This window comes from Convolutriloba macropyga, chromosome 14 (genome assembly GCF_964194025.1).
Source record: "Convolutriloba macropyga chromosome 14, txConMacr16.3, whole genome shotgun sequence".
In the NCBI taxonomy this organism is placed as follows: domain Eukaryota; kingdom Metazoa; phylum Xenacoelomorpha; order Acoela; family Convolutidae; genus Convolutriloba; species Convolutriloba macropyga.
Genome location: NC_134481.1, coordinates 3493383 through 3637561, shown reverse-complemented (window position 1 = coordinate 3637561; position 144179 = coordinate 3493383). Strand labels below are relative to the sequence as shown.

The 144179-nt window shown below is 37.0% G+C and overlaps 3 protein-coding genes across 4 annotated transcripts; 1 reads left to right on the top strand and 2 right to left on the bottom strand.

Annotated features, from left to right (window-relative positions):
* The first annotated feature begins 12549 nt into the window (after positions 1 to 12549).
* Positions 12550 to 23959, top strand: LOC142353044 (putative transporter SVOPL). Its single transcript, XM_075405232.1, has 2 exons — positions 12550 to 12890; positions 22825 to 23959. The coding sequence occupies exons 1-2, from the start codon at positions 12602 to 12604 to the stop codon at positions 23859 to 23861; spliced, it is 1326 nt and encodes a 441-aa protein (XP_075261347.1). The 5' UTR covers positions 12550 to 12601; the 3' UTR covers positions 23862 to 23959.
* A 9009-nt stretch (positions 23960 to 32968) lies between these two features.
* Positions 32969 to 84042, bottom strand: LOC142353541 (uncharacterized). 2 transcript variants are annotated; one of them, XM_075405803.1, is made up of 9 exons: positions 83509 to 84042; positions 79796 to 80061; positions 79587 to 79695; positions 79339 to 79517; positions 78978 to 79085; positions 72158 to 72358; positions 71021 to 71804; positions 61581 to 61784; positions 32969 to 33952 (listed from the first exon to the last, which is right to left on the bottom strand). In XM_075405803.1, exons 2-9 carry the CDS (start codon positions 80012 to 80014, stop codon positions 33168 to 33170), a joined length of 2589 nt encoding a protein of 862 aa, XP_075261918.1. In that variant the 5' UTR covers positions 80015 to 80061; positions 83509 to 84042; the 3' UTR covers positions 32969 to 33167. The 2 variants fall into 2 exon arrangements, with proteins under 2 accessions (XP_075261918.1, XP_075261917.1); XM_075405802.1 differs by having other exon boundaries at positions 32970 to 33952; positions 79339 to 79695; positions 83509 to 84041.
* Positions 84043 to 125399: 41357 nt separating this feature from the next.
* Positions 125400 to 142204, bottom strand: LOC142353195 (uncharacterized). Its single transcript, XM_075405415.1, has 5 exons — positions 141756 to 142204; positions 141190 to 141383; positions 134543 to 134670; positions 129863 to 130232; positions 125400 to 125639 (listed from the first exon to the last, which is right to left on the bottom strand). The coding sequence occupies exons 1-5, from the start codon at positions 142021 to 142023 to the stop codon at positions 125424 to 125426; spliced, it is 1176 nt and encodes a 391-aa protein (XP_075261530.1). The 5' UTR covers positions 142024 to 142204; the 3' UTR covers positions 125400 to 125423.
* Between the last annotated feature and the right edge of the window lie 1975 nt (positions 142205 to 144179).

Here is a 144179-nt window from a genome sequence, read left to right as displayed (position 1 = left end):
CGCCGAACGAGCATTTTGATTTTTTTGGGTATTACGAAAAAACTCGAGGAAAACAGACAGCAACATGGAAAAATCTTGAAGCAAACTGTTTGGAGAGTCTCGACGCCGGCACTTGGCGATGGTTGAGTGAGAAGAAGAAGACGCTTACATGGCTGTCCAATAAATACGAAAACACGGTGGAAACAAGCAATGTCGCGGGGCAATTGTTAACCAACGAAAAAAACTTTGCGACTCTACCCCTTAACGGAAACAATTATATCACTTTAAAGCAAAGCGACAATGTTCGAAGAGATGTTGGGAACTGAAAAAATGAGCAACTCATGCAAGCAAGCATTTGGTTAAAAGTTTGAACAGCTGTTAATGCAATTAGATTCAACTCACTCAGAAGTCATACAAATCTTGACGTCAGATACTGCTGAGGATTTTGGCAAGATTGAGAACTGCTTTAGATGCTTGCTAAAACATTACCTTCAGACGATAGTTGGTGGAAACCAAACATCGTTAGTCCAATCCACATCGGCAGGAAAAAAGGACCCAAACAAGCCGTTAGTTGAGAAAAAAAGGAATAAAAGAAAAATTCGCAGAGAATTGCTACTGTTACTGTTAGTGTTACTGTTACTATTACTGTAATTGTTACTGTTACCGTTACTGTTGCAGTTAGTGTTAAGGTTATTTTCATTGTAACTATACAGTCATTGCTAACGTTACTCTTACTCTTACTATTGATGTTATTGTAACTGTTATTGTTGTTTTTACTGTTACTACACAGTCATTTCTTATGTTACTGTTACCCTTACTGTTACTAATACTGTTACTGTTACTGTTCCTGTTACTGTTACTGTCACTGTTACTGTAAAGGTTACTTTTACTGTTACTGTAACTGTCACTGTTACTGTTACTGTTATTGCTTATGTTAGTGCTGCTGTTACTGTTACTTTTACTGTTACGGTTAGTGTTACTGATACTGTTACTGTTACTATTACTGTTACCGTTACTGTTATTGTTTCTGTCACTGTCACTGTTAATATTAATGTTACTGTTTCTATTAGTGTTACTGATACTGTTTTTGTTAGTGTTACTGTTAATGTTACTGTTACTGTTTATGCATATGTTAGTGCTTATGTTACAGTTACTTTTACTGTTACGGTTAGTGTTACCACAAGTGTTACTGTTACTGTTACTGATGCTGTTACTGTTATTTTCACTGTTACTGTTACTGTTAATATTATTGTTACTGTTTCTATTAGTGTAACTGATACTGTTTTTGTTAGTGTTACTGTTAGTGTTACTGTTACTGTTGCTGTTACTGTTACTGTTATGGCATATGTTAGTGCATATGTTACTGTTACTTTTACTGCTACGGTTAGTGTTACCAATATTGTTAATGTTACTGTTACTGTTACTGTTACTGTTACTGTTACTGTTACTGTTACTGTTACTGTTTCTGTTACTTTTATTTCATATGTTAGAGCTTATGTTACTGTTACTTTTTCTTTTACGGTTAGTGTTACCGTTAGTGTTGCTGTTACTGTTACTGATGCTGTTACTGTTACTGTCACTGTTACTGTTACTGTTAATGTTACTGTTGCTGTTATCGTTACTGTAACTGTCACTGTTACTGTTACTCTTAATGTTACATTTTTTATTAGTGTATTAGTGTTACTGATACTGTTATTGTTAGTGTTACTGTTACAGTTACTGTTAATGTAAATGTTAGTGTTAATATTACTTTTCTTGTAACTTTAGAGTTATTTGTACTGCTACTGTTGTTATCACTGTTACTGTTACTGTTTATGTCACTATTACTGTTGCTAATATTGTTATTGTTACTTTTACTGTTAGTGTTACTGTTACTGTTACTTTTACTATTAGTGTTACTGTCACTGTTACTGCTACTGTTACTGTTGCAGGTATTGTTTCTTTTACTAAAACTGTTAGGGTTGCTGTTACTGTTACTATTTATTTAACTGCTACTGCTACATTTACTGTTACCGTTTTTGGTATTGTTACTATTTCTATTGAGGTGGTGCTGTTACTGTTACTATTGAGGTTGCTGTTACTGTTAATGTTCCGGTTACTGTTACTGTTACTTTTACTATTAGTGTTACTATCACTGTTACTGCTACTGTTGCTGTTGCTCTTATTATTACTATTACTGTTACTGTTAGAGTTTCTGTTACTTTTATGAAGATTTTGTGCACGTGGAAGTGATAAGGAACAAATATTGAATTCCAACTCGTTTTCAAATAGACTGAACCAGAACTGCAAAGAAATTCTTTCGCACTAGACGAACACAGCTGGGAACCAGTTGGCACTTAGCAAGTAACATGCAACACAATGTGTCAATGAAGTATGTGCAACTACTAACATCAGCGTTTGGGGAAAGATCATAGGCAATGAGTTTATATCCAACTTGAATTTAAAATGTAGTATAGTTTAACAGTATTTATATTACTACGTGTTTTATCTTGGTTTCTCCAGGTGGATTGGTCAACCACACTTTTTGCCGCTAATGAATTTGTGAGCTAATCAAAGTTTTTGTCAGGGGCTTCTTTATCCGCTGTGTTTAGCGATGATATAGTGCTGAGTGCTGATTTGTCTGCTGCCGTGCCTTCTTCCACGCGGATTTTCTCTGTGAAGTCTTATGTGTTTTGACGTTCCTTTGGTGTGTTGTCTGGTTGAAGGCTGGTTGTTAGAGCTGGCTGTTTTTTTGTCGTCTGTGTCAATGATTGTTGGTGCTGGATGTTGATGGTTGGGTTCTATTGGTGTCGATGTTGATGCTGTTATATTTGTTATAAGTTGTTCAGTGTTGTTGTCTGTTTTCTTGGTTGGCGAGTTGGTGATCCTGTTGATGACCTTATCTATTTCCGGTTAGTCTGTGCTGAATTGCTCATGAAGATGGCTGGATCATTTGATGTGAAGATAGTGATAGAACTTCACTGCGATGAGTCCGAAGCTAGCCTCAACTGATATTGTTCGTGTAGGTCTGATTTGTCCAATTGGATGCGTGATTGACATCTGTCGTTGGCGTTGTTTGGCTTTAAGTAATTTATTTTGAGTAAACGCCGCTTCCTTTGATCGCTTTTCAAACTCGTTCCCCTTTTGAAGGGCTCGTTTGGCCGGTGATGGGCCTTTGCGTTTTTGCCGCTGTGGTTTTCTTATGTAGTTGTGAGGGATTGCATGGGCGCAGTCCTTGTTGGCTTGAGCTTGGTCCCGGGTTTTTCAGTTGGTTTGATGGTCCCGGGTTATATGTTGTCATTGATGAGCTTGTTGCCCGGGCCTGCTTGCTTTGTTCCTTCTCTGTTGATGTAATTTGTTTTATTTTTTTGGTTTCTATTGTACTATCTTACGGTCTTACAAGCTACGAAGTGCAATAGTCTTGGTTTTGTTTCGGTGAAAACTTCTAATCATTCTTTCTGATCACGGTGTCTCGGGGGTTATTAACGTTTAAAGTGATTGTTGTAAGTGAGTAGTTTGTGGTTGTACCATCTAGTTTTATGTTTCAGACTGGTTTGAGTTTGACCCGTTCGGGTGCTCTGCGGGCTAGTGCTTTACGTGCTACTTTTTTTGTGTGAGTAATTGTTGTTGTTTTATTTCCAACTGTTACCACGAGCTTGTCTGGTGAGACTTTTATGGGAGAAATATTCTTATGTTTAATGGCTTTCTGTCTCAAATTCTGTAATGTGGAGTGGTCGGAGCTCAATTCTTCTTCCAAAAGTCCATCCTAAAATCTGATGTCCAAATCCTGTTTTGAATCTGATTCAAGTTTCCATATGGAATCGGCCTTGAGCATCGGCTGCGTGAGTCCTCGTTTCTTGTCTAAATAGAGTTTTTATATATATATATATATATATATATATATATATATATATATATCGGTATGATAAGTTTTTTGTTGATGCCTTTGCGGTTATAATTGATAGTGATGTGTTGATGTTTCTACCGAAGTGTGCCGTGTATTGTGTTATTTTTGTTGTTGTGATTGGTCTGAGTTCATTTCCTGAGTTATTTCTGCTATTTGTCTGCAAGTTTGATTTTTGACATCATATGTTGTCATTATTTAAAACTGATAGTCGTCTTTTTTATGATTTGTATCAGGCGTTCTATCATACCGGTTGCTCGGTGGTCACCAGCTGGTGCTAGTATGAGCTTTATGTTATTATCGTTGCAAAATACTTCCGATTGTCTCAATTTGAATGCTTGTGCCTTATCTCACTTTAGATTTCTGGGTATTCCGCGGAATTTTGAATGTTTTTTAAAAATTCTCTTGTTATTTCTGAGTTGCAATTATGATACACCTTAGCGTGTGAGTATCTTGAGTATCTATCCACTGAAGCTTGTTTGTAAGAGTCTCTTAAGTTTTCGTCTTGTGTTGGTCCTGCAAAGTCCATTTCAACTTCTTAGTTCGGTTCATATAGTGGTGGTAATTGTGATGCTATATTGTTTGGAATTACAGGCTTTAAATTCTTATTAACCTTGATGTATGGGAAGGAGTTCTGTGTTAACGTAATAGTCTCCCGATGGATGCGTCGAATTCATATCAGATTCGCTAAGTGTATCATTCCCGATTGGCCGGGATGGTTGCGGTGCATTGAATTCATTATCGGTTTCCGTAGTGAGGTGGGGATATATAACTTTTCGTCATCTAGGATGCATCCTGATGGGGCCGTACGTAGTTCGCTTTTTAGAGAGCCAATATCTACTGAAGTATTTTAATTTTCCCTGTCTTTTTGTTCGATAATCTGGTAAAAGTTTTCGCTCTGGGGGTTGGTTTTTGTTGCATTAGCGATAAAATTTTTGCCGAAAACTCTATATAAGTTTTTGAGGTAATCGGAGAATATATTGTTATCGTTATCTTAGAAGGGATTATATTGAGTTTTGTGCTCTATCGGTAATCGCCCTTGTCCTATGTTTGTAATTACATCAACTTGTGTGGCTACTGTGTTAGTAAAGAATTGTTGACCGCCACTTGGTAACTCCATTTTTGCTGTGTTTAGGACTCCAAATTGTGTTTGAATAGTACTGAACAAGCATCTAGTTGTTGTTGGAATTTGTTTGCTTTTAATTTTGGTAGAGAAATTTGAGTGCGACTGTTTAACAATGAGTGAGTGACAAAAAGCGCTTTGTTTTTGCTCGTCCCGTTTGGATTCAATTTTGACTTCATAGTGCGTGATGCATTTTTGCCCTTTCTAATTGATTATTTTTCTGTGAGTGGTATATAGTATATAATGGACTGCTATTATTGTGTTCATTATAAGAATTTTGTCGATGTTTTCACCAGTTGGTGGTGAATTTGGATGTCTACTTAGATGATACACGAAGCTCATATTTTTTCTGGTTATGCGCTCAACTTTGAAATGAAAAGTTAGAAGTCCGTCGACACAACGTGTAAATCTGCTTTGATATTTTTTAATTGCTCTGTTGTTTTTAGTGCGGAAAAAAGTCTTTTTTGGCCGTTTGGAGTGTGAAGTGAGACCCGAATGGATAATATTTGAAATGTTCGAGTGACCACACGACAACTAATAGTTCTAATTCGTTGACGCTACCTTTGACCATTTTTGTTGAGGAATCTGCTTGCGTTTGATATTAGGTGCCATTCATTGTTTTGTTTTTGTTCTAAGGATGTCCCTAATCCTTCTTTATTTGCGTTGCATTTTATTTTTGTTTCGCTATTTATTTCGATGGAATTTTTTTTCTCTACAATTGATTTTATTTCTTGTTAAATTTTCTTAAAGGCGTTTGTGTGTTTTTCGTGCCACTCTAATTTTTTGGATTTGTTCGCTGATGTTGATGGTAGGAGTGGGCGTAGTGGTGGGGATAGCTAGATTGTTTTGATTAGTTGGTGGATACCGCCCATGAATAATCTTAATTGCTTTACACTGGATAATTGCGTACATTTTTGTTTTTTTTTTTGATGTTATACCTTCAGAGTTGATTTTGTATCCTAACCAAAATATTTCTGTTAGGCAGAATTCACATTCATGTAGACTTATGGCCAGGTATTCTTCGTCTAAGCTTTGTAGTGTTTTGCCTCTTTCTCTGTCGTGTTTTTCCTTTAACCCTTTTGTTATTATTATTATGTCGTCCAGGAATGCAATTTTGAGCTAAGTCCGTCTAATGTTCTGTTCATCACTTTTTGAAACGTTGCTAGTCAGTCCGTTAGGCCAAAAAACCCATTTAGGAATCTATATGTTCCCGTGGTGTTGCGGCCGGGCATATTGAAATTGCAATGTTTTTGTGCGTCCAGATGGAGTGATAGTTGACTGTATGCGTACTTTAGATCAGTATTGCTGAAATATAATGTTCCTTCAGTTGTTTTTAACTCTGATATTAAAATTGCATTTTTGTCCATTGGGTGGTCTATAATCTGCATCTGGTTTTGTTTTAATGTATTGCATTGTTTAATTTTTTTGAATCAAGTACTATTTTTATAGATTGATCTAATTTTACTGTTACCACTACTGGACTTATCAAGTGTTCATCTAAGCATTTCGTTAATTTTTTGATCTTTTTCTGCTATAAGTTTTCTCAGTTCGTTTTCATTTTTTTCTGTAAGATATAATGGTATTCGTCTTCCCTTATTTTCTGTTGAGTGGAATTCGTTCTTAAATGTCGATTTTGCTACATGGTTTCTTGACCGGCTCAATCTTCTACATAAGTGAGGATATTTGTGGAATATCCATTTGAATAATTTTTGGTGAGTGTAAGAAATATTATATAGTTTGTTCTCACCTTCGATTTCCTTTGGAGACATTGATAGAAGTAGGCCTATCTTTTTGATTACATCTCTTCCCATTATGCTGAACGTGTTGATGTCGACTAATAATATTGTGCAGTTTTCTGTAAGTGACGAGCCTGATTGTATATCCACTTGAATTGTGCCTTTGTTGCCAATATTATTATTATTGAAACAATTGAATTCTCCCAGTGATCTTTCTGGTTGTTTTATTGACTTTTTCTCGTTGACCAGTAAGTTGCGTGCAGCCTCAAGGTTCATGGAGCTCCTAGGACTTCCAGTATCTGCTAGCCAAAATACTTGGTTGAGTTTCGTTTTTTCTTTTTCCTGAATTCTCTCCTGTTTTTTTTGTTGATTTCTGTTACTTGTTCCTTTGTGAAATTATTTGGCTCTATGAAATTGACGTTCTGCCAGTCCTGCATCATTTCTCTTATATAGCAGGTTGCTTCTGGGTCTATTGTTTCTTCTGATTCTTCTTGATTGTTCTCTGTTTCCTGTTCAATTACATTTTTTTTCTGTTGTGTTGGTTTTGTTGCCAGTTGGTTGTATCTTTGTTGTTGTTGTTGGGTGCTCGTCCAGTTTATTTGACTTCTTTGTTGTGTATTATATGACGCTTTTGCAGGCAGTTCCGATTTGCATAATTTTGCGAAGTGTCCAATCTTTTTGCATATTCTGCACACTTCGTTTTCGGCTGGGCAAACATTTAGACGACCTGGCAGAAATTTTTTTCCGCATCTTCTACAGTCCTGAATTTGTACTGACTGTGGGGTTGGTAGTATTGAGGCCCTGCTTTTGTCTTTTGATGTATTGTATTTTGTTCAACCATGGGTTTTCTGTGCTGATGGGTGCTTGAATGTTGTTCATTTTTCCATGGGTCACTTTTTCTCCTCTTTCACGTGCTAGTGCGGAGTTTAATGTTTTGCTGGGTGATCTTTCTTCGGAGAGTAGATTCATTTGCTTCTGTTGGTTATTTATCCCTTGGATAAATATTTTCCATACCAAGCTTTCCTCAAGATGTTCCCAATTGCAAAGTGATGCGTGCTTTTTGATAGGTGAATATAAAACTTCTAGTGATTCCCCTTCTTTCTGTCTGCAGCGGAAAAATTGAAAACTGTCGGACGTCTGGTTTTTTTGTTTGAAAGAAAGGCTCCTTGAGTTTCTCTACTAGTGAATCTGTGGCGCATTTTTGTAAGTCTGTGTGGGCGAATCGTTGATGGAATATGTTGGTTGCCTCCGCACTTAACGATAAATAAATAAGGTTTTTAGCCTTGTTATCTGAGTATAGTTATGTCTTTTCAATTAGCCTTGAGTGTAGTGATGTCTTTTCCATGAGAAAGTTGTCTGCTTCCTTTTCTTCGTAGACTTTAAATACCTATTCCAGGTCAACAAATTTTCCCGGTGTGTGTATATTAAAAAACGCCTCTACACCTAATGAAATTATTATTTATACAAATACTGCTCTGTATTCTATTGGTTAAAAGTACTTTTATACACATATCCGAAGACGTCAATAAAGATAACAGTATTAATACTGAAGATAAGGGTAATGTTGAATTAGAAAAGATAAGTGAACAAATAGCTTTAATTCTTATTGAAACTGGAATGAGAAATCAGATATCTGAGGCTATTAAAAATGTGGATCATTTGCTTAATTGTTAGTCTACATCTTATTGAAGGAGGATATTGGTTTCTGGCTATAAGTGAAGAGAAACTTGACAATAAATTGTTTTATTTTGATAGTTATGTTGTCGATACTACAACTTAATCCTTACAAGACCATGTTAATCTAGGATCAAATGATAAAATACAATCTGATAATGAAACAAATTGTAATGCTTACTGTTTAGATACTATATATAGTTAGTAGATACGGGTTCTAAATGGATTATATCCCTAATAATTTAGTTAATCACAGCAAAACTGCTGTTTATTAACGCTGTAGATGCATTGATGGGCCACAAGGATACTTTTTAGGTATATGCAGTGGCAACATCACAGACTTGTAAAATATTTTCACTGATCCACGCGGTGGCGAGTCTGTTGATCAGTCCACGGAACTAGAAAATCCAATGGTGCGGCATGGTCAACAACTCATTCACGGAGTAGGAAACCCAAGCAGCGTAGCATCTAAGCCAATGCTGCAACTTGGTGAGAGACCCATCTACGTATCAGTGAAGTTGATATGTCTTTGTTTACCAGAAAACATTAGAATATGTTTATCAGGCCGTAGTAAATGTGCTGTAGCAGATCTTTTAAAGAATCCTGTAATCAGTAAGATATGGTTTGATAAATTATGTATTAATGTTCAGCCTTGAGCCTGTTGGATCGATTACGCAGTGTGTATATAAAGCCATAGGATTAATCTATAAGTCGTTCTTTGATTAATAAGAAGGACATTAAACTTGATTCATCTTATTTTTATAACAACGACATACTCAAAATTAAATTTATCAATATCAAACCGAATAAGCAAGTAACAATTAATACAGTTAACACTAATATTATTATTATCCTAAATCAGGAAGAAATCCATTTAAATATGCTCGACTCACATCATGAAATATGTTTGCTGTAAGAGATGAGGTTGGAGGTATCTAAAATGATGATGCAAAAACTAGACTTGTTAATTATGGTTTACTTGCTATGCTTAGTTCAATTGAACTTGAGACAAGTGGTGGAAGATCAAATATGTGTACAGATGACTGACGCCTAAATATATTGAAGTACAAGTTGCTTAAATCACTGAAGACGAATATGAATTTAGTTCTGTTAGAGAGATGAAGATGAAAGAGATGGGCGACCTAAAAAATTAAATAGGTTCTGAACCTGGTCTTATGCATATAATCTTAAAATTGAGGGACTTCTTTGGGTTTGTTAGTGCTTTGGAAAATGTGTAAACTCTCATGGGTTTAAATTTTTTGGAAACTTAATGATAATGACAGAGCATTATTTAGAATAAATTTTTAAGCTGGTGATGCTTTTGCTGCTGTCGCTAATAATAGCAATATAGAAACTAGAGAAGACATATCTTGTTTTGTACCTAGTATTGACACCAGTATTGATAGTAGATTGAGAGTCCAAAGAGGATTAAATAAAAACAACAGTGTTGACTTCAACTATTATGAACGGGAGGGATTTTACAAGATAATAGCTACTGCAACTAACATGCTGTTTGATCTTTGAATCCAAAGGGGAATAGAAAAGACACAATCCCTCATAAAAAAAATTGAGAAAAACAATGATAATGAGCAAAATAATGATGCAATTACATTTCGTATTATGAACGTGACTGAATCCTATCCCAGATCTGGAATTGAGTTTTATCCTGAAGATAGAGTGACACCTAACAATACCACTAAAAATTACAATGAAGCCTTCAAAGAGCTAGGGATTTTTAATGCAATTTATAATTGGTAAATGATCTGTACTAAACAATATATAAATCGCACATCACTCAAAAACGTTTTTCGAGAATATGTATTCAATTCAAGATTCAAAAAGATTAATATTGTACCAGAACCAATGCAGCTAAGCTTAACGTTTGCTAATGATGTTCCCGTTTTCGCTAGTTTTCCATTAGCGGCAAAGCAAAAGAAATTTACTCATTTAGTTGTTTCTTTAAAAATAGTTGTTTTGAGTGCTTCTTATAGTAATGTACGAAAAGTGCCATGCACTCACTTTTCCGCCAGTGGTGGCTAGATAGATTTTTTGATACACTACTTCTAATTACTGAAAAGAATGAAAGCCAAATTGGTGATTTAATTCAGAAAATTCCCTACCGATACTAATAACGCGCTTAAGAAGACCATAAGTGGTTTTGAATTTAACCATTACTGTTCACAAGAACAATTGTGTCTTTGAGTTTGGCCTCAACTAATTTCTGATAAACAAATGAAGTTTTAGGCTAAAAACCTGCAAACAATGGTTGATATTCATCCAAGATTACACTTGACAAAATTTAAGCCTTTTCCGTGTTTTTATTAACTTATTTCAATCAATTCTACAAAACGCAAATTTTATCGAAAGTTGTCTTTTCGGAGATTGGTCACGTAATGTGGTCTATTCTGTCGTATACGCTGTTACGTGGACGTGCTGATTATTTACATGGAAAGGTAGCAGCACAAATTTGGAATTTGGGAAGAGGAAGTCATCAAGAAGTCCACAGAAGACGAAGCATAAAAGATAGTCTTTTTTTACATACAAAAAATTTGATTTTGCCCATTAATGGAGAATTAGATATTTTAAATAGATTTTTCCATGCAGTTTAATAGATCCACCTTAAGCTTGATGAGTGCTAACGCTATGACATTAGAGAAATACTATATGATCCTTGCCTGAGGTCCAAGAAATCATTCAAATCATAAATGTCCTTGTAAGAAAACGAAGAAACATGTATGCTGGATTACCAGGGTTTTCTGGTGCAAATCGACTTAATTTTTTTATTTTGCCCTGACCTAAATTGTTAGTTAACAAACACGCAAATTCCATGAAAAAAAGGAAATTGCAACCAGATTGTTAGATAGTTTCATGTTCTAAATTGTACAAATGAACTAGAAACAAGAAAAGCTTATTCGTTATTTATTGTTATGTGTGATAATTCAATGTACTTAAATTTGATCTGCAGTATACGCAACATAGAATTAATAAACAAAAGACTATATATTCTGTAAACATTTGTTAAAAAAACTGCACTATATAAAACTCTGCGGTCAAAATGTGATTGATTCAAAACGTTTAAGTTAAAAAGTATATTATGTGAGCTTTCACAAAAATTCAACTCAGTAAAATTCAATTAGATAAAAATGGACAATAAATTGAACGAAAAGGAGGCGCTTATCAAAAAATACGAAACAAAAGAATCCGACAGTTGTTCTTTTTCAAAGGATTACAATTCAAACTGCGTATCAGGGAATTGTTTCCTTTAGTTTCAGCCAAAACTCAACCTGTATTAAAAAATATTGGATCTTTTCCGCTTGTGCTCCCAGCTTTGTGGGCGCATATTATTTGCAACCCCCGGACGTACGTGCCATTTTTACATGATGATTTACTATGTAATGGCACGTGCTCTGTAATTGTGGGGGGGGGGCGCATAACGTACTGAGGGGGGGGGCGCATAACGTACCGAGGGGGGGGGGGCATAACGTACTGAGGGGGGGGGGGCATAACGTACTTAGGGGGGGGGGGCATAACGTACTGAGGGGGGGGGGGGCATAACGTACTGGGGTAGGGGGGGGGGGTGTCAAACGGAAAAGATATACCAAAACATTGATAATTTGTGTCAACGAAAATATATATTTTTTGGGTGACCAGCCGTTTGATCCTCGTGAATTTGACCCAATTTTATTTTGCCATTATTATTTCGACCTTCTGTCATTTCGCCCCCATTTTAATCCTGTATGTGTTTGTTGCTTTGAACATTTTAGAAGAGAAAACGATGTCTATCTTTTGAAAAAAGTTGGAATTACTGCATAAAACAAGCGGTACGTAGGGCTTTGAGAGGGGGTTCTGTTGTGAAAACTTACCAGAACCAGCGGGTAAAATGATATTGTGTTAAATTATGTGAATTAAAAGAGGCAGAACCTTTTAATTGACGTAAATGTTTACTTACCGTGATAATTTTTCCCCGTTTTTCCATTGAGGTTGTTAAATATAGATAACCCTACATTCCCCCCCCCGTGGGATCGAACCCGAGGACTCCAAACACATATCCTGAAAATTAAAAGATGTGCGATCAAGAGTTTAACAGCGAGTAATAATTAGTTTTTAATTATATACGAAGAAGAGGAAACAGTTTCATTTTTATCAGACCTCATAAATGACACTGGGTTTGGTAAGTACCAAGCTATTGTCATATTCATTACATTTATGGGCTATTTTGGCAAACACTCTATAATGGAGATGATGCCGGTTCTCTCAACGCGACTGTACGTCCAGTTCAACTGGACACCTCAGCTCGAGTCGACCTTGGGTACTGCAACTTTTGCGGGGCACACTTTGAGCTACCTTTTGAGTGGAGTGCTGGCTAGCAGAGTTGGCAGGAAATGGTGTAGTATCTTGGGAATGACCTGGACTATGTTTTGGACAGTTTTGGGCTGTTTTTCTGGGAGTATCGAGTGTCTGGTTGCACTTCGATTACTGGCTTCATTAGGATTCGGTAAGGTACTCTTTATGGCTCAATTCTGTTCGGGTAACTTAAAAACCATTAATTATTGTCTTTGTAGAATTTTGTATTTTTGTCGTTAGAAGGCTTCTAGCTGGGGACTGGCTAGCGCCCAAAACTCTATCAAAATTCCGAAAGATTTGTTTGGTAGTTCCTCTTGTTGTAAGGAGTGTACTGTGTTGTCCCCAAAAATTGTTGCTCTTTCGGCTGCTTGAAAACTTCCCTCTAGATAATTGAATTAATAATCAAAATATGTAATACCAGCAACAAATAATGTTATAGCCAGAGACAGTTAATTGAGTAAGTTCAACAATCAAAAGGATTTTTTCTATCAAAACTAATTAATGATCCACACTAAATCAAACCAATTCAATCAATCTCTCCGCAAGTATCCACAAATCCGTCACTCTACTTCTTTTCACCGATAACTAAAATAAGTTCTGCCTCCCAGTAGCTATGTTACTGGCCAGAAACTTATAATCTTCGCAATCAACAATTTTGAAAAACGTTGCAGTTTCACTCACTGCAACTGCCAAACTATGTTCTTTCGCAAATAACTCACTAAACAACTACAATTTTCTCCCTCTGAGAATCAACTGCTCCACTTGAGCTTTCTCTCTCACGCTTTTACTGACGAACTGCTGTTTCTCAGCCTCGTCAGTCTTTCTCTCAGGCTCGCTCTCTCGCGTCTGATGGTTTTTCTTGTTCTTAAGGGTACTCAACCTTATCAGTTTTTTATCAGCAAAACGTAACGTGTCGTTTCTTTTCGAACATTTTGACCTAACGTATCAGCGTATTAGTGGGCGTAGAATTTTGTCTATGCGCTGTAGTTTATCTAAAGTAAATGTTTGCTTAAGATGACCGGAAATTTGTGAACAACTCGCTTTGATAAGTTCAAGATGCAACAAAACTTATAATTCATGTTCAACAGTTCTTATACAAGTACATACACTCTGTTTTATCCTTTTTCATGCTGCTAAATCTTGCCTGATTTAACCCAAGAATACGTTTGCTCCCCTGTGGTTCTGAGAATATTGTGTTTTAATGATCTGTCAATCATTTAAAAATCAGGGAAAACATAGTTCTTTCTGCCTTTTTCTTTGTTTACTTTAAAGGCCAAAAGAGCGGTTTCGGGTACCGGAAAAAGCCCGTTGTTTTTCTCAATGTTTAGGGAATTGCCCTGGGAGTGATCAGTTAAAATTTCATGGTGATCAGACTTGAGGAAGTAGGGTTTTCAGGACTTGCGGGGGGGGTCGCAAAAATATGGACGCTTGGTTTTGCAACTTTTGAGTTTCTCTCTATCAGAAATTCCTTCAAACAACCCTTGTGCTTTTTTGGACTTATCAATCTATTCTCTAGAACACTTCAGGACAATAATTAGTCCCATCTCGTTCATAGAACTCACTTCATAACTCGTTTTTTCCACCAAAAATTCTCTTTTGCAAATGTTTAGACCTTTTGAACCTCTAATACTTTAGCTACCGCTCTTTCCTGACAACAATGATTTCCTACAATGTATATTTACCAAAATGATAGTAGTGTTACTTTTTCCAAGCTCTGATTCTAACTAGACACTATGATTTAACCGAAAATCCCCTGATGAATTCAACCTGACTAACAAAATTTGAATATAAGAACTGAAATCAATAAATGCGTTAGTTCCCAAGATCTCTTCCAATTTTCTCCTACAAATACAAAACACTACTGAAATGATACTCTCATTAATTCTTCTAAAATGGGGTTACCGGGCTTGGATTCAAAACAGTATTGCAATAAAAAGCTAACACTTTTTCAAATCGTTTCATTTTCCTTTTCATTTCTTCATGCGTGTCCTTCAACCATCTTTTTATTTTACTTAATTTTAATATGGATTCAAGCCTGTTTGATTGTTGTGCACAAAAGCCGAACACTTGCTGAATTACACCATAAAAATATCAGTTTTTAAAGATTAAAAGTCTCTTTTCTACAATTCGAAAAACAAAATATTGGTAAGTGCTTTTTCTTTCACATATAATTTGCTTTGTTTTTTAACAGAGTATAGTTTGTGACAACAAATTTACCTCCCTGTCTTTAATTGGTCTTCCCCATGCTGTGGGTAACTGTCATAGGCTAATAAACGTGTTCTTCGTTGGAAAAATACAATAAATTTGGTCGACAAATTCTTCAAAACATACCTTTTGTTTGTTTCCCTTTTTAAGTACTAAATTTTCGTTGTTAAGATAACCTTTATATCTTTCCTGAAAACACTAAGCAGTAACCCAAAACTTGTAGTTACTTATGGGGAATAAATACTCGCGTTTATCATACCAAAATGGCTATTAGAGGATGCATTGTTGGGGTTTCGGGGAATTTATTTATTAAATTATCATTGCTTTTGCCAAGCCGTTCCATTTTTTTTCCTGGTGTTTCCATACTTAGTTTCTTCCGTTTAATGACCTTTGAGTTTGATTCAGACTATTTCTGACAACTTGATCACTTTGCAAACTTAATTGTGTTTTGTTTACATAAGATTTCACACCGACTTCATGTGTGCTTCTTTTGTTTACTTATCAAATATGCTCAAGATCGGCCTCGAAACTTTGCAAATTAATTAGTATTTCAAACGCCAAGTTTCTCTCTTAACTAGGGGTTAAGGACCCATGATTTATCAATTCCACACTCCTCCCTTCTAGACTATTATTCTCCCGAATAATAAAAAATCCGTTGTTCACTGAGGACTAGCACACCCTCTCCTTTGCACAGAGCATTTTTCAGTAAAATAGTGAACCTAAGTTAGTGTGAACCATTTAAAGGGAGCTCCCATTAAATGAAAATTAGAAAATGCCCAGAGCACCGTTTACTGATTAAATAATAATTAAAAGATATAAGCATGATCATTAAAAAATGACTCAGTCAACCAATTGTTTTTAGATCAAAACACTGGCTGAAAAGAAGCTCAATATCAAAACAATACTATAGCAACAACCCTAACTCTTAATCCTAGTCTCGGTTCCGTACATTTTAATTAAACTGACCATCTTTCTCCAATGGTTTTTGTCATTAAGAGCACATGCGCATTGAAAATTAACAGAAGATTTGTTGATTCAATTGTGAGCTTCTGATTTAATTTATGGCATAATAACCCCCAATCATAAGAGTTGCAGATTTGACTAACTAGTTCTCACCAAAGACAGTTCAACTTTACCAACTTTGTCAACTCTTCTTTCTTCCTCCGATGCTTGAATGGATGACCGCCTCCATTCTCATTCTTCGACTTTTTCATTCGTTTGCTCAAGACTCCCCTGGACGAATAACACCTCGTTTTCAGTTTGTTCCACTTCTCCTTCCGACTGACTTTTTGTTTTCTAAACAGCAGCTTGTACAACTCAGGGTACTCCAATTCCAGACTTTTGTGATCGTCACTCCCCCTCAACAAGCTCGGAGAAGAACTACACGACACCTCCCTCCTACATTTTATTGTCTCTTCTTGGCCGGATAAGCCTATCGAAAACTGATTCCAATCAGTTTCAATTGCTTTCATGACTTCAAAATCAGAGGACTGCTCCCGTTCATTATCTTGCTTCGAATAAGAACTCTCGAATTGTACTGGCACTACATTCTCTCCAGAATCGAATGCACAAGCGTTTCCTCCATCAATGGCGGCAACGTTTGAGTCACCATTTTCTTTTTTGTCTGTTTCCACCATTGCGCATTCTTCCCAGATCCTGGTGAAAAAACTTTCGCCAAATTTTGCTGGTGTAGTCAATTTTTCTACTTTGCTCAATTCTGGAAATCCATCCGAGTTTGCTTTTGCAGCCTTGCTACCACAACTTTTAGTCGCTTCGCAATCGGCACCGTCTGTTGGGAAAGATGCAAAACTCCCTTGTAATTTCTCAGAGTTATCCTCAGACGTTCGGGTCACACTAATGTGGTCAAAGTGATGCGACCCAGTACTGACTATACCCTGGCGTGAACTATTAGCAATCAAAATTCCACTAAAAATATTTTCTGCTGCTGTGGCCAATTCACCTTTTTGAGCAACACTAAAATGCGGCATAGCTGTTTCTCCAACATCTATCCATTTGCCAAAGTGCCACGGCACGCCAGGACCGGACGAGATTTCTTCAAGAGTTATCAAACTTTTGGAGCACCTCTTTCCAACTGTCAATTCGTTTCCTGGTGTCGACGCCAAAGAATGAGAACTACTGTGCCGCCCACGAATGTTTGGTAGGAACACATCGTCGTCCATGCAGTAAAACTTGTCTTCATCATCACTTTCAAAGAAGCTGTCATCATCACTAAAATCGTCGTGAATAAAAGTTGCATCATCCCCCAACTCACTGAAAACAATTTCTTCGAGTGCTTTGTTCCTCTGCTCTGCAATTTTCATCTTCTCACTATTGTCCCACCGTGCAATGCATCGATCCATCATTTTCTTGAACTGTTCATCTTCAGATATTGTCTTTGTCGTAATCTGCTCCTCCATCTCTCCGTAAAAATTGAAGTTGCGATTCCCACCAATGACATTCGAATCAGCAACAATCTCCACACCGGACAACCTGTCAGCCAATTTTGAAAAGCTTCTTCTCGTACCGTCTCTGAACTTCGGGTTCTCTTCCAGCAACTCTTTTACCCCAAAACCAACAGCTTTTATGGCCGACCAACGTTTAGTCGGAGAACTCTTTGCTGGCTTTTTGGTCATCACTGATTTGACAATAATATCGGTTTTCACTTGAACGTCTTTCTTTTTGTCTGATGTTGGAGTCCGCTCTTGGCGCTGTAACTCCTCTCCGTCAACAACGTCACTTTGAAAAACTGGTCTGTCATTTTCACACTGTAAGACCGCTTCCTCATATTCCTCTTTCTCTACCAAGTATCTCTCAAACGCATCCTCATAAAACTGTGGGTTATTGGACAGTCTCAGATCAAAGAAGTACAAAGTTTCTTGAAGAGTCCAAGCACGATTTCTTTGATCGGTTTTCCAAAATCCACGCGGCAAATAATTTAAAGCATCAAGAGCCCAACAACACAACTTGTCTGGTAGAAACCTCTTCACCTCTTCTTCTGACCACATGAAAACTTCACATACATCTAAGTAATACTCACGCCAGTCCTCCCAAACTTCATATCCAGGCGAAGGAAACTGTTTTATTAATCCAAAACCTGACATTGTTCTCCGAAATGCTTCACTCTGAATGCTCCTCTGAGGCTTCAATTTCTGCTGCTATTCTATTCGGCTCTTCTTCTCGTCTCTGTCTGAGTAAGCTCCTCAATCTATCTGCTCGTGTGCTTCCACCACTACGCTGAGTTAGGATCCTCGTCCCGAGAAAAATCACTGACTGTCTTCCAAAATTACCCTCTCCTGGAAATATCTGTCTCTGTTGCTCAAATTCTCTCGATCTCCTCCGTTCCACAAAACTTGTAACCTCGTTCTGACTATCGTTAACGTTTTCCTCGACTTGCTCTGCGTCGGAAGACGCCAGCTTTGAGCACTTGTTGCAAGTCTATCAGAACTCTCTCTTCACACTCGTATTCAAATCTTCTGAATAACTGACTTTTTAACAAGAGAGCCCACCCAGGAGCGCCACTGTAGAATTTTGTATTTTTGTCGTTAGAAGGCTTCTAGATGGGGACTGGCTAGCGCATAAAACTCTATCAAAATTCCGAAAGATTTGTTTGGTAGTTCCTCTTGTTGTAAGGAGTGTACTGTGTTGTCCCCAAAAATTGTTGCTCTTTCGGCTGCTTGAAAACTTCCCTCTAGATAATTGAATTAATAATCAAAATATGTAATACCAGCAACAAATAATGTTATAGCCAGAGACAGTTAATTGAGTAAGTTCAACAATCAAAAGGATTTTTTCTATCAAAACTAATTAATGATCCACACTAAATCAAACCAATTCAATCAATCTCTCCGCAAGTATCCACAAATCCGTCACTCTACTTCTTTCCACCGATAACTAAAATAAGTTCTGCCTCCCAGTAGCTATGTTACTGGCCAGAAACTTATAATCTTCGCAATCAACAATTTTGAAAAACGTTGCAGTTTCACTCACTGCAACTGCCAAACTATGTTCTTTCGCAAATAACTCACTAAACAACTACAATTTTCTCCCTCTGAGAATCAACTGCTCCACTTGAGCTTTCTCTCTCACGCTTTTACTGACGAACTGCTGTTTCTCAGCCTCGTCAGTCTTTCTCTCAGGCTCGCTCTCTCGCGTCTGATGGTTTTTCTTGTTCTTAAGGGTACTCAACCTTATCAGTTTTTTATCAGCAAAACGTAACGTGTCGTTTCTTTTCGAACATTTTGACCTAACGTATCAGCGTATTAGTGGGCGTAGAATTTTTTCTATGCGCTGTAGTTTATCTAAAGTAAATGTTTGCTTAAGATGACCGGAAATTTGTGAACAACTCGCTTTGATAAGTTCAAGATGCAACAAAACTTATAATTCATGTTCAACAGTTCTTATACAAGTACATACACTCTGTTTTATCCTTTTTCATGCTGCTAAATCTTGCCTGATTTAACCCAAGAATACGTTTGCTCCCCTGTGGTTCTGAGAATATTGTGTTTTAATGATCTGTCAATCATTTAAAAATCAGGGAAAACATAGTTCTTTCTGCCTTTTTCTTTGTTTACTTTAAAGGCCAAAAGAGCGGTTTCGGGTACCGGAAAAAGCCCGTTGTTTTTCTCAATGTTTAGGGAATTGCCCTGGGAGTGATCAGTTAAAATTTCATGGTGATCAGACTTGAGGAAGTAGGGTTTTCAGGACTTGCGGGGGGGGGGGGTCGCAAAAATATGGACGCTTGGTTTTGCAACTTTTGAGTTTCTCTCTATCAGAAATTCCTTCAAACAACCCTTGTGCTTTTTTGGACTTATCAATCTATTCTCTAGAACACTTCAGGACAATAATTAGTCCCATCTCGTTCATAGAACTCACTTCATAACTCGTTTTTGCCACCAAAAATTCTCTTTTGCAAATGTTTAGACCTTTTGAACCTCTAATACTTTAGCTACCGCTCTTTCCTGACAACAATGATTTCCTACAATGTATATTTACCAAAATGATAGTAGTGTTACTTTTTCCAAGCTCTGATTCTAACTAGACACTATGATTTAACCGAAAATCCCCTGATGAATTCAACCTGACTAACAAAATTTGAATATAAGAACTGAAATCAATAAATGCGTTAGTTCCCAAGATCTCTTCCAATTTTCTCCTACAAATACAAAACACTACTGAAATGATACTCTCATTAATTCTTCTAAAATGGGGTTACCGGGCTTGGATTCAAAACAGTATTGCAATAAAAAGCTAACACTTTTTCAAATCGTTTCATTTTCCTTTTCATTTCTTCATGCGTGTCCTTCAACCATCTTTTTATTTTACTTAATTTTAATATGGATTCAAGCCTGTTTGATTGTTGTGCACAAAAGCCGAACACTTGCTGAATTACACCATAAAAATATCAGTTTTTAAAGATTAAAAGTCTCTTTTCTACAATTCGAAAAACAAAATATTGGTAAGTGCTTTTTCTTTCACATATAATTTGCTTTGTTTTTTAACAGAGTATAGTTTGTGACAACAAATTTACCTCCCTGTCTTTAATTGGTCTTCCCCATGCTGTGGGTAACTGTCATAGGCTAATAAACGTGTTCTTCGTTGGAAAAATACAATAAATTTGGTCGACAAATTCTTCAAAACATACCTTTTGTTTGTTTCCCTTTTTAAGTACTAAATTTTCGTTGTTAAGATAACCTTTATATCTTTCCTGAAAACACTAAGCAGTAACCCAAAACTTGTAGTTACTTATGGGGAATAAATACTCGCGTTTATCATACCAAAATGGCTATTAGAGGATGCATTGTTGGGGTTTCGGGGAATTTATTTATTAAATTATCATTGCTTTTGCCAAGCCGTTCCATTTTTTTTCCTGGTGTTTCCATACTTAGTTTCTTCCGTTTAATGACCTTTGAGTTTGATTCAGACTATTTCTGACAACTTGATCACTTTGCAAACTTAATTGTGTTTTGTTTACATAAGATTTCACACCGACTTCATGTGTGCTTCTTTTGTTTACTTATCAAATATGCTCAAGATCGGCCTCGAAACTTTGCAAATTAATTAGTATTTCAAACGCCAAGTTTCTCTCTTAACTAGGGGTTAAGGACCCATGATTTATCAATTCCACAGTCTTCTTCATTCACAATTAGTATCGAGAGGGATTTTCCCAAAATTGATCATCAATTAAGCTTTCTTTTATATCGGAAATTAGATTGTGTTCGCGGTAAAGGGTAATTATAAGCAACTTGGAATCTAAAAAACACTGAATCACCTGAGTAATTACAGTTTTCTGTAAAGTTCAAGGCAATGCATTTTACAGGTATTATGTTAGATGAGTATTTGAATAAAATTGGCCTAGAGAAACTATTTTCCAAATACACCTGAAACTCTGATCTTACAACATGGGACGTGTAAAATCCCAGCAAAATCGAGTAATTATACTAAATTTTTTTGACAAGGGCCGCTTAATGTTAAATAATAAGGGCCGAAGAGTGATGTGGCGCAGTGGATATTTGACAAAATGTGTTAAAAGCGTCGAAAAAAACATGTTGAACGTTTTTATGAGTATTACTGTAAAGCGCTGACCAGAACATTTCAGCACTAAAAAATCCGTTCAAAACTCTTACAAGACACTGCGCTAAAACGTACCACAATTGCGTAAGAGTTGTTTTGCAGCCCATTTCAAAGTTAATTTGACCTCTTTTCAGCTGTTAATTTCACTGCATTATTGTGAAAAAAATTTTCAAAGCTCAAATTATTTTAAAAGCTAATATTTAAAGGATCTTTTATGTAGCACTCCCCCTGTCCTATATAGGCGAAATTTAGGCATCCCCAAAAATTGATGTTTTGCTCCCTTCTGAAAAAGTAATTTGTTTCCAAAATATTGTTCCTGGCATAAAACATCAACAACCAAAAATGTAGCATTTTGCAGGAAATTTATAGATGTAGACCCCTTCCCAAAGCTCTTAATTACTAAAAAATGCAATAAGAACAATTTTTGGTTGAAATTTACATTATATGCAGCGACTTATTGCTTTGCACATACTATTTTCAAGCCTCCGTTCTATTAGTATTTTTTCTGAATGCCTATTCACACGTATGCATAGGCAAAAACAGAAATGCATACATAATGTTTAAACATATGCAAATGGCGGTGCCTAATTTAATGGGTTTGCTAGCGGTAAAGATCCAATTTAAGGTAAGATATCTCACAAATTTTTTCAAACTATTGTTTATTTTGTTTTCTATGAGCTGACTTTTGGAAAAAAATGCATATGATACCCTGTTCAAATCTAAGGATATAAAAAAAGAGCATTGCTAATTTTCAAAAAGAAGCAAATTTAATAAAAAATAATTGCAGTCATAATCATGTAAGCATAAACTTCATTCTAACTATAAATTGTTGGATTCAGTGATGAGAGCTGGTATACAAATTTCATTTGGGAAAAATGTTTTACAAAATTCAAAATCAACAGAAACTTTTCTTATCTTTTAAAGGAACCGTGTACAATCATCTCAACTTAAATAATGGAAATCAAAAAAATTTTAGACTAGCTGTTGAGTCGTGACACATCTAACTAAATAAAGCATTGAAAAGTTTTGATGTTTAAGTTATATCGAACTTCTGATAAGAAAAATTTCAAGACAAAAAATTGGTTGACCACTGATCGGTTTGGCCATTTTTTTTAAAAAGTTTCTTCTAAATTGTACTGTATACGCATGCACAAAGGTTTTGAAAAAATTATGCTTGAAATATCAAAACTGGTCAAATATTTTTTTTCAAATTTACCATTTTTAGTCGGAAAACCAGGAAAACCAGGAAAACCGAATTTACTACCAGGAAAACCAAACATCCATTTCACACTGTGGTTGTTTTGTTTTAGGATGCGTTGCAAGCCTACATCCCCACTTATGTGAAGTCATCCCACGAAAATTTATCTGGATAGGGCTTCTATTATCGTTTATGGGCGAAATTCCGGGAAAAACGACACCCTATCTAATGGGACTGGCTTTGTTCAGTGGTGACTATCATCAAAATTGGTGGCGTTTCTATGTTTTAGCTCTGTGCGTTCCAGCTTTGATTTTCATACTACTTGCTCTGTTACTCTTGCATGAATCACCCAAACTGTTACTGTCTCGGGGTAAAGAGGGCGACGCCAGAGAAGTTTTGAACAAAATGGCTAAAATGAACAATAGAGCCAAAATTCCAGAAACTGCTATACTAGAACTTGACCGTGACTTGGATTTGAAAACAGATTCTGGCGTAGGTTACTTTGAAACGCTGACAAAAGTGGTTTCAAATCGGACAATTCTTCGGAGTTTAGTTTGTGTCGTCATGATTGGGTTTGTGACCAGCTTTACTGTTAGCGATTTAGGCTACATTGCAACTGAACTTGTTTTTCTTAGAGGTCAAACTAACGCTGACTATTGCGTCGGAACTAAACAGAACAACTACCTCTTGAGAGATTCGGACTATCTTTCGCTCTCTTTCTTTACTTCAATTTCAACTTTATTTAAATTTTCTTTAAATATTCCAGCGAACTTGATCAACACCGACTTCAAAAAGGCTTCAATTGTTTCCATGTCATTTTCGTTTGTCATAGCGACCTGTCTTTATACCTGCCCCCCAATTTGGATCGCTTTGTTTATTTACAGTTTGATTGATAGTTTGAGTATGTTTTTGGATGTAAAATACTCAATTTACCTGTCAAGAATTCTGCCCACTAATGTAAGAAGTTCGCTCTATGGCACTGTTTATTTTCTCATGTCTCTGCCTTTAATTGCGACTCCTTATCTTATCCAAGTTCTGTCGAAGGAGTCAGTACATTATGTGACTACAGTGACTCTATCTTTCGTTTTTGTTGGGTTATTGGGAGCCCTGTTTCTCCCCTCAACCTCAGATGATAAAAATGAAACTTAGACTATCTTTAGTTTCCATGTGAATCAGTTTTCGGAACCTATAAATATTCAATTGCCAATTAATAGTTATACATAATCATGCCGTTCAATTATTACTGATTTAATCACTTCTTTGGACCCGTTCAACTTGAGACCATTCTAATTTCAAAACCTAACAAAATTTTTTGGTGGTTTTCCAGCACTAAAATTCAGAGCTCAAGCTATCTAGCACAGTCGAATTATATATTTCTCTATATGCTCAATAGTATTTTTTGGACAAAATATATTTTACTTTATTCTGGCTGTTTTTTGTTAGGTAATTTACACAGTTTGCAATGACTTTGGTCTTTCAAAACAAGATAAGGGTAAGGCCCCGTGGTTATTAAGTTTCATTCGATACTCAATGCTGGCTTTAGCAGTCATTCAAGTGTTTAGGGTGTTGCTGCTGCTGATAAGGCCTTTAAACGAGTTTAAAAGGTCTTTTGGGAGTTCTGGAACCCAAAACGGTGCAATTTAACGTTTGGCAGTCTCTCGTGTTTTTGTTTGAATAGTTGTGAACTGATGTTTGCCAAAGTTTATGAAGGTCCTTCGCATGATATAATTTTTATGACCATCTGATGAGCTACGTTTTGGCACTACAAATATAAACAGGATATTTGGTACTATTATTTTTTCATTTCTTTTTTAAAAAAAATTGGTCATTTTCAAAGTTTTTCCAGCCTCAAGCGTCAACAAATCTCCTTTAGCGATTGGCAACAACAGACTGCTTAGATTCTAGAGACAAATAAACGGTTTTAAACGTTTTAATGTCTAAAATTTCAGCAATTTTCATTTTTTTCGCATTCTTCTCATCTTTTGAAGTTGCAGCCTCCAGGCCCTCCTTTAGGGTTTGTCAGTAAGTTTCTGCACAGTTTCTGGAGCACTGAAACCCTTTTCATATTTTCATATCACGCATTTTAGTGATTTTTTTGACAAATTTTAAACTTCTAAGAAATTTTCTGAAAGTTGTTATAATCCTAGTACATCGATCTTTATAAGCCAATGAAAACTTTAAAGCATGAAATTGGGTTACTGGATAGCTTCTGGGTAAAATGCAATGCTTCTGGAGACAATAATATTTCGAAATCTAATAACATTCCATTAAAAATTGCCATTTTTTTCAAATTCTTTTGAAATTTTTTTGTCCTTTTGATAAATTGATCAACCTTTACGGGTCAATGAAACTTTTTTAAGTACTGCAGATGGTCTCACGGACAGATTCTGGCGACAAAAAAATTCGTGAACAATTTATTATTGCAAAAATAAAAAAGAAACTTTAATTTTCGCAATTTCCATTTTCTGGTTCTAGATACAGTATTTTGAAATTTAACCTCTTTTAAAGGCCGTATCAGCAGCAGCAACACTTTAAACACTTGAATGACTACTAAAACCAGCATTAAGTATCGAATGAAACTTAATTAGTTTTGAAAGACCAACGTCATTGCAAACTGTGTAAATTACCTAAGAAAAAAACAGCCAGAAAATTCCGTAATTGACTCGAAGAAAAATCTAGCTTACACCCTAGGCAACCACAGACTGAAGAAAAAACATTATCTTTATTTTACTAATCAATTTAGAAAACAACAAACGGAGGCAAGAAATTATAATGGAAAAAGCAAATTTTAAAAATTTAATGGAAACGTTGGAAAAGCATTTCCGTGCATTTTTTTCTGAACCATTGTATGTGCCAGATTCTCAGGTATGATTTCATCTACCTCAAAAAAAAAGATGGGAAATCGTAGCCTACAATAAGTTTTCACAACGATGAAAAACCGAGCAATAAGAAAAAAAAATAGAGAACAAGATCTAAAAAAAACTGTTGAAATTTTATTAAAAATTGTTACAAAAAATTTCAATAAATTCAACAACTGTTCGTTACACGTCATGAGCGCAATTACTGTTGGATCACTAATGAACAGCACGACATCCAAATTCATTGGAAAACACTTAATGTATGAGAAATAAATGAAAACTACAAAAAACTGCGCAATTAACGTATTTTAAGAAAATATGTGTTATGTGCAGTGATGGTTTTCAATTAGTATCAATACCTAAAACAAAACCTCAAATCAAATTTGAACATAAATTTTTTTGAAAGTTAGAAAAAAAAAGAAAAATCAGAAAAAATCTCAATAAAAAAGAAAACCTAAGCAAAAAATTGTAAACTTAACCCATTATATTTAACTGAAACAAACTAACAACTCAACTTTAACAAACCAAAACTCAACATAAAAACTTATTCCAACCATAATTAACCTAGACACTGAAAACAATTTAAACTACAAAACCCCTAAAACGTTTGAATGGTCTAAATCAAAATAAATAGCTCAGCATTGCTTATAATACCTTCATATAAGGTTGAGATGGTCGAAATTACTCACAAACGTACAGTTAGTTGTTAATAGGTTTTAGAAAAACCACTTTACCAGAAAAAACCACTTAACATCCAAAAATAAAAGCTTCAAAAGCTGCACGTGAAATTTTTGCTCCTTTAGCGAATTTTTTAACATCTACTTTTCTCGCGCTCTCACAATAACGCAACAGGAAGAGATAATCACTCTTTGTTCTCTATCCTTTTCAGTTCGTTTAGCCGTTTGAGCTAAACTTTTAGTTTTCACGTGCAGAATTGACTTAAACACATAAAATTATCGATCAAAAACAGACGGACGAATTCTGCAAACACCGAAGGAGAAAATGCACCACCTTAACTGACAATGATTATGGTACCTAATAATACCAATCACTCTGAAACATTAACAAGAAAACGATAAATGGAAATTTTTGTGACCAGAAAAAGATGATGAAGTATCTGATAAAACTTTTTTTTATAAGTTGCAACCTCAAAACAAGTATTGAGAAAAGACCATATGCCACATTTAAATTCCAATTAATAAAGGACTAAACTGACAGAAAATCCAACAAAAAAATAATTCGATAAGAGAAATCTGAGGTCAGAGAAAGGAAACATAACCGACTAACGTCGAACGAATTGCTCTCAAACAAAGCGATGGTTTGGCTTCGTCAGTAGCTAGCCACAGTTTAGTGAGTCTAGCTTTAGCTTGATTCGACTCTGCAACTTTTAGTTTTCTAGCTTTGTCAGTAAATAAAAAAAAACTGATATTTTAAAAAATTTGCAAAATTTTGCAAAACTAAATAAAAAAGCTTCCAGATTTCGCAGTGAAAATGTTCCAAACTATTTTTTTGTCCTGGAGTTATGTCAAGTAACCCATCTGCAAGACGAAAAACTTCGTTGGCCACAAGTGATCGCTAAACTCAGAAAAGGACAAAATTATTCAAAAATTTCGAAAACAATAGCAAATGTTGCTAAAATTCAAGTTATTAAAATCTTCAAATACATTTCATTCTCTCAAGATACTATCCAGTATCTCTATTCCCAGCTTTAGATAGTGTCACTGTCTCATGAAGATCCATAAACTTGGAACATGATAACAATTTTCAAAAATTTTGAAAAAAAATTAAATTTTATCGAAAGAGCTAAGAGCTGGAGTCTTTAAAATATTGATAACCATTCCATTAACTCTAGAAACTATGCAACATCTTATCATCAAACCTTGGAGGAGGTCCCTAGTACCCTGGTGCGAGAAAAAACGATTAAAAAAGTTCAAAAGATTCAAAAACCTAAAAAATTGCTAATATTTTTTAAAAATGGCTGATATTAAAATCTTGAAAAAATTCCATTGCATCTAGAAGCTATGCAGTAACCAATAATCCAACCTTAGAGTAAGATATGTGGCTTTTGAGTTTGGAGAAACCTAAAAACCGATGAAATTTTTTAAAAAACTAGAAAAAAATGCAAGTTTTATAAAAAAAAAATTGACAAAATTTGTCATATTAAAAAATTGAAAGCTATTCCGTGGCAAATGAAATTTTCTCAGTTACTTATTATCTAACCCTTAAGGACGTTTTCTGGCCCCTGCGTCTGGAAAGACGCGGATAAGGAAAAATAAATGTCTAAAAAATTGAATAAATTTGCACGTTTTGTCATAAAATGCTAAAATTCTTGAGGTTAAAATCTTGAAAACCATTTCATTACAGTTAGAAACTATACAGTAACCTATTTTCAAACCCTAGATGAGGTTTCTCGGCTCTTGAGGCTTAACCTAATAAAAATGCAAGTTTCATCAAAAATATTGATAAAATTTGTCATATTAAAACATTGAAAGCTAATCCATAGCAAATGCATTTTTTCACTAGCTTATTATCAAACCCTTGAGGACGTTTTCTGGCCTCTGCGTCTGAAAAGACGCGGATAATGAAAAATAAATGTCTAAAAAATTGAATAAATTTGCACGTTTTGTCATAAAATGCTAAAATTCTTGAGGTTAAAATCTTGAAAACCATTTCATTACAGTTAGAAACTATACAGTAACCTATTTTCAAACCCTAGATGAGGTTTCTCGGCTCTTGAGGCTTAACCTAATAAAAATGCAAGTTTCATCAAAAATATTGATAAAATTTGTCATATTAAAACATTGAAAGCTAATCCATAGCAAATGCATTTTTTCACTAGCTTATTATCAAACCCTTGAGGACGTTTTCTGGCCTCTGCGTCTGAAAAGACGCGGATAATGAAAATTAAGTGTCCAAAAAATTGAAAAAATTTGCACGTTTTGTCAAAAATTGCTAAAATTTGTGATGTTAATATGTTAAAACCATTCCACTACTACTAGAAACTATACAGTAATCTATTATAAAACCCTAGAGGGGCTACTTGACATCTACGGCTCAAAATATTCAAAAAATGACAAAAATTGTGAAAAAGCTTGAAAAAATTTGTGAAAATTAGTATAAAATTGCGAGTTTTTAGCGATCGGCTGTTCCTCAGTAGCCACGGGGGCGGGAGATGGGGGGGATGAGTGGTGCACCGGGGGCTGAAGGGTAGAGAAGGGGGCATCAGTGGGGTGGGGGGGGGGGGGGGGGGACAGCGTAGTGTGGGGGGCGGTGGAGGCAAAAGTGGGGGGGGGGTCAACAGTGGGGTTGTCTTCAACCTCTAAGAACCATTAGTATAAGTCATCAAAACAGTGTGAGCTGAAACAGCTAAAAGGCTCTAAGAGCACTTAATTACCCCTAGGAGCTACCTGTTTATCCCGTTTTTGAGGACGAAATGTCAAAAGCCTCAGACGAAAAATCGGTCAAGCGAAAAATCGCATAAAAAAAGACCGACAGGACAAATATAATTGCTGCAAACTTCGTTTGAGAGCAATTAAAAAAGGAAAACATAACAAAAAAATATTCTCTAAAAAATTTCAAAAACTAGCAACAGATTACGGATAAATTGCCAATATGCTAGTTCCAAACCATTATAGTAAAAAATTACTTCTGGTATTTCTCGTTAAGCACAAAAACAGAAATTAACAAAAATAAGCATAAAACAGACAATATTCCGCTGAAAAAGTATAAAAATTACCCAACTATCTTTACTAAAAAAACTCAAAACAATCAAAAGACAGAAACAAACATCATTCCCAAATGCTTAAAATTTGAAGCATACAAGTCATTTTCAACAGCTTGGAAAAAAATCTAGAAAGTTTGACTTAAAAAATGGCAATATAATAGGCAAGTGATAGTATGCTAAGAGGCATATCTAAGATTAGAGCAAAAAAACGAACCTCAAAAAATTTTTAAAAAATTTAAAACTTCTGTTTTTTGTCGTTCTTCAACAAAACAAAACTTTTTAATAACAAAAAAACTGGGATCTTTTCCGTTTATGCCCCCCCCCCCCCCCCAGTTACAGAGCACGTGTCATTACATAGTAAATCATTATGTAAAAATATTGCACGTGCATCTGGGGGTTGCAAATAATATGCACCCACTAAGCTGGGGGGGGGGGGGGGGGGGCACAAACGGAAAAGATCCAAAAACTGTAATCACTTGACATCTAAAAATTCCTTGAGTAATAAGCGTCGATTTCAATCCCACAAAAAGAGGTAAACAAAGCGAAAAACCTCTAAAATTTGCCAAAAATTCAGTAAAATAGCTGAAAAACCTGCAAATTGGTATATTTATTTCAATTGCCGGAAACCTTCAAACCACTCCAATATAGAACAACTATAAAAACTATCATGAAACTATCAAAACAACTCTAGTGTAAAATAATAATCAGAATTGTTTTAAAAAGCCGCCCGTGACTAAAAAATTTTGCTTGCTTGCAATTTTTATTCACATCTATTTTTCGAGCTCCAGAAAACAGCGGTATGAAGAAACACCACTCCGTGTTCGCTCCACTCTTCAATTTCGTTCAGCACCCTGACCACTCCAAAATTTTTCACGCGTTGCATTTCCTGCTTCAAAATCCACTCAAATAAAAGTGATCTAAATTTTTTTAGGAATCTAAAAAAGGAATTCTCCGAAACTCTATTTCAAGTCGTCAAAAGACAGGCCACCAATACACTCCAAATATTTTAGATTGTGAAAAACAAATAGAAACGTAATAATAGCCGTCTGAAAACAAAAGGGAATTATTAAAAATTACACGAGTGAGCTTTAAAGTCCTGTAATGATCACTGAACTCAGACCTCGACTCGTCTCATGCGATCTCGTAAATCGATTAAAACTCTGATTTCTTAAAAGATACCGATAGCAGTGGAAAGGTCAAACGCTCAGAATTCTTTGTGCGTCTGATTCCAAAATCAAAAATTGGATTCTGATGAAGTAAATGAAGTTTATTAACGACGATCAAACCAAATTACGATCTGCTTGGCATAATTACTTAGATGAATAGGATTTAAAAGTCATTAAATAAATCGAAGACCATGCTTAGTTAACTAGTTCTCTTCGGTTATTTTGTTACGGGACTGATTAGTTTGAAAAAATTCTGCTCCAGGAAAGATTACAACTGACTTGAATAAATTGCAGCTCACGACAAGATGCACTTGTGAATAAATTTTCAAAGTTAGAGTTACAAAACCATTCTTGTATGCATCTCAATACAGTATAGGTCACCACTTCGAATTTTTTATCAATCTCTGCCTTCCAGCTCTTTCATATAAAAGAGTAAAACATAGAAAAATTAGAAATTCAAAAATTATTTACAGAATGAATACGAATAATTATCTGACACAAATAAAACATTTCAACCAGTAGAGAACACTTGGGCTTTTATTTCACATATCAGGCTCAAAATAATGAGTGTATGACCAATCAATGCAGGGGAGTGAATCAAAAAGAATTAAGTATGTTATAAATATTATAATTATCAGCAGCATCATTTTGTGATGAAATTATATGCATAATGCTCGGCGGTTGCGGGTTATAACACAGTCAAAGAAAATATTCGATTTTTAGTTTGATATTGAAAGTTAAGGGTAGTAGAGTATTTATGTACCATAGAAACAAATCCAACAGCCTACAAATTCTGTACTTGAACTGCATTACTCTTTTTTTTTAAAAAACGTAAAGGCAAATTTGAAGATTGGAGCTTGGCTCTTGCCTTTTCTTAAGAATGTGAACTAACAAGCATGACCGCTAGTTTAAATACTTACGTTGAAAAATATCAAATGACTATAATCATAATTCATCATGAGTTATTTATCATATATTAAATAATATTACCCTATTTGTTATTTGCCAAAACAGGTTGGCTTTTGCACTTCAGCAAAGTGCATCCGACAACAACCAGGTATGAAAAGGGTCATTGCAATCTTTATGTAGAATGCTAATTCTTTTTTGATCAGATTCTTTTAAAAGTTCTAAAAACTGTAGATTTACTAACAGCATCGCTAATAGTTAAACCGAAGAAAAGTGGTTAATCTCAATATCAATTATGTTGAAATCTTTAAATTATGGTTAAAAAAGTGATGTTTTGCAAAATTACGTTTAAGTTATCAGCACAGAATTTGTATCAGCTTTTACTCAGGTCACAAAACTAGGGTCAAACTTGAAGATAACTTCTACGTTTAAGAGTAACTCTAATAACAACCTAAAAATATACCGACAGATTTGTGATCTTTCCCAGTATTGGTTGTCGTGTCGAATCTCTATTAGTATTATTAAGTTATTGCGCTTAGGATATTTTTAGTGGTGGATCATTAAAATTGAACAACAACAACAGTAAATAACATTATAATACTAGAGTACTGCTGCTACGGAGGTTATGCACGAGAGGTTTCAAAATTTCTACAAACGAAATAAATTATGCGCACTAAAAATTTAACATTGGCAATATATAAAAAGCTATTAATCTAATTTTTAATTATGATTCTCAAATTTAAACACAATATATTTGGTAATGTTATATAATGTAGTTTCTACAGTAGGAAGAACAGAACAAAATCATCTGAGATATAAAATAAACAGATTGTTCATTTTCGACAAAATCACGAACGCAACGAAGTTGAGATAAAAACAAACGGAGAGATTGGTGGAGACAGCAAGGAGGTAGGTTGGACCGGGGGGGGGGGGGTAGGGTGAACAAGGTAGGCTGGTAGCAAGAACAGGGGACGGGGGGTTGTTAAAAAACTAAATGCAGAACAATTCTACGAAAAATTAAAATCTATTTGGACATAAAAAGAATTTACAAAAAAAGAACACAAAGAGAGAAAGAGGGCAGCATAAAAATTTGTGGGACATTTTCAAATACAAATAAGAACATTTTATATGTCGCTATCAATCTTTCTGTCTCCATTCTACCAAAACAAAATTGAGAATGAAAGTTTTTCAGAACCGTAATTGACGAAAAAATTGTGAATGGACTCAGTATAGATTGAGCTAATGACATAAAATAGAAAAACTTTTGCTAACAAACAACATAAGTGGCCTCTGAGAACTCAAGTTTAATCTAATGTTAATTAAATAGAGTCTTAGAGTCTATTTGTGATCGTTTTGGGCAGCAAACATTTTCGCACAACTTGAAAAGTATCGAACCCATATTTTTTTCATTATAGACCTGTCAGTCTCCCGGATTGACTTCGAAATCCAAAAAGAAAATTTCGTAAAATTATAACTTTATCTTAGTCCGTCTACGAACAAATTTTAGTCAGAAAGTTGACCAGAAATTATACAGTTTGCAATTTTTTTGAAAAATTCTTAATTATGAAAAGCTTTTTCAAAATTGTAAAAACTGATTTCCGTGTTTATGAAATTTATGACAAAATTCTGACTTATTTGATTCACGAGGTAGAAAATGTTGTAAAGTAAAAAAAATTCTGTGATCGTAGCTTTTTGTCAACCCGGGCGAAATAAACTCGGTATCGATTGCCGACTTCCACGTTCACAGCACACCTCACGCGATACATCTTTTCCAAATATGACCATGCACGAAACTGGCGTATCACTGGCTAGTTGCGGCAGTGGACGCGTGGTTGGCGGCTGCCGCTGAAGTTCCTCCCAAATTACTCCCCACTATTCCTTGGTGGTGGTGATGGTGCGAAAGCGATGATGACGTTCTTGCGGGAGGCTCCGGTTTCACCCCACTGGCCGATACCCCGGTTGAATGGGCTGCGAATTTGCCCAGATAGTTATGGGCTACAGTGGTGGAGGCGTTGGGGGCTCCTGCGTTGATTCTGTACTTGGGCTGGATCATGTTCTGGTAGCTGGTTGACGTCAGAGTACTGTGCTGCTGGAACTGCTTTGTCTGTTGTTGCAACGCTGCTGAAATTTGGCTAAGACTTTGATGGTTACTAGATGGTCCGAAGCCCAGACCACCCGAGCCAACAGACTGCTGAGATGGCACCATTCCCAGGGTGTTGGTACTAGCATTGGGAATCGTACTTCGATTTGAGAATTGACTGCTTCCACCACCACCACCAGCGGCAGAGTTCATAATCGGGAGTGTGTTTGCAAACAAGTTAAATTCAGAGGAATTCGGAGGAGAAATGCGAGAGTTGGATGCTGCTGTGGTTGCTGAAGAGGCTGCCAAGTGTTGCTGTGACAATAGTAAGGAATTTGAGTTTCGTGCTGAGTGGGTTGGGCCTTTCTTGGCCATAAACAAAGAGCCCCCCACTCCTCCTGTGAAAGAGGTTGCCGAATCCCCAGACCCAAAGTCCACAGAGTCTTGACTCGAACTGAGGGAATCTAGTCCATTGATTGCTCCATGCAGGTTCAGCAGCTCCATACCTTAAAAAAACTAAGTGAACAAAAACTCAGATCTTCATAAGCCCGGGTGAACAAACTGTTGGCTATTTTTAAAGCTTCCTTTATTTTCACTCCGATTCATTTCAGCCCAATATCTTAATATCATATCTTTTCAACATCCTTTAACCCAGCAAATTTTTTACCTCAGAACCCTTTCTCCAGACCCTGCGTATACCTAATTTGAATGTTAATTGCACTAATTATTTAAAGAATTCAAGCTGAAATGATAGGGGGGGGGGGGGGGGGAGTTAAATGAAAGAGGGACAAAACTAATTAGGGTGAAAAGGCGGTACACCGTTTTATAAGTTATGATGTTCAGCTCGACTCAGCCGTTAATCTTATCTAATTAGTATGTTCATACTGAAGCATTAAGGCAAAATTAAGCTCCGACACACGCGTAATCAAAAACTGCGTGACCAAATTGACGATTGGGGATAAAACATGAAGTCATCAAAATATTAAATGGGTCATAAAACGACTGACTGACTGAAACAGAATAGATACTTCTTTGAAACTTTAAAAAAACTAAGAGCAAGCTATGCTCTGAAAACCTCAACGGTAAAATGTATTGAAAGTATAATGTTAATTGTTTAAATTATGAAAAGACATACGTACCTCGGATCTTTTCCGTTTGTGCCCCCCCCCCAGTACGTTATGCTCCCCCCAGTGACAGAGCACGTGTCATTACATAGTAAATCTTTATGTAAAAATATTGCACGTGCGTCTGGGGGTTGCAAATAATATGCACCCACTAAGCTGGGTATTAACTCTGTCGGAAAATAACAGAAGTTCGGAAGATTCAATTCATTCAAACGCTATAATCATATCAAGTAACGTATTAGCTGTAAAACGTACAAAGTCACAAGTGGAACTTGGACGGCAAGATTTTTTGTTTTTTCGTCTGATGTCATTGACTTCAAATCAGTTCGTATTCTATAACAATTGTCTAGAAAACCTAAAAATATTAAGCCAAAAACCAGCTTGATCGATACATATAGTGGTTATATTTACTTAAAATTAGGTTAAATGAACTTTTTCGGAACTTTCTATGTATATTAGAACGTTTTATACGCATTTAAATTCGAATCTAAATACTCAATTCTGATTGGCTAATAATTCGTTCATTTACTACGTAACATCCTCCGGCCCGGAAGAAGATGTTGGGAAAACTGGTACAAGTTTTACGAGCGGGCGGACGAGTGAACCGGTCGACGTACGTAAAACGGCAGAGCGCGCGACGCTATCGGAGCCGTAACGGAGTTCCACAATCCGAGCGGTTGGGTAGTAACCCCTAGGGTTGGTTTCCTCAACTATCCAAACCAAGTCATCGGTCTTAGGGTGTTGCTCGGCAGGCGTCTGCCACTTAGAACGTCGGTTCAGCGTCGGTACGTACTCTTTGATCCAACGGGACCAGATCGCATTAGCGTACGACTGCGCACGGGCGTAACGTTTACGATGGTCGAACTCATTGTTGCCGACAACAGACGGAATACCGGCAGAGTGTTCTCCTAAAAGAAAGTGGTTGGGCGTTAAAGCGTTCAAATCGCACGGATCGGCGCTTACGGGTGTTAAAGGACGCGAATTGAGAGCATTCTCCACGAGACAAAAGGTAGTATGCAGTACCTCATCCGTGAGGCGACGCGTGCCAAGCACAGCATACAACACGCGCTTGAAGCTGCGTACCAACCTCTCCCAGATACCCCCTTGATGTGGTGCGCTGGGTGGATTGAACCTCCACTTTATACCTTTGTGAGCGAGCTCAGCTGCAATGTTGACAACGTTCCACTTTTCAATACTTTCTCGGAGTTCTTTCTCCGCTCCAATAAAGTTAGTGCCATTGTCCGACCAAATCATGGCAGATGTACCCCTAAGTGACACAAACCGCTCAACTCCCATAACACAAGAACTGGTGTCCATGGATGTAACTATCTCGACATGGACAGCGCGAGTAGTGAGACAGGTGAAGAGGAAGCCCCAACTTTTCTCAGTAGTACGGCGGACAGTAACATAGAATGGCCAAAGTAGTCAACGCCAGTGTTAGTGAAGGGAGGTGACTGGTAGGCGAGTGTCTCCTTAGGTAAGTCAGACATGATTGGTTGCATAGTTACAGCTTGGAATTCGCGGCATCTCAGGCAGTGTGCTTTGATGGAACGCAAGGATGATCTTAGTTTCAGTACTGTGTAGTGTTCCTGCACAATTGATCTTAGATATTCAACGCCTTGATGATAATGCTTTACGTGCGTGTGTTCAAGGAACAATTTTACAAACGGATGACGTGCATCTAGGATGATTGGGTACTTTACATTAAACCCAACTTCAATTAACCGCTTGATACGGCCTGAGGAACGGATTAGCCCATTTGGACTAATAAACGGTGAATGTGGAGCAATTCGGCTACTCCGTTTAACGAGTTTATTGTCAAGAAGATCTTTTCTTTCGGTTTCAAAAGACTCTCCTTGAACCAAGTACTGTAGATGACGCTCGGCTTCGTCAAGCTCAGTAGGGTCGGTAATGCTACCATCGGGGTTACGGTAGCCGGCATGTTTCGGCAAAAGCCGGAGAACGTATGCGGCAATGCGCAAGTACTTTTGATAAGAACCAAACTTATCAAATGGGAATATCGACGGAACGGGAGTTGTCTGTTTTTTAACAGATGTAGCGAGAGAATCAGTGTCTTCTATAATGACTGCTTGGTTAACGCCAAGTTTGATGTTGTTAATGACGTCTTTGTTCGGCACGAAAGGGAAATTTGAGTTCGTTAAGAAATGTGAACCATTGACCCAACTGCTTAGTTGCAAAACCTCAGCGGACATTCCACGCGTGCCAGCGTCAGCTGGATTATCCTTAGTTGCGACGTGGTTCCATTGGTCGACGCTGGTATACTCCAAAATTTCACAAACGCGGTTTGCAACAAAGATTGGTTGCTTTTCATTAGAGTTAATCCATTGGAGAACGGTCGTGCTGTCTGTCCACATGAATACTTGGTTGACAGGTACTGTAAGTGCTTGTGTAATTTCCCTTTTCAGTCGAGCGGCAAGTAGAGCTGCTTGTAATTCGAGTTTTGGGACAGTTATTACTTTCATTGGCGCCACGCGCGCTTTCCCTAAAACAAACGCAAGCTCTGTTTTTTCTTCGCCCGTAGGTGTTTTTACACGGGCTCGCAAGAATTCGACAGCACTGAAAATATCCTGCGAACTGTCACCGAACATATGCAACTCTATATTATCAAAGGGTCCACTAAAGTAACTTCGGGAAATTTTGATGTTTTCAAGCTTTGGTAATTTCGCACTCCAAACCAAAAATCTTTGAACCATGTCCTGTGAAAGCTCGTCATCCCATTGTTGTCCTGTGACACGCCAGATGTCTTTTAAGAGCAGTCGCGCACCGACGGTAAACGGTGCGACGAGACCAATGGGGTCAAAGACTTTCGAGACAAGACTTAGGACCAAGCGTTGCGTGAGGGACTTGGTGATAGCGCAGCTTGTACCCCGACTCACAACTAAAGTGTCATTAGTGTGATCCCACTTTAACCCTAGCACATGCGATGAATCCTCCTGACATGAAACAATAACCTTGGGCTCAGTAGATTGAGGGGAACCATCAATTCGGTCAGCCAGATTTGGTACATTGCTTACGAACTTTGTAAGCTTGAACCCACCGAGATGGAGAAGATGTACCAATTCCTTCGATCTATTGATGGCTTTCTCGGGAGACTCCACTGAGTCAAGGTAATCGTCCATGTAGAAGTTTTCAAGGACGGCTTTTGCAGCTTCGGGGTAAAACTTGGCATTGTCTCTCGCAGTGCGTTGTAATGCATAGTTGGCGCATGTGGGCGAGTCTTTAGCCCCGAATATATGGCGCGTATATTGATACACTACAGCGTTAGTTGTGGGGTCCTCCCGCCACAGAAAGCGAAGAGATGGTTGATCTGATGGTAATACACCAACCTGTAGAAACATTCCCTCGATGTCGGCAGAGACGGCATATCGATTTTATCGGAAGCGAAGAAGTACATAAATAAGGTTTTGGAGCAGATCAGGGCCAGTGAGCAACGATTTATTCAGTGAGGCGCCATGAAATTTTGCTGCTCCATTGAGCACCCTACGCACCTTACCCGGTTTGTTCGGATTTAAAACCGGATGGTGGGGTAGGTACCACTATCAGACCGCTTCTCAACCTTGTGAGCGTCCGGAACCTCAATTACATACCCCTTATTTAGGTCTTCCTTAATGGTGCTAGTATACTTCTCTCTAAAGTCTTCATCCTTGGCCAATCGTTTTTCGAGAGATTTTAGTTGCACAAGGGAGAAGTAATTATTTGGGAGCTTGGTGTTATCTGCTGCCCACAGCATTCCGACATCGTATCTCAGGCCATTGTGTATGGTGGTACTCTCAAGGATCTCGTGAGCCCTTGCGTCTGCTGCAGATCTGGAGTCGACCTGCTTGTTTGCCCCGAATGATTCAATGTCGTACCATGACTTTACTTGACTTGCTAACTCATTGTCATGTTCGATATTCACTTTAAAGCACGTTGAGGTTGAACAAGAACTTGATGGTAACGGACCGCTTAAGACCCAACCTATGGGTAAGCGTACGGCAACGGGCGAACGCTTCTCATCGGCAGAGAAGTATTCTAACGGGCGAATGGCATGGTAGACATCTTGTCCGAGTATCATCTCAATGTCTTTATAGGAATATGTCACGGGATCAAGGACTGCTAAGTGTGGGTAAGTTTCTTGCAGGGCCTGTACATTAATTATATCTGAGCCGACGTTCAGACTCTCTTTAACGAAAGGGTTGATGGTAAATGGTTCGAACTCCTGATGTTCTCTTGGTTTCACAGTAACTTCAACAATCCTAGTGTCAACTACCTCTTCGGTATTAATACCCTTGACAGTTAGCTTTAGTGCTTTACCGTGCAAACCGAGTCTATCTGCGAGACTACCGGCCACCCAAGAGTTACTGCAGGCGGTATCACACAAAACTAAAGCCTTGGTATCTAAACCGGACGAATTGACCAACTGCAATTCCGTCACCTGAAGCAGCCCCTTAACATCGGTAACAGATGACATTGTGGTGGTCTTATTAGACGGCTGTTGACTAGCAGTTTCTTTACTTTGACCTGTGTTGCCAGAAGACTGGATAGTAATGGGATTTGTTGACTGTTTTGTTGGGAAAACCCTATCTGCTCCATGCAATAGTGAGTTATGCGAACTATTGCACCCCTCTGCTAGGCACTTTCTTGGTTGAGGGCACTGGCGGAATGTGTGTTTGTCTCGTAAGCACGAAAAGCAAAGTTTGTTATCCGCCACCAACTTAGCTCTCTGGGTTGGAGTCTTTTCCTTGAAAACTCGACACTCCCATAGCCGGTGGTTACCTTTGCATACAATGCACCGAGAGTAAGTGTTTGTGGAAGAAGATGGAATTTGCTTCTTTGTGTCCCTTTGTTGTGAGTTTGATGCAAACACTTTTGAGGCTGTTTTGGTCTTTGTTACTGAAGTGCTGTTATCTTCAGGCCTTGCCTTGGTTGCGCTTTGTTTCATTAAGATCATGGGCCTCAGCCTTTTCTCTAAGCCAATCGTTAAAGTCAAGGAGGGTAGGCTTAACCCAGTGCTTCTTAACCGTAAAGCGTGACCATGACTCTTTCATGTTTGGTGGTAACTTCTGTACCGCTTGGTTAAGTAGGGAAGCGCTCTTCAAGTCGCATCATATGATAGTGACTTGAAAACCCCAACGAGGCTGGATATGGCTGCAGAATAGTTAATGATGTTATCACTTTTGTGCATTTTGAGAGGCGGAAAATTGCTTAGTTTATCCAAGTGTGCACTTACGACTGCCTGTGGCTGGCCAAATTTACGTTCTAAAGTCCTTAGTGCATCCTTGTACATTAAACCACAGTAAGCAAACTCGTTGATTGCAATCTTTGCTTTACCGGTGACGAGGGTTTTGAGGTATGTCAATTTAACGTCATCAGTTAGCGATTGCGATTCAATCGCGCTTTTGAATTGACCATACCACTCGTGCCATTGTAATGGATCGCCATTATACTGAGCAAGTTTCCATTCTGGCAAGGGGTCATTTTTCTTGTTGGTTATTGCATCAGCCAATTCCCTAATCAATGACGCATTGTCTGGTATCAGAGGGGCAGGTGCAGACACCTGCGGACCCCTCCAACTCAACGGAGTCGGCCCAGCATAGGAGTATGTTGGCTGAAAAACCGGACTGGCTAGACCAGGTACAACATTACTTGTAGTCGCGATCGGGTTTTCCTTTTGTGTGCCGGATGGTGATTGCATATCAATCAAAATGGGCGAATTCGAAAATATTTGTTGTGGAAAATTCGTAACTGATGATGCGATGTGTGCCTGTAAATTTGGAGCAACATTATTTACGGTATTAACGTTTTGGTTGACTATTGATGGTCTGTGCTGTGGAAATCGCCAATGACTCATATTTGGGACAAAATTTTGGCCAAGAGGGATATTAGGCATATTTGGGAAAGGAGGAGCAACGGAACGTAAGACTTTGTGTACTCGGTTATTATTATTCTGAAAAATATTGTTGACGAGAGGCTGATTAGTCAAAGGGGCGTGTGAGATGGGAGCAGTGAGGTTAGCTGCGAAGACTGGGTTCGGAATGGGAAGGTCATTAGGATGAGCGGGTTCGGTGTTGTGCTGTTGAGTGTTTGGACTTGGTGGGGCGCTTGGGTGCAAGGGAACGTTTACTACGGGAACTGGATGATTTGTTGTCGGGAAAGGAGGAAGAGTGGCGTTTGGTGCTCGGGGGACACAATTAATTTGTTGTCGGGAGCATATTTGCTGGGCCAAATTATTCTTCGGCAGACTTGATGTTTCAGGTCCCCTGGATTGTGCGTGTGGAAAAAACTCGGATGCATTATTTTGATTTTCTGGTGGTGCGAACGTCTGTGGAATGGGCTGTTGAATGGGTGGTGAAGAAGCCCCTGGGGCGTGTACAGAAGGCGGCTGACTATCCGCGTTTCCTTGGTTAGTTATGCTTGGGAGCGCCGTGCCTTGCTGGCCTGTTTGATTCATTTGCGCCCTTAGGTGCGCCTGGTACAACGCCTGTGTTAGCAGCAGCCAAAAAATTTTCAGGTGGAATGTAATAGGGGTCGAGTTGCTGCAAGGCCTCATTGCTTAAAATGTAATTGCCTCGACAATTTTTTGGAATAGAATGCCTTGAAATTTCAGTGTTCTGATCTTCCACTGTTTTGCCGTTGTTGTGGCTAGGACATTCTGGAGGGTCAATCATAACCTGTGATTCACTAGTTTTCTCCTCCTTGTGAAAACTTACAGCAAGTGAGGTGTTGATCCAGTCTTGGACAGCCTTTTCACTTCTCATTGAGCTCCTAGCACTTGCAGTTGTTTCAGATAGGCTACCTTTAGAAACGGCGTCCAGCAATTCAAATTCTTGCAGAGTTGCCTCTGCCAACCGTTTCCTGTTGCTTTCCTCCAGTTCATCTAATTCCATTTGCTTTTTCTGTTTAGCAAGGCGAATGGCTGCCTCATTCTGTTTTTCAATTTCTTCGCGCTTCATTTTGGCAATTACGTAATCATGTTTACGCAGACTAGATGTTTTTGACGAGGTCATAATTGAGGGAAGTCTAGAAAGAATGGGAGCCCTTGGTTCCTGGAGCTCACTCACTTTATCATTGCTTCCAGGTAAGACTCTAATGAAGGAACAAGTGCACTTGGATCCTCTGTTTTTCCAGCAAATGCAATCAGGTCCTCATTTTTGTCTACAACAGTCATAAATGCTCCGTTGCACTTTGTTACTAGGCGTTCAACTTTCACTCGCCTACTTTGATTATTTATACAATGAAGGATATCTTCATGTATAGCATGCAATTCAGCCTCACGCTTTGACCTGGCAGCGTACAACTTCTTGACTTTTTGATCAAGACTATTAGACATCACGATGTTATTATTTTCAAAGACCAGCAAACCTACCACTGCAAACGGTTATCTATTAAATGCACACTCCAAACAAATCAAACCCACGCAAAACAAACCCAACGCAAAAGACACCAAACACAGCACGCTGTAGACAGTCTGTAAGACAAACCGCCCTAAGAGCAGAAAAGGTCGTCAAGCACACAGTGCCCAAAAAAACGAAGTGGAGCGCTGAACGCTATGCGCTCAACGCGGAGGGACACAAAGGACACACGTGAAGTCGAGCGAGGAACGAGCGACGAAACGAAAACGTGACGGACGGGAAGTCGCGCGAGCAGTGCGCGACGGAACGGAAACGGGACGTGCGGGAAAACGGATGAAAAACGCGCAACGCAACGAAACGGGACGGTGGGAAAGAACGGGCGGGAAATGAGGTTTGAAAGAACTATGTTAGCAGACCACAGCAAAAACTCAAGCAAACAACCTAGCCGTAACTCCAGAACAAACTTAAGTCACACTCTAGGAAGAAGGAGAGAAGCTACTGCAAGACAATCTAACATAGTTCATAATGGGCTTATAACGACAAATTTAACGACAAACTAATTTACGGCAATGCAGTAGTACACTAAAAGGATGTAAAGGTCAAAAAATTTACTAGCAGTAACTCCAGAATAAACTTAAGTCACATTCTAGCAAAACTCAAACCAAAACAAACAATCAGCATACTAACGGTATTAAACAAACTACAGCAAAATTGAAAAAACTACAATAGTGTATTTGTAGACTAGGATAGTTGGAAAAGTCAAGAAACAATTCAGCCGTAACTCGAGAATAAACTTAAGTCACGCCCTAGAAGGTAACAAGACCAAACCAACTAGCAATCATACAGGTACACACAAACATAGAGCAGCAAAATCAAAATACTACAACAGGAAGGCTAGTGAATTAGTTAAGTTGAAAAGTCAAAGGAGAACCCAGCCGTAACTCGAGAATAAACTTAAGTCACACCCTAGAAAGCTATAAGACATAAACAACAAACCAGCACACTAGCATACTCAACATACTACAAGAAAAACAACAACATACTTCATCACATATGACAACATACTACATCAAAATCCGGAAAAGTAGCGGAAGAAAACGAAAAGCGAAAACTTGGGAGAGCGACGTTAATGAGAAAAAAAACGGAACACGAAGAAATGAAAAGTTAAAGGACGAAAAGGACGCGGGCGAAACGATACGTACACGAATGACAAAAAAATTATAGGAATTCGATAATTTTTTCTGTAGGCCGGAGGCTGTGAAAATTTTCACAACTTTTTCTGTGTAATGAGTTTCACTCAATTAACGAAAATCCCGCACTGAACCCTAAATTCGAACATTTATTAAGACTTGTCAAGTCTGGGCCAAGTCTGACAAGTCCTAAATGTGTTATGATCATAGCTCTGAATCAGTACTGATATCTAGACTTGGAATTAAACTTGCCCAGTAATGATATTGACTTGGCGTTCAGAACGGGCTTCTTGTTGGAGAAAATGATTTTTGACAACATTGTCAAAAATTTATGTCTTTGTCCAATTTTTTTTTTAATTTTTTGGTCAATTTTTTGCAAATTCTTGTTTACGAAACGGTAATCTAGTAAACTGGACGGTTTTAATCACAGAAATACGGTTTATTAATATTCGGTAATAATTTTCTAAAGTTTTTAGAATTGACTCAAAATTGACCAAAAATTTTCAAAATTGAACAATTTAGCCTTATTTTCTCTCAATTTTCTCTATATCAGCAGATATTTTTTGATATACGAACCGACTATCTCAATTTTCTCGAATTTTTTTAAATCTACCAAAAATTTTCAAAATCTATGGTTTTTTGTCTTAAAAATAATGATATGTGTGGTTTGATGGTGACAGGTTATCCAAATATCGGAATTCTTCATTTTTGTGATCTGATACCGTTAATTTTTTGATAACCCAATATGTTTGATTGAAAAGTTAGGAAAATAAGGGGTTGGAGTTTCTTGCCGTCTGAAATTTATCAATTTACAGCAATATCAGTAAAGAAAGGTTCTGTTATGTCTTACAGTTTCTGTTGAAATGGGAGCCTATATAGGACCACACTTCGTCTGCAAAGATTCATTCACTGCTTCAATCAAGGCTACTTGGCTCGTTTGACGATAATCTGACCAAATTGTGAAGCACATCTGCCAATTCTGTCCTCGGATGTGATCTGGGAGGGCCCCTAATAGTCTTGTTCGACCTTCTACCGGAATATGTCGGCCAGTTTTCCCATCTCCCCCGTTGGATCTTTCCAGTGTCATTTCTGGAAAAGGCCCATTTCTGCTGTTGACACCGTTCTTCAGTTTAAATTGTAATTGACTCTGCACCAAAGGCCTGTTCTGGTTTTTTGTTCAGTAAAGGCTTCGAAGCCAGAAATTAGGCTGAATCTGTCAAAGGTGGCTCAGAAAGGAGCGGCACCAATATTAACTCTGTCGGAAAATAACAGAAGTTCGGAAGATTCAATTCATTCAAACGCTATAATCATATCAAGTAACGTATTAGCTGTAAAACGTACAAAGTCACAAGTGGAACTTGGACGGCAAGATTTTTTGTTGTTCATTTAACAGGTTTTTTCGTCTGATGTCATTGACGTCAAATCAGTTCGTATTCATATAACAATTGTCTAGAAAACCTAAAAATATTAAGCCAAAAACCAGCTTGATCGATACATATAGTGGTTATATTTACTTAAAATTAGGTTAAATGAACTTTTTCGGAACTTTCAATGTATATTAGAACGTTTTATACGCATTTAAATTTGAATCTAAATACTCAATTCTGATTGGCTAATAATTCGTTCATTTACTACGTAACACTGGGGGGGTGGGGGCACAAACGGAAAAGATCCTGTACCTCAATCCACGTGCTGATTCACATCTTGGTTGTTTATGAAATGAGTGAATTGAACAAGAAGCTAACACGTGCTATTTATACTATATTTGTCCCCAACTTTTTATATTGTTATGTGTGATATGTTGAACCTTGATCTTTTGGAGACGTAAATTATCAAAGTAAATAGCTAATTAAGATCGGATGTCATAAGAAGTCAAGGAAGTTATAAATTAAAGGTGATCACCATGAATGTAAAAGTGCGGTCATTTGGGGTAATAAATAGGGGCTGATTTTTGTGCTAATTGCCACAGTTGTCAACCATTATTTCTAATTTAACTTTTCGATTACAAGATTTGTCTCTGCTTTCCCATTAGCCGACAGGTTATGGGCCAAGGGCTTTTCTAAGTTAAGTAATCAAACCCCCTCGTAAATTAAAACATTGTTGCTGTGCCTCTTTGCTATAAAAGAGGGTCGCTGAAATCACTGGGGGAGGAAGACAGAGAAGACAAGGAGAGACAAGCCTTGTAGTCAAGAAGTGGCCAAGTGAGACCAGAAGGAGCAAGAGTGAGAAGCTTGTGTAGCTGGTTGGGGACTTCAGTTGTGGAGTTGGAGGCTTGTGTAACTGGTTTGGCGACTTCATTTGTGAAGTAAGCAGCTTGTGTAGCTGGTTGGGGGACTTCATCTGTGGAATCGAGAGCTTGTGTACCTGGTTGGGGGACTTCAATCGTGGAGTGCTAAGTGTGTGTAGCTAAGCAGTGGATTCTGCTTGTGAAGTAAGAGTGAGTGGAGCTGTTGTGGGGGATCAGTGAGGAGCGCGGAGGCTCAATTGTATATTAGAGCTGTCGGGGAAACCAGGATTGCTTAGTATAGCTGAGAACAGCTCAGCTTAAACAACTGTTTCATTTTCAATTGTGTGTGCTGTGCTTCTGTAAGATACAAGTTTGGGTCGAAAGACACAAAAGTTGGTGTTAACACATTTAAATAGGACTAGGATTAGGGTTCGAGTACATTATCCTCGGAGGGTGTTGGTATCCTCATCGTGCTTAATCGCGGCAGAAAAACCCTGGCTCAATGTCAATGTCCTGCTTTCGATTTTGTCAAGGAGACTACAGAACTCGAACAGAACACCAACTTCTAGATTAATTTAATCGACCAAACTTTTTTTGCTTAGTGTTTTTTTTGTTTCTCTAACAAGTGCTACCATAATACAACAAGTGCTAACCTGGTGCTATAAAGCATTTTTTTGATACACAAACATGACTCACCGCTTCGTCGTCTTATAACAAAGCCACCAACAGGCAACAGATTCACAAACGCTGGAGTTTTGATCTAAGTCCGAACAAGATTTTTTTCACAGCCCTACCCTTTTTACGAAGGAATATTTACCTAGAGCAGTACAAGCTTAGTAAAACAAAGGACAGAGTTGTTGGGGGGCAGCATAAGTCTTTGGTTCAGTAGGGAAAAATTAAAGTTAACGAGTTAGTTTAAGACGAACGAAAATTAAATGAAAGTAAGGAAGGCCTAAAAATGAGCTCAAAATCAGAAAGATTGGTATTCAGCGGGTGTGAGGATGATTTCTTGTATTTTGCTGAACAGTTTGAGGCCCGTATGCACTCTTTCAAACTTGGTAAAGTTCTTAGTGGAGAAGCCACCTATCTAGATTATATGCAAACTGTTAGAAATAATTCTTCGGAGGAGCAACGCAGGCAAGCTACAGAAAAGGGGCGGAAAGAATTAGAGGAGATCTAATTCAAACTCTACATGAACTGATAGCACAATTAACGAGCCTGAAAAAGATTTCAAGTGAGTATAGAAGATTATCTCACCAGAGCAGATGATATGCAATAAAACTTAACAGTAGTGAATGAAGGGATTAGTGAAAAAATGTATATTTCAATAATTCTAAAAGGGCTTCCGAAGGAATATGAAAATTTCACAACACTCGTGAAGTACAGCAAAGACGAGAAAACTCTAGCGGAAATTAAACGAGACCTGATAAACTTTGACAATGAAAATGTAAAAACGAGAACAGAGAGCGTTTTCTTTAATAAGGAACGGAAACGTTTCAACTGCCAGAAAATGGGACATATCGCAAAAGAATGTAGGCTTAGGAAAACGATTCATGAACAATCCAAAGCTTCCCCAATGAAATGTTTTAAGTGTGGTGAGGACGGACATATAGCTAAATTTTGTAGAAAGCAACAGAAACCTGAGAAAAAGTTTGTAAGTCAAAGCAGGAGAAGCAATCAGAGAGGTTCGCAAAATTTAGTTGAGGAGCAGAATTTAGAAGAAGAGATAGTTTCCTTCTTTCAAACGTCAGAAGACATCCTTACAAATGAGCTAATTTTGGACTCAGGTGCGACCAGTCATATGATTAAAGATGAAAGTTTTTTCATAGATATAGACAAAGAGTATTCTGGTACCATCACTAATGCAAACAGCAGTAAAAGTTTAATTAGTGGGAAAGGAACAGTTGAAATCAGAGTTTTGGATTCCAATGGTTCAGAGCGAAAAATAAGATTAAGTAATGCGTTACAGGTTCCCAACAATAAACGAAACCTGGTATCAGTGTCAAAACAAAAACCTGGTATCAGTATCAGCAACAGGCAATGAGGTCTTCTTTGGTAGGACTTTAGAAATACGGACAATCGTCCCTTTGAGGAAAGAGATAGTCTGTTTATCTGGAAGAACATCGATTACGAAGTAACCTCAGAGCAGTGCAATTTAGCAAACGGAGATCCCCTTAGTTTGTGGCAGAAGCGCTTGGGCCGTAATAATGTTGAGGACATTTATAAACTAAAGGATCACGCAGTAGGACTAAAACTAAGCGAGCACAACTTAACACACTGAGAAATATGCCAGCTAATCAAAGAAACTTCCAGTACCAAAAGACTCAGGAACAAGAGCCAGCGAAGCCTTAGAAATTGTCCATACTCACATTTTAGGACCAATACAACCGGAAGCGGCCGATGGCCACAGATATGCAATAGGGTTCGTGGATAGTTTTAGTAGATATCAGAAACATTATTTTTTGAGGTCAAGGGACGAGGCCATTGATAAAGTTGAACAGTTCTTTGCAGACATAGGACAACCAAGAACCTTAGTTCACGACGGTGCAGGGGAATATGTCTCAAATGACATAAAACATTTATGTAGACAAAAAGGTGTTAGACTTGAGTTCTCGGCACCGTACACATCACAAGAAAACGGAAAGGTTGAGAGGAATTGGGGGACAATCACCCCAATGGGTAGATGTCTTTTTAGAGCAGTCAGGTTTAGAAAAAGAGTATTGGCCATATGCACTTAACATGGCAAGTGAGATCAAAAGCTTTTGTTTCCATTCAGGTATTCAGAAGACACCTTTTGAGGCAATGTACAAGAAGAAACCTAACTTAGAATCTATCAAAGTGTTTGGTTGTTCAGTTTTTGTTCATTTTGAAAAAAGTTTTCGAGGTAAGATTGATAGAACTTCTCAAAAAGGAAAATTTTTGGGGTCTTCAGACAATAGTAAGACTTATCTGGTAGGTATTCCAAATGATAAAAGGGTCTTTAAGGTTAGAAAATCTCGGAATGTAACTTTCAACGAAAACGTAATGTTTATTGAAGTCAAAGAAATAAAGGAAGAGATAGTCAGCAAGCATCAGTCAGATGGTGATAGAGATTTAAATCCGGTAGACTTTCTTGGTGAAATTGTGAACAACGCATTACTACCTAAGTCCATTGATGAAGCAATTAGTGATAAGAACTGGTACGAAGCAATGAAATTGGAATACAACTCATTAGTGGAAAATAAAGTTTGGAAACTGGTAGAGAACAAAGGAAATAAACCCATTGGTAGCTCCTGGCATTTTGCTCTTAAGTTTGGTCCTAGCGGGGAGATAACTGGGTATAAGGCAAGATTCGTAGCAAAAAGATTCAGCCAAGTTCCAGATCGTGATTACAACGAAACATACCAACAACACGCCTTTCAACAATTCGAGTACAGATAAGTTACGAAGTATATAAAAACACCGAGTTGAAACAAATGGATATCAAAACAGCATACTTAAACGCTGACATCGAAGAAATCTTCATGCAACAGCCCGAAGGGTTCGAAAAATTTGACCAGCAAGGAAATCCTTTGATTTGTAAGTTGAAGAAAAGCTTATAGGGATTAAAACAGTCCGGTAGAAATTGGTACTTAAGAATCAAAAATTTTCTCAGCCAATTAGGTTTCACACCGGCTATTCAAGATGAGTGCCTTTTTATAAAGAAAGGTTAAAATGGCATAGAGGGAAGTGTGTCTTTGGGTAGATGATATGGTGATATTAGGATTGCAGGAAGACTTTTGTGAGAACTGTAAAATTAAAGTTAGTGACCAATTTCAAATTAGCAGTTATTGAGATCTTAGTTGGTTCTTAAATATAAAAATTGAGCCAACAGAAAACGAAATAAAGCTAAGTCAAGAAGCTTATGTAGAAAAATTGCTAGAGAAGTTTAACATGGGCGAATCGAAGACACTGGAAACACCATTGGATGTTAGCCTGAAACTGTCGAAATTAGATTCACCAGATCTAGGCAGCATTGAGTATAGAGAAATGCAATCATGTGACTATAGGTGTATAGTGTGACGCTTGAACTATCTGGCATTAACAAGCAGACCAGATATTGCGCACGCAGCTAGTTTAGTAAGTTCTTTTGTTCAAAATCCCGGAAGGCGACATTGGAACGCTGCAAAAGGGTGTTTACGTTACCTTAATGGGACAAAATCAGAGAAAATGGTTTTCAGAAAAAGTGAAAATTTGGAGTTAACAGGCTTTTCAGACTCAGATTGGGCAGGCAACATAGACAATAGAAAAAGTGCTAGTGGTTTTTGTTTTAAACTTAACAATAGTTCAGGTGCAATCAGTTGGGCTAGCAATTTACAAAAGTGTGTGTCTACTTCAACAGCCGAAGCTGAGCTTAACACCGTAGTCGAGGCAAGTAACGAAGCAGTACATTTAGTAAACCTCTTACGAGAATTAGATTTATAAATCCAGCAGCCAGTAAACATCTTTGTAGATAATCAAGCGTGTATTGCTCTTAGTAAAAATTCGATGAATCACGGAAAGACAAAGCACTTTGCACTAAAAGTGCACTTTGTTCGGAATTTAGTCGAAAGTCTAAACTACTTACCTACCGATCGCATGCCGGCAGACACACTCACAAAAGCATTGGGAAGGACCAAAGTATCACTTTTTCGTGATGTCCTTCTTAGAACAAACACTTAACATGATAGTTTTGAAAGTATAATGTTAATTGTTTAAATTATGAAAAGATATACGTACCTCAATCCACGTGCTGATTTACATCTTGGTTGTTTATGAAATGAGTGAATTGAACAAGAAGCTAACACGTGCTATTTATACTATATTTGTCCCCAACTTTTTATATTGTTATGTGTGATATGTTGACCCTTGATCTTTTGGAGAAGTAAATTATCAAAGTAAATAGCTAGTTAAGATCGGATGTCATAAGAAGTCAAGGAAGTTATAAATTAAAGGTGATCACCATGAATGTAAAAGAGCGGTTATTTGGGGTAATAAATAGGGGCTGATTTTTGTGCTAATTGCCAGAGTTGTCAACCATTATTTCTAATTTAACTATTCGATTACAAGATTTGTCTCTGAGTTCCCATTAGCCGACAAAATGTTTGTCAATCTGCAAAAAAATAGAATTCTGCGTATCTTAAAAAAATTGGGCTATCAATCCAAAAAGGCAATCTTGCGGGTCGGTTTTGGACGGGGAAAAAGGGGCAGGGTTAATGGAGGGTATTGGCGGGGGTGAGGGTAAGTTGCAAGGACGTTAAAGGGGAGAAAGTGCTATGCGAGGGGTTGCGGAATGAGTGGGATTTTTGGGCACTTGGAAGATTAGAGTTTGCTGATTGGGCACGTTGATCAGATGAGAGAACCCGGAGAAAGGGGAGTTTCGGGATAGGTTACAGAAGAGTTAACAATGATAAAAAAAGTGATACCAGAACAGGTCAAATTTTCTGACACTGACCTTTTCACCTTTAATAGTACTTGCTTCTAATGAAATTTTATAATGAGCTATTGGAACTAAAACCTTCATCATACCCATGATTGCTTTCAATCCCACTAATAGACATACCCGTCACATTGCCGGTGAATAGCGGCCAATTGATTCCCAAAACCAAGAGCGGAATTGAGAGAAGAGAAAAAAACAAATGGAAAAAATGATTTTTTTACACAAACAACTTTAAAGTGCGAACTATTTTGATGTCATTTTGGAGCTGAACATACTCCTGTTTCCTAGTGGGACGACACAGGGGCTAGAATCAATACCAATAAGCATTAGAGATGGTAACTAAGAACAAAGTTCGAGTTAACGGACATCTAAAATTAGGCTTTATGGGTTTATCCCGTTTCTGTTTCTGATTTCGTTTTTTGATACTGACTCTGTTCATTTTGAATTGCTTCGCTGAGCAACTGCTGTATAAAAACACTATTAGCAGAATGAGAGTGAAACTAGCCTAGAAAGTACTGGCCCAGTGAAAAAAGTCGCTCACTGAACGTAGCGCATGATAAAAAAATTTCTCTCGCTCAAAAAATTTCTTCACACGACAATTTTACTCACTTTCGCTAAAGTCCAAAAGTATTCTAATTTTGTGTGCCGTTTCAGTTAGCGACTAAAGATTACTTAATTCAGCTTCTGAATTGAAATCTTTTAAGCTTCATACTAATGACAGCTAAACACCTCTCAAAAACTTTGATAACCCCACTGCATTATAACTCAATTTCCCGGCTTTATCGGTTTAACCCGTTTCTTTTGATATCGATCTTTTAACCTTGACCGCATCTACCATACTGCGTAATTCAACGAATAGTTTAAATCCATTCAGTTGAAACAGTGAGTGAGGTAAGTCAGCAATTCGTGACTCAATGAATAACTAAAAACTGACCAGGACGAATCAAAAAGAGAACATTTCACAAAATTATAGAAAAACAATAACGGCATTCAAAACGCAAAACGCGTACTTTTAGGATAATCGTTTTGAATACCAAGCTTTTCAATCAAAACCGAAGCGGTGCAAGGAAAAAAACTGGGAATCGAAAGCATAACTTGCTGGTTAGATAGGCATGCCTATATAGGCAGAAGCAGGCAAAAGAAATTATCAAAAATGCTGAAGATTCTCTTCAGCTTCCTGATTTCAATGTCTTCAAAACCACAGATGTAATTCCATTATTTGCACGGTAGGGCAGCGCCAAACAAGATGAGGAAAATAGAAAACGACAAAATTCCAAAAACTTGAAAATTGTTAAAATCATCGCAAATTTGTCTAAGATATTCATACTTGTCATCAAAATCAGTTAATCCTCGGTAAAATATGAAAATCACTAACTAAGAGGCCCGCATAAACCTGTCTGCACATAAAATATACAAACACATTAAAAAATGTAAAAATTAGTCAAAATTTCAAAAATCTAAAATTTTCGAGCCAATGTCAATAAAACCAAATTTATGCAACCAAAATCCATCCAATAACACAAAAGGAAGTTTGGAAAAAGCTTCCTTGGCCCCTAAAGATAGGAAAACCGAAAAAGGACTAATCACAAAACTAGAAAAAAAAGCAAAACGGCACAATTTTGTGGTCGTGGTCAAAAAATTCAAAGTGACCTTTTCACATTGAATTTGGACGTTTCAAGTAACTTCAGTGCAATAAGCGCCTTATAGACAACTAAATTCAACTGAGAGCCTCCATTGCAACTTAATGCCCCGATACCTCTTTCGCAGGCCAAAAGTTATCTTAAAAACGCGTAGAAACGTCTTAAAAGACAGCGCCGCCCAAAACAATCTAAATCTTTGGTTTGCAAAAAACATAGCCGGAAGAATTCCGTATAACAAAAAAGCGAAAAAAACTGTCAAAAAGCCAGTACTGACTTAGACCATTCATGAAAAAAAGGTTCTTCAAAACAACTTGAATTGCACAAGACCTTATAAAAGTTAAGCAAGAAACTTGCCTAACATTATAAAAAACGAACTGCAAGAATTAAAAACGATTCAAAATTTATCAGTTTTTGTCATAATTCTTCCATAGAAAAATGCTTTAGAACAACAAAAAGCAACCACATGTTATCTAAAAACTCTTCAGATCCTAATTTAGACAGTAAAACAAAACAATAATTGAAAAATTGCTAAAATTTGCACAAAAATTAGCAAAATAAATCAATAACCTCCAAATCAGAGTAATGCTCATATCAATTATCAAAAACCTTCAAGCCACTATAAAACAATCCTTAAATAGAAACAATATCTTAATCAAACCTCTGAACCAAAAATTAATAAAAATCAAAAAGCCGAGCATGAACAAAAAACTCTGCCCGCTTACATATGACTTGTACGCCATTTTTTTACACAATTTCTCACCATCGATAAAAGAACGGTCTGAAAAAGCACTCTTTTCTCTCCACTCTTTTGTTCAGCAATAAAACCACCCCCAAAATTTTTTACGCTTTTAATCTGCTTCAAAATTTCTTCATTTGACGATGCCGTTAATAAAAACTGAATGACAAAAAATTCGACCTTTGAAGGTTCTAAGTCAATCAGTAATTGCAGTTAAAGTTGAACTGCATATAACCTCTGCAAGAAATTCTTTGAACTTATAGAGCTTCTGATAAAAAAAATTCTCCATAAGTTGCGACACCGAAACAGTTCTTGAAAAAATCCTTGCGATACGGTTTTTCTTCATTCATAAAACAACCACCAACTGAGGGGTGAAGCAACACAAGTAGTTTACACTAATCGAAGAAAATTGAGTGAAAAAGAAATGACGAGAAAAAGAATTTAATATTCTTTACAAAATTCTCAAACAAGATCATCCAGAAAATGCTTAGACGCTTCTTCCCAACCGTCATTATGAGGCAAACAATTATTAGTTCCTCTTCTCAAGCATTCAAAACCTGGAAAGAACCTGCAAAAAACCTGAAATTAGAATAGTTCAGAATGCGTCCATAAAGTGTTTAAATTTATTTCATTATCTTTAGGTACACAACTGAAAATTGAAATCGAATAAATCAAAAGGCAGCTAAAGCAACCAATTTAAACCACAGAACGCCCAAATGCTATCAATATGTGAAGAATACAAAAGGTTTTCAAAACGCCTCCGACGAGGCAAAATGGTAAAAAATCTCAACATTGAGTCTTAAGTGTATTATTTGCTTCAGATGATCAAAAAATGTTCTGTTCCAAACGCACTGTTACTTGTTTAGAAAACAGCTTTACCTGAAAAAAATAGGAGTTTAAACTGCTTCAAAGATGCCGCACGTGACCAAAAAACTGTTCACCAAGAAAAAACTTTTTTACACATACTTTTCTTGCTCTTAAAAAATATGACATGAACACCTTGATCTAAACACTTAGTTTTCACTTCCTTCATCTGGTGTTTCAAATACACTCCAACAAAATTACCGACCAAAAACAGAAGCTCCACCAAAACTCATCTTGGAGTCGTAAAAAGGAGGGCGCCAAAACAACAGCCTTTGAGAGGCTGACGGCGGCTATAAAACAAAAATTTAACTGTATAACATTGCAAGTTGCAGCCCATTATAACATAGCCGGCAGGTTGTCGGAATAGCTGCGAAAGAATAGACTTGCGTGCCATATAATAGAGATAGAAACAGATACAGATATAAGTTTAAAAAGGTATCGACGCCACTTTAAAAGCTATGTAAAAAACATTCAGCGATAAATTAATAAAGCTTGTTAAAATTCATTGCGCAGAAGCCCTTTCATTGAAGACCTTTATTACACATATGAGTTCCTTTGACCTTAATTTAATTCAAATTAACTTAAGTTTTAAAGCGCAAAAGTCACTTTGTTGAGTGAGGTAAGTCACGTATGATCAAAATCTAATCGAGCAAAAACTTTTGCTATATATATATATATATAGAGAGAGAGAGAGAGAAATGACGTCACGCGCGCAAAAGCCGTTAGTGAGAGCAAGCTATTCAGAAAGATTGATTTTTCAGCTTTGCTGTGTGAACAAATGTAAAACGAAAAAGAGCGTCAGACGAAACAAAAAACATAGCAGGACAAGTCCTGACGTACAATTCGAAAAACTTTCATTGACTAAACGAAAGACTAGTCTTAGAGCGTCCTATGAGTGAATTGGGAAAAACATTTTTAAAATATCAGATCAAAAAATGAAAAAAAAAAATCAAAGTTAGCATACCGCATGTGAACAAAAAAACACTAGCGAGAAAGGGAAATTTGGTTCCACCAGCGGGAAAACTAGGCCTAGAATGAACTATGAATGGATTGGGCAACCATTTAAAAAAATCCGATCCAAAAAATCGAAAAAAAAAAATCAAAGTGAAATTGCCGCAGGTGAACAAAAAATCACTAGCGAGAAACAAATTTTTGTTCGACACCGTTTTCTCACTCTACTTTGAAATTAGGGTGACAAGACTTAACGCCGCAAAACCACTGACATACAATTCAAAAAGTGACCTTTTCACGTTGAATTTGGACGTTTCAAGTAACTTCAGTGCAATAAGCGCCTTATAGACAACTAAATCCAACTGAGAGCCTCCATTGCAACTTAATGCCCAGATACCTGTTTCGCAGGCCAAAAGTTATCTTAAAAACGCGTAAAAACATCTTAAAAGACAGCGCCGCCAAAAACAATCTAAATCTTTGGTTTGCAAAAAACATAGCCGGAAGAATTCCGGATAACAAAAAAAGCGAAAAAAAACTGTCAAAAAGCCAGAACTGACTTAGACCATTCATGAAAAAAAGGTTCTTCAAAACAACTTGAATTGCACAAGACCTTATAATAGTTAGGCAAGAAAATTTCCTAACATTATAAAAAACGAAAAACTGCAAGAATTAAAAACAATTAAAAATTTATCAATTTTTGTCATAATTCTTCCATAAAAAAATGCTTTAAAACAACAAAAAGCAACCATATGTTATCTAAAAACTCCATTAGTGGCAATAGTCTTTTCAGATCCTAATTTAGACAGTAAAACAAAACAATAATTGAAAAATTGCTAAAATTTGCACAAAAATTAGCAAAATAAATCAATAACCTCCAAATCAGAGTAATGCTCATATAAATTATCAAAAATCTTCAAGCCACTATCAAAACAATCCTTAAATAGAAACAATATCATAAACCTCTGAACCAAAAAATAATAAAAATCAAAAAGCCGAGCATGAACAAAAAACTCTGCTCGCTTACATATGACTTGTACGCCATTTTTTTACACAATTTCTCATCATCGATAAAAGAACGGTATGAAAAAGCACTCTTTTTTTCTCCACTTTTCAGCAATAAAACCACTCCCAAAATTTTTTACGCTTTTAATCTGCTTCAAAATTCCTTCATTTGACGATGCTTTAATAAAAACTGAATGACAAAAAATTCGATCTAAGTCAATCAGTAAGGTTCTAAGTCAATCAGTAATTGCAGTTAAAGTTAAACTGCATATAACATTTGAAAGAAATTTTTTGAACTTATAGAGCTTCTGATACAAAAATTCTCCACAATTTGCGACACCGAAACAGTTCTTGGAAAAAACCTTGCGAAACGGTTTTTCTTCATTCATAAAACAACCACCAACTGAGGTGTGAACCAACACAAGTAGTTTACACTAATCGAAGAAAATTGAGGGAAAAAGAAATGACGAGAAAAAGAATTTAATATCGTTTACAAAATTCTCAAACAAGATCATCCAGAAAATGCTTAGACGCTTCTTCCCAACCATCATTTGAGGCAAACAATTATTAGTTCCTCTTCTCAAGCATTCAAAACCTGGAAAGAACCTGCAAAAAAAACCTGAAAATAGAGTAGTTTAGAATGAGTCCATAAATTGTTTAAATTTATTTCATTATCTTTAGGTACACAGCTCAAAATTGAAATGGAATAAATCAAAAGGCAGCTAAAGCAACCAATTTAAATCACAGAACGCCCAAATCCAAATGCGATAAATATGTGAAGAATACAAAAGGTTTTCAAAACGCCTCCAACGTGGCAAAATGGTGAAAAAAATCTCAACATTGAGTCTAAAGTGTATTATTTGCTTCAGATGATCATAAATTTTTCTGTTCCAAACGCACTGTTACTTTAAGTTTTAAAGTGCAAGTCACTTTATTGAGTGAGGTAAGTCACGTATGATCAAAATCTATTCGAGCACAAACTTTTGCTAGAGAGAGAGAGAGAGAGAGAAATGAAGTCACGCGCGCAAAAGCCGTTAGTGAGAGGAAGCTATTCAGAAAGATTGATTTTTCAGCTTTGCTGTGTGAACAAATGTAAAACGAAAAAGCGTCAGACGAAACAAAAAACATAGCAGGACAAGTCCTGACGTACAATTCAAAAAGTGACCTTTTCACATTGAATTTGGACGTTTCCAGTAACTTCAGTGCAATAAGCGCCTTATAGACAACTAAATCCAACTGAGAGCCTCAATTGCAACTTAATGCCCACATGCCTGTTTCGCAGGCCAAAAGTTATCTTAAAGACGCGTAAAAACGTCTTAAAAGACAGCGCCGCCCAAAACAATCGAAATCTTTGGTTTGCAAAAAACATAGCCGGAAGAATTCCGGATAACAAAACAGCGAAAACTGTCAAAAAGCCAGTACTGACTTAGACCATTCATGAAAAAAAGGTTCTTCAAAACAACTTGAATTGCACAAGACCTTATAAAAGTTAGGCAAGAAACTTGCCTAACAATATAAAAAACGAAAAATTGCAAGAATTGAAAACAATTAAAAATTTATCAATTTTTGTCATAATTCTTTCATAGAAAAAAGCTGTGAAACAACAAAATGCAACCACATGTTATCTAAAAACTCCATAAGTAGTAATAGTCTTTTCAGATCCTAATTTAGACAGTAAAACAAAACAATAATTGAAAAATTGCTAAAATTTGCACAAAAATTAGCAAAATAAATCAATAACCTCCAAATCAGAGTAATGCTCATATCAATTATCAAAAACCTTCAAGCCACTATCATAACAATCTTTAAATAAAAACAATATCTTAATCAAACCTCTGAACCAAAAAATAATAAAAATCAAAAAGCCGAGCATGAACAAAAAACTCTGCTCGCTTACATATGACTTGTACGCCATTTTTTAAACAATTTCTCATTATCGATAAAAGAACGGTATGAAAAAGCACTCTTTTTTTCTCCACTTTACATTAATAAAACCACTCCCAAAATTTTTTACGCTTTTAATCTGCTTCAAAATTCCTTCATTTGACGATGCCGTTAATAAAAACTGAATGACAAAAAATTCGATCTTTAAAGGTTCTAAGTCAATCAGTAATTGCAGTTAAAGTTAAACTGCATATAACATTTGAAAGAAATTTTTTGAACTTATAGAGCTTCTGATACAAAAATTCTCCACAATTTGCGACACCGAAACAGTTCTTGGAAAAAACCTTGCGAAACGGTTTTTCTTCATTCATAAAACAACCACCAACTGAGGTGTGAACCAACACAAGTAGTTTACACTAATCGAAGAAAATTGAGGGAAAAAGAAATGACGAGAAAAAGAATTTAATATTGTTTACAAAATTCTCAAACAAGATCATCCAGAAAATGCTTAGACGCTTCTTCCCAACCGTCATTTTGAGGCCAACAATTATTAGTTCCTCTTCTCAAGCATTCTAAACCTGGAAAAAACCTGCAAAAAACCTGAAATTAGAATAGTTTAGAATGCGTCCATAAATTGTTTAAATTTATTTCATTATCTTTAGGTACACAACTCAAAAATGAAATCGAATAAATCAAAAGGCAGCTAAAGCAACCAATTTAAACCACAGAACGCCCAAATGCCATCAATATGTGAAGAATACAAAAGGTTTTCGAAACGCCTCCAACGTGGCAAAATGGAAAAAAATTTTCAACATTGAGTCTAAAGTGTATTATTTGCTTCAGATGATCATAAATTGTTCTGTTCCAAACGCACTGTTACTTGTTTAGAAAACAACTTTACCTGAAAAAATAGGAGTTTAAACTGCTTCAAAGATGCCGCACGTGACCAAAATACTGTTCACCAAGAAAAAACTTTTTTACACATACTTTTCTTGCTCTTAAAAAATATGACATGAACACCTTGATCTAAACACTTAGTTTTCACTTCCTTCATCTGGTGTTTCAAATACACTCCAACAAAATTACCGACCAAAAACAGAAGCTCCACCAATACTCATCTTGGAGTCGTAAAAAGGAGATCGCCAAAACAACAGCCTTTGAGAGGCTGACGGCGGCTATTTAACAAAAATTTAACTGTATAACATTGCAAGTTGCAGCCCATTATAACATAACCGGCAGGTTGTCGGAATAGCTGCGAAAGAATAGACTTGCGTGCCATATAATAGAGATAGAAACAGATACAGATATAAGTTTAAAAAGGTATCGACGCCACTTTAAAAGCTATGTAAAAACATTCAGCGATAAATTAATAAAGCTTGTTAAAATTCATTGCGCAGAAGCCCTTTCATTGGGGACCTTTATTACACATATGAGTTCCTTTGACCTTAATTTATTTCAAATTAATTTAAGTTTTAAAGCGCAAAAGTCTCTTTGTTGAGTGAGGTAAGTCACGTATGATCAAAATCTAATCGAGCAAAAACTTTTGCTATATATATATAGAGAGACAGAGAGAAATGACGTCACGCGCGCAAAAGCCGTTAGTGAGAGCAAGCTATTCAGAAAGATTGATTTTTCAGCTTTGCTGTGTGAACAAATGTAAAACGAAAAAGAGCGTCAGACGAAACAAAAAACATAGCAGGACAAGTCCTGACGTACAATTCGAAAAACTTTCATTGACTAAACGAAAGACTAGTCTTAGAGCGTCCTATGAGTGAATTGGGAAAAACATTTTTAAAATATCAGATCAAAAAATGAAAAAAAAAATCAAAGTTAGCATACCGCATGTGAACAAAAAAACACTAGCGAGAAAGGGAAATTTGGTTCCACCAGCGGGAAAACTAGGCCTAGAATGAACTATGAATGGATTGGGCAACCATTTAAAAAAATCCGATCCAAAAAATCGAAAAAGAAAAAATCAAAGTGAAATTGCCGCAGGTGAACAAAAAATCACTAGCGAGAAACAAATTTTTGTTCGACACCGTTTTCTCACTCTACTTTGAAATTAGGGTGACAAGACTTAACGCCGCAAAATCACTCGCTTTTTCGCTCTACTTCCTGTTTCGGAGTGACCAAAATCACTACTCCAATTTGACTTCGAAAATCATGAAAATGTGTGTACATATCTTTAAAAAAGACAGCGCCCCAATACAATTCATATTCGTTTAATTGTAAAAAATCAAGCACACCGCAATATAGCTCCACTCAGATAACAGCTTTGCAGCTTTAATAACATTACGCGTAAAAGAAGGGGGAAAATTCAATAAAAAAATTAGATCTATCACTCAAAAAAATCTCTCAGTCAATGTAGCGAAATAGACTAACATACCCGGCAGATTGCCGGAAAATAGCCGCCGTTGATTTCAATGAGCATGATTGGGATTGAAAGAAAAGATATTGAAAAAAAAATTTTTGTAAAACATTTTTTAAGTCCGATTTATTTTGATGGCATTTCTTAGTTGAACATATTTTTTATACTGACTCCGTTCATTTTGAATTGCTTTGCTGAGCAACTGATGTTAACAATCACTTTTAGCAGAATGAGAGAAGAGAGAAACTAGCCTAGAGAAGTCAAAATGAGGTAAAGCGAAACATTTTTTTATTCGACGAAGTAAAAAAACATAGCAGGACAAGTCCTGACGTACAATTCAAAGACTTTTCATTGACTAAACAGAAAATTAGACCTAGAACAGACTATGAATGTATTGGAAAAACCAATAAATCGATCCAAAAAATCGAAAAAAAACATAGCCGGCAGATTGCCGGAAAATAGCCGCGATAGACGCTTGTGGCCTTCCATGAGTTTAAACAATAAAAGAAATAAGATAGACATATCTACCAGAAGTCCTTTAATAGACCACTAGACTTTTTAGGTAACATTCGGACTGTCAATTTTATGACACACAGGTCTATAAGGAGAGCTTTTTCAAAATTGATATTCGAAATCAAAAACTCAAGACTAATATTTAAGAATTAGGGCATATAAGTTTGCAACTACTTAGATGCACACTATTGATTTTTAACTAAAATGTTCATAAAATTTAAAGTTTCATAAGTGAGTTCAGAAGTCATTTTTTTCGAGTGAGGTAAGTCACGCAATTGACCTAAAAGCAGAAATGACACCACGTACACAAATTTTAATTGCAAAGGAATAGAAGTCACTGAAGTCAATTCCAAGAAGTCAATTCCAAGAAGTCAGGTCGTAAGAATCATCGATGGAGACGACGAATTAAAAAAAACCACGATGTCCCCAATAATAGCCGCTATCGCTTCGCGGCTATTAAACAGTAAAAATCAGAGTGAAATTGCCGCATGTGAACAAAAAACCACTACCGAGAAACCGAAATTTTGTTCAAACACCGTTTTCTCTCTACTTTAAAATTAGAGCGAAAAAAATTCACGCCGCAAAACCACTCGCTTTTCGCTCCACTTCCTGTTTCGGCGTGACCAAAATCACTACTCCAATTTGACTTCAAAAATCATGAAAATGTGTGAACAGATCTTAAAAAAAAACACAGCGCCCCAATACAATTCAAATTCTTTGAAATGTAAAAAAATAGGAGCGCTATAATAGCCGGCTGAGAAGATGAGGGCGGCTATTAATAAGCACCGAACCAATTGCTTCAAATTTTGTTTAGTAGGGACAAATGATTCAATTAGGTTCACTTACTCAGACTGTGTTCCGTTGGTGAGATAGCAAGAGATGGGTTTGAGTGAGAGGCTGCAAACTGGGCAGCCAAGGATTGGTGCAGCTGGGGTGCTGCGGCCGACATTCCCCCTTGATTACTGCTTCCAGCCAGCTTGCCCGCAACGGATCCAGAGGACATATTGAGTGGTCCGTTCAGCGTTGGTGAATCATCCAATGGAAACCGACCTGAACATTCATTTTGAAGAGAACATGTTTTGCGAAGAAGAGCATACAGAGCCTATAACTCATAGGTCTGCAAAAGACAATGAGTAATGTGTATATATCTACCCCCGACCATGCGGAAAATAGTTATAAACATTAAAATTTTCAAATTTTGCCATTTTTTGAGTTTTTAAAAAAGTAAAATTTTTACTATTTTTATTACTATTTTCCCCATGGTCTGGGGTAGCTGTATGCACAATACTACAATGAACTAACGTCAGACGAATTGTTCTCAAATGAGGCTCGATTTTTTTTGAAAACTGCCTTACCGAGGGGGCAATAAAATTGCTTAACGTCAAATGATGCCGTTGGAGCTGTGGCTGCAAGGAGGGGCTTCAAATAATACGATTGGAGCTTATTTTAGACCAGTACCAGTTAAAGGTGAAATGTAACTAATTTGGGAGCTATTTTGATTTGACTTCTAGTAGTAAAATTATGTCTACTCTGTTCAACAGCTTAAAATTCTGGAGAATTTATACTGAGCGTCAAAAGTAACTTAGCACTCTCTAGTTTTACGAAAAGTTCAAACTTTGACGCTAAAACTTCCCCAACTTCAAAATCAAATTTCGAAAACAATTTTTACATCATTGATCCCGTACATTAGTCCTCCCTCTCCTCTGCCTGGGAGATTTAGTTGAAACGCAATATTCACTTACCACAAGTCCCAAAGTAAAATTGATTAACTTCATTCAAGTTTCACAGTAAAAAGAAAGTTGTCACAAGATGTTATATGCTTTCAGGTTTGTTCAACTGTGGTTAAGTTTGCACTTGAGCCAAAACATTAGAAAAAAAAAGATAAATAAATTGTGATCTTGCGACAACTCTTCTTACTGTGAAATTTGGATGGAGTTCATCAAATTTACCGAAGGATTTCTGAGCGAAAATAGCGTTTTATTTGAATTTCATAGGTAGACGAGAGGACTAATGTAGGGGATCAATGCTGTAAAAATGTTTTCGAAATTTGATTTTAAGTTGGAGTCACATTTTCACAAAAAATCTATTTTTACTTCGTGAGGACAGAGGGTGCAAACGTTTTGAAAATCCACATTTTTACGAAATATTTCTCTATTCTCTAACTTAAATTAATAAATTAAACATAAACCGACTAATGTCGGAAGAAGTGCTCTTGAACGACAGGCGAGGCAATTTAATTCATGGGCTGTAGCCTAGATCAATTTTTCTTTATGGGTGCAAAAACATTTGACCACGCCGGGATTCGTACCAAAGACCTCCCGAAACCTAACCAGAAGCACTGCCTACTCGGCTACCAGTCCCTGCTTGTTGCTATGCTGCAATCGTTTTTATTTTAGCAACACGCTTTACTTCGAAGTGGGAACAATAGATATCACTCAAAAATGAAGAACGAAAGCGTCAAAAAGTCACTTGAGAAGTCAAAGAATGTTCTAGAAGGAAAGCGCAAAAACGGTGAAGCAAAAAATTTGCATTAAAAAAGACCAACACGTTTACAATAATTGCTATGAACTTCGTTCGAGAGCAATTAATCAAAACTAAAAAAAATGTACACCATTGATCTCCACACTTGTACTCTGCCCAAAATGAGTATGCAAAAATACCCTATGGTAACTTACCAGATAGCCCAATGTTACCAGATACCCCAAATTTGATGACTTTTTTGTTCAATTATGATTAAATTTGTATTTCCGTTATACACACACACACCGAGAGCGAGAGAGAGAGAGAAAAAAAAAGATAAGATCAAATTGTGCTTTCATGACAAATTTATTTGCGAACCTTCAATAGAGTTCATCAACTGTACATTAGGTTATCTGGTAAGTTACTAATGCGTATTTCTTCAATTCAAGGTTACGGCAGAGCACTAGTGTAAGGAATCAAAGATAACAAGTTCGAGAAAAATTGCGTCAAATATTGACTTTTTAACTTTTAAAAATAGGGGCGCTAACTTAATTTTGCCGTTCAGTATGCTTCATCGATTAGAATTGCCTTCATGTTGGCACAAAAACCTTTCAGAATGAAAGCAATTAAGATCACGCAAAAATTCAGAAGTCAGGAATGATAAAATCGCTTGAGAGCAAAGAATGTTTTTGAAAAAAAACGCAAAAACGGTCACATGAAAATTTTGCATAAAAAAGGCAGATATGTTTACAAAAATTGCTTCAATCTTCGTTCGCAAGCAATTAATAAAATGTGGGATCATTTTTACTGTCGAAGTTCATCATTGAGTCCCATATACAAACATAGCTGGCAGACTGCCAGAAAACAGCCGCACTAACTTCTTAGATCCGCCGAAAGTATACGAAACAGACCAAAAGGAAACTATTTTTTATTAAATGCTCAGCTGTTATATATTGACTAAAAATTGGTTTAATAACTTATTGCTGCTTCTATTAGTTGCCCTCAAATACCCTTCAATTAGAGTGATACGTATTCACTTGACCTTATCTCTTTGAATTCAGTAAAAAACAATTCTAGAGTGAGCAAGTCCTTTTTGAGAGTTAGATAAGTCACGTATGATCAAAAAATTAAACAAACGAATAGAAAAAAAACCTCGCTCCACTAAGAGTGAAAAATGACGTCGCCCACGCAATCATATGGTTGTAAAAAAATTCTTGACGACGAAAAAAAAGTAGCAGGGCGAGTCCTGAAATACAATCCAAAAGAATTGGATGAAAAAGTGAAAACAACTGTATCTGACCAGCAGATCAATTGAACAAAGCCAGCCAAAAAGATCTTAAAAGCCAGCCAGACAGTCTCAAAAGATCTAAAATAATCAAACGAAGTAAACAAAAAAATAATCATTGCTTGAACTCTTGGACCTTTTACCTTGAAGGCTAATATTATTTCACTCTGAGAAACAAATTTAACCAAGCAGAAGCCTCGAAAGATGTTTATTGGCCACTGAAGACACAAAAACTCGAGAAATACAAATACTTTGAAACTGAAAATTGCAGAAATTGAAAGTTTCTAAATATTGCAATAATACCAGGTACGTAACCAATTGCTTGTCTATTGAATCTGTCCATAACCCAGCTGCAAGACCAAAAAAAGTTTCATTGGCCCTCAAAGATCGACAAACTCAGAAAATGACGCGAAATTTATTGAAATGTAGTTTTCAAATTTCGAATTCAAATTTCGTGATATTTGTATCGGTAGAACAATTTAGTTGTTTCCAGAAACTATCTACTAGCCCAACTTCAAGTCTAGAAAAGTTTCACTGGCCCATAAAGATGAACAAACTTGGAAAATAAAAAAAAACTGAAAATATCAAATTTTATAAAGAATTTGCAAAAATTCTTGCTAATAAGTTCGAAAAACAGTTCCATTACCACCAGAAACTATGCAGTAACATTTTAACAAACCCTAGAGGACGTTACCTGGCCCTGCGTCTAGACCAAAAAGAAACATACCCGGCAGATTGCCGGAAAATAGCCGCCGTTGATTCCAATAAGCATGATTGGGATTGAAATAACAGAAGATATTGAAAAAAAAAAGATTTTTGTACAAAAACATTTTTTTAAGTCCGATTTATTTTGATGCCATTTCGTAGTTGATTATACTTCTGTTTCTTAGAGAGAGGCTACAGGGGCTACTATCAATAACAATAAGCATTAGAGATGGTAACTAATACTTATAAAAACGACGTTCAAATAGCGGGCATCTAAAATTGGGCTTTATGGGTTTATCCCGTTTCTATTTCTAACTTCAATTTTTTCTACTGACTCTGTTCATTTTGAATTGCTTTGCTGAGCAACTTATGTTCAAAATCACTTTTAGCAGAATGAGAGAAGAGAGAAACTAGCCTAGAGAAGTCAAAAAGATTTCACGCAAAATGTTGAAAAGGCGGCAAAATGAGGTAAAGCGAAGCATTTTTTTATTCGACGAAGTAAAAAAAATAGGAGCGCTATAATAGCCGGCTGAGAAGATGAGGGCGGCTATTAAAAATGACAAACTTCAAAAAAAATCAAATGTTATTTAAAAACATTTCAAGCGTTATTTCTACACAGAAAAGCGTTATATCTATTCCCTGCAAACAAAAAACTAAAAATCGCCATCCCAGCAGCTGCGCCACTCTAAGCACCTGACAGACTACGAAACCCAGCTAGGGGCCTCTTATGAAACTTGATGCTTGCTGAGCTCTATCTGTTTAGCCCGTTTTGAGAGCTAAAAGCCATCAGAAAATTGTCTGAAAACAACCTGAAAAAACATAGCACGACAAGTCCTGAAACAGAAACAAAACTGAATTAAAAATATAGGGGTAAGGTATCTGACTCTAGAAGCTTTTTCTTCTGAAGGTCTAATTTGACCAAATTACACATACCCACCAACTCATGCACAAGACTTGAAAGGGTTTACCGTCAACTAAAGGTAATTTATAATTTCGCAATATTATTGTTAAAAAACTTGGCTCTCGAATCTTACCACAAGCCCATCTGCAAGACTTTATACAGTTTAATTGGCCCATAAAGGAGGATTAACTCAGATAATGACAAAAATTTTTAAAATCATCAAAAATTTTTAAAAAAATCCAAATGTTGGTAAAATTTGTGATTTTAATAACTACAGAACAATTTTATTGTCCTCAGAAACCATCCATTGAGCCTATTTCAACCCTAAGAAAAAATTCGCTGGCCCATGAAGATCGCAGAAGTTTGAACAATTCATTTTCGCGAAAAAAAAAATTTTATCAATAACATCGCAAAAATCAATATTAAAATTTTGAAAACCATCTCATTGGCCTTAACAATTAGTATTTCCCCTGCAAAAAACCTATTATCAAACTAACACCTAGAGGAGGTTCCCTGACACCTGGCGCCGAAAAAACTAAAAATTGGCAAAGTTTCAAAAAAAACTTACGCGATTGTTTGCAGTACCAAGACTTATGGGTTCAAAACGGTCAAAAAAGTAATTATGTCTTGTAAAAGAGCCTTATTAACTTTGGAAAGCGTTTTTTCTATACCCTGCAAACAAAGAATTAAAAAATGCTATCCCCGCAGCTGCACCACTCTAAGCACCTGACAGACTACTCACCCCAGCTAAGGGTCTCTTATGAAACTCTTGATGCCTGCTGAGCTCTACCTGTTTATCCCGTTTTGAAACCTAAGTCATTGAGGGTAATAGAAGATCTTTAAAAACATAGCAGGACAAGTCCTAAATTAAAATCGAGAGAAATGAATGAAACCTATCTATTTGACTACTATACCTGACCCGGAGACCAATTAAACAGTGCTAACAAAAATAAGATAAAACTAAAAATATTGACATTGCTAAAATTCTTGAAGCTAAAATCGTGAAAGTCAACATTTTAGCAATTTAAATAAAACCATTAACCTGGGGAGACCTTTCGAAAAAATTTTGGCCTCTAAATTACTCTAAATCATTCAGTATCATGCTTCATTCCTTAAATGTTTCAGTGGCTTCAGAAAATCAAAAATTACAAAAAAAATCAGAAATCATAAAAAACTCAAAATTTATTTAAACATTGCTATAGTTATTTAGGATATTTATAACTTCAAAACGACTTCCTACTCACTAGAAGCTATCGAGTAACGTTTCTGCAAGCCCTAAAACGGTTTCATTCGCCTCCATAGATCAAAATTTCGAAAAAAAAATTTGAACAAATCCAAAAACGAAAATTTTTTCAAAGTTGCTGTAGCTCTTGAACTAATAATCTTTAAAACCATTTCATTGTCTCACGAGTCTGTCCATTAACTCATCTCCAAAGCATAAAAAGTTTCTCTGGGCTTTGAATATCAATAAACCCGAAAAACCAAAAAACCTTGAAAAACACCAAAAAACGTTGACGAACATAATTAAAAAGTGGGCAAAATTCTTGATACTAAATAAATCTGTCAAATCAAATCTTTGTCACCGGAAAATTCCAAATTACCCATTTCCAAGCACTAAAAAGTTTACTTGGCCACTATATTTCTCAAAAACTGCAAAATTCGCAAACTTTATTAAAAAGTTGCTGAAATTCGTGATACTATTATATTTATTATATATATTAGTTGTCTCGACAGGCTATCCAGTTAGCCATTTTAATGCTCTAAACAGATTTCTTTGCACATAGAGGTCGAAACATTCAAAAAACAAGAACTTTTAAAATTAAAAAAATTGCATATTTTATTTAAAAGTTGCTAAAATTTGCAATAATAAATTCTTCATAATCAAGTGGTTGTCTCTACAGACTATCGAGTTGCCCATTTTAATGCCCGAAAAGTTTAATTGACCACTTAATATCAATATTCAATATAACAACAAATTACACGAAAAAAAGGCAAGTTATAATGAAAGGTCGCTAAATTTACTGATATTAATATCTCAAAAAACCATTTCAATGTCTTTAAAAACTACTCAGTAACTCATGGTCACCGCATAAAAGGGTTTCATAGACCCTTAAAGATAGATTAATAAAAAAAGTGGCAAAACTTAACAAAAAAACTTGAAAATAGCAAAAATCACCATTATTTTGGGTGTTTAAGTTTGTATTTCCGAAACAGATAGCAACAAAGAGACATAAAAGAGAAATATTCCTTGTAAAAGAAGAACTTATACTTTTATTAACTTTTAAATGCGTTATTTCTATATCCTGTCAACAAAAAAGTTTTTAAAAAATGTCAAAGTGAAAAATGTAACATTTTGGGCGCAAAAATTACAAAAAAAACCTTTTCATATGGAATTTAGGCCTTCCGATTGGTTTCAACAGTCTAAGGACTGGACAAACTACAATTCCAGCTTGGTTTGTCCAACAGAACGTGATTCACAGAGCTCTGCCTGTTTATCCCGTTGTGAAAGCTCAAAATCATAGAAAAAATTGTTTTAAAAAAACATAGGACATGTCTTGAATTAGAATCCAAATAATTAAATTAACTAATGACCAGGTGGATGACAGTGGACTAAGGGTCCGGGGGTGCTTGAGCGCTGGTTCAAAATCTCAATAACCACCCTTCGCACCATGAACATGAAGTTGTTGCCTCAAAGTTTTGGTGAATCGCATTCCTAGAGATTGGTTAGGCGTAAGGCTCTAAGAGCACTTAACGTCCTCCTAACGATCCCCCTTTATCCGGTTATTGAGGACGAAAAGGCAAATGGATCAGACAAAAAATCGGTCAAGCAAAAATTTGAATTAAAAAACCACGGGACTAATATAATTGCTACAAACATCGTATCAGAGCAAAAACAATTATTGAACTTGAAAGAATTTCGAAAATTTTTGGAATCAATGGATACAAGATAAACGAAAAAATTAGGTTCCAAAATCCTTAACCACAGCGAATTACAACACTTTAGAACTCTAAAATTCATTTTAGCGGTTCTAATGGTTGAAAAAGGAAAGAAACAATTCAAAAATTAACAGTTTTTCAGTCAATAAAAAAATATCTAAAATTAAAATTAACCAAAAGTCACACCGCACTACGAAGCCGAAGTTTTTGTTTCAGAAAAAAAATTTTGAGAATGAGTAACAAGACCACAAGAAAACCGACAAAAAATGCTAGACTGAAAATCCAACTTTCATTTTTTGAAAAGAGTGTGTCAAAATTTAAAAAACGACTGCTATGAACTCAGGCGACAAGGTCGATTGAATGATGATCAGCAACCAATGAAACCTGCCATAAAGGAGCTCAAACTGAAAAAATAAAAATTTCGCAAAAACTATAGAACTGGCATACAGTTTTGAACATTTTTAAAAGCATCAAAGTCGCCGGAAGCATTAGCTACGAACTGGCCCAAATCTTTCAATTAAAAAACATCTTCATTGTTATCCTTCAGTACCTGTCATTATGGAGAATAAGTGAAACGATAACAATAAGTACAACAAATACATGCAAAGCTCATAAATAGTATTTGAAACGAAGGACGTATAGTTCGGAGAAAGTAATAGCTATGACCTGTGACAATTAACGCGATCGATTAAAGCATCCTTAGCAACTGAAGAGACCTGTCATTAGGGAAAATAAGAGATTAGACAACCAAGTAACAAAAAAACTCGAAAAACTCGAAATGTCGACATTTCTTGAAAACAATCAGATTCAAAGTCAAAAAAACCAAGTCTTAAACTCGAAAAATTAAATCTATCATTATAATCTCTATAGGGAACCTATGAGACCTGTCCCTAATGCGGTTAAAAGATCAGACAACAAGAAGTTCAATAAATACACGAGAAACTAAAAACTTCACTTACAAATTTGAGAATAAAGAGTGTCAAAGTTATGAAAACCACAGCTAGGGACTTATACCATTAATTACGCTTTTTAATATCTGATTAGCAGCCAATAACAAATGTTATTGATGATATTAAGTGATAGGACATGTTAACGTTTAAAAAATCAAATATTAACAAAAATTTTATGAATCCAAAGTGTCATAAAAAATTACCTCAAATTAAAATTGACTAAAACCACACCACACTGCAAAGACAATTGTTTTTCGAAACTTTTATTTTTGAGTGACGAGACCACAAGAAAAACAAAAAAGGCAAGACTGAAAAACCATCTTTCAATTTTTGAAAAGAATTTGTCTATATCAAAAAAGGCGAAATTAGAATACATATATATCATTTCAATAGCACTCAAGAGAGGAAACACTGAAAACAAACTCAAATTGACGCACATGCAAAAAAATTCCTCTGAAAAACTGAAAATTTTTTCAAACACCAATTTCTCACTCCGTTTGAAAGATGGTTTGAAATCACGCCTCAGGTCTACTCGATTTTCCGCTCTCTTCACTACTTCAGCGTGACTAAAATCCCCCACTTTATTTTTATTTTGACTTTTTATTAAAGTAAAAAATCCAAAAGAAGTGTGTACAGATCTTAAAAAACAGCTTACCAATACAATCCAAATACTTTGGATGGTAAAAAAACCAAGAGCAGACCAATGATTTCCCCCGCTATCGCCATGCGGCTATTAAACAAAGTCTTGCGCTAAAAAAACTTGGAAACAAAAAATGTTGAAAAACTTAAGATTTTTAGAACGTTAAAAAGCATAATACGCCCATTAAGATATAGATGTTGTTGTCACTTCCCGGCTGTCCAAAACCTATGAAATTAATGAAAGTCACTATCACTTCGTCTCTTTTACAGAACCTTTATTCAGTATCACTGGAGTCGCAAAAATCCAGCGCCCAGATAAAATTCCAATTCTTTTAATTGTTAAAACAAATATCGGCAACTAAAACCGATGAGATCAATAATATTCATTTAAGAAATTCAAAGTTCATACCATTAAGGTTTCTCTTCGCTGTCAGAGACTGAGTTGGACTGAACAAGTGATGCTGGCCAGTTACAGCAGCAGACGCTGAGGAGGAGGAGTATTGCCCAGGAGTAGAAGCACTAGAGGACTGTGGAGGAGACTGTAACCCAGAAACAGCAGCAGTCGCAGCCGGGGACAGTCTGGATCCCAAGGTGGTGTTGGGAGTAGCAGCCGAAGGTGATTGCACTGGGTTATTATTATTATTGTTATTACTGTTACTAGAACTAACATTACTCGTACTGTTATTCAGAGAGGGCGACCTCTGGTGGCCTTGTGACGGGTTGCTGTTCATTGATGCCAAGGACGTCGAGATACTTTGGGACAAGGAACCACTGCCTGAGAGACTTAACCCTATCAGACTTCCGGAGCTGATTCCGGAGGTGGTGGACGAATTAGAACTTGACCCAGCTCCTAACTTGACAACTGCCCCGCCGTGACTGTGCATGTTTGGCGGTGGAGCGTACTCGCGTCTGGGTTGCTGGGCGGGCTGTGATATAGGCTGACGGCTCTCAACGATTTCAGGAATATCTGAGGTGGGAATTTTGCCCTTTTCTAACTCGTATATTCTCTCTTTTAAGCGTATAATCTCTTCTTGTAAATTGAAGCATTGTTTCTCTGATCGAGTCAGTTTTAGTTCTAGCTGTTGCTTCTCGAAGTCTGACTTGGATTCTTCACTAGACTGTGCGTTGACTAGAGACTCAAAGTGACGACATTTATCACTCAGCTCTTCCATAGCACTCGTCAGCTCGGCAACCTGTCAAAGACAGATCAGTCATGAGGCATTCAATCTTCGGATGATCTTAGTTGGTAACGTAAACACTAGTTCTATTCTAAGTCTGATGCAGCAAAAAAATTCTTTCCATCTGCTATTGAGCAAAACAGAATAAATCCATTAAACGTGAGATGTTCAGCATATGTTCAGATCGTAAACCCCCACATCTCTCCTTCCCCTCCCCCAACCCGAGCTTATGTTCGTACCAGCGTGAAAACTAGCCGTGTAGTTAAAGTATACCTTAATAAGGGCATTAAAAATCAATTACAGATAGTGAAATATTAAATACCAATTACAGACGCTCATAATTCACAGACTGAAGAGAACTGTTTTACCTTAGTAGCTTCGGCAGCCAAATCATCTTTGAGACTCTGTGCCTGTTTCTTCTCATTGTACAGCTTGTATACGAGAGCCTGTCTGTCTTTGAGGAGTTTCACAGTGTCACTTTGGCGTCTGCTCCTCTCGTTCATCAACAGCTGTTTGATCTTGAGCAGATTGTTCTCCATGTTCTTCCGGGCACCCTGCTCCTCCTCCAACTGATCACAAACAAAAAAAACTTTTTAGAAAATTGGATGTTTTTCGTTTGTGCCCCCCCCCCCAGTTACAGAGCACATGTCATTACATGGTAAATCATTATGTAAAAATATGGCACGTGTTTCTGGGGGTCACAAACGAAAAGATCCGAAAATTTTCAATTGAAAAACCTTGGTGCCTTTAAATCATGGTTTAAACTGCCAATTCTCAATATTGTTTCAAAGGTTGTAAGTGACGCTAAAGGTCAGTTGTGGACAAGATAATCTTTAAAAAGTCGTTAAAACAAGCTCTAGCAATTCACAGAGCTGTGTGAACACTTGGCTGGGCAAAAGAAATCGTGATTGACAAGAAGAACAAAACCACGAAGCTTGCCGGTAAAGAGACGCAAGATGCGATCCGGCATTGGTTCATTTCAGTATTCAAACTACTTAAATCGGCTCAGGTTCTCCCATTTCAAAAACATAGCTGACAGATGCCAAAATCGCTGCGATAGCTTCGCAGACCTGCCTTCTGAAAAAGAATATTGAAAAAAATAAGACCAAAAGAGAAATTTCAGTTTTTTTACTAATTGCTGAGATCTATATTGACATTTTTTTTCTAGAATTGTATCAGAAGTTTGTCTCTATTAGCTCCCCTACAAAGAATGAAAAATGGCGTCGCACACGCATCTTAGTCGCAACTGCATGAATGAATGAACCAATGAGCGTGACGTCATCTGGTCGTACCAAAATCTTTTAAACCGAAATTAAAAAAAAAACAGCAAGACCAGTCCTGAACTACAATTCAAAATATTTTCATTAACTTAACAAAAACTAGACTTAGAAAAACCATGTAGAAAAAACCGACCAAGAAACCGAAAACCGCTAGAAGAGATCAAGTTTCCGCCTACAATCGAAACCAAATTTTTGTTCAAACAACCTTCGATCACTCTACTTTTAAACTGGAGTGATAAAGTTTCAAGCTCAGAAACGACTTGCTTTTTCCACTTAATTTCCTATTTCGGCATAACCAAAATCACTACTTAAATTCAAAATTCATGCAAATACGTGAAGATACTTGAAAAAAGACAGGTAGCAATAGATAAATTCGCAGCAGGTCAATGGTTCAAAAACACGGAGGATAGAAAATATCGGAGCTCATATTAAAAAATTATTTTAAAAAACGTAAACGAAAGGTAAAACAAATTACAAAATTACAAATAAACATTTGAGTAGATGACGGTGGTTACGAAGAAAAGACAATTTGAAGTTTATAGGACACTAAAGTAAAATCTATAAAAGGCCTAAAAATTTACAAGGGATCAGAATTAGAACAAGAAAATTATCTATTAATAGAACCTTTATTTAGAAGCGCACATAGCCGTTTTATTACATACGCCTGAATGTCAAAGCAAGAGAAAAAAATTTCAATTTCTTTCCGATACATCCTCAATGTAAAATCAATTAGCAACTCCTAACAGAAAATACCCACAATAGTTCGCCAGAAAACATCCACAATAGCTTCGTAGATCTGCAATATCAAAAAGATAATAAGCAAACAAACCGAAAACAGAATTTCCCTTCTTTATTAATTGCTGATAAAAATGACTAACAAACAGAATAACTTATTGCTGCTTCTATTAACTGTTCTCGGATAACCTTCATTAAGAAGGACAAACTCACTTAACGGACCTACTCTCCTTGAAAAAGTCATCTTGAAAGTGAGCAGTTAGGTGACCAAAAACTTAATAGCTCGAAGGAACAAAAAAAGTAGCAGGACATATTCTAAATCACAATCCAAGGAACTTCATTAACGGATGGCCTGACAATTGATATTTAAGCAGCAATATAAAAAAACAGGAAAAAACCATGAAGCTATATCAGCAAAAAAAAAGAACAGAATGTAGAAAAAATTAGAAAATTCTGTTTTCCAAGATCTAGTGTTTAGAGAAAAAACATAACCGGTAGATTGCCGGAAAATAGCCGCCGTTGACGCGCTTGATGCACATCGGTATCGCAACAGAAAAAGAAAAATACAAATTTACAGAATTTCTAGTGTCCAAAGTATTGTAATTTTGTTTCAGATAGCTACTAAAGATTACTTAATTCAGCTTCTAAACTGGAATCTATTAAGCTTAATAACAACAACAGCTAAAAACCTCTCAAAAAATGATTACCCACTGCATTATGACTCAGGGTCCCGGCATTATCGGTTTATCCCGTTTCTTTTGATGTCGCCCTTTTGACCTTGACAGTATTCACTATACTGCGTAATTCAATGAGCAGTTTAAATCCATTCAGTTGAAACAGTGAGTACGGTAAGTCAGAAACTCGCGACTGAATAACTAAAAACTCCAGTATGTGACCAACAGACCGAATGACCAAGACGAATAAAAAAACATTATTACAAAACTACAGAAAAACAAAAACCGCATACTTTCAGGATAATCGTGTTGAATACCAAGTTTTCCAAACAAAAACGGAGAGGGGCATGTAAAAAACTGGGAATAGTTTTTCGCTTAGAAAAAGACAATAGAACATAGCTGGCAGATTGCCACAAACTAGCCGCAATAGCTTCGTAGATCTGCAGTAAAAAAAACCAGTAAAAACACAAAAAAAAATCATCTTTTCATTGAAGGCTGATATGTTACTTTTTTGATTAAAAATCTGTATAGGTTTTTGCTGCCTCTATTAGCGGCTCTCAAATAACCTTCATTTAGAATGACAAACACCCATTTGACCTTATCTCTTTGAATTAATGTAAATAAAAGTCAATTTCAAAGAGAGGAAGTCATTTTTGAGAGAGTTAAGTTTGACCAAAAATTTAATCACGGGAATGAACAGAAAAACCCGCTCCACTGAGAGCGAAAAATGATGTCCCGCACGCAATTCACTGGAAATTGCATGAACAAAAAGTGGCTGTGACGTCATATGGTCGTAACAAAATCTTGACGACAAAATAAAAAAAACCAAGAGAAGGCCAATAATAGCCCCAGCTATCGCTGTGCCGCTATTAAAAATGAGGGCACGATACAAATTCACTTAACCAACTCGAATACATTGACGGTATGTCAGTCAATGAGAAGTTAGTTAACAATTGACGAAGCTAAATTGACTAAAATGAAGCCACGCCAGAAGTTCAATGAGAACTGTTTTTTTAGACGCCCACAAAGCCATAAAAGAAGCAACAAAAAAGCAAAACTAAAAAATCATTCAATTTATAAAATTGTCAAAATCAAAAATCGATTCCTATGATTTCAGGCAGTTGATGAGATGCATTTATTGCTGAAGAGCATCCATTGAAACTTGTTATAAATTAGACTAGATAATAAGAGAACAAAAACAACCAATTTTTGTAAAAACTAAAATGACTTATAGTTTTTTTTTGAAAGTTTACAGTAAACAAAGTCGCCGATAACAGAATAAGTGATAAGACAGCAATAAGTACAAAAATACATGCAAATCGTGTCAAAGTCAGAGCAAAAGATAGCACGAAAAATTAAATCGATAAACTCTATTAAGAAACTATGAGACCTGTCACTAACACGGTTAAATGATAAGGCAACAAACAGTTCAAACAAAAACAAAAAGTTAAACCAATACACGCAAAAATTAAAAACTCACTAATTTTTTTAGAACAAATAGTGTCAAGGTCATGAAAACCTCTCTCTATTCAATTACACCATTCATTAGGTTCGGTTACGTCTGATTAGCAGCCACTAAGACCTGTCAAAAATGATACTAAGTGATAGGACATCATTAATACATAATAAGGGGGCAAAGATCAAACAAGCACTAATATTTTATGATTACAAATAGTTTGTCATAAAAACTAGAGCTGTCCATTGATGAATTCGGGTAATTACCACTAGAGCCCGTATTTAACATAATAGCACTCTAGAGAAGAAACGCTGAAAACAGTCAAATTGAAGCACGTGAAAAATAATTCATCCAAAAAACTGAAAATATGTCCAAACACCAACTGATCACTCCAATTTAAAGGTAGCTTGAAAAAATAGCTCCTCAAACCCTGCTCCTTTTACTACTTCAGCATGACTCCAGTCTAATTTGACTTCTCATTGACAAAAAAGTAAAAAAAGTACGCCGGTTACAGTCCAGGAAAAAACCACGATCTTGGTCTTCTTTGGGTCAACTGTCATTTTGTTTTGTGAGGACCAAAATTCCAGACTCGTTAAGAATCGCTGAAGGATCACTCCGCTAGCAAGAATCTTGCTGTCAGCAGCCATAAGTAAGGACATTAATATATGCAAGGAGGAAAAGTGGCCCTAATCTGGAAAATTGAGGCACTCCGCTAGTGATTTTCCTGATTGAACGTCTTCAGTATGCTCAAATTGTCTCTGGCCTGACAAACAGCTTCTGATAATTTTCAGCAATCTCGCACATACGCCTTGTGCATGAAGCTAGGAGATAAGAATGGAATGATCCACTTTATCCAAAGCTTTTCTCAATTTGGAGAACAGACGATCGTCCTCGACAACCAAATTGACACATCGACAAACTTGGCTCTAGAACGCATTTGACTAAGACTTTGTTGGTACACCACAACAAAGCGATCGGATGATAGTTGGGTACGCTGTCTTCGGCAGTATCTTTATGCAGAGGTTCAGACTTTCCGACTTGACGGAAAGTAGCGAGTTTCTTTTGCCTTCCTTAATATGGAAGACATGGACTTCCTTAACCCTTGGGAACATCTTCGGAGAAACATGCGGAAATGTGATTAGGACCTGTCGCCTGAGTAATTTTCTCTGGACTCGTCAAAATCAGACATCGACGAATCAGTTCGACTCTCGGTTTCTTCAGTTTTCCGAGGATTGTACACCGAGATAAAGTAGTCGTTGAACATATTAGCTTTTTCGGATGTCGTTATGATCTGCCATCTTCACAAGAGGCGGTAGCTTTGCTAACCCATTGACTCGCTTCAGATGTTTAAAAACTTTCTGTTGAACGACCAGGAAAAACATCCTGATAGTCGGCTAGGTCTTCCAGGGATAGGCGCTCATCTGAGGCATAAAAATTGCCATTTTGTCTTTCCGCTCCTCAACTATTGCGCCACTTTCAGCCAGAGATTCATGTGTCCTCAGCCACTTGGACGGGCATTGGACGTTTTCTGAGTAATTCAATGATGCTATGGCAATCGAGTAGTTTTCTTGAGTACGGAGGGTTCCAATTTCGGTCCCCTCAGGGTTTGTGCAGCATATGAAATGAATGGGTCTTTTGCCATCGAATTCAAAAGACCAGCTTAGTCCATCTTCCTGAAATTGAATAGACTCCAAGGCGTCCGTCTGTGGAAACCTGATGATATGTGAAGCAGCAGAAGCGGCTCATGACTCAACATTGGAATTCATTCAGGATGGGGAATGAAATTCGTTGACAGACACGATGACCTGTTTATAAAACATATGACTGTTTATCTTCCTCGTTTGGATTGACGCTCAAAATTTCATCTCACCTGACTGTTGAAAACTTAATGTCACCAGCCAAGAAAATTGGTACCAGGGGCAAACAAAAGCGCACTCAAAGGAGCAAAAAGAGTTGACGGCCAAAGATAACTTGAAGCGCGTGGAGGATTATAAACAAAAAGAACAATGACGAGTTCTGGGAAGAGACACGAACTGCAGCAGAACAGCAACGCTTCGTTGACACTCTTAGTGAACGTGACTTCATATTGATTGCGGTCAAGCTATTGTCAAGCCGGGTTTCATCAACCCAGGTTGTCAAATGTATCCCATTAAACAATTCCGCATATTCTCTTTATCGGTTTTCATGAGACCTTTAACAATGTAACTAAAAATTCGACATTCGAGCTTATTCACAGCTGGGGATCCTTCACTTCTACCTCATCGACGAAGTTTTAGATTGGATATCTTGACACGACTCGGTGTCACGGCGAGTTCAGGTTTGTTCAGGTCGTTTTTTTTTTGAGAATTTGTCTTCCCATATCCTGAGCCTTGGCATTCAGCCTTGGTGAGAGATACTTTCCAGGCCACAAACTTCTGCAAAGCTTTCGACTTTGCTTAGATTTTTTGAGCATCCCATATACTATTTTGGGTAACCAGGATTGTTCTAGGACGTTCATGTTTCCAAGCCGACAACGATTCTCAAAGTTTGGCCTGTCCTCGAGGAACTCAAGCACAGCCTCGAGCTTATTCAATTCCTGCCTCCGACGTTAGCTTTTATTTCTTGAACTCGTCGTCTTGTTTCTTCGAGTGACGTGACATCTTTTCTTGATTTAGCTATTTCAGCTTTTACTACGAATGAATATTTCCATTCATCTTTTGATGATCAAGGTCTGAGTTAGACCTTCCTTGACTTCCGACAAATTCGACAGAACTGCTTCGTTTATTTCCGAAACTTCACAAACAATAAAAAGGCCGAATAAATTCAAATTTTCAGCCTTAATTTTAAAAATGGACAAAAACTTTATCCTGTTTCTTGGACAAAAATTCAAATCTGCGAGACAACAACAATCAAGCAAGAAATGAATTAAAAAAACAACCGCATCCAATGAATTGTTACAACTTAGTTTGAGATCAATTAAAGACGAAGTCCAAACATTGCGTCAAAAACGCAAACTTTTATATACTCTAGCTACCTTTAATCTACAATTTGGATCAATTCGTACCTTAGCACCCAATTTGTCCCTCTCTTTCTCGAGATGGAAAGCAACCTCTTCACCGACTGCCTGGTCAACGCCGTGTTTCCGCTTCTCTTCCTCGAGGTCAGTGAGGGCCTGAAATATCCTTCATATTAATTTCATCTTCTTGATATTAACACCATTGCTTACAAAAACTTGACCCCACTTAAACCAAAAAAGCTCCATTGTGACAGGGAAAAATTTAGCCAATGGCATCCGCGGATTCTATGCATTCGATTCGTAAACACATTTTGTTGGGAATCTGAGCAATTCACATTATCTGTCAACTGACATAAAGCACACAGGTCAGTTCAATTACTTGCTGAAAACAAAAGGATGAAAGACAAACCTTGTGATATCTTCTCTCCAGGTGAAGAATCTGCACTCCTAATCTGTTGAGGTTTCTTTTATGAGTTTTGACTAGTTCTTCCACAAAGAGAAGTGGTTGATGAGTGACCACAGTGGCTTGACGAAGGCACGACTCTTGACACGAAGCAGAAGCGTTTGACGCTTTAGAAGTATTTGCATCTGAGGCAGCACCATTGATTGCGTCCTGGTTTCGACCACCAGACCGGGATTTATTAGACTTACTATTACCGTTATTGCTGGAGAGCAACTGAGTGTCTCTATGAAGCGCCGAAAAGGGATCCGTAGCATTCAGTTGTCCATATTGCAACAAAACTTTGTGCTTCCTCAAATTGTCCTTCTAAAATAAAGTTATTGAACTCGTATTGCTACATGAATATCGCATGATTTATCTTGATTTTATTTCTTTCAGTCAAAAGGAAAGTATTTGGAATAATTACCTTTAGCGAAGAGAGAACAAAATGGAAAGCTTCCAGTTCAGCTTCAAGCTGGGCGGCAATGGAACATAATTTTGATTTATCTAAAGATTTGGTTCTTTCTTCTTCATTGCCCTCTGTAGGTGTCGCTTCCGAACCCACGTCTTGGGCCGATTCCGTCGAAGAGGAAGTCGATGCCTCCAAGGCTTCGATGAGCTCCTCACTCTCTCCAGTTGAAGACATTGAACACTACTACTTGGTATAGCACGTCATCAGGAAGACATTTATGCCTCAAATTAAACGTGAAAATAATACCAACAACTAACAACAGCAACAGGCAAGTCGAATTGCAAGTTAACCTTCCATTCAAAACAAAAACAATTAGATACATCTGCTCATGATGTCCTCCTGGTGAAAACTCAGAGTGATTTGTGGAACTTCCAAAACTCCGATTAACCTGATCCTTTTTTAAACCATATTCACTTTCCAATTGTTTCCTAATCCTTATCAAGTCCCTTATCCTTATCTTTGCCCGAAGCCGAACTAAAGCAACAACAGATCATGGCTGGGACCAAGTGAAGATGCCATCACTATGCGCGTGCAATGAAAACTTCACTTGTACATGCCCTCCCCGGTCCAAAAGGAGGAAACACGAAAATGAGACATAATGAGTGAGTTCCGCGATTCCATTGCGAACTTGTTAGGTGATGTCTATCATGATGTCGAGATCGAACCTCATCATCAGCCGTTGCAAGGGGAAACCTTTGCTCTTAAATCAACGACAACTGATGATGATGCAAGATTAGATATCAAGCCTATCGGACTCTGGGAATCGAGGTTCAACAAAACCAATTTTGATGTTAAAGTTTTCAACCCGCTGACAAAAAAGTTGCCCTGAAAGCAGTAGCGAAGCCTACAAGTATCATGAATCTATCAAAAAGAACAAGTAAGAACAAATAATAACTGGTTGAGAGAAAGCAACATGGTTGAAAGAGATTGAGAAAGCAACATTTTTGGGCTTGTCTTCGTATGCACTGGTGGAGCTCGCCCATCAGCTTCAAAAGCGCTGAAACAACTGGCATCAAAGCTCTCTGCGCAAAAAAAGACAGCTACCCAGATATCATATCCAAGGACAGAATTTAGCTTTGCTCTCTTGAGGAGTTTCATCTTCTTCATTCGCGGGTCAAGGACGCCTAGGCGGCGCGAAATTGCTGCTGCTTCCATGGAAGCCGTGGTTGAAGAAGGGAGGCCGCTAGTTTGACTCCTCTAATTTTGTCATTAGTTGTTTGTTTTCTAATGCTCTGTCTTTTATTTTACTTCCTCAGCTGATGTTAATATATACAATCATTTTATTGATATATTTGAATAATACAAAATGCTTTATGAAGACGTAGTGATGGGAGGGCGCCGGACCAGCCAATGTTCACCCAGTATTGTTTGTTGTTGTTGTTTTGGATTCCCAGTTGGCCTGGAGGGGCCTGTGCCCCAGCTCTGTTCAGAAATTTGTCCAGTTGTTTCTGGAACTCCCACAGTCGCGGCATAGCTCCCACGTGCAGACGTTGTTTTCGGAAAATCGATTTTCCACGTGCCAGCGCATAAGATTGATGATTCTGCTCTTTAGTCCAACTTCGCAATTAAAGTCGACTTTCTCATGTATTCTGTTCACTACTCTGGCTGTTCTGCAGACAAATTCAGTCCTTCATCGCTGAGTTTGTGTTTCATTTAATTTCAGTGTTACTTGCCCTCTGTTGTTCCATGATTGAACGGTAGGTTGATTTTGTGCTCATAAATCCCCTGGTAAAGTTTCGAAAGAGAAGAAGATCATTCAATTGAATGAGGAGTGGTAGAGGTGGGACATTCAGCAGTCTCAACTGAGCTTTGTGTTCACCACGGTGGGGTCCGCACACCAATTTCAGTACCCGCCTTTGAAAATTTTCGAGCATCCGTTGACCTGTTCCAAATTGGCACGCGCAATTCAGCCCGTAGAGCAAAACGGGTAGTATGACTGATTTGTATAGTCCTAGTCTCACTGAGAATTTATAGTTGAAGGCAACGTTTCTCCTCAAGCAGTGGAACACTTTATTTGCTTTCTCGATTCGATGCTCGATTTGCGTACTCCAGTTTAGCGTGTCCGCAAAGTAGACTCCAAGGCCTTTCACTTTCCCAGGCTCCCTTAGTGGTTGTCCGTTTAATGGTAGACATGAGCGTGTCCCTCGAAAGTTGAGTAAATGACATTTGTTGACTGCTAGTTTCATTTTTTTTCATTTGACCATTTCCCTATTCTCTTTATATCAGTTTGGACTTCTGCGTTTGATTTACCGATGGTTAGGATTTTAAAGTCGTTCGCAAAAAGAAAAGAGTGGCGGACAGTTAGAACATCGGGAACGCAAAGGTGTGGGAGGGGCTTTTCTTAATTTTTTTCCTTTAAAATTGGGGAGGGGCATTTCTTATTTACATTTGTTTTCAATTGTTTGCGGAATTTAAGAGTTGCTTGGCCTTTTCGCTTATACGCAACCCCCACTCCAGCTTAGAGGTTCCATAACCTATAGCCCTCTTCTGGTAAACAAACAACAATGCGGGTATATATTATCGTTTGGGGGAAAATGGAAAAGACCCCATTTTCAAAACTTCCCAATAGTAGTTTGTTATTCAGTTTGTTTTCCCTTCCATGTCATACTGCAGGTTTTGAAGGATTTGTGGTTCGTCTGAATCTTAATAAATGAAGGAGTATAAAAGCTGACTACGTTTTATGCAATATTGCACGGACCATTTTGATGGCAAAAGAGCAGAATATGAAAAGACCAATGATGGACCAATAATGAAAAGACTTTAACTCGACTTTGTTCGTAAATATTGTGTAGAGCTTAAGTTCAGCCCACATTTGGGTCAAGCCGTCTTTTGTATAAATTCGGTTCCAGCTAAAGTCTTTTGCGAAAAAAAAGAGTCGAGCTAAAGTCCAGAAATTTTAAAAGTCCAGCTGAAATCTATTCATAGCTCAAGTGGGTCGAGTTTTGTCTCCTTATAGTTTTTTTCTGTCGGGTATTTTTCACAAGTTTGTACCTATACCAGGGCGTCTGCTATTTAATAAATTAGTTCTTAAGTGTTCAGATCCTGTTTTGGCCATACAATGACGGTATCCGTGACAAAATAAACCTTGAGAAGCCCGTCAGTCTTAGAGCATCGCCAAGTTTTTTCCCATATCAGATTTTGCAATCGTTTTATTATGATGAAATATAAAAATTTGCATCCAATTAAATATGTCTCAGTGCACTATCATTGTTTCCTAGGTGAATGCTGATACCGAGCTTCAGGCCAAAGAGACCTTCAGTGTTCTCAAGGAGATTGATAATCGAAATCTAGCGAATGAAAAGCCCCAAACAATAACGGAAATGCACAATGATACATAAAGAAGAGTTTGCATCCAATTAATAATTTGCTATGCCACTTAATAAATAGTGAACTTCAGATAAACTGAAGTCTAGGGTAGCATTGGTGAGGCTACAATTTATCACTGATCAAGATCATTTACTACTGATTTGACATTAGGTATTGAAGTGGTAAATGAGATTCAACACCCCGAGGAAAGCCGACAGCAGGTGTCTTCTCATCTCAGAATGTCAAGTCCAGCAAAAGAAGCCAGAATTCTACAAACACACACAAAATTTAGAAATCATAGAATTGAAGAATCGTGTTTTTTCTCCCAGGAGGTAGAATAAGGAATAGCTACTACTTCCTACCTCCAGTCACGAAGTAAACAGTCATTCCATTTTCGGTTCGAACAAGGGCTTCAACAGAGGCGCTACTGCAGCTGATCGAACATCCAAACACAATGCCGAAGATCCGAAAGTACTAGCAAACGTGACTGCTGCTCTAGTCGAAGAAGTGTTTGTTGTGGTCTTCCCACAGCGCCACCTGAAGCCGGAGAGAACTAAGCAGGTCAACACAATCCTTCTAAAATTCAGCTTTGGCTGGAAGTTCAAGTGAGTTGTTCACCACATCGGCAAAAACAGACGTCTCAAGCGACGCTGTACTTCTCACGCTGGACGGACTGATAAACCTTAAGCGCCTGATCAAAACTGACACCATGAGAGAAAAATATTACTTGGTAAAAGTCTGTGAGGAAATTCAGTTCATCACCTGTGGCGGGAAGGTTAACCCCACGTGCATCTGCAATCCATGCTTAGGAGAGAGTTAACTATCAGCTGATTTTTCTAGCCGAAAGGTTGACATTAGGTATTTTAGGATTGATATTCAATTAATAACTACGTTGATAGACTTGCACTACGTTACATTCTCCTAGGTCGTCAATAAGTATTTGTGAAAAGGCTGGAGTGATATCCAAAAATCTGAAATATCCTATTCCCCGAGTCATTCTAGCCAATCCCCTGAATTAAACATAACATTCGAGAATGATCATCAGAACCAATTTACGCGACACAAGTATTTCTTGCAGCAAGAAGATTAAGGGGCCCATTTTCATGTTTTGCATGTAAGAAGATCATGCGCCTCGCTCCAGAATGCACAATGTTCGCCGAAGAAGATACAAAAGTACATATCACACTGGATGAAAACCTACTCCACATCTGCAACGACTGAAAACCAAAACGAAGCGATCCCCAAGGCAGCCCTAGGAATCTGCATTTATAGAATTCCTTAGAGTAAGGTAGAAACTAACCTTGCAAGAACCCACGAAGACCTTGCGGCTATCGACAAAATCCTCGAACACCTGAAAATTGAGGAAAATTGACGAAAGCTGTTGAATTTGGAAAATTCAACGCTCACAAAGGATCTCGAACACTGCTCATTAATATTGAATAAGTCCTGTGCATGAGCTTCATTCTCAAATCAGCCGTAAAAATGAAAGAATGCGAAGAACTCAAAGTATTCATCAGTCCCTACCTGTCGAAAGAAGATAATGAAGTTGAAAACAATTGTCTCAAAAAACGAAGAAACCTAATTGATCAGGCCTTTGACTCGAGCGCTATTCGTCGGAGAAAGTTGATGCTTGAAGTGTTACAAGGAAAACAATGGATCTCTCTGAAAGATAGTGAGGTAGGAAAACTATTTGAAACGGGTCGGTCGAGCACAAACCAGAAAACTTTTGAGTAAAGAAACTGAAAATGCTGAATTTTAACAAAACCGAAGACTTGCAGACCTCAATTGAAAAATAGATTTGTCGAACAGCAACTTTAACTCAAACATATCCCCTGTTTCTCTGAGACCTGGTTGACGGAGAATGGCACGGTTGTCTCAATCTTCCTGGAGAACTACAATGTATACATAAACAACAGGACTGTCACAGACGCTCAGAAATCAATCAAGGAGGAGTACTGATAGCCATTAAAAACCAATATGCACTTGAATGTCTACAAGTAGAGTACTCAAAGCCATTGTAAACAGTGTAAACAAACTTGTTGAGCAATGGTCAGGTTGCACATGGGGAAATGTAGACAAACTTGTCCCAAGAGTAACCTCGCATCGATCGAAACTCCGTTTTTGGATCACTGGGCCCAAGTCACACCTCATCAAGAAATTGAAAAAAATAAAGCGCAAGCCAAATCGAAGCCTGGCGAAGCTGCTGAAGATAAAGAAGCTTGAAATAAAAATCCCGAAGTCGTCCGAAGCAGACCTCGCACAATTTGAGGCTAAAGTCTTTGAGGGAGATTCTTTAGTCGGATTAAAAAGTATCTGAAATGTTTTTGCAAAGCCCCAACTATTCCCTGACGGTGAGATGCGGCTTTAGTACTTCAAAAAAAACAACAAGAAGTGCTAACTTCTCAATGGCTTCATCAGGGTTTTTGGGAAATTCCAAATGAACCCAGTTATCTCTCTTGCACCGGGAAACGCGAATCGATTAACTATAGATCATAGTCAGGATAACAACATTTTGAAACAATTTGCCGTTAACAAATTGGAATATTGGAAATCGGATAATTAAATCATGCCTTGAAACGCTCAGCACTTCGCTCATCTTAATCATCCATACATGCCTGAAATAAGGTACTTTTCATGACAACTGGAAGACTCCCAAGTAGCACCAATGTTCACAGAGGGCAAAAACGCAGATGTGTGCTGCTACAGACCCACAAATTTACTCTGTTGCCTTAAGGCCATCTATGAACACACCAAGGGTACACTACACGAAAGCCCATTCGGAATACGAAAACATAGGTCAGCGAGCGTCTAACTTCTGTTCGTTCTTGATCAGATCCACACCACTATGACAACTTAGACACAGACCAACAAGCAGTCTTATATCTCGATTTCGCCAAAGCTTTTGACACTGTTCCGCACAATATTTTGTTTAAAAAAAATAGAAATTTCGGCATTGGAGAAAAGATTCTTCTGCTCCAATTAGATTTGACAATCATACAGCAATATGTTCGCAATGAAGATAGGAGATGGTCCTTGAAACCAGTAAAAAGTGGCGTCCTACATGTGTCCATTCTGGGACCCTTTTCTTCTGGATTTTCATTAACGACCTCCTTGAATCATTAGATGAGGTCAGCACCTAAGGCTACGCTGATGATTTCAAAGCCCCTATAAAGAAGCAGGATCAACTGAACAACGCAGCAAACAGCATAGAGAACCAGCTCAACTCAAAGAAATGCTGGCAAACATCAAGAAATCAACATTTCTCATTGTCAGAGGAAACCTGCAAGCTAACATAATTAAAATACGACTCAACAGGGTCAAGAGTCAAAGTGACTTAGGAGTGATAGTGAAGTGTAACCGCTCCTGGTACCGAAACTGCCCCCTCCGGGGAAGCAAATTAGTGGATTCTCTGTTTGAGATCAGGCGAAGTCTATCGCAGAACTGCTCAATCAACACAAAACTTAATGCTTACACCCGCTACGTAGTGCCCATCGTAACCTACGCTTCTCAAACATTTATGCCAAACAAAGCAAACTCTGAGCAATTAGAAGGAGTACAAACATTGGCCACTCTGTCAAATTCTGGTCACGACAAGGTTACTAAAAGAGATCAATACAACTGAAACTATTAACGCTCAGTCTCTACCTTGAAATGCTTGATGTCCGCATGCTGCCAGCCATGCTCCAGAACAAATATAACGTCGAGGTGGCGAAAACCTTACAAAGTTCCTATGACGTAAAAAAACAGTTTCAAAGAGGCGAGCTACCAGCAGCCAAAACCGGGCTGCAAAAGACCAATGACAACTTCCTCTCACGAACTAAGAGACTCTACAACTGCCTTATCCACGCCTGTCCCAGCTTTTACGACAAACTCGACAAACGCACCCTAATTGACATTTATGTGAGCTTCCTCAAAAGGAAATACATCGAAACAATCAAATGCATATGGTGACTATTATGCAGATGTGAAAACTGCAACATGTTTGAAAAGCTAGGACAAACATAAAACTTGGTCTGCAAAAGGGGGACACCACCTAAGGAGCTTGCCCTGATGTCTATTCTACTACTACAACTACTACCACTGTAACTATAACTGTTAGTTTTAATGATCATGGTGACAATTTAAATGACCTCAAATAATCTTAGTAAAGAATCATTGACAAATTTTGTCCTCGTTTCAATTTTGTCCAAAAAAACTTTTTATTTTTCAATTACTATCTCCCTGAATCATTAGATGAGATCAACAGCTAAGGCTATTATGATCATTTCAAAGCCATTGTACTAAATCAGGATCATTTGGACAAAAAAACTCACCACAGTCATGAGGAAACGCCTTTTTGGAGCAATATTGAACGCTAATTTCTCCTTTTACGAAAATTGCACCCGCCGGGCAAGCAAATTGTTGAATGCCTTGTCTCAGATGAGGCGAAGTCTCTTGCAGAATTGCCTAATCTACACAAAAATAAAGGCCTTCACCGGGGACTTTGTGCCCATCATAACCAAAGCCTCTCAGACAAGGGTGTTAAACAAAGCAATTTTTGAGCAACTGGAAAGAGTCCAAAAGCTGGCCACGCGATGGATTCTCGGGCTCAAAGAAAGCTACTAAAAGAGATAAATTCTACTCAAACTCCCACTCCTCAGTCTCTACATTGAACTGCACTCCTGTCTAATGTTGTTAGCAGTGCTCGACGACAAATTTAACATCGCGACCGAGAAAGCCTTAAAAAATGCGTATGACGATAAAACAGCCGCCCGGGCACAATATCTTATACATTTTGTTATTTGAGCGTGGTAAAAGTGAAAATAACAAGAATATGAAATAATAAATAGGTCATGCAGAAGAAAAGATTTTTAAATTCAAGTAAGGTTCAGTAGAGTGGTTAACTCGTCTGGTGCGATTGATTTTAACTGTCTGAATGAAATCCTTTCTTTGATCAGTACCAAATATTGGGTCTATCACCGTGATAAATTATTCAGGTCAAAAATAATGTCAATTTTTTTGATAAATGTTGGATCAATTTTCTCATTTTTTTTCTTGATACCTGTCAACCTAGTGTCAGCCGTAATTCAGGTATTAAGTTAATATTTCAAATAAATTTAGAAAATTGAAGATCAAATTTTTTTATTACTCTTTCTATATACGTGGGACACTCACACAACCCCTCTCTTAATAAGAACAGAATGCCCTACTCATTCAAAAAATCAACCAGCACTTTCATAAACTTTTCTTATATAAAAGTCTTAATACAAAAAAAGTACTGATCAAATAAAATATGTCAGTATTCGTCGTTCAAAACTCTCTTGGCATCTTCAAGCCCAAAAATTTTGTAAGCATCTCGCAGTGCATCATTGGACAGAGTTTGGATTGAACGACTAATTTTCGGCAAGATCTTTTGATCCCCACCATCATCATAATGAGTCAATAGACTCATCTTGTGATAAGTTTTATTAATTTTTTTCTTTAGAAGCAGACCTGTTCACTAACAAGATATCTTTAGAAGCAGACCTCTTCACCAACAAGATATCATAGAGCGCAGAAGGTTGATTCATTATCTTTTCATTTCTAATCTCGAATAGATATTTCTCAGTCGGCTCTGTTTTGACTTTCTCGTTTTTTGTGAATTCTTTTGCCTATCAATGACAGTATATTTTCTTCGACATTCGTTTGTTGACTGCTAGTTGTAATGTTCTAGTGCTGACTATATGACCGTAAATGATTATGCTCCTTCCCTTGTCTCTCGACGGCTTCGTTCTTCTTAGCAGCATTGAATTTAAAATCGGCCAATACCCGTTTTAAAAATTGATCGATTTCTCCTGATCGGCTTCTCCGGCTGCCGCTGCCTTTAAAACATCCTTAAGCGCGCATATTCGACGCTCAGTTTGTCCATTTTTTTGGCCTTGTCACAGTTGCTGTTTAATTGTTGTCGAAGCTCGACAAGGTGTTTTTGAAGTAAAGGCTGAGTACGCTTCGACATCTTTGGTTGCACGCACTGGGATTGCGGCTCCAATTCAGTCTGTTAAGCCCGAGACCAAAAACTAGCGGATGCAGGAAACTCTAACGTATACAACATCCAGGTACGATATAGACAGGATTCCAATCGGTATACTCACTGAGAAATCTGTAATGTAATTTTTCACAATTCGGGCATGTGGTATACATATTCAACGATTTGTGGGGTCTCGCTGCCTGCTTTATTGAATAAAAGCCCTTTTAGCTTCTGTATTTCATCCATTTTGCTTGTGTTGGCCTCAAGTTTCTTTGTTTCTTTTTTGATCTGGGACTCAAATCATATTACAAATCATATTAAGTTTTTTGGTCTTGAACTTAAGACGTATTCGTTTTTTGGTCTCAAGACAATTTTTTGGTCTGGTAATCAAGACGATTCTTTTTGGTGTGGTACTCAAAACAATTTCTCTTTTTCCCTCTCTTTCTCTTTCCCTCTTTCTCTCTCTGTGTCTGTTTTGTTTGGTCTTCGTCTCAAGACGTATTCATAGTTTTCTTTTTTACCTCAAGACTTTTGTTCTCGGCTATAAAAAATGAATTTGAGTAGTTGAATATACGTACGCGCTCACATTATGGAGTCAAGAGTCCGCAAAAGTTGTTGCCAAGATACTCAAGCAACAACTAATCTTAAACAGACGAACAAACTAGGAAAGGTTTTCACGAGAAAAAATATGAGGTATAATGTTAAGACTGACACAGCAGTATCCTTATCTTTTAAACAAATGTATCTTTTAACCATGTGGAAGCTGTTTTTTCTAATGAAGAAAACTTTAACAACTGTATTCTTCATTCAAATCTTGTGATGTTTTGCGACTGATAATTCCGTTACTATTGCGGCGAAATAATTAAGCTATTTGACTCTTTTGAAGTCTGGCGTTGAGAAAAGACAACGATGTAGGTGTTGATCACTAGCATCTAAGTCAGCATTCATTGTCCAGTGATATATTCCATCATTGAATTGGTCCAGTGTCTCTCCATTTTTTTGATAACTGCTGTCTTAAAGTTTGACAATGTTTGGGTACAGCGGGATGCACGCAGCGGTTGTATAATTATTACGTAAAATGTTAGTACAAGAGTTCAAATATCTAATAGAATAAAAGTTTTGACCCTCTTATTACACAGAAACGTCTGCCAAAATAAGCTTACTCATTGTTGCTAGCACCTTGGCACGCCTTTGAACATATAAAACGCATCTTGTTGTTTCAAGGTGAGTTCCTTGCTGGAAGTATGTTACTGACGAACTTAGAACAATTTTAGATAATTCAAAGCTTGTCTGAAATTGCAATCGCCCAATCTCACATTGAAGTAATCTTTATATAAAAAAACTTCTCTCACTTCCAGTAGTTTGAAGTTAAATTTGTCAATAACGCTTGAGATCAACATTTCAAAAGTTTGCTTGCTTTTACCTTCAAAAACATAATTCACAAAGTCATCTTCAAAATTATTGGTTTTTAGAAAACCTTAAGAATTTTTAAAATTTGAAATGTTTCTTTGTAGCAGCTGTCCCCAAAATGTTGCGATGTAAATTATTGCATTGATTGCTACATTTCTAGTGAATTCTACTGTTGAAATCTACTCTACAGGCTCAGAACACATAATGCCTTCGCGCTCATCCGTTTTCATGATGCACTGAGTATGCTCCTCGACATTAGTCGTTTTGTTCGACTGATTTTAAGTTGTTTTGTCGTAATTGTTTTCTCCTAACAACCTATTGACTTTAAAACTCGTATCACAAAAATTTCTGTTCTAACAAATGTTTCTTCAAGTTCCCTCGTTTAAACGTAAAAATGATTTAGAATTCGTAAGATTTTATGTAACTCTATATACCGGCTCTTACATGCAAAATTATATCTCTGGTTCAATCACAGCATATAGTAAAGTACAACTTTTTAATGTTTTTGAATCTCGAATAATGTTATCACAGCTTGTACTGTGATCCAGGGAAAATTTTTTTTTTGAAACGACATTATAAAACTCGTCTCCGTATAATTTAAAACAAAGCGAAGGGGAAGCAAAAATGGCTAGCATTTCTAGATACAAACTTGGTGAAGCTCCATCATTCGATGCTTCTGACGAAATTGCACCTCATCTTGGGTCCCCTGTTGGCGTCTGAGTGTTTCTAATACAAAATATCTTTAGTTTCCTCACTAAGGAAGTAATCTTAATTTTACTAATAAAAAAATGTTTTAACCCCTCAAGTACCGCTTCTGTTTGACTCTTAGATCCTGTAGCCTTTTTGGGTGCTTTGTGATTATGTTAAATTTTTTCGTCAGTACTTTTTGTTTTACTACTCGCTTCTTGTGGCGTTTTCTCCAGTTTTGGATTTTTCTTCGTCCTGCTTTTTTTCCAGTATTCTCTTTAGGCGGCCTCGAAGAGGTGTCACCACCTCACTCGGCAACCTTGCATGCTTTTCTTTCTTCTTTCTTTAGCTGTTCAGGCGCTGATTTTAGTTTCATTCTCTGACAAGTCAATCGCAGCCTTTAACGGGCTGACAACATCCTCGGCTTCAGTTTTGTCTTTAGATTTTGGATTATTTTCGCGATCTGTGGATGATTCTATCTCAATTATATCATCATCATCATCTGGGTTGTTCAAAGACATTTTTTTCCTCGTGTTTCGTTAGTTTGTTTCGACCACGATAGTCTGCAAATCGGTAATGGGTTCTGTTTTTCGGTACCAGTAAAGGGGGTGCTGCCCAAACAGAGTGGGCAGCATCATCAAGTAATTCACCTCTATCAATGTCTTCAGCAATATCTTTCGTGTCTTTTCTTGCTCAAAACTCTTGCTGTATTTTGTACGTCTGAATGACGCAATGCCTTTTTTCTATTTTGTTTTATGATGAATTTGGTCGGAAAATCCCATATCGTTTGAACTTCGCGAATATTTTGTCTCATGTTTTGTGCAAATTGCGCTATTTTTTGTCATTTCTTCACAGTCAACATTCATTGAAATCAAATTTAGATGTTTGGCAATATCTAATTCATCTTTTGATTCCTGTGTTTAAGATAGGGTTTCAAACTCGAACCCCTACGACATCATCAACTGTGCCATTTAGCGATCTTGCTGTTAATAAATGTGATTTGTCTTTGAACGCTTTCATGGGTTCGTTTATGATTTGAGTTTGTTTTTACCTTCTTCATCAACGATGTTGACTTTGGAGAAAACCTGCAATGAGGTGGAAATTCATGATCCTCTTTTGCAATTAAGACTAGATTGACAGTGATGGCAATAATTGAGAAATATTCCCAATTTTTCCGTAAAAATTGTTCAATTTTTCTTGAGTTAAAAAAACAATCAAAATTTATAAAAATTGCATGCCTAAAAACAAGGCGTTATCTCAATTTTGGTCACTAGAAACCGACCTTTTATTTCAGAAGTAAATTTATTAAGTTGGACACGGATAGCTCTTGACCCCATTACAGGCATTTTACCGTCGTTGGCAGCTTTTATTTTTATATTTTACATTTTGATTTGGCTAGGTTTGCCCAGTTGCTCATAGAGTGTGTCATATATGACATTAGAAATAATTCCATCTTCAATTAAATTCATTGTCATTTTGTCTTTGATCATTCGTTTTGCAAACCAAGCCTTCATTGGATTGTTTCCGCCAAGCAATGCTTTTATGTAGCCCGTTGATAATTAAGCCCTAAAATCTTCAACTATTTTTCGTTTAAACGCGGACAATTTCATTTGAAAGTATTTGGGCTCCCTGATGCGAAACATTTCCTGCATTCTCCGGTTGCATGGTTTCGTTAACCGTAACGGTGAACTTTTTTCTGCTGACTTTGACTGCTCGGCACGACTCTCAGACGACCAGGCTTCTAAATTTGCCTCTTGGTGTTGGGGATCGGGCTATAAATTCTTAATTGGTTCGTCTGTTGTCAGCGTTGCTTCTGTTATAGCTGATGTTAGTTGTCTTTCTATCTCAGGTTTTTCTTAAACAGCGATCACTACTGCCTAAAAATTTTTTTTGGCCGTGCTCCACGCGATGAGAAATTCTGATGATCTTGACTGTTAGGCTGACTAATCAGCAAGGTTCTCACCAAATCACTAATCAATTTAGTTTATTGCGAATTTTCATTCGAATAGATGGCAGAAACCCGCATCTCTTTGTCCTCCTTCTTAACTCTCTCAAAGTCTTCTATAGCTAAGGCTCTTTCTAAAGCTTTGTCTAAAGTCCCATTCGCGTTGCCTAAATTCTTTCTCAGGTGGAGTCCCACCTGACAATTTTCAATGCCCTCGAGGAGTCACCTCAATTTATAATGTTCTCTTATCTCAATAGGATCTTGTTGGTACGGTTTGAGGGTTGCCGTCTGCAAACAACAAAACAAAATGTCTTTTTTTCAGCCGGCTGCTCAAGTTTCCTACCCAGCCTCCACCGGAACACCACTTGTTTCTCATTAAAATGTTGTCTGAAAGCTTTTACGGTCTCATCATAGCTCTATCTAGTGTCCTCCAAACGTGTACGATAGAAATCAATAGCCGACTTTTGCTGCAGCTCATCAATTTTGGTCTCGGAGCCATTTACTATTTCATTTCTTTGCCACCTATGAAGTAGTGACAAGAGCTCAAAGTGTGAAACATAACTTTCAAATCATTTGATCCCGTAAACGGTTCCAGTGACAGCGTTTTTGAGGAATGTCGCGCCACCCGTGTTTTTTGAGAAATCTGTTGTTATTCAAAAATTGTCAATACTTTTGTTCGAAACCCGTACTATTTTTGACACTCTCATTCAACCGCTTTTAAGTCTTATTTACAATGTATTTCCTTCTTCAAGAAAAACAAAAAACTTGAGGTTAAAAGATGCTTTTTGTCAAAATTTCTCAAGATCAAAAACAGAAGGTTTTGAAGTCTATTTTATTATCTAAAAAACCTGTTCGATCCGATTTATGATGAACAAATTTTTAAGTGGTACTCACTTAAAAACTTGACAATAGCACTCTTTCTTGTTAAATCGCGACAGCAATTCACAATTCCTCTTCCTGGTCCTGATGTTGATACGTTGAACTTTATTTAAAAATTAATTTTCATATAAAAAATCTGCTTCGCAAATGAGCAAATTTGCTAAACTATTGCGCAAACGTATACTCGTGCTTCATGAAATTTGTCAAAAAACAACAAAAACTAGCGTTTCTGGCTGGATAGATTTTCAGCTCATGGAACGTTTTCACTTAGGCACAGGTATTATTCCAATAGTTTGTTGTCATTGTTTTATGACTCTCTCGTCGACCACCTTGTATTAGCTATCCACCAGGGTTATTGAAGGCAGCATCATAGAGCCAATAGAATACGAATTGTTCGGCACTACTTCATTTGTTGCTGTTGAGCCTCTGAGTTGAGACTCTTGTTGCCTCAAAATCTCACGACTAATAATCAACTCATGCATGAAAAGATTACCACAAAAGAACACAAGTCTCCGGTTGAGAGGACGGAAGCCCGCAAAAAAGCGATCCTTAGCACGTTCCTTGAACACAAACGACACTTTGTGAGATTAGGCGTCACCCAGGTTGAGGTCGCGCTCGAAATCACCTCTGATCAGACCGTCCCAGACAAGTGGGACCTCTGATCAGACCGTCCCAGACCGAAGTGACCTCTGATCAGACGAGTATGCGCTCGAAGATCATTGTGCGCTCGAAGTGCGCTCGAAGCCGCCTCTGACCAGACGAATTCCAGACCGAAGCGACCCCTGATCAGACAAGTTCCAGACCATTGTCCAGACGAGTTCCAGACCATTGTCCAGACTAAAGTGCGCTCGAAATATTGTCCCAGACTAAAGTGCGCTCGAAATCACCTCTGATCAGAGAATGATTTTGAACATGAACAAATCTCTCAATATCGTTATAATATATTCCTTTCATCTATCATTTTATCAATCTTATGTTCAACTAACAAAAAAAAACAATCCTGAAAGTATTGTTAATGAAAGTAAATCGAAAAAAAATGATCAAAAAAATTACTGAGTATGCCATTTTTTTATGCTTTTAACTGAAAAAATGAACTTAGACAGCTCTGCATAAAAACGTCTTGATCTACTTTGATTCAAAATCTTTACTTGAGGGGACCGGCATTTGTTATCAGCTGGACCCCTTGGTTCTGATCAAACCCATCAGATTTTCAGATGAAGCTCCGATCAGAATGCAGTTTTATTGTTGTCTCTTACCCGAGACAACCAAAGTCAGTAAGAAAACAAAAAAATTGAAAAAAATTTCGCTCGAATTGGTCTCTGGTCAGACTAGTGTGCGCTCGAATCGGCCTCTGATCAGACTAGTGTGCGCTTGAAACTGCCTCTGATCAGACCGCCCCAGACCAAAGTGACCTCTGATCAGACCGTCCCAGAAAAAAGTGGCCTCTGATCAGGCAAGTTCCAGACCATTGTCCAGACAAAAGTGCGCTCGAAGCCTTTTCCAGACCATGTAATTCGAGCGCACCGGGAACATGTGTGCGCTCGAAACTCGTCTGATCAGGGGTCACTTCGGTCTGGCCACCTCGACCTGGGCAGACACAGAAACATTGATATGGCAAACTGCCGTGCCCAGGTAGAGGTCGCGCTCGAAATCGCCTCTGATCAGACCGTCCCAGACAAGTGGGACCTCTGATCAGACCGTCCCAGACCGAAGTGATCTCTGATCAGACGAGTATGCGCTCGAAGATCATTGTGCGCTCGAAGTGCGCTCGAAGCCGCCTCTGATGAGACGAGTTCCAGACCGAAGGGACCCCTGATCAGACAAGTTCCAGGCCATTGTCCAGACGAGTTCCAGACCATTGTCCAGACTAGAGTGCGCTCGAAATATAGTCTCAGACTAAAGTGCGGTCGAAATCACCTCTGATCAGAAAAAAGTGCGCTCGAAGTTGCCTCTGTTTAGACTAAAGTGCGTTCGAAATAGTCTGATCAGAGAACGATTTTGAACATGAACAAATCTCTCAATATCGTTATAATATATTCATTTCATCTATCATATAATCAATCTTATATTCAACTAACAAAAAGCCAATCCTGAAACTATTGCTAATGAAAATAAATCGAAAAAAAAATTATCAAAAAAAATTACTGAGTATGCCATTTATTTAAGCTTTTAACTGAATAAATGAAATTAGACAGCTTTGCATAAAAACGTCTTTATCTACTTTGATTCAAAATCTTTTCTTGAGCCTAATGATGATCAAAACGCTATTAATGTCACTTTCGGATCAGTACCTCAAAGTGTGATAGGAAAGCCACAAGCAAGTACTCCACTTTGTGCAGGAAAGTCCTTTGGGAGTGAGACTTTTATAAAAAGAGATTTTTCACTAAAAGCTGCTTTTTCACTAAGATTTAAAATCCTGGCTTTTTCTTTTACCTTTTTCTCCTAATTTTACTTTTCAAAATTTCCTTTAAATCCCTTTCCTCCTTAGTTTTAGCTTTGTAACTTGCTTAAGATTTAAAAATCCTGACTTTTCTTCTTAATCCCGACTTTTCTTTTACTTTTTTTCCAGTTTTATTCACACCTTCAAAAGTCTTAAGCTCAAAAGTCCTTACTTTTTGCTCAGTTTTGTCCCTCATCTTCAAAGTCTTATTAGAAAATTTTTCGAGAAGTCAGAGCCTCTTTGAGGCTGAGTTTTAAAATGAGCCAAACTGAAAGGCTTTTATCTGAAGCCAGAATGACGGCAGAAGAATCAACGCAAGACGAAAGCGATTTTACTGAAGTAAGGAATAAAAGAAAACGCTTCAGAAAAGTGCCAACTCCCATCAACAACGTAAGACCAATGATTGTTTCAATTGACCCAAGACTATCACAAATTCAGTTTGCAAAAGCAATCAGGTCGAAGTTTCCAGCCGTCAAGATCAAGCAAATAAGAGAACTGAGGAACAATACCGACTTCTTTATTCAGCCAGAGGACCTCACTTCAAGAGAATGCTTGATGCTGTCACTAAACCTAAATCAGGCCTTTCCAAATGCCAAAGTGAACGCCAGGAATACACTGCCCAAGCCTAAAACTAAACCAAGTTTCGTCATTGTAAATGTTCGCCACAGCATTACTGAAGATGAGGTAAAGGAAGAACTTTTAAATAACAACGCAATGAACGTCACCAAAGTTTCACGAATAACAAGTCGAGCAACGGGCCAGCCAACAAAATTAATACGCGTGACCACGGAATCCAACAATCAAGTCAACGCAGCTCAAAAACATGGCGTCAAAATAGGCTGGCAGCTATACCGATGTGACGCAAGCCGCGAACCACCACATGTTATGCAATGTTTCAAATGCCAGAAATTTGGACACTCAGCAAGGGATTGCACTAATGCAATTCGATGTCTTCGCTGCTCGCAAGATCATAGTGTAAAAGAATGCAATGTTGCAAAAGAAAATGCCAAATGCTCAAACTGTGGTGGTGCTCATGCTACAGTTTATCGAGGCTGTCCAGCATATCAGCATAAGTTAGCAGAGACCTCAAAAAAGATAAATGAGAACAAATTCTCAGAAGTAACTAATAAACAGAGCTCTCAAGCAAACACTGACCTAACGCCATCAACTGAAAAAATTGCTGTTCTAGTAGCTGAAGTCCTGAGCAAGATACGAACAGTTCTTAACACTATGTCCTACAGTGACATAAAAAATATTGTCTCTAACAGCGCCTCACGTATCTTCAATGAAAAATAGAATACATGACAGCATAAAAAGCGCAAATACAACTCCTGTTATTTCAATTCAAACAAACAATTTACCAAACAGCCAAAACTTTTCGCAAAATGGATAAGCTCAAGATTTTGCAATGGAACTGTCGCGGACTAAACAACAAAATAAGTGATCTGATTTTGTTTTCAACAGAAGAAGAAATAGATGTAATTTGTGTAAATGAAGTTAAGAACTGGAAAAAACAACGTCCCTCAACAACTACATTGTTGCATCGGAAACCTTCAACAACGGTCATCATGGCTCTGCTATCTTAGTGAAGAACAGCATTGTTATCAAAAGAATAGAACCAGTAGAAAAAGAAACTGATAGCAATGGAAGAACACTAGAAATACTTAAAATTTGCCTTAAGTTGCCCTCTTTCGATAATTTTTGGATAATAACTGCTTACAATTCCCCTGGAAAGCTACTCTCGACTGATAAAAAATTTTCAGGAAAGTTGAAAAATGTCTTCATTTGTGGCGACTTCAATGCTCCCCACCATGAACTAGACTGCTCCTACGATTCTGAAAATGGGGAAGAACTCCTACATATTATTGACGAGGGCACTTTTAAACTGCTGAACAACGGTTATCACACCTATCAGTCGTTTGATGGAAAATGCAAAAATATGTTAGATCTGCACTTTTGCGATAATTCACTTTTTGCGCATTTTAACAACTTTCAAGTATCAGAAGATTTAGGTAGCGATCACAAAGTTACAATTATGACCCTGAACCAGAGAAAAGGTGAAGTTTTTCAACTAAAATCAAAAATCAACTACAGTAAGTTTAGAGAACATGCAAGAAAATTACACAGATCATCAAATCTCTGGCCTGTGAAGTATCCAAAAAAGAATGAATTAAATAAATTTAGCACCAGTTTAATTGAGTTAATACACAAATCTCTGGAATGCTCCTGCATTAAAAAGAAAGAGCTCCCCTACAGTGTTGAGACGCAAAAACTGATTAAAATGAGGAGAAAAAGGCGAAGAGAGCTCAAAATAGCAGTTGGCGATCACTATACCTCTTTAAGAACGGAGATAAATTACCTACAGAAAGAAATTAAACGATCAATGATGCGATCAGAAAACAGAAAAAGAGCAAAGGTCTTGGAAAGGGCATGTGATAAGGGTAGCAAAGGCTTCTGGAAAGCAATAAAAGAACTAACTAATAAAAACGAGCCCAAACAAAAAACAGCAGAATACCCAAAATTATTCTATAAAGATTGTGTGGCGGTCACCGACAAGGAGAAAAGTGAAATGTTTAAACAGCTGCTAAAGGACACAATGAAAAATCAAGAAACGGACTCATCAATAATTTCTGAACTCTGCGACAATATTGAAAATGAAACAGAAGCAATAATAAATACAAATGAACATACTGAACAACTGGGCATTGTGGTTACCACAAAAGAATTTGATGAAATCTTGAAAGAGACGAGAAAAACATGCCCTGGGCCGGACAAAATCTGCTACAAAATCCTTGAAGAATTACCCAAGAATGTTAAAGCCCTTGCCTGTCTCCTCATATCTAGCTCCATAAACAACTCCTTTGTTCCATTTAACTGGAAAGAATCCCAGATAAAAATGATACCAAAACAAGACAAAGACCGATCGAAGGCTGAAAACTACCGACCCATTAGTCTTACAAACTGCATAGCCAAAATATGTGAAACTGTTGTAAAAAATATTGTTATGGAATATTGTGAAAGCCAAAATATTTTCGGCGAGACTCAGAGTGCTTACAGGAAACACCGCTGCACAACAGACAACCTCATTAAACTCACTCAGCACGTCAGTGAAGCCCTTCAGTGGTCCGAAATGGTTGGTTTCGTTTGCCTGGATGTCGAAAAAGCGTTCGATGCTGTATGGCGCCTAGGAATCGTGCACAAATTAAACTCGATAGGGCTAAAGAATTCGGTCATAAGATGGATAAATTCATTCTTTTCGCAAAGGAATGTCTTTGTGAAGATCAACTCCACTGTCAGTGATAGTTTCAGCCCGACAGCTGGAGTACCTCAAGGGAGCGTAATTGCTCCCATTCTCTTTCTCATTTACGTCAGTTGTTTGCCGCAAATAAAAGCCCAGATCTCACAGTTCGCTGACAACTTTGCCCTCTACTATCGGTCACGATCCCCGAAGTTAATCGAAAAACATCTCCAATCATCACTGAATAGTCTAATTAATTGGTGCGACTCATTGAAAATCAAAATTAACCCAAATAAAACTCATTACCTGATCTTTAAAAACCCCTCAAAGAAAGAATCTTCTCTAGAGCTCAACATTAAAGGAATTACCATTCATAAGACACAATCGATAAAATTCTTGGGTATCATTCTTACTCCAAACCTCAAATGGAAAGAACATTGCAAAGATTTAATACGAAGAGCGAACAGCAGGCTATTTCAACTCTGGAAGCTTAGTAACCTAAACGTTAACGAAGAAAGCTTAATTTTGGTTTACAAATCTTGGATAAGACCACTCTTTCTGTACTCAAATGCTTGCTTGCTGGATCAATTGCATGCCCTTATCAATAAAATACAAAACGTTCAAAACCGAGCCCTACGAATTTGCCTTCGAAAACCAAGATGGTATCAGACTCAAAACCTCCACGAAGAGGCAAACATGAAGCCAGTCAGAGAAATGCAGATTGAACTGGCCAACAGATATATTCAAAGGGCAATCAAAAACAACATACTATCTGTATCAGAGCTGATATATAAGAAACGACAGTGCCCGCTCAACTCTTGCAAAAGCACTCTTGATCATCTAAATTACTAAATTTCACGGCCGCATATGCAATAGACTAGTGGCTGAGATGACTGCTCAGAATAGTGACGGCCTAAACAAAAGGAGGATCAATCCCAATTTAATCTGGCAAATTCAATATAAAAGATCTTCATCTTTCAAACAACAGAAATGGGATCAATGACTAAAGAAAAACAAAAACTAAGAGAGGAAAACTAAGGAAACAGGGGAAAAATACAACAATAAACAGGAAAACAAATCTACAGATAGTGCAAATGAAAAACTGGCAGTCGGATAACCAAAAGTAGCTGTCGAGTGGCACAGTTGCGAAGAGCTCAAAAAAGGATTAATGATGTAAACACTACTACGGTTCGAGTCCAACTCCAGTAACTTTACATTTATTTTATTGAGGCGTTTCCTCCATCCAATAAACTGCATCAAAGTTTTAACGTCTTGAAAAAGAGGAAAGTGACGCAGTTAACAACAGCGCCTGGATTATCAACGAACGAATGAACATTTCTTTTCTCCGACCCGGGTTCGAATCCGGCTCAGTTGCCTCCAACTTTCCTTATTATAATTAATTTTTTCCCGCTATATTAACAATATGAAAAACAACAGAACCATCAGACGTGTTAAATGTATTCGGCCAGCCGCTCGCTTAGTCAATTCGGGGCCAAATACAACTCAGTCTTTGCCATTCTCTGACCATCTCATTCAATTGTCTTCATCTGTTTGGCCAGCCGCTCGCCTAGTCAATTCGGGGCTGAACAGATCACAGCTGTCATCAAAATCTCTATGCTTAGTTACTGACCAACACTTACGCCTTCTTTCGAAGCCTCTCATTTCTACTTTATTGAAAACTATTTTACTTTTTCACTCAACACTCCACTGATTTAAAAGGAAAACGTCTTTGAGATTAAACAAAAACATTAACTCTTGTGCTGCGCGTGGTTTGGTTTCAGTGGTTTTATGGTTTAGGTTAGCGTAGCCCTTTTATTGATCAATTTCTTAATTCTGTCACTTTTATGTTAATGCGTTTTTCCAGTCAGAAACAACGCTTTTGTTTATTCTGTTTCTCCCTCTCTTCATTAATCATAATCGTTCTTTTTTTTTCCTCCTCAATCTTTTCTTTCTCGACAGCGAAGCAGGACTATTTGAAATCAGGGACACCAATCTAAGCCCTATCTATAATTGAATCGAGCTGACAACAGCATATTTGAATGAAAGCTATTTTTTTTCATACATGACAATTAGCGCGGACCGCTAAAAAAACAGCACAACTGGGAGCTTCGGTTCGAAACCGTTCAAGTGAGTTTGTCAATCTCCGTTTTTAACTTGCAGCGACTTAAACATTGAAAGAACAAAGCTTTGAAACAAAAATCTTGCAGAAAAATAAGTCAACTTAGTGCAGTGAACTATCACCTCGAAGAAACAGAACATCAAGACGCGTGGGTTCGAATCCCACCCACGCCCATCGAGCATTTAAAGCTTTCTCATTCAATTTTAATTTATTTTTTTTGTTGTAATTTATCATACTTACCTGAAGAAACTATCACACTCATTTTAAACAATTTCCACGAGGCTAGCCAAGAAAACGATCCAATAGCGTTTGTATACGTCAAGTTCAGGCAGCAGAAGTCTTGCATGGTGCTTGAAATGGCTGAGTGCATCCGAGGCAGAGGAAGTCTTCTACTACAGTTATATAGAACTTTAAATCTTAATCGGAACTTCTCAAACTCAATTTTTTAAACTAAAACTTCTCTTACTGTGTATATAACTGTGTATATAGCTTCTTTCAACTCTGGTTGTACATAAATTGTATTATACTGATTCAAAATCTTTTCTTGAGGGGATCGGCAGTTGTTATCAGCTGGACCCCTTGGTTCTGATCAAACCCATCAGATTTTCAGATGAAGTTCTGATCAGAATGCTGTTTTATTGTTGACTCTTACCAGAGACAACAAAAGTTAGTATGAAAACAAAAAAAACTTGAAAATTTGCTCAAATTGGTCTCTGGTCAGACTAGTGTGCGCTCGAATTGGCCTCTGATCAGACAAGTTTGCGCTCAAAACTGCCTATGGTCAGACCGTCCCAGACCGACGTGACCTCTGATCAGACAAGGTCCAGACCATTGTCCAGACAAAAGTGCGCTCGAAGCCTTTTCCAGACCATAAAATTCGAGCGCACCCGGAACATGTGTGCGCTCGAAACTTGTCTGATCAGGGGTCACTTCGGTCTGGCCATCTTGACCTGGGTGCCGCTGAAACGTTACCGTTGCAATCTGTTCATATTGGTATTCCATGACGGCTCGTGCTTTCGGTACAAAATTAAAAGAAATCCCACATCTCTCTTTTGCCAATGTGGAGAAAAAAGCAAACTAACACATGCTCTCCGTTGTGCAGAGGGGGTTATACCTTTATGCAACACATTTAAATAAGTCAAACGTTACCGAAGATAATTCATAACGAACGTTAAGACATCGAAATTGAGCCAAGAAAAGAAATGTTAGAACGCAAAAGCCCTTACTACAAATCTACTAGCACTGATGACAACACTCCGCTTGACATGAAATCAAATGGCATAAGATGGTCTGTAGTCATCAGACTTTTCTTCGAACTAAGAGCGTTTAACTCATATCACGAGGAAATGAAACAGCTGAAATTTGAACAACGCATTTCGGATATTTAAAAAAACAAAATTTTTTGTTCAAATCATTTGTTCCTGAATGGAGGGTGGACGACCATCTGCAACGCGCACTATGAAACAACTAGCAACAAATATATCCAAAAAACGGCGACACAAAAACATTCGGACTCGGTCGAAATAAAAAACATTCGAACTAGTTTAAACTTCGCAGCCCTAAGCAGCGCCGTTATCACTCCTTAAGGCTATCATGGAATAAAACATAGATTGAGATTGCTAATGCCTGTAGTAACTTTGTGCGGGATGAACGACTAGAAACCTACCTAAAATAGCATTAATTACTCGCGGATCCTAAACAAGCATAATAGTGTAAGATTAAAACACAAAGTGTTTTTTTTGTAACTTTAAATTGGCTGCTGTCAATTTTCATAGTAGGGACTCACTGTTCAGTACATTTGATGGATCATACTTTCTTTTTTTTTCTTGAATGGCCGAATTCCAAGTAATCTGAAGATTACAGTAAAAAAAAATGCTTACTTAACACTATGTAACAATTTTATGATGAAATGTCTTCACATTTCTATGTCTATATGAAGTATTTTGTATTTTCCATGTTTACCAATAAATTGATGCGAAAAACACGAAGACAAACAAATGTTGAAAAGCAAAGAGAGGACATTTATAAAAATACAAGATGACTTAGGAGCAAAGCGTCATAATGGAACGGCTTAAGAGAATGATCAATCACAGCATAGCGCAAACATTTCTAAACAAACTTTAAAACAATTCAAAGTTTTACGTGTCATAGATGCTCGTCGTGCCTTTGGACAATGTACAAATCTCAGACTGATAATATCATATCCTGCTTAATGCAATTGTTGATAGATATCCAGATTTTGGAATACCTCACCTACTCCGATTTCTCACCCACTTAGAAATATATCAATTCTTATCAACTTACATACGTCATACGGAAGACGGAGTGTCAGATAATTCGTGTTGCTATTCGGTTGGGGTAACGGTTTCCGAACATCATTCAAAGCACCATGAACAGATGTTGTTCAAAGCATCGCTAAACTGTAGTTTAGAGATGGCTTTGAAAAATATCCGTTCATGGTGCTTTGAATGATGTTCGGAAACCATTACCCTAACAGAATTCTTCTCGAAGCAAGAACTATAATACGACACGATGAAAATTAATACAAGATCAAAGCTAAAAAAACGAAAGTTTTGATGAACACATGAAAATGAAATGCAACGCAATTGGTAATACTTATGAAGAAACGAGACAGTGTTCTTTTCGTAAGTGACGGTCTAGGCAAGAAAACTCCCGTCTGAAGCCGTCTGAAGCTTTGCCCTGCCTTCATTTTTTTCACAAGATTAGTGAGTAGTCTTTTACATGATCAGCAAACGAGACACACCCGGGTTGAATTTTTCCGCCCAAAACGATGTAAGATTGGGGCTGCAATGGGAGGATTTTTTAGGAAAATGCAGCTCAAAACTCTTACGTCTTTTTGGGCTGCATTAGGCTTCCAGGGGCAATAAAATGGTGTAACAGTGAGGGGGTAAAAGACAAATTAACCCCCCACTCTTATATCTTTTTTGGTCTGCCAAGGGGGGTAAAACGATGTAAGAGTTCGGGGGTAATTTGTCTTTTACCCCCTCACTCTTACACCATTTTATTCCATTTGGCAGATCAAAAAAGCTGTAAGAGTGGGGGGTTAATTTGTCTTTTACCCCCTCACTCTTCAACCATTTTACCCCCTTGGAAGCCCAATGCAGCCCAAAAAGATGTAAGAGTTTTGAGCAGCATTTTACTCAAAAATCCTCCCATTGCAGCCCCACTCTTACATCATTTTTCCCCCCTTAGCAGCCCAACTCTTACATCATTTTATTTACCCCCCCCCCGCCCCCTGGCAGCCCAACTCTTACATCCATTGTTTTAGCCCCATACCTGAAGACTGCCAGTCTTGAACCCACAACCTTTGTACCCTCAGCTGCGTCGCCTTATCCTCCAGACCCTCAAAGCTTGTCCAACTGTTGACGGTCTATACATATGAATAATGCTTGTTAGAATTGCCCCATCTCAACAAATAACCCCCTCACTCTTACATCGTTTTACCCCCTCAGAACAAATTACCCCCTCACTCTTACCATTTTACCCCCTTTGGCAGCCCAACTCTTACATCATTTTACCCCCTCTGAACAGATTACCCCCTCACTATTACAACAATTTACCCCCCTTGGCAGCCCAACTCTTACATCATTTTACCCCATCTGCACAAATTACCCCCTTACTCTTACACCATTTTACCCCCCTTGGCAGCCCGACTCTTATATCATTTTATCCTCTCTGAACAAATTACCCCTTCACTCTTACAACATTTTAACCCCTTGGCAGCTCAAATCTTAGCTCTTGTTACCTCTCTGGACAAATTAACCCCTCACTCTTACAACTTTTTACCCCCCTCGGCAGCCCAACTCTTACCTCATTTTACCCACTCTGGACAAATTACCCCCTCACTCTTACACCATTTTACCACCCTTGGCAGCCCAACTGTTACATCATTTTACCTCCTCTGAACAAATTACTCCTCTCTCTTACACCATTTTTCCCCGCTTTGGCAGATCAACTCTTAACTCATTTTACAAACCTCTGGACAAACTACCCCCTCACTCTTACACCATTTTATCCCCATTGACAGCCCAACTATTACATCATTTTACACCTCTGAACAAATTACCCCTCACTCTTACAAGATTTTACCCCCTTGGCAGCCCAACTCTTAAATCAGTGTACCATCTCTGGACAATTTACCCCTTCAGTCTTACACCATTTTACCCCCCTTGGCAGCCCGACTCTTACATCATTTTACCCCCTCTGAACAAATTACTCAATCACTCTTACACCATTTTACCCCCCTTGGCAGCCCAACTCTTACATCATTTTACCCTCTCTGGACAAATTACCCCCTCACTCTTACACCATTTTACCCCCATTGGCAGCCCGACTCTTACATCTTTTTAAACCCTCTGAACAAATTACCCCTCACTCTTACAACATTTTACCCCCCTTGGCAGCCCAACTCTTAAATCAGTTTACCATCTCTGGACAATTTACCCCTTCACTCTTACACCATTTTACCCCCCTTGGCAGCCCGACTCTTACATCATTTTACCCCCTCTGAACAAATTACCCAATCACTCTTACACCATTTTACCCCCCTTGGCAGCGCAACTCTTACATCATTTTACCCTCTCTGGACAAATTACCCCCTCACTCTTACACCATTTTACCCCCATTGGCAGCCCGACTCTTTCATCTTTTTACAGCTCTGAACAAATTACTCCTCACTCTTACAACATTTTACCCCCCTTGGCAGCCCAACTGTTACATCATTTTACCTCCTCTGAACAAATTACCCAATCACTCTTACACCATTTTACCCCCCTTGGCAGCGCAACTCTTACATCATTTTACCCTCTCTGGACAAATTACCCCCTCACTCTTACACCATTTTACCCCCATTGGCAGCCCGACTCTTTCATCTTTTTACAGCTCTGAACAAATTACTCCTCACTCTTACAACATTTTACCCCCCTTGGCAGCCCAACTGTTACATCATTTTACCCCCTCTGAACAAATTACCCAATCACTCTTACACCATTTTACCCCCCTTGGCAGCGCAACTCTTACATCATTTTACCCTCTCTGGACAAATTACCCCCTCACTCTTACACCATTTTACCCCCATTGGCAGCCCGACTCTTTCATCTTTTTACAGCTCTGAACAAATTACTCCTCTCTCTTACACCATTTTTCCCCCCTTTGGCAGATCAACTCTTAACTCATTTTACAAACCTCTGGACAAACTACCCCCTCACTCTTACACCATTTTATCCCCATTGACAGCCCAACTATTACATCATTTTACACCTCTGAACAAATTACCCCTCACTCTTACAAGATTTTACCCCCCTTGGCAGCCCAACTCTTAAATCAGTGTACCATCTCTGGACAATTTACCCCTTCAGTCTTACACCATTTTACCCCCCTTGGCAGCCCGACTCTTACATCATTTTACCCCCTCTGAACAAATTACTCAATCACTCTTACACCATTTTACCCCACTTGGCAGCCCAACTGTTACATCATTTTACCTCCTCTGAACAAATTACTCCTCTCTCTTACACCATTTTTCCTCCCTTTGGCAGATCAACTCTTAACTCATTTTACAAACCTCTGGCCAAACTACCCCCTCACTCTTACACCATTTTATCCCCATTGACAGCCCAACTATTACATCATTTTACACCTCTGAACAAATTACCCCTCACTCTTACAAGATTTTACCCCCCTTGGCAGCCCAACTCTTAAATCAGTGTACCATCTCTGGACAATTTACCCCTTCAGTCTTACACCATTTTACCCCCCTTGGCAGCCCGACTCTTACATCATTTTACCCCCTCTGAACAAATTACTCAATCACTCTTACACCATTTTACCCCCCTTGGCAGCCCAACTCTTACATCATTTTACCCTCTCTGGACAAATTACCCCCTCACTCTTACACCATTTTACCCCCATTGGCAGCCCGACTCTTACATCTTTTTAAACCCTCTGAACAAATTACCCCTCACTCTTACAACATTTTACCCCACTTGGCAGCCCAACTCTTAAATCAGTTTACCATCTCTGGACAATTTACCCCTTCACTCTTACACCATTTTACCCCCCTTGGCAGCCCGACTCTTACATCATTTTACCCCCTCTGAACAAATTACCCAATCACTCTTACACCATTTTACCCCCCTTGGCAGCGCAACTCTTACATCATTTTACCCTCTCTGGACAAATTACCCCCTCACTCTTACACCATTTTACCCCCATTGGCAGCCCGACTCTTTCATCTTTTTACAGCTCTGAACAAATTACCCCTCACTCTTACAACATTTTACCCCCCTTGGCAGCCCAACTCTTAAATCAGTTTACCATCTCTGGACAATTTACCCCTTCACTCTTACACCATTTTACCCCCCTTTGGCAGCCCGACTCTTACATCATTTTACCCCCTCTGAACAAATTACCCAATCACTCTTACACCATTTTACCCCCCTTGGCAGCCCAACTCCTACCTCATTTTAACCCCTCTGAACAAATTACCCCCTCACTCTAAAACCATTTTACCACCCTTGGCAGCCCAACTGTTACATCATTTTACCTCCTCTGAACAAATTACTCCTCACTCTTACACCATTTTATCCCCATTGACAGCCCAACTATTACATCATTTTACACCTCTGAACAAATTACCCCTCACTCTTACAACATTTTACCCCCTTGGCAGCCCATCTCTTACATCATTTTACCCCCTCTGAACAAATTACTCAATCACTCTTACACCATTTTACCCCCCTTGGCAGCCCAACTCTTACATCATTTTACCCTCTCTGGACAAATTACCCCCTCACTCTTACACCATTTTACCCCCATTGGCAGCCCGACTCTTACATCTTTTTACACCCTCTGAACAAATTACCCCTCACTCTTACAACATTTTAACCCCCTTGGCAGCCCAACTCTTAAATCAGTTTACCATCTCTGGACAAATTACCCCCTCACTCTTACACCATTTTACCCCCATTGGCAGCCCGACTCTTACATCTTTTTACACCCTCTGAACAAATTACCCCTCACTCTTACAACATTTTACCCCCCTTGGCAGCCCAACTCTTAAATCAGTTTACCATCTCTGGACAAATTACCCCCTCACTCTTACACCATTTTACCCCCATTGGCAGCCCGACTCTTACATCTTTTTACACCCTCTGTACAAATTACCCCTCACTCTTACAACATTTTACCCCCCTTGGCAGCCCAACTCTTAAATCAGTTTACCATCTCTGAACAATTTACCCCTTCACTCTTACACCATTTTACCCCCCTTGGCAGCCCGACTCTTACATCATTTTACCCCCTCTGAACAAATTACCCAATCACTCTTACACCATTTTACCCCCCTTGGCAGCCCAACTCCTACCTCATTTTAACCCCTCTGAACAAATTACCCCCTCAATCTTACACCATTTTACCACCCTTGGCAGCCCAACTGTTACATCATTTTACATCCACTGAACAAATTACTCCTCTCCCTTACACCATTTTTCCCCCCTTTGGCAGATCAACTCTTAACTCATTTTACAAACCTCTGGACAAACTACCCCCTCACTCTTACACCATTTTATCCCCATTGACAGCCCAACTATTACATCATTTTACACCCCTGAACAAATTACCCAATCACTCTTACACCATTTTACCCCCCTTGGCAGCGGAACTCTTCCATCATTTTACCCTCTCTGGACAAATTACCCCCTCACTCTTACACCATTTTACCCCCATTGGCAGCCCGTCTCTTTCATCTTTTTACACCTCTGAACAAATTACCCCTCACTCTTACAACATTTTACCCCCCTTGGCAGCCCAACTCTTAAATCAGTTTACCATCTCTGGACAATTTACCCCTTCACTCTTACACCATTTTACCCCCCTTGGCAGCCCGATTCTTACATCATTTTACCCCCTCTGGACAAATTACCCCCTCACTCTTACACCATTTTACCCCCATTGGCAGCTCGACTATTGCATCATTTTACCTCCTCTGAACAAGTTACCTCTCACTCTTACACGATTTTTCCCCCCTTTGGCAAATCAACTCTTAACTCATTTAACCCCCTCTGGACAAATTACCCCTCAATCTCACACCATTTTAACCCCTTGGCAGCCCGACTCTTACATCATTTTACCCCCTCTGAACAAATTACCCCCTCACTCTTACACCATTTTATCTCCCTTGGCAGCCCAACTATTACATCATTTTAACCCCTCTGAACAAATTACCCCCTCACTCTTGCAACATTTTACCCCCTTGGCATCCCAACTCTTACATCATTTTACCCTCTCTGAACAAATTACCCCCTCACTCTTACACCATTTTACCCCCTTGGCAGCCCAACTCTTAAATCAATAAATCCCATCTGGACAAAATAACCCCTTACTATTACACCATTTTACCCCCCTTGGCAGCACGAATCTTACATCATTTTACCCTCTCTGAACAAATTAGCCCCTCACTCTTACAACATTTTACCCCCCTTGGCAGCTCAAATCTTAGCTCATGTTACCCCTCTGGACAAATTAACCCCTCACTTTTACAACATTTTACCCCCCTTGTCAGCCCAACTCTTACCTCATTTTACCCTCTCTGAACAAATTACGCCCTCACTCTTACACCATTTTACCCCCTTCGCAGCCCAACTCTTACATCAATAAACCCCATCTCGACAAATTACCCCCTAACTCTTACACCATTTTACCCCCCTTGGCAGCCCGACTCTTACATCATTTTACCCTCTCTGAACAAATTAGCCCCTCACTCTTACAACATTTTACCCCCCTTGGCAGCTCAAATCTTAGCTCATGTTACCCCTCTGGACAAATTAACCCCTCACTCTTACAACATTTTACCCCCCTTGTCAGCCCAACTCTAACCTCATTTTACCCCCTCTGGACAAATTACTCCCTCACTCTTACACCATTTTACCCCCTTGGCAGCCCATCTCTTACATCATTTTACCTCCTCTGAACAAATTACCTCTCACTCTTACACCATTTTTCCCCCCTTTGGCAGCTCAACTCTTAACTCATTTTACAACCCTCTGGACAAATTACCCCCTCACTATTACACCATTTTATCCCCATTGGCAGCCCAACTGTTACATGATTTTACCCCCTCTGAACAAATTACCCCCGCATTCTTACAACATTTTACCCCCCTTGGCAGCCCAACTCTTACATCATTTTACCCTCTCTGGACAAATTACCACCTCTCTCTTACACCATTTTACCCCCTTGGCAGCCCAACTCTTACATCAATAAACCCCCTCTGAACAAATTACCTCCTCACTCTTACACCATTTTACCCCCATTGGCAGCCCAACTATTACATCATTTTGCCCCCTCTGAACAAATTACCCCCTTAATCTTACACCATTTTACCCCCCCCCCCTTTGGTAGCCCAACTCTTACATCATTTTACCCCCTCTGAACAAATTACCCCCTCACTCTTACACCATTTTATCCCCCTTGGCAGCCCAACTGTTACATGATTTTACCCCCTCTGAACAAATTACCCCCGCATTCTTACAACATTTTACCCCCCTTGGCAGCCCAACTCTTACATCATTTTACCCTCTCTGGACAAATTACCACCTCTCTCTTACACCATTTTACCCCCTTGGCAGCCCAACTCTTACATCAATAAACCCCCTCTGAACAAATTACCTCCTCACTCTTACACCATTTTACCCCCATTGGCAGCCCAACTCTTACATCATTTTACCCCATCTGGACAAATTACCCCCATACTCTTACACCATTCTACCCCCCCTTGGCAGACCGACTCTTACATCATTTTACCCTCTCTGAACAAATTACCCCCTCACTCTTACAACATTTTACCCCCCTTGGCAGCTCAAATCTTAGCTCATGTTAGCCCTGTGGACAAATTAACCCCTCACTTTTACAATATTTTACCCCCCTTCGCAGCCCAACTCTTACCTCATTTTACCGCCTCTGGACAAATTACCCCCTCACTCTTACACCGTTTTACACCCGTTGGCAGCCCATCTCTTACATAATTTTACCTCCTCTGAACAAATTACCTCTCACTCTTACACCATTTCCCCCCCCCCCCTTTGCAGCTCAACTCATAGCTCATTTTACAAGCCTCTGGACAAATTACCCCCTCACTCTTACACCATTTTATCCCCATTGGCAGCCCAACTATTACATCATTTCACCCTCTCTGAACAAATTACCCCCTCACTCTTACACCACTTTACCCCCCTTGGTAGCCCAACTCTTACATCATTTTACCCTTTCTGGACAAATTACCCCCTCACTCTTACACCATTTTAACCCATTAGCAGCCCAACTCTTACATCATTTTACCCCCTCTGTACAAATTACCCCCTCACTCTTACACCATTTTACCCCCTTGACAGCCCGACTCTTACATCTTTTTAACCCCTCTGTACAAATTACCCCTCACACTTACACCATTTTACCCCCTTGGCAGCCCGACTCTAGCATAATTTTACCCCCTCTAAACAAATTACCCCCTCACTCGTACACCATTTTACCCACTTGTAGCCCAACTGTTACATCATTTTACCCCCTCTGAATTTCAATCAGGGGGGAGAGGGGTAATTCCTAAAAAGTCCTCCCATTGCAGCCCATTGCAGCACACTCTTACATGGCAATTTCAATCAGGGGGTAATTCCTGAAAAATCCTTACATTGCAGCGCATTGAAGCCCACTCATACATGGCAATTTCAGTCAGAGGGGGTAATTTCCTAAAATTCCTCCCATTGCAGCCCATTGCAGCCCACTCTTAGATGGCAATTTCAGTCAGGGTGGTAATTCCTCAAAAGTCCTCCCATTGCAGCCCAACTCTTACATCATTTTACCCCCTCTGAACAAATTACCCCCACACTCTTACATCAATTTACCCCCCATAGACAAATTAGCCCCCACTTTTACATGAAAATGGGAGGATTTTAGGGAGGACATTCGACCCGGGCATAGAAGCCGAAGCCCACCGGATGTGGAGTTCAAATGACAACAATGAAGACACATGAAAACCATTTCCTATCTATATCTATTGTCAATGAATATTAAATGGTTTCCATGCCCTTTGCCGTGCAATTTAACAATTTTTCTTAGAATGTTCTTTCGCTCCACAAAAATCCGATTTTGTATTAGACTTTTGCTTGATCGAGTTTTCTGCTAGATATCGCGCAAAACTCTATTCGAAAGAATTTTTTATTTCCGAATTTTTTTGGTGGTATTCACACCACGAATACAAAGGATTAATTATTTCAAGTGATAAGCTTAGCAAAAGACTGAAAATGAGTTTGAATTAGCTGGCATTGCTAGTATTGAAAGAGAGTAAACTGAACAATGTATTGAGATTCAAAAGAATGAAAGTAAAATAATGACAGATTTTGATCAGCACTTAGATCAAAAAATTAAGTACAAAAGAGAATCGAATAAAATTAAATAGCGGCAAAGATCTGGAAACAAAACTCATCATCAGACAATGAATCAGAAAAGATATTTAGGTTGAAAACAAAAAATAAATGAAACGATTTGCAACACAGGAAGTGAAATTTAACAAAACGTACAAAATGTCAAAAAGAACTTAATTAAGATTTTAAGTATAATGATGATTAGCGCCGCAAAATTATTGAAAATCAAAATTGCATGTACTACTATATCATACCTTCTTTGACAAACAAATCAGATGAGCCAAGGGTCCTTGCGTCTTCATTGCTGACAATGTTTGAACTACACTTTCGGTGAGAAGCAGCTTCCATGTGTTTTCTTTTGCTGTGTTTCTATGAGGGGAAGCCATTAAGCTTGTGAAAATGAGTTGAAGGCGGAGGACGTTTCCGGCTGTTTTTGAATGCACTTTATCTTAGATCAAAACTGCGTGTACTACAATATCACCTTTCCCCCTGGCAAAATATAACAAATTCATAATTTTTTAAATCAGTAGCAGAAAAATGATCACATATGTACTGTTCATCATATCTTATAAAAATATTGTATAAATAGATTTATTTCTTTATTCAGTTTCAGAATCGGATGCACCTTGAGTTTCTTCGGCTGTCATAAAAAGAGTGTTAAATTTTCGTCCCAAATTAGCCTCAATTGGTTAAAGATTTATTCTTTTTTGACGGCATATTCACAACTGCATATTCACAGATAAATTTGACGGCATATTCACAGATAAATCATCAAATTTAATTGGCCTTCAAACTATTTTTATTTTGCACCGCGGATTAATGCATGCCAAATGGTTCCTAATTTTTTGTAATAGCTTTTCCAATAGACCAGTAGCTCTGTGGTCTCCAATTTGAGCTTCAATGAGATTAATATAATTTTGATTAAAAAATAATTGAGCTTGCTACTCTATCTGACTGTTAGCTTGATTTTGTCTATTTTCTATATGCCGTGCAATAACACATAATTTTGAAGGAACTTTAACACAATTCTATACCATAAGCTGTAAGAAATTTTAAAAAGGGATCTTTAAGTGCAAAGAAACATTTTTTTGATCTTTGTCATGGTACCTTGGTCCATCTATTTGAAATTCTTCATTGGGTAGTTCACATGAATTCAGTGTTGCCTAATTGTAAGAAGGAAATATAGATTATCAGTTTTCGGTGATACGGCCATCAATAAGCAGAAAATGTTTTTAAAAAGGAAGTTTGAAAGAAACATTGTACAAGTCATCTGTTGTTGAGGGAGTATTCGTGACTGACGTTGCAGCCGTTCCTGGTGTAATGGGTTTCGTGGGTAATAGGGTGCAATTGATGGCCCTTCTTCGTCAGCAAATCTAATATTTTAGGGTGTGCCTTGGCAAATGTTAGGCATGATTTCGTCATATGAGCTCGACGTCGTTACGACAGAGTGAAATCTATTTGCAATGAGATTAACGTTTGAAAGAACGCAAGATTGGGCAAGATCGAGAACTTGAATGGTTTGTTTTGCGAGCTGATTGCTTAGGATAGAAAAAATTAGTATTTAATTAGCTAAATATTTTGTCGTTATTGCGGCTTTCAGAATGATCCTGTTTGGAGGTGTTATAAATACTTTGTTGGTGGTATGTAGAGCATTTGCATTTACTTTTTTTATCTCAACTCGATCGGCGAAATCTGCATAATTGTGTGTATTTGTCAGAAATTGTTTCAAGCACCGTTTAATTGCGTCCAATTTGGCAGCCATGTTTTGCTCATCATATGTAGATGTGTTAGTAACTGCCTGTTGCTGTTCGTGCGAAATATGTTCAACTAGACCCATTTTTAGCGGGGTGAATGATGGACTGAGAAATCGAGCCGTAAGAGTCTGTCAACCCGTCTTGTGGGACGACAATTAATTGATTTTTTAACTCTATATTAACAAATAATTCATAGTAAAGCTCAGTGATCTGATATGAAATTGAATGGTCTGCAATATAGGTAAAATTTAAATTGTTCCTTCAAAGAAACTACTCCCAGAAGTTCTAGTTTATTAACATTATAACTTTCTTCAATTTAATTAAGGAAACGCGAGGCGATTGCTGCTCTCCACAAACCTCCTTGGGTAGGTTGTTCAGTTGCAGCTCCGGGTGTTTTCTTGAAACATCACATTTTATAGGTGTTTTAAAATGTTTTTTTTTCAGTTAAATTTTGTGAGTTCTTTTTCGTGCATCTCTGTTCCGATGAATTTTGTGTGTTTCTTTAGTAATGGTCATAAAGAATAACAGATTTGAGAAAATTTTTCCTAAAAGAAGAACTGAATCCATAAATGATCTCAAACTTTTTTGTTTTGTTGGTACATTAAAAAGTTGCATCTGTTTTTTTTTGCTACTTGTGTTATTCCAGATTGAGTGATTTGTGACCAGGCCATTATTTCAAATCCGTTTTGCGATATGACATTTTTGTAAGCGAATTCGTAAGTTATCATCGTCTAGTTTTGTTTAGACATTTTCTTACTAGATACAATTGATCTTCCATTCTTCTCTGCTTACTAGCAGAATGTGCACAAGAAAACATTTTTTAAGTCATGCAAAGTACAGTCAATCACATTTTGGATCTCGGCAGGCTTTTCCATCAGGCGCTAAAATTTTGTTTTGAAGCAAAATGTGCTGGTCATATCACCATTTATTGGAATGAATCTACATTAGCTAGCCATATCTTGATGTAAATAAGTAATGCAAATCAGTTGTTGTGAAATAAGCTGTCTCTTGCGGCGCATCTGACAGTGTCTGTGTAATTGTTTGAAATAGTAAATCAATATTAGGCCATTGATATTTAGTTTTAAGCAAGAATTTAATTTAAATCTTCGAAAATACGGCTATTCTGATTGAGCGGTCCTTTATACGGTAGTGACGAGAGGCGAGATGAAAAATTTTTCGCGACTGCTTGCACTTTTTTAATGTGGCCTTCATTTAATAATTTCTCTATTTCAATTTTTACTCTTGCTTATAAATTGAATGAAAGTTTTCAGCTTATTTGACGGTAACTTGATAGCTACAATGAAAATTCAAATTTACTGGGTTATCTTCAGACTTTTTGATTCTCCCAATCAATCCTGGAAATTCGTTCGCAGTTTCCTTTTTATGGAGCATTGATGAATTATGGTATTGCTTTCAATTTTTGGACGTTGTTGCGTGATTTTGATTCCTAGTTGATCAGTTTAATGTCGTCCAAGAATAGGATGTTTCAACTGGGGTCTTTGAAAAATCCCATGATTTCAACCGTGTCTTTCGAAAATAATCTTAATTCTAGGGATTTTTTATCTGACCACAGTACTACATTATTTGTTTAGCAATTGAAGATTAATAAAAGTTCATCTGCTGCCAGAATCAAGTAGCAAAATACATTTTGTGTTCCCGATATTGATGATCAAGTTTTGCGGTGCAATTTCATTCGCGTCTCTGTTTTGAATCATAGCGACAAAATTATTGACCAAAGAATCATAGTGGGAGCAGTATTGTTCATTGCATTGCAATTAAAATAATTTAGGTTTTGTTCATCCGAGTTTTCAATGTTTTCATAATTTTTAGATTTTTCTCCTAATGTTGTTTTGTGATATGTTTTTTCCGTTATTCCTGTGAAAAGTGATTAAAAAATTCACAGTGATTACATTTTTTGCCCATGGCAATGCAAAACTTTTTTGATTGGGTGATCAGTTTTCCCGCAGTTTCTACATTGAGAACATTGAGTTCACAATTGAAGTCGTTTCTCTGTGCCGAGAAGTCGATTCTCTGCGATTTTGTGCTTTTGCGCCAAGAAATTCGTTGTATTACTGTTGAACTGCCTATACGTCGTTCGTATTATTCGATGAGATTCGTTGTCGGTTTTGTTGTCCTATTTCAATGTTTATGGCAATACTTGGTGCCCTCTCTAGTTAAACTGTATCGCGTAGCAATTCACGTTGAAATTCGTCGTCTTACGTAATTGTGATAAAAATTTCTCGGGTTGTCTTCCTCAAGTTTTTGAAACTGCTGTACTCAGCAAGCTCTTCCAAGGTGTCATAAAATTGTTTGACTGTCTCACCTTTCTTTTGTTTTTTGGAAAAAAACAAATCGGTTAAAAGTGATTTTGCGGGTCGGAAGAAAACTATTTCACTTTCCACAATTTAAGTGTCGACAAGATATAGATGGTATCATGAGGAAATTTTTGTGTGGTTATCCTCTGTTCCTCCGTGCCTATACTGAGATATAATAGAGCCGAGCATTTTGATCGCACAAGGTCCATGGACGCTATCCGGAATGGATTCCTGCTTCTGTTGATTTTGCGGGTCGAAACAAAACTATTTCGAGCTTTCTCCACAATCTGACTGTCGACGATTCGTAGATGATAATACGAGGAATTTTTTGTGTGGTTATCCTTTGTTACTCTGTGCGTATGCTGAGATATATAAGAGCCACGCATTTTTCATTGCACAAGGTCCGTGGACACTGTCCGGAATTGATTCCTGCTTCGGTGTTTTTGGCATTTCAGCCCCAATTGTTGTTTTAGTTGACTGTTTCATTTATGCCTCTCTTTTTCTGTCTGTTCGTTTGCATCTTCTATCGGTGCTTCAAATTTCGGTTCTAGTGAGAGCCTTACTTTTATTGGTTTAGATTCCAGAAGTGAATCCAAGGTGATGTTTTCTCGTGCTAATAACGTTAGTTATATCTGAAGCCCACCGGATGGGTGGTTCCGATTTTGCTCGTTCGAATAATAGTTCGATTGACGAAGGGGTTTTTCTAGGCATGTTTCGCGGCATGTTGATTGTGCCTTTTCGTGCAATTTAAAAGAATTTTTTAGAGTGTAGTTTGGCTCCACAAAATGTGATTTTGGTATTGCATTTTTGTTTGACTGATTTTGCTGCGCGCAGTTGAGTACAATTTTCCGAAATAATTGTTTACTTCCGAAACACTTTTCTGGTGGTATTTGCTCAGCGAATACAAGGGATTAATTATTTCAAGTGATTTATGACTGAGTATGAGTTTGATTTAGTTAGTATTGCTAGTATTGAAAGAGTCAAGAAGTGATTCAACATTGATTCAATATCTGCGGTTAGGGCTATTGGTCCCTCTCGAAATCTGAATATTGTTCCAATCAATTTGTGAGCTCTTTGCTCCGCAAACATGAATTTGGTACTCGTATATTTGCGCAGGTTCGTTCATTTTTGGTCGCAAAAAGAAACTCAAGCAGCTTTTATCTCTTTCAGCAACTTGCACTTGCAGAAACATTGATTCAATATCTGCGGTTAGGGCTATTGGTCCATCTCGAAATCTGAAGATTGTTCCAATCAATCCGTGTAATGAATCGGGTCCGGCTAATAGCTTGTCGTTTAGGCAAACATCGTTGTACTTGGCTGCAGCGTTTCAAACGCGACGAACTTTACCCGGTTTGTTGGAGTTTAGTATTTGATGATGCGGCAAATACCTTTCCTTTCTTAAAGTGCCCTTGACTTCCGATTTGTTCAGGATCTTCACAAATCCTTTTTCAACATCTGCCTCAATTGACAGTTGATACATTTCTTTCAAATTGGGCTCGCTTTGGAGTCTTCGTTCCAATGAGTAGAGCTGACCAAGGGCCGAGCCGTAGTCCTTTGGAAGGTTGGGCTCTGGGAGCATGCCCGGAGCATGCCCACTTCAAACAGCTCGCCTGTAAACTTTGTCGTGCTCTCTATGAACTTCTGAGCTGGCTGCTCTTTCTCTGATTGACTTACAACATTTATTTTGGAAGCATAAATTTCTATGTCCTACCATGATTGGATATTTTCTGCCACTTTCACATTTTAGTGGAGGCGAAATGACAAAAGTTTGACTTTCCTTGCCTGTCACGGGACCACTCACTACCCATCCTAATTCTGTTTAGAAGGCAAAAGTCTCACTTCGTGTTCCAATCTTGCATTCCAATGGACGTTGAATTTTGTAAGCAAATTGTCCAAGTATGATGCCTACTTCCACCAGGTTGAATGTTCTGTTAGTGAGAACATTCAAGTGTCTGAAGTTATTCTTCAGTTCCTTGTATTCATAGGTTGTGTTTCCCAACAAGATTGATGGGTGTGCAAGCGCTTCAATCGAATGCACCTTTGAATTTAATCCATTTATTGTGATAGGAAACTTCTCTGTCCTCAAATCTTGCGTCCCATGTATGTCGGCAATGTTCAAGTTAACATCCGTGCCTTTGGCTTGTTGTTGATTCTTGACACTTTGATCAATGAATGATATTGTTGACCCATTATCAAGGAAAACGTAGGTAGTCAACCTGTTACCACCGCTCTGAACCGATACCGGAACTACTTGAAGAAAACTAGTAACTTGGTTACTCTGGTTGATTGTTGATGCGCTTACATCAACTGCGTGACTACCCTCGTCCATTTGGTTGTTTTAGTGTAGCAGACTGTTGTGCTTTTTGGTACAATCTTTTATACCGCACGGGTGGACTTTACAATCTTTGATGGCAAGACCTTTCCCCAGACATCCATATCATAAGCGTTTTTTTCTCCTTGCCGCATAGCGATCGGTGACATTCATACTCTTAATTATTGGACAGTTCCATATTTTATGAGGACAGTTGTTGTTTTGTATTTGCTTCGTTTCATTCACATACGAACTCGCACTAACATTTGACGATTTTGAGAAATGTTTTTCCTTGTTGGCTTTTGGTCGATCATCTTCCTTTCCTTCGCTCTTGGTTGATTGCATTCCTTCATGGACAAAAGCCATTCGAGCTAACCACTTTTCAAGCAGAGTGAGGTCGAGTTTATCTTCTTAGCACTCGTCAACGAAGAGAAACCAATTTTTTTTCAAGTTTGGGGGCAGTTTTTCAATTTCCACTTGCAGTGTTGAACTTGAACGCAGGTCGCCTTCATAATTGTATTGTTTCAGTACATTAACAAGGTTGCTGATTGTTATTGAGTAAATATTTATAGCCGTTGAGTCTAGCATTCGAATTGGTTGTTGTTTGCGCAATATGTTAAGCTGAGGGTCGTCAATTAGGTAAGGCCGCCCAAACTTCCGTCTCAGGAGTTCCCACGCTTGAGCGTAGAACTCCCCCAAATTAGCCCATTCCTGATATGGCTGACTTTGCTTTACCTGTTAACAATGTTTGCAAGTGGCTCATTTTCTTTGAGTCATGTATATCGGGATGGTGAACCGTTGCTTTGAACATATTTGGCCACTCCGGCCACTCTAGGGGGTTTCCGTCGATTGAACTCAACTTCAATTTAGGTAGCTGATTACTTCTGCTTGGTTTATTACGCTTAAGCTTGTCTTGTTCCTGGGCTGAGCTAACACGATCTCCGCTTGGTGACCGTGACTTAAGTAAACCATCGCGGTTGAAGCGATAATTGTTGTCAATCCTGGTTTTGGCACACTCGAAACTATAATCGTGCAAGTTGGAGAATTTATCCGAGTTATCGAACCATCCGGAAACATCCTTGTTCTTTGGTGTTTTCTAATTGAATGATGATCTACTGCGAACACTAGGGGCTGCACTATCATCAGAATCTGATGCTCTTGAGTCAAGAGCTTCTTTCTTGTATTCCAGTTTCAGAACACCTCCTTCTTCAAAAAGTTGCATCTCCATGTCAAGATCTTTCCCTTTCAATTCGAATTCCATTTTCTTCAACCTCACTTTTGATGCAAAGTCTTTCTCTAGAGCCGCAAGCTTTTCTGCCTTTTCAGCTCGTTTATCAGAGAATGCTTTTGAATCGTTGTCCTTTTTGGGTTCCCATTTTCAACAGTTCGTTGAGAAACTCCTAAAACAGAGTGTGACGTCTTAGCGGCAGTTAGTCCTGCGTCGCTTGTCAATTGTGCGGTTTGATTCTGTTGATCCGTCATGTTTGTTTCTCCGTGAAAGTATGGTAACCAATCTGCGCTTAACGTTTGTAAGAAACTTAGTCGTTCCGCTTCGTAACGTTCAAATAAATCCGGATCACGAAGAATATTTGCTCGCTTCCGAAGAAGAATGCAAAGAGAGTCGTCAAGCTGCAGTAGTTGTTGATAAATGGTCTTGAGTTTGCTAGATCTATCGGTGTTTCTGATTAGCTCCTGGCCATCCTGAGTTTTTTATTCGATTTGTTTTTGGCAGTTGCTAATCTGTCTATGCAAAGTCTTGACTCTGTGACGGAGTCACTTCGTCTGTACTTTAGGACTGCAGCTTGAATATTTTTGCTGATTCGCTTTAATTAAGCTTTGCTATTCGACTTCTATTGCACTTTGCCTAATTAGCTTTGCGTCGTTGAACTGCCTGTTGAGTTTTGTTTCATTCGTTGATGCCTTTGGCACTCCACTTTTTGAGTTGAACACCAGTTTGTATAACACTGTCCGGTTCGGCGGACCAAATATAACGGCTGCTCTCCTTGTGTTTCACCAAGAAAGTTATACAACGCCCAGTTGGTTCTGAGTAGTTACAAAATCAGTTCGTTTATGCAGTTTGCGTTTGTAACGGTATATCCGATCTGTTGTATTAACCGTTGCATTAACTAATTTAACTAACTTAGTTTTGGATTTTTTTCTCAATTTTACCGGGTCCACAGATCACACAATACGGGATCTCTATATGTTTACCAGTTCAATCGTTTTGATGAAACAAATCTAAGGCAAAAATATATGCCTGAGAAGTGTTATGAAAAACTTAATGGTTTCTAACTTAATCCTAGGTGTGTGTGTTTTGCGATTTTCGCAGAGTACTCTCGAGTTAAAGATTGGAAATTAAGACCCAGAAAATTGAATTCACTGTTCCGGACGTTTTTGATACAAAACACAACATTAGATAGATAGAATATTGCTCAAGACAAATTTTGGTATCAAGACACAGTAACAATTTAACAAATATACTGCTCAGGGGTTTGGTTTTGTCAAAACGCAGTAACAATTTTACTGCTCAAGACTATATTATTTCAACAATTTTATTGCTGAGTTTATGTGCTAGCTCGAGTTTCTAGGCTGACAAAAAAATGTGAGTTCTTATTTTTGTTCAGTTTGTTATCAATTTTTTCTGCTTACGTGGCATACGCGGCTGTTTCTGATTCGCTATACACAGTTTTCTCGCTAAGGGGTTGGATAATCCGGACAAAAATAGAACACAGTAATAGTTTTCCTCCTACGCATTTATTTGGATCTGTTTTGAATCTGCGCTGAGTTTTTACTTCCTACGCGATTTTGTTATTCCTTAAGCTCAGCTTCAACAGTTTGATTTTTGTTAGCTGAATTTTGTTAGCCGTTTTTGATTTGGTGGCGAAGGCTCGTTCACCATCCCGCCAGCTGAAAATTTGAAAATGTTCAAAAAATTGTACCGATGATTGATTAGAAATAGTTGAGCTGCAAGTTACTTGCTCTTCAGTGGCGCAAGATTGACACCGAACATCGCACAACTCTGGTGTGGTTTGAGAAGTTCGATCATTAAAACTGCAAAAAACGAGACAAGATTTAAAGTGAAGAGTCTATTAGTTGTGTAAAAACTTTCAATTATTAGCAATTTTACTAATCAGAGTGAAAAAAGTTAGTGAGAGAGTAGCAAACATAGATAGATTACCATAAAATGGCACATTTTTTACCATCTCCTTAGAAATAAAAGCATTTTGTACGTGAAAATAGGGCAACACAACCTGATTCGCTGAAAGGACAAGAAAGATTTGAATTTTTAGTTGATCAACAATAAAGCAGCTATTTGCAGAGCCAATGGTTTTTGAACAAAAACGCAACGGGATCAAAATGTCAACAAATGTGTTCAGTAAGTTTACGCAATCACTTGAAAAGAGTTTTAGATTTGAGTTTCGATAAATAAAACCTACGATAACCGTTACTATGTCTTTTGAATCGATACTGTTGTAGGATGCCGACAAAATGTGCTAGTGTAGCTATTCTGGAAAACAGCTTATTGTTGCCTTCGTCTAAGGAGGGTCAATGTAATTTTACCTCTATCTTACTATAGGGTAATCTCTATGAGAAATTGAAGCGCTGGGTCAGCATTCAACTATGAAGCATTAAAGCATTAAACACCAAAGCTCCGCAAAAAAAATTAGCACAATAACTTTTGTAAAATTATATATTTGGAGAATAAAATTGTTGGAACAAAATGAGAAGAAAATCTTACAATTTGATTATAAAACATTTTTGTTGTTTTGTTAATTATTGAAACGTAATAATCAAAAATATTCATGAATAGGATAAATTGTTACAACAATTAAAATTATCATAACCTTGATGGTTTGAATTTGCTTTTCACACGAATTACGCTGTCACAACTTGATTTTATTTTTGATTGTTCAAAGTTGAAAAAAAAAACTGCCGCTAATTGATGTTTTTAAAATATCAAAATGCATCCTCAAGAATAAACACTCCAATTGATTCGGTGGAAAAGGTCAGGAAGGTATAATGCGCTTGATGTTTATCAAAAATCGATACTTTCACACAAAGCATCTTAAAATTGATAGTGTTTGGACTATTTCTCTAGAAGTTCTTTAGGAATAAGAACGATCTCTGTATCCTTGAACTTTTAAACTTTAGTATGAAGTCATAATGTGGTAAATAATCTTTGAAGCTATGAATAAAATATTTGTAAGACGCCAAGCGTCCACCCTGGCAACTAGATGTACAACATCACCTTCTTTTCAGCTACTGGAACGTAAGTCAATGGAATCCAAAAAAAACAACCTGTTCACTTTCGAGGAGTTAAAATATTAAATTTTTGTCTCTAAAGGAATAGATTCATCTCCCTCCAGGTGTTTTGATGGGCAACGCTTTAATATAAATTTAAAAACATTGAGAAAATTGATTGATGAAAGTAATTTCTGTATCATACTTTCTAATCAGAATGTAAATCGTCTAGGTTCTGTGTCTCTGGGCCCTTCATAAATAGGATACTAATTCATTCGGGGTTGTGCAAATTTTTTTGAAAACGTAAAATTTCTGCAATTCTCCTGAGCAAAGAATAAGATGTTTTGATTAAGGTGGCTGTTTCTTTTTATTTTTTTTTAAAACAAAACTGTTTTATGAATTTGTGTTTCTAACCCTATAGATTGGTGTATTTTTTTTAAAAAGTAGAAGAGGACTATCGTTTCTTAGGAAAAGTGACCTTTTTAATTCTTCAGCTTGAAAAACCACCTTACTAATTTTTGTTTTCAAACGGAACTTAAAATTTTAATTCCAATGGTCAACTGATAGCACAAAAGTTCCTACTGATAGCACAACAATAATGAAACTTTTGTTTTTCAGTTCATAGTTTTCATCTTTTCCTCGAAATTTATGCCATTTGATTTCTGATAAACGAACGAAAGAATATCCGCACACAATAATCCACAATTTTTTTTATTGTAAAATTAATTTGGCTGCTTTTCATACTTTTTCCAAGCAAACTTTCATCATCAAATTGTCTCGAAATTTATGCGATTTGATTTCTGATGAAAGAATGAAAGAATATCCGTACCCAATTAATTCACAAAATTTTGTATTGAGAAATTAGTTTGGCTGATTTTCGTAATTTTTCCAAGCAAATTTTTATCAGCTCTTTTTGCATTTTGATTTCAAAATAATAAAGCAAAATAAAAAAACTAAACAAAATTTTTGATCGCAAAAAATGTAATAATCCTTAAACAAATTTATTAAACAAATTTATTAAACAAATCCATTAAACAAATTAATTAGGATTTAAAACGTTTCTTAATATCTTTTTCATTCTAAATTGAAGTCGTTTATCACAATTATTAAGCTGATGATAACCGAAATTACTAACAAAATTTCAACTGGTCACAATTTCATCAAAATCTTGATATAAGTTGAGTTTACATTTCCAAAAAAGTTGTTATTGGTGACTGATAATTTGATATGCTTGCTTCAACTTTCACTGCTGGAACAGAATCGAATGGGCCGTCTTGTTGATTTGATAAATGCTAACACTTGTTAATTTATAAAAAAAAACATTTACTATTGTTATTGACAATATAACATAGTCAACTCAAATCTGTGATACATGTATATGCAACCAACTAAACCTGATAATTATGGTCAAAAGTGGGAATTCCGGTAACAGAAAACTTTTCAATATAGTTTTTTTAAATAAAAATTTCTTTAAAATCATGCGTTATTCACTTTATAAAATACAAATTTTAGCATATTATGATGAAATATTCTGCCTGGCCAACAGCTGCAGTTTCATGGCCAGAGCAGCGGCTGCCAATTGGCTGTTTGATTTGGCGAGATCTGATTGGCTGAGAGAAGCGTCGACAGACAGAGAGCCAATTAGACTGCCGTGATTCATGAAAAGTGACGCAGGTGAGAGTTTAGAAATGGCAGAAGGGTCAATGGGGCTAAGTTGGTTTCCTGGTGAGGTCTGAAACAAAGCATTTATCTTATAATTTGTTTTGCTGAAGTTGTGAAGCTTTTTTGTTGTTTGTCTGCACGGGGCTATTTTTTGTTGAAAGTGGCAAATTTTTGTTACCAAATACAGAACCAGATTTCTCGCAAGTCGATTCTTTTACAAATAACTCTAAAAACCAACGTTCGAACCAAATTTTTTGCTGCCAATTATAATAAAATTGAAAAAGGATGCACGGTAAAGTGCAATCTTAGATAATGTTCCGACACAGCTGATCCACTTTTTTGATTTCATTGTCTATCAAATGAGGAGCAGATCGAAATACTTCGAATTTTCAAATTTGGTTAAAAAAATTGGTGTACCAAAAATATACTGACCAAAAACTCAAATCACTTAGTTAATAATGCCAAAATAGAACATTAGAAGGCCGAATAGACCTGACAATATAAAGGCTACTAGACCAGACAAAAGACAAAATCAAATAACAACAACAAATATTATTTACATCCAAAACTCAATGTTTAATTTTGAAAAAAAATAATAGAGTAATAAAAGCTTCAAACTAAACCTAAGCAAAAAAAATTGATTCCTGTTTCAGTAGAAAAAAAACATGGGACCAGTCTTTAGTGAGAACAGATAAAAAGTTGGCAAAAAGAGCAAAAATAGCGAAGTCGAAAAAAAAATATTTATGTTTTTTTAGAACAAATAATTTCAAATAATGAAAACAATTAGATATCAACTGCTATCTTCAGGTAGGTTTAAGTTCATTCAAATTTGCATATGAAGGCATCGAGATCTGTCATTCTCCAGAACATGTCTACAAAAACAAACGACATTTACAAACTAAAAAGAAAACTTTAATCAAATTTTGCGAGAAAACTATGTCGGAGCCGCTGAAATCGTAACCTATTCCTTACGAAAATATATCATCATTTGACCCTTCTTTTAATGCCATTATTTTGATGTTTGACATTTGAATAGGTAACAAGGAGGCAACACAAGAACATGAAGGGCAAAGTTAAATTATGCAATTGTATTTTTCAAAAACAATTAACTTCAAAGTCATAAAACCATTAGCAATCAACTGAATTCTTTATATAGGTTCATCTTTTTCTTCAGAAGAAAACTACTGAGATCTGTTAATACCTTGAATATGTCATACGTCTAGAAGAAAATAAAAAAACAGGAAACAAAATCGGAAACTAAATTTTTGAAAAAACGCTGTCGAAGCCGTCAAAACAATCAGAAAATCACTAAAAACATTAGATCATCAATTTTACCTTTCTTAAATACGAAAAAAACTGACCTGTAATCTGACATCTTGAAGTTAGTGGTAACTAAAAAGACTAGGTAACAAGTAAACAATTAAGGACTACAAAGTGCAAAGTTAAAAAACGTCTATATATATTTTTAAAACACTTGACTTCAAAGTCATAAAAAACTTCATTTAAGAACTAAAACCAGTTTCTTTGTTTTTCCTACGAAAACAGTACAAGCTGAATTATCGATAAGTTTTCATACGACCACAAAAAACGGCAAATAAAGATCAAATTTAAAATTGCATTAAATTCTTATAGAAGACGTTGTTCAAGTCGTTAAAACCAGAATCTGTTCAATGAAAAAAGTACCTTCAACTGTGGCTAATTTTTAAACTGTCTTAAACTCCCCATAGAAGTAGCTTGTGACCTGTCAATAATGAAACAAGACATGAAAAAAGCACTTCAAAGATGAAATATTGTCCAAAAATGAGGATTTTTGTGAGAACTCTCAGTATCCAAACCAAATTCAATCACTTAGAACGTAAAACATCAAAAAAATAAATTAAACGTAAAACGTAAAACCAAAAGACATTAAATACTTATCCATTAGAAAGGTGATGCGATACATCTTAACTGACCTTAAGCAACAAGTTGGCCGAAAAAGAGAAAAAAGGGCAAAGCTCACTATCCATTGTTTATTTTGAAGACGAGTATTTTTAAAAGACAAAAGGACCAGAAGTTTTTGACTAAAAAACCAGATGGGTTTCCTTGGAACTCCTTAGGAAGCAACTTGGATCTGTCTATGAGTACAGAACCTGGTTTTTATTTTTCATTTTTAAAATAATTTCAAAAACCTTGAAACACCTTAATATGTTTCTCTTGGTTGTAAAAAATTAGAGAAGCTGGTTAAAATTTTACGAAGAAGCTGTATTTGGTTTATTTCAGCAGAGGAAAAGTTTTTTTTTTTTGAAGCTGTGATATTGGGGTCATCTTATTGGTCTCAGAAGCTAAAAAAAATTGAAGAAGGAAACATTAATCGTAGGAGCTCCCTTCTAACTGCTCACCGTACGGAATTGAAGTAAAATTAGTAGTTGATTTACCAGCAAATATTTTAAGAAATGTATATTTTTTGCAAAGTTCTTCAGCAAGCAATATAATGTTTTTATTACATTATTCTTTTTCTACTGTTTTCTGAAAAAAAAATTTTTGTGTTTCTGGTTTTGTGCTTCTGGTTTTGTGTTTCTAACGCCATAGATCGGTGTATCGCTAATTTTCTTAAAATAAGAAGAGAGGTTGATTATTTTTTAGGAAAAATATTCTTCCCATGAGCACCAGAGCTACTGATAGAATAGAAATCATGAAACTTTTGTCTTTCAGTTCATAATTTTCAGAAAAAATGAAAATCTTTTCCTCGAAATCTATACAATTTGATTTCTGATAAAAGAACGAAAGAGTATTCGCACCAAAAATCCTAAAAAAAGCTTTTTGTTTGACTGTTTTTCATACTTTTCCAAACAAACTTTCATCAGCTCGTTTTGCCATTTTAATTCAAGCTGTGTTCTTAATTTTGTTCAATCTCATCAAATAGACTCTTAGCAAAAATGAAGTCGTGTCGATAATGGCCTTAAGATTCATAGATCATGTACCCCGTATTTTTCAACTCTACCTCCCTCCCCCTCCCCCTCCCAGTCTTTTCACCCCTAAATCATTTCTGGCCAATTTTATTTTCTTAATATTTGGTACAATTAGTAATGAAAATTAGGAATATTTACGATTTTGATTAAAGTTTTCGCTGCAATTACATAAAATCCGGGATACGTAAGGTAAGTTTTGAATCTTGGTTTTAAAGTTTTCCAGATCAAATGAATCGGGGTGAAAAGAAGAAAACCTTTTTATAATACACCCTTATTGTAACACTATAACGTAAAAAATTGAATCAGTGTAAGATAAATATATTTACTTTTATGAATTTTGCCCGCAGGGCTCAACAATAATGAGAAGTGCCCTCTTTAAATGAAATAGTATCGAAGACAACAAAACAGTTCAAGAAGAGGGGGGAGGGGGGGGGGTAAGAGTTGAGAGGGGGTAAAATTTGGGCTTATTTGTTAATGTACGTCAACATAATTGACAGGGTGAACTTGAGAGAGACGTGAACTAAAAAGGCGATATCAAAAAAGTGATTCCTAAGTTATTACTACTAGTATTATAAATTATAACTAGCTAGTAAAGTAAACAATGGGTCAAATGGGCATTTGCCTCTATTTACTGTAATTAGCTTTTAACTCTTGACAAATTTTCCTCAAAACGCTTCAAAAATGACCTTAAATACTATAAAAGTTTCCGCTTGTTTTGCCCTGGGCTGAATTTTAATTACAGGCACGCTAAAAATAGCTGTCAAAACTATCAACTGAAAAATAAGTGATAGCCCAGAGGAGTTATCGGCTGAAATATACTCAAATATCTTATTAGCTTCAAAATAATATTGATGAATGCAATATAATTCATTGCTAAAAGCAGAAAAAATGCTTTCAAAACAGTTTTTTATTTTTCAAGTGTTTTGAGCTATTTTTTAAAAAACGAAATTATGGTAAAAAAGTTAAGGGTTTGCTTTTTACATTAATTAATAATTTTTGATTTTCTAGTGGACAAAAAGCAGAATAGGCTTTGTTCTATGACAAATAATATCAACATCAACACCCAGGTTGAGGTTCCAAAGGGAAGAAAGTATGCCCTGATGATCAATGGAATTATCACTAGACCCCCCCCCCCCCCCCACCCCCTCAACCACCGAACTTTACACCACCCCCCCCCCCCCTCAACCACCGAACCTTACACCCCCCCCCCCCCCCCCAACTACCGAACCTTAGAAAAATCGTACCAAGAAATAACGTTTGATTTGTGTGACATCATATATGATCTTTTCTTTGTCTGATTACTAACATAAAGAACAACCCGTGCACCCAATATCTAATAACTGACCTTGAGCAATTCCTCCTTTTGGGGTGGAAGTAACGCCCTTGGTGGAAACATCACTCCACTCGCGCTCAAAATTGCCCCTCCCGCTCCCAATGTCTGGCCAGGTCTCAACCCCAGCACTCCATGTGGAGGGGGGCCTATTGCCATGGACAAGGCTCCCGACACAGAACCCTGTGTAATATCCAAACCAGCTGACGTCAGCTGAGGTGGGGGGAGGGGGAGGAGTCTGGCTGGTGTGGGGGGTGGTAGCCCAGTGGTGGCTTCCGGTCGGGGGTTGTTGCGTAGGTTTCCAGGGCAGTCTGGCTCTGAGCAGTGATGGTTTTCCAATTCTTGTAATCTGTCATCTGCGCAAGTTTGTCTTTTCCATTTAGTTCTGAAAGATAATTAATTCCAAATGAAATATTTATAGGAACTGCTATTTTTCCACGAGTACAAATTTTGTACCATGGTTGATAAAACTAACACTAGTTTTTTTGCATCGATAAGAGTTTACATAGCCAGTAAAAGGAGCTATTTATAAGTTTACAATTTATAGAAATTACAATTTAGATACATCTCATAAAGGCTTCAAATTTCTGGGAGTGTGTGTGTGTGTGTGTGTGTGTGTGTGTGTGTGTGTGTGTGTGTGTGTGTGTGTGTGGTGGGGGGCGGAGGGGGGGGGGGGTGTTTAGTTGGTGAAAATCCAAATAAACTTGAATCATTGAATCCTATGATCAAGAGTCTGAATATCCATTCTTTGATTTGATTTCTAAATTCCGAATCTAAAGTTCACTGGTACAAAGAAAGAAAAATCAAGTCTGTTTCTTTGCAAAAAATGAATAAACAAAACGCCAAAAAACAAACCAACGAAATCACACCAACTAACAAGTTATCAGATCATAAAGTTTTTAAATTTTTTTAATGACAGTGAGAAAAATGACCCGGACTCAAAACTTTGGCAATCTCTAAATATAATTAAGTTATTAAACAAGTAAATTCAGTATATAACCAATTAGTTTAAACATACTTTAAACAAACTAAGAAAAAAAACAACAAACGTTTTATCTATCAATCATACATTCATCAATTTAACTTAATTCTCTCGTTAATTTTGAATCATAAATTTGAAATTAAAATTTCTGGGTTTTCTTCCCAAAAATAAAATAGCTTTTATAAACTCCCGTCTTACTGTTTAAAGGAATTTTTTCATGCCGAAGAATCAATAACTGTCATGCAATTTTCCCTTAAAATTAATTAATTCTTGCTAACCGAATATTTTATGTAACGAATACTTGGTCATTCTAAGCTAATATTACTTTTTCCCCCTCCTTTTTAATTGAGGGTACGTGCATACTTCATTCACAGGTTGGGGGGAACAATAACCTCAATTTAGTGAAATACCTTTTAGTAGATTTTTTTCCGCTCTTTTCTTTCCCTCTTTTCCACTTTTGTCTTTATTAAGATCAATTGCTTACTAGCCCCAAATGGACAGAATTTAATATAGATTAATTTTGAAGATCTGCTCCTTTTAACTATTCTCTATCCCGCCACACTACAAATCTTTTTTGGTCTTTTTTGATTTGAGTGCCTTTTTGATTTGAAGTATGCTGCTGTTTAATTCTAAATCTTTATTTCCTATTTAGCAGAACAAAAGCAAATCCCGTCAAATAACAAAAGCGCTCAAACTTATTAGGAGAATTTAGTATTTAAGATTAAATATACGTTCACTCACGAAAGTCTCTTATTATTATTATTATTATTCTATTAAACAACAGCCATTTTTGATGGATTTTTAAAATTAGTTTTCAAAGCAAACTTGATTTTCTTTCAAGTTGTTCTTTTTGTAAAGTAATGCGCGGAATTAGCAATTATATGAAAACGGGGGGATCGTTTACTGTGATGTAATTGTAAGAATGCCTCAGGATTAAGTCGAATGTGAACAAATGGAGAGACAGCTTGTCTCAGGAAAACAAACACACCTGTAATCTGTTTGTAAAACGATCCTTTAATGGGTTTAGCGACAAACTTCAAATGAACACCATCTACACAATCTTGTGATACATTCTTAGCCGAAAAGAATTTGAGAATTGATTTCAATTGGATTGATTCGAGTGAAAAGCAGAGATCATGCCAGAGAAGGGTATCCCGTGATCAAAATGACCCCCCCCCCCCCGATCACACTCCGCCCCGCACAATAAACTTCTCAAATTTGATCACTTCAAACTGATCACGAGTCAGATCAACTAAAAATGATATCTAAAAAGATTTTGTCTAGATTTTACAAACTTTAGAGCATGTTTTCAATTTTTTTTACATCTACTACCCAATGAAATGATATTCAAAAAATTGGTTGTCCAGGCTTTGAAAAGGAGCAATACAGGGAAAAAGAATAGTGATAAAAATTGAAACTCTATTATGTTGACAATAGAGGCTTCATTGCACTTCGTTCCTCACACATAAAAAATCATCTTTTCAAACGGCTTGAAAAAACCTTCAATTTTAATACTCAAAGTTTCCTGAAATCATTTTTTCACTTGAAATCATTGAGTTCACTTTTCATTGCATCTTTCAATTTATTATTGAATTTGGTACCGCATATATCAACAAAATTTACAAGACATATAATTGAATAAAAAAATTTACTACAAAGCAACAAAATAATCCCGATTTGAACTGAAATTTACAAAACACAAAATCAATTGACATGACCAAAAAGTGGTCCAAATATTGGCCGCATGGGACCCTACGTAAACAAATTTTGAATTTTTCTGTCAAAAATTCTATCAAAAGTTTCATAAACGATATTCCGCTAAGCACAAAATTTCCTCTGTTATTTTATAAGATAAAATACTTGCATCCGCAAAACATGAATTTCGAAGTACTCAAAGAAAAGAATGAAACCAATTAACGCTTAACAGAAATCATGATTTCTAAAAAAAAACAAAATGATATTTAGATTATTTTTCAACGAATTTGAAAGAGTCGACAAACTAAAATTTTTGGAGAAAAATTTGCACCTAATTATACGTTTTGATCAGAACACAGTTCACAATACTCATTTTTCATAAGGCATTACTTTGAGTCCTGGTTATAACTTCTTCAACGAAATTTAAAAAAAACTGAACACTTTTTATTCGTTCCAGTACATGGTCAATATTTCAAAAATTGATCTTGCTTCCAAAATTCAAAAATCTTTGAGTAATTGATTACAATAATACTGTTTGTTCAGTTCTTTACAAATCATGTGTAATTAAATTTCAAAAAATTTTTTTGTGTGTGCTGTTTGGCATGTATACTCTTGCTTGATTGACAAAAAGGAAGTTAAAAAAAGCAGCAGATCTACGAATACTGCTAATACACTATTGCTTGGCAAATAATTCAAGTTGGTCCATATTCAAATTTTTCTCAAAAACATTCATAAAATTTAACGGAATGTTAACTTTTTGTTTATAGAAAGCAAGCACACAATAAAAAATTTTGCACTTGAAAATACTTTATATCTCATAGCGAGTAAAACTTTTCGGTTTTTTAAAAAAAATTATCAGCCAAGAATCAAAAAATTTTCAGCCTATGAAGTCTTAACGAACACAGCATGCAAGTGTTGTAAACAGAACTAAGTGTTGTAAAACAAAAGATAGTTATAATTAGGCGTTGTATCGTTTGTTGTCCTCTATTTGGAATTTTTCACTGGTGTTTGTAACAGTAAATCAATGCGCAATTTGGCTCTCTAAGTAGGGTGTTTTTGCCTAGGAAGGCAGGCTTCTCGGTGCAATAATCAATTGCAATAATTGTGGCACTGAGATACCAATTATAATTGCCTATACACCATCGTTTGAAACTGAAAACCATTCTGTTTATTTTTGCAAAGTTTTCTATTTCATATAAAAATCTCCGTTGCGTTTTTGCGACAAATAGCAGTGAACAAATACCAGAAGCTCTGATCTGAAATAAAGCAGGTGTTTTGACATACAATAGGTAGTAACCGCCAGTAGACATTGAATGCGAATGATATGGCGAAATGTGAGATTTTTGTTATCGTTTGCTGTCATTTTCAATCAGCAGAAATTTTTAAAAGATTTTTGCACCAACCCAGCTGAGTTGCATAGTTGCTAACCCGGAGCAGCTCTGATCGGAGACTGCTGGTGCCGAATGCCATATTCAAGTCAGTACTGGAATACTATTATCTATTCACTTTACGAATGTATAGTTGTTATCATTATGTCATGTCTGTTGCAGAAGTACTGATGTTTTTTCAAAAATTTTTTTTGTCGCTCCAAAAGCGAAACTTCTCAGCACTTATTTACACTTCGATTTCAAAGTTCTAAATCAGAGATCGTTCTAAAAGTCATCGTTTTACTATATTTTTGTTGTTTTTGATGAGCCTTTTTCTTTTTGATGATTTTTATGACCCAGTCAGAAATGATGACTTATTGAATTTAGTCCTGCCCAGCACTGATTCACACTTTGACACTAATCACTTAAATAGTGTTCCAATTTTTTAGTATATTTCTTAAAATTATCTCAATTATTTTTTGTTTTTTTTTCGTTGTTGCTTGTCTCTGTTGGTCTTGATTGTCTCTTAAAGATTGTATTGACTAACCGTCTGTTCTAAATTCTTAATATATATCTTTAAAAAATCGTGTTTATCTGAATGTTGCTTGTGTTTTTTGTGTCTTTTTGTTTGTAATGATTGTATTGACTAACCGTCTGTTCTGGTACCAAGTCTTGACTTGTGTCTCACTGAGACTGAGCAGCTCTGCAACATCACTTCTGTCTGCCACACTCAGATACTTCTGACATCTAAACTTCCTCTCCAGGAAATTCAACTGCGCCTGAAACACAAATTCCACTCTCTTTCAGTTTACAGCACGCGTAAATTGTTTCTAAGTAGTTGATACAGCAAAACGGGGTTATTTTAAGCATCCGGCATTCTTCAAAAGCAGCCCGCAGCCCGGAAGGACGCCCAGCTAACCTTAGACTGTTGCTTTTCCCCAATGATTTTAAAAGACTTCACTCGGTTTAAAGTTTCGTTTGAATAAATCGAAAACTCTACGCGTTGAAACAGAGTAGCCTAATACACGCTTTAGTTTGATTGAAATATTTTTGGTCACATTAAAGAAGAAAAACTAATGATCACACTAAATTATAGAACAACTTTTAGACCAAAAATCTACCTTTTGCCTAGTTTACTTTGTTTTTGGCCGGCTATTTCGCAACCACGACAATTGATTTTTGTATCTTTCACACTTTGTCAAGTCTCCGACAAAACGGTTCAGTATTAATTATGATTTGAAGTTGTCCAAAAATTTTTAAACCCTTAACTAATATTTTTGGCACTCTTGCTATTAATGTTTTCACTCGACCTGTTAGCTTCAGTTCAATTCATTAATAGCTCGATAACTATGAACCTTATTTTTTTTTCTTATTTTTTTGAAATGAAACAGCTGCATATCTATTGCAATAAACAGAATACGCTAGCTTAGCCCCAGTGAATTTAAGCAAAAGTTTTTAACGATTAAAATTGTAATATTTACTTGCAAAATATAAACAAGGAAAACAAAGAAAATTTTCCTCCTAGGTTCGAAAAAACTGGTCAGTAGTTCTAAGACACCGAATCTGGGCAAAACCTAACCACTAGTGACACATTTGTACGGATCATTTTAACCTTCACGGTCTGATTTCAGGCGGCAGCAGATTCAGTAGAGTAAAAACGAAGCAACTGACATCTAATTAGAACAAAATTAGCCGACAGTCTGAAAGCTGAATGCCCGGTGTTTCAGTTTATTGTTTGAAGCAATCATAACTTCAAACTATAGTAACTATAGTAACTTCATAAATTAAACCTTAGCAAATTATAATTAAAGATCGTTACCAATGCTGAAAAGTTTTCAATGCAAAAAAATCAAGAGCGAAATAATTGTCAAAAATTTTTTATGCTGCCTTATATTTAACCATTCCTCTTGTAAGTTTGTCAAAAATTCCACTTTTTATTGACTTGAGATCACGATTATGAAAATAATGCAGCCAAATATCATTTTAAAAATGTGCATTAGAATCAATTTCGAGAAACAAACAAATTGGTCAAAGTCAACAAAAATCAATTATTCTTTCTTTAAAATTAAACTAAAAATTGGAATGAAACTATTGTTGCATTCAGCAGGCAAATTCTAGCTACACCCAAGTTTTTCAATAGAAAATGAAATGAATATTTTTCTCGCGAAAAAAATTTCTAATCATTAGGCAGCTATTTCCAATTCGAGCCTAAGAAATCAATCTTAATGTCTTCTTAGTTTTTTGAAAACCGGAGCTTTTTCAATTTCTCTTTTTTTCTGGTTTTAGTAGGAATTTTACAAACCTATTGAAAAAATATCAAATCAGCACTGCACCACTAGGAAAGAAGTGAATTGAAAACTACTGACAGATTTAATCATCATTTAGTGAGAATGCTGCAAACAAAATTTTGTATTATGCTTCTTAAGTTCACGTTTTTCTATTGTTTCAACAATTAGCAACAAAATAGTTTTTTTGGAAGAGTCGCAAGCCCCTCTCTCTGGTGTCTTAAGCCTCCTTGATTCCACTGCTCCAAGGATTCCTGAAACTTTTACGTTCGGTTTGATTTTATATTGTTATAAAACTGTTTGGTAAGAAATGTGCGCCGAAGTTATATCAGAAATGCTCGAAATTCTTGTCTTGTAATTTCAATGCCTTTGAGCACCTTTCATAATTTCATAACAATTTTTTTTCAATCTATAACTGGACCAAAATCAAATTAATTTTGAAACAATCAAGAATCAGTGCTTAAAATCGTTAAACTGTGCTAGATTTACATACGAAACTTCATAAAAAAATGAGCAATTCTGTAACAATTGAAAACTAATTTTCAGGCAAATTTTAAGCACATTACTATGTAGGAATTTTGCGGTGAATTATTTTATAATTTGAGCACTCTCATCGGTTTTTTTACATCAATTCAGCCCACTGAGCTCCTTTCGTGAAGAAATATTGCGTTGGAAATGCTTTGACACCTCAACCTCGGGTTATCAATTTTTAACCTCATCAAGTGTGATCAGGATATTTCTCAAGCCCCTTATTTGGTATCAAATATAAATGGCACCACTTCAAAGGGAATATTTTGAAGATTTGCCCTTTTTTTCTGTTATGGGATAGATTTTTAATAAAATAAGTCTGAAAAACCTTGTTTGTATTGATTAAAGCTGCATTTCATTTGCAAAATTGATAGCAAAAAATTAATTGTATGTTAAAGACGTTTACAGTAATCTGTAACTTATTTAAAATTAGTTAACTGAGCGAATTTTTCAAGAAGTTTATAAAGTAACCCATGCCCACTAAAAATGCAGGATAATCTTCAGTCTAACAAAGGGAAACATAAACAGAAAACTATAAAGACATAAATAGTTGAAAAGCACAAAACAAATTTTTATGCCACGGCCTGTTGCTCGTCAATTTTGTCTACGCAGAATTAAAACAATCTACGCAGAAATAAAACAAATTTTGATTAAGTTTGCTTTTTTTCTAGAAACGATTCAGTTTCTCAAAAGTCACTCAAATTTATGTAAACATAAAAAACCTAACTACCGTCATATCGATCAGATTAAAAAATTTTTACTATGGTTCGGAATATTTAACATAAAATATCTACTTATAATCATCGTAGTTATTCTACAAAAATGTGGTGACATTGAAAGAAACCCAGGTCCATCAAATTTGGATAGAATAACAACAATTGAAAAATACAATGGTGAGTGTGCGAGAAAATCGGAGTTCCCCAAGTTTTGGTATATGAATTGTAGAAGCCTCAATAATAAACATGAGCAATTGTCTCGTTTTTTTAAAAATCTTAATGAAACCTCATTCCTAGTTGTTACCGAAACATGGATAAACAAAAAAACTGACATTCCCGAGTTTTATCTGTGCAATAGTCATCACTTCATTCACCAACCAAGATCATCATTAATTAATGTACAGAGAGGTGGAGGGGTAGGTATTTGGGTTCCCAAACAGTTTGAAGTAAAAATGAGAAATGATTTGAACACAATCAATAGAAGTTTTTTTGAGTCAATGTGGATTGAAATTGGTAAGCCTTTAACACAAAAACTACTCATTAATGTAGCATACTGCCCCAATGTAAATCTTTCTAACTTTTTTCTGGATGAAATGACTGTAGAAATCTCAAATGTGTATTCGTATACAGATAATCTAATTTTATTAGGAGATTACAATATAAACTTGTTAGGCACAAAAGGTAGACAGTCACTTGATATTTTCACAGCAAACAATGGGCTATGTTACGTTAATGAAACGGAGGCAACATGGACAAATGGTGAAAAATATTCGTTAATTGATCACTGCTTTATCTCGAAGAACCAAATTTTTGAAGCCAGTGTTCTAGAGTCGACTCTTGGAGTTGATCACTTCACAATAGTATATCAGTCATCATTAAAAATAGATCACAGTGATAAGAAAAGGCAGTTTTTGATACGTAATACCAAGAAATATTCAAGATCAAATTTTAATCGTGACATTGCGCTGCAAGATTGGTCGCCTATGTACCAGATAAATGAGCCGAACGAAATGTTTTTAAAATTTCTCGAAATTTTTGAAAATATACTGAGTTGTCATGCACCCTTGAAGTTGGTAGAAAGTAGTACCAAAAAACAACAAAAGCAATGGTTGACAATAGAATTACGTGGTTTCATAAATGAAAAACACCGTCTCTTTAATGCGTGGAAGAAAAACCCAAAATCAAAGATTTACAACAATTACAAATCTTTACGCAATTCACTGAATAGAAAACTGAAAAAAGCTGCAGATGATTACACAAAGAATTTTTTCCAGCAATTACCAACTTCAAGAAAACAATGGAAATTCATCAAAAACAGGATCAATTCCAACAGCCAAATAGAAAAAATTGACAAATTAAGTGAAGATAGTCATTTTGTTGAGGAAGACAGAGAGATTGCCAATGTTCTTAATAATTGTTTTGCGAGACTAGGATTATACAAAGGCAAAGACGTTGCTCCAAATTGTTCTTCCCTAACATTTGATGGACCGGAATTTAGCTTCCGACCAGTCACCAGAAAAGAATTGTATAATGTTATTGATAATCTACCTAAACATAAATCTCCCGGACCGGGCTATATACCAGCATGGGCGCTAAAAGATAGTAAACTGTCTATTGGAACTCATTTACAATTTGTCGTCAATGAATGTATAAACAAAAACACGTTTCCTAATATTTTGAAAACAGCGCATGTTACACCTGTCTATAAGAAGGGAGACCGACTAGAACCAGAAAACTATCGACCCATATCAGTCACACCAACTCCAGCAAAAATTTTTGAGCAATTACTACTTGAACAACTAACTCACCACCTAACTCTTAATGGTCTGATTAACAAGAATCAATTCGGCTTTCAAAAGGAAAAGTCCTGTCTCGATACTATCATTTCATTAACTGAAAAGATAAACCAATGCGTTGACGAAAACGAAATTGTTGTCACACTCTTTTTAGACTTAGCAAAGGCTTTCAACTCAATATCTATAGATGTTTTTATGAACAAAATAAAAAGGTATGGAATTGGAGAAAATGCAAGAATCTTATTAAACTCTTTCCTTTGTGATAGAAAACAGTGAGTAAAAAATGAGATAGCAAAATAAGATTGGGTTGTCATAAATCACGGTGTTCCTCAGGGAACTGTCTTAGGGCCTCTAATTTTAATACTTTATGTCAACGATTTCAGTGAAGCTGTATCAACGAATTGTGATGTATTACAGATTGCCGATGATACAGCAATTCTATGTCATGCAAAGAATGAAGCAAATTTGCAGCTATTAGCTGAAGATACATTAAACAAGACAGATCAATATATGAAACAAAACAGGTTAACTTTGAATGAGAAAAAAACGGAGTTAATGGTGTTCAGGAATGAAAAATTGCCGATCATTGAAACTGTCGATTTCAAGGGACACCGATTGGAAGCATCTGAAAAATGTAGATATTTAGGTGTAATAATTGATAGGGAACTGAAATACCAAAATCAACTAAATAAGGTTATCAGTAAAATGGCTTCAGCAATCAGATCATTATATTTGGTTCGTTATCAGGTACCGCTAAAAACAAGAATAAATCTTTTTAAATCACTAGTTTTGTCTCATTTAGATTTTAGCGCATTTTTTTTCAAAATTTACCATCTTACTCTATTGACAGAATTAACAAACAGATAAACTGGGGAATAAAAGTTTGCTTTATGAAAACCAAATACGATACTGCCAGAGATCTACTTCTGGAGACTAAAATTCTTCAAGCAGAGCCCCAAATAACACGGGTGTCTTTAAATAGGTTTTTCAATATTCTCCAACAAACAAGAAATCGCTCTAATAAACATTTCAGATTTTTAGAAAACGTGCCTATTATTGTAAACAAACGAACCCATAACCTTTTCTTAGAACAAAAATGTAAGTCAAAATGGAGTAATGGTTCAATTGTTCGTAACTTTATTCGAAAATGGAACACACTTCCAATTACAATTAGAAAAGAAACGCGAAGACCAAATTTAAACAAAAAGTTATAGCGGAAATGCTTAAACGACACGAAAGAGTTCCAATAGACAGAAGGGTTGCAGGATTTAAACATATTTTTTATTAAATTATTTTACGAAAACCGAACCTTAGTTTGTTATAAATTAGAAAAAAATAATGTTTGATTAATAAATTTCTAACATGTAACATTAACCAAGTGGTTAGTTTAATTTACATGTTTGCAGATTAAAAAAAATAAAGCAAAAATATATGAAAAAAAATTACAACGGAAACTTCCGGCATACCTGCAAACTAAATCTTGTACTTGTGCAATTTTAAGCTAAGCATTTGTTTAAATTGGTTTTGTGATAGCGAAAAGGTAAGCTTTGCGAATCAAACGCCACAAGTTGATGGTTCGATTCCTTAGGTTTTTGAAAGTGGTTTAAAAGTATTTGATTTCACAACATCAGGTCCACCATGACTTGAACAAATCGTAGAAGCAATGGTCGCATCGCATTAAAAATTCACACACCAATATTAATAAATATAAACAAAAAGAGCAAAACTGTCCGCAAAAAAAGAGTCTGAAACGTTGGGATCGGTTGCAAAAGTATACAAGTAAGCAAAATTGACAAAAGCCTTAAATTTTATTAACTGAGTTTGATTTACTTATCCAAAATAAAAATGATGCATTGATCGTCGAAGCAACAATAATTTTTTTTACAGAATGAAAGCTAAGTGTTGCATTTATGGTTGTGTTGCATGATCAGTTTTGGACAGAAATAGAAAGAAAAGTCGAAAATGAAAGAAACCTGAGTGAATGCAGTTCTTCTTCTGCGGCTCTTCTTATGAAGGAAATTGTGGAATGAGAGAGATGCTGATGAGGATGAAGAGACACTTCCACCTCCACCCACAATATCAGATCCACTTCCACCACCGCCACTGTGGATGCTGTTCACACCTCCACCTCCCGAGAAGGGACCACAGTTTGGTGCAAATGGGAACACTTGTAAACAAAATTTCTGTCAAGTAAACAAATTTCTGTCGCAGGATAAATTTCGTCATCCTCCTACTCTGATCAAAATCAACGGGCTTTAGCCACAATTCAAGAAGATTGTTGAAAAGCAGTAAACACTCAATCGCGTTATTGGGGGGGGGGGGGGGTTCAGCTGCTGCGCAAAATTAATCTTAAGGAAAAAGAGAAAAAAAATTAGCTGCTTAAAGTTTCAACAAAAGCAATTAAGTACAGCTATGATTGAATTTTCGGATTTGATCACCTGAACAAAATTTCTACAAAAAGGAAAAGTGGGTAAAAATTAGATAAAAAATTAATATTCCGCTCTTTAGAAGGATAAAAAAGATAATTAACTTGACATACCTGATGCTTTAGGCTTGTCCTCTGAAAGTAGTTCACTGATGAAAAATGGATTCCGTTTGACCTTTTGACCTTGCGACTTCTGGGAACAATCACCACCCCGCTGTAGTTTCAGTTTCTTCACAATTCGTTCATCGTCTTCTTGATCCTGTTCAGCTTCTGATAAATCTGAGTCTAAATTTTCTTCTTCATCTCCGTTGATAATCGAATCGCAATCATCAGAATAATCGGATTCAATTGACTGCTTTTCTGTAGAATACAAATTAGACATTATAGTCAGGTATTATTAACCAACAGTTATTAACTCAAGTCAATTATTACTAAACAGTTAGTTAATAATACTCGTTAAGTCGCCAATATTCGCTGACTTTTAATAGTGGCGCTTGATTGACTTTTTAAAAATTGGAAATTTTTAGGATTCGCTAATTTAAGTTTATTAGTATAATTTGAGCTCCAATATTTATTGTTTATTTTTAGCAAGATATCTTTCTAAAGGTAATTGAAAAATGATTGATATATTTGCAAATATTTGATTGATAAGCAGGAAAATTATAGGATTGATTAGATGTGGAGTAGCTTCATTGTGATTGGTTACTTTAGTTAGCCAATCACGAAGGATTTCCTGCCTGAACTAGAATGGCTAAAAAGAGAAATTATTATTGTAATGGGATTAGAAGGAAGAAATGAATTTGAATTAATTAAGTCTATTTATTATGTACTTTTAGGAGTTAAAAGTGATCTCACAGAAAGTTAACCGATTCAAAAACATGTTAAAAAGTTTGATTTTAATTTGACCTGAAAAAACTGGTTGATTATTTTCAAGAGTTCAATAATTTATTTTTGCGAGAACAACTGTCCAATTTTACAGCAACCAAGTCTCGGAAGATCTCAAATAACCAAATCAAAACTCATGTTTTAGATTTTTTGACAGAATTAGTTCTGGGACGCCATTTTGTCCAAAAAAACGCAAAAAATATTGCCAAATCTATTAAAAATTAGTCAAACAACCGTGATGAACGATTTTGTTATTTATTCAAAGATCACATATGGTTCGACATAATTTTTTTTAGTATGATTACCAAATTTGGTTTTTTAGTATGATTACCAAATTTTTTTGGTATGATATTGCAATGATTAGTAAGATTCATATACGACCTTCCTGTGGATATTGAGAGCCCTAAATAACCTTTGCATGATTGCTAAGATTCATAAATCCATTTTTTCCATTTAAATTTTTTCGTTATAGTAGGTGCTCTGAGTGCATAACCAAAAGTACACTAAGAAGCGTTCCCAAGAAACCATCTTACCAAGGAAATGAAATGAAGAAAATTTCCGTGTTATAATACAAAATGAGATAATTTGTCTTCAACTTTAACTTATGGCTATTGGGAAATACCGATACATACCTAGGTGCTCTACGTTATTAAAAAAACTAAATTGTGCAAACGCTTAGCAAAGAAAATGAGTTTTTTAATTATTCTTTTTTTCCTAAAAAATTTTCTCATTTTTCGAAGACAAATTTCCTGAATGAGCTGAATGCAATATACAGAACACCATGAAACTATATGTGCGTAAGTTTTCAATATATAACTACAAAGAAGTTCAAATTAATTTGCAAGAAGTTTAAATTATAAATGCGTTTATATTTTTACTAAGACTCTTTTATGGAGTTTAGCACGGGTATAGCTATCATCGTAACTCATACTCGACTGGTTGTTTTCCTTAGACATAAACTACAATCATCCAGATAAAGCAATAAAAAAAGGCCTAAATTTTTTGACATTGCCAGTTGGGTTAATGAAAAAACGAGTTTGAAAAATAGCGTTTTAAAACAATATTAATACTTTGTCGTTTCTGTCATTAACTATGTGTGATGTTATTCTAAAATTTTTGTTCTATTATTTTATTCTATAATTTTGAGATTTTTAGGTGGGTATAAAGTGTCGCGCTTGTCTTCACGTTTCTCTGGCTTATTCTTCTCTGGGAAAATAATTTTGGTTCAAGATTTCTTTCACTTTTATTTTTTTAAGACAGCAAAGAAAAGTTTGCTTGAGAGCATAAATTTATTCTGATAAAAATTATATAATGAGGTCAATCAAAAATTAAGCGGAAAGTATTCTGGATTCACAAAAAGTAGCTAAAATTTTTTGCATTGAGATTTTTTACCCTAAAAATGCGAGGCATAAATTCAAGTTGCCAAAAGCAAACATAAACTGGTATATGTTTACGACAGAAAAACTGTATTTGGATCGTTCATGAAAATTCAAATGTAAATGTTTATTTTCTCCAAACACGACATTAGATGTGGATTTCAAATGTTTTTGGTTTCTTTTTATTCCGTTTCATATTTTTTTTGTTTATAGATGTCAGTATGGTTGCCAAAAAAATTAGTACAAAATGAACGAAAGTTAACTCAAATAAATATAT

What these genes read in the sequence shown, in the direction of transcription:
- LOC142353044 (XM_075405232.1), top strand. Translation starts at nt 12,602, where the DNA reads ATGGGCTATTTTGGCAAACACTCTATAATGGAGATGATGCCGGTTCTC. An exon ending in ACTGGCTTCATTAGGATTCG is followed by an intron (nt 12,891 to 22,824) that starts GTAAGGTACTCT and finishes GTTTTGTTTTAG; the next exon opens with GATGCGTTGCAAGCCTACAT.
- LOC142353541 (XM_075405802.1), bottom strand. Translation starts at nt 80,014, where the DNA reads ATGTCTTCAACTGGAGAGAGTGAGGAGCTCATCGAAGCCTTGGAGGCA. An exon ending in GGGACAAATTGGGTGCTAAG is followed by an intron (nt 72,359 to 78,977) that starts GTACGAATTGAT and finishes GTTTGTGATCAG; the next exon opens with TTGGAGGAGGAGCAGGGTGC. An exon ending in TGGCTGCCGAAGCTACTAAG is followed by an intron (nt 71,805 to 72,157) that starts GTAAAACAGTTC and finishes TGTCTTTGACAG; the next exon opens with GTTGCCGAGCTGACGAGTGC.
- LOC142353195 (XM_075405415.1), bottom strand. Translation starts at nt 142,023, where the DNA reads ATGTCTAATTTGTATTCTACAGAAAAGCAGTCAATTGAATCCGATTAT. An exon ending in GGACAAGCCTAAAGCATCAG is followed by an intron (nt 141,384 to 141,755) that starts GTATGTCAAGTT and finishes TTTGTTTACAAG; the next exon opens with TGTTCCCATTTGCACCAAAC. An exon ending in GAAGAACTGCATTCACTCAG is followed by an intron (nt 134,671 to 141,189) that starts GTTTCTTTCATT and finishes TTTGTGTTTCAG; the next exon opens with GCGCAGTTGAATTTCCTGGA.